At 43.6% G+C, this 144,179-nt stretch overlaps 1 protein-coding gene across 1 annotated transcript; it reads left to right on the forward strand.

Moving 5' to 3' along the window:
- The first annotated feature begins 813 nt into the window (after positions 1-813).
- On the forward strand, positions 814-52,393 carry LOC126249759 (kunitz-type serine protease inhibitor dendrotoxin E-like). The gene is made up of 4 exons (XM_049951448.1): positions 814-1,297; positions 26,631-26,802; positions 33,874-33,936; positions 52,179-52,393. Exons 1-3 carry the CDS (start codon positions 1,189-1,191, stop codon positions 33,911-33,913), a joined length of 321 nt encoding a protein of 106 aa, XP_049807405.1. The 5' UTR covers positions 814-1,188; the 3' UTR covers positions 33,914-33,936; positions 52,179-52,393.
- The last annotated feature ends 91,786 nt before the right edge of the window (positions 52,394-144,179 follow it).

Consider the following 144,179-nt stretch of genomic DNA (forward strand, 5'->3'; position numbering starts at 1 on the left):
ACACGTCTCCATTCGTCCCTCCATTCACGCCTGTCGCGACACCACTGGAGGCGGGCTGCACGATGTTGGGGCGTGAGCGGAAGACGGCCTAACGGTGTGCGGGACCGTAGCCCAGCTTCATGGAGACGGTTGCGAATGGTCCTCGCCGATACCCCAGGAGCAACAGTGTCCCTAATTTGCTGGGAAGTGGCGGTGCGGCACTGCGTAGGATCCTACGGTCTTGGCGTGCATCCGTGCGTCGCTGAGGTCCGGTCCCAGGTCGACGGGCACGTGCACCTTCCGCCGACCACTGGCGACAACATCGATGTACTGTGGAGACCTCACGCCCCACGTGTTGAGCAATTCGGCGGTACGTCCACCCAGACTCCCGCATGCCCACTATACGCCCTCGCTCAAAGTCCGTCAACTGCACATACGGTTCACGTCCACGCTGTCGCGGCATGCTACCAGTGTTAAAGACTGCGATGGAGCTCCGTATGCCACGGCAAACTGGCTGACACTGACGGCGGCGGTGCACAAATGCTGCGCAGCTAGCGCCATTCGACGGCCAACACCGCGGTTCCTGGTGTGTCCGCTGTGCCGTGCGTGTGATCATTGCTTGTACAGCCCTCTCGCAGTGTCCGGAGCAAGTATGGTGGGTCTGACACACCGGTGTCAATGTGTTCTTTTTTCCATTTCCAGGAGTGTAGTTTCTATAGAAAAATTTAAGGATGCGCATTGGTAAGGTAAGAGAAAACACTAGTGATATTTTAATACGGAAAACTGGAGAAAAGAAAGGTAACATAACCGCTCTAAATGGCCGTTAGCGGTCCTTTCAGGTAGTTCACTACAGCCAGTCCTCTGAGCGTTAAACAATTGGGGATTCACTGATGTTACTGAAACAGCGCCCACCCTGCCCCGTGCCTTCTGTTGCTGCGCGAGTCACTGTCATACGTTTTCACTCTCACTCGCTGCCGCGTAGTTCCCACCGAGAGCAGACTCTCTCCGCACCTCTTGACTGAGGTCAGTATTGGCGAGAGGAAACAACACGCGGCTGACGTACGCGGCAGACTGACACGGGCACCAGCAGCAGCAGCCTCGGCGCTGCAGAGGTGGGCGTATTGGTGTCGCGCGGTGACTCAGCCGTGTCCTTGGGCGCCGGGCGGATACTTAAGGCGCGGTTCGCTGCCAGCCGCCGCTGCCTGCACCATGCCGTCCGCGCTGTCGCTCTCGCTGCTGCTTCTGCCCCTGGCTGCTGCCGCCGCCGCCACCGCCGCCGCCGCTGCGCCGGAGCTCGACTTCCACGACGCTGTTGTTGGTACGTAGCGCCTCCGGTCGGTGTCCTTCCGCGTCTAGCCTGCTTCTTTCGTCATCATTTCTGTTATGAGAATGAAAACATGGTCCAAATAGGCAGTAGTCGGTACAATTAGCCAGTTTCAACTGTGGGTCATTTTCAACGCGTGTTTTAAGCTTGACTCTGACCCACGGTTGAAATTGACTAATTGCACGGATAATCAACAGATTACAGCATACTTGGACTATATTTTCATTTTCAAAACACATTGAGGCGAGCCGGACGTGGTGGCAGAGCGGTTCTAGGCGCTTAGTCCGGAACCGCGTGAATGCTACGGTCGCAGGTTCGAATCCTGCCTCGGGCATGGAGGTGTGTGATGTCCTTAGAGTAGTTAGGTTTAAGTAGTTCTAAATTCTAGGGGACTGATGACCTCAGATGTTAAGTCCCATAGTGCTCAGAGCCATTTGAACCTTGAGGCTGTCGCCCTCACAAAAATAAATTTTTAAAAATCATTTCTATTTGTTTACCACAAGAGCGAGGAAAAAATTTTTCTCCCTGGCATAGGGATAGCAACAATTTCACTACAATTATTAATTTTGTGTTATGTTGGTACATGTTGAGCAGCCGCGCGTGGTAGCCGCGCGGTTTGAGTCGCCTTGTCACGGTCCGCGCGGCTCCCTCCGTCGGAGGTTCGACTTCTCCCTCGGGCATGGGTGTGTGTTGTCCTTAGCGTAAGTTAGTTTAAGTTAGACTAAACAGTGTGTAAGCTTAGGGACTGATGACCTTAGCAGTTTGGTCCCATAGGATCTTACCACAAATTTCCAAAAAAATGGTTCAAATGGCTCTGACCACTATGGGACTTAACATCTGAGGCCATCAGTCCCCTAGAACTTAGAACTACTTAAACCTAACTAATCTAAGGACATCACACACATCTATGCCTGAGGCAGGATTCGAACCTGCAACCGTAGCAGTCGCGCGGTTCCGGACTGAAGCACCTAGAACCGCTTGGCTAACGCGGCCGGCACAAATTTCCAATTTTACATGTTGAGCAACGATGTAACTTGAGTGCAAACATCATGTGGCGTAGTTTTGTATATGTGCTTCCCTAAGACAACGATGGTGGGTGTGTTATGTTCGAAATGGGTGAAATGGCTCTGAGCACTATGGGACTTGACATCTGAGGTCATCAGTCTCCTAGAAATTAGAACTACTTAAACCTAACTAACCTAAGGACATCACACACATCCATGCCCGAGACACCTGCCTCCACTAGTATGCTGTCCCCTGCGGTTACGGCGCCAACGTTTGCTGGCAGCTTATGCTGCCCATGTTTTAAGCTTGCCCGGGCATCCAAACTATCGTCTCCTGTTCCCGCGATCGGTCGTCCATCTGCCAGAATGTCGGCCCCGGTCTGGTTGTACAATCGCGGTCCGCGTCAAAGAGCTTCTCTCTGGGCTTCGGGTTTTCACTGTTCCACCTCCTTTCCGGGCCACTTTGCATACACCCCCATGGTGTGTTCCTCACTTGGTACAGGGCCCGAAGGACTCAGTCCCTCCAGAGGCCTTCCGCCGCCGCTTTTATTCCATCCTGGCCATGTATCAGGGCTCTGACATTGTTTACACTGACGGTTCGATGGTTGCTGGTCGTGTCGGGTATGCGCTCACTCTAGGGGACCATTCCGAACAACGTTCCTTGCAGGATGGCTACAGTGTTTACACTGCTGAGCTGGTCGCCATCTTTCGTGCCCTAGAGTATATCCGCTCCTGCTCAGGTGAGTCCTTCGTTATCTGTAGCGATTCCCTGAGCGGTTTACGAGCTCTCGACCAGTGTTTCCCTCGTTCTCGTCTGGTGATGGCTATCCAAGAGTCCCTGCATACTCTTGCCCGTTGCGCCCGCTCTGTGGTCTTTGTGTGGACCCCCGGTCATGTCGGTACCCTGGGCAATGAACATGTTGACCGCCTGGCGAAAGAGGCCACGAGTAAACCATCTCTGGATGTTGGCCTCCCAGAGACTGATTTGCGGGCAGTCCTCCGCCGAAAAGTTTTTGCGCTTTGGGACGCTGAATGGTGCGATCGGATCACGCCCAATAAACTCCGTGCCATTCAGGAGACGACGACTGTGTGGCGGTCATCCATGCGAGCCAACCGCAGGGACTCAGTCGTCCTTTGTCGGTTCCGCATTGGCCACTCCCGGCTGACACACGGTTATTTACTGCGCTGGGAGGACCCTCCTCTATGTCGCTGCGGGGCGGCTTTGACAGTGGCCCACATTTTGTTGGCCTGCCCCCTTTTAGCTGTGGTCAGGCAGACATTTGCGCTGCCTGATACGCTCCCTGCCCTTTTATCTGATGACCCTGTTATGGCTGGCTTAGTTTTACGTTTTATTCGGGCAGGGGGTTTTTATCGTTTACTCTGAGCGTTTGTTCTGTTCTTTTGTGTTGATTCTGGCCATTGGCCTACGATTTTACGCTGAGTTTTTAATGTGTTCTCGGTGGTTGGCTTTTCCTTTTTATCTCTATGGTCGGCCAACCCCCGTCACACTCTGTGTGATTTTAATTTGTTTTGTCTGATCTCTGTAGGAGTATTTCTTGTCCTGTGTCGTCTGACGTCTTTCCTGCTGTTCGTTTTTATTCTCTTTGGGTGGTTTTAATTTTTTTTGGAAAAAGGGACCGATGACCGTCGCAGTCTGGTCCCTTTAATCCCCCAAACCAACCAACCATGTCCGAGACAGGATTCGAACCTGCGACCGTAGCGGTCGCGCGGTTCCAGACTGAAGCGCCTAGAACCACTCAGACACACCGGCCGGCTTGTGTTTTGTTCAAATGGATAAAGTGGAGAATTGTGCTGACAACAGGGAATCTCAAATTGATTCCATATTTCTGTATTTCCAGAGCGCTTTTTGTACCGTTCTCCATAGGAGGAATGTAATCAAATTGCATCGCTATGTTCATATCAGTTGTGCGTCTGGATTCGTGATTTCCTGTAGCAGAGGTCATAGTTGGTAGTAACGGTCGAGAAGTCATCTAGTGAAATAGAAGTGATATTTGGGGTTCCAAAAGGAAGCGTCGTAGCCCTTTTGCTGCTCTTATTCTGTATAAACGACGTAGGAGAAAAACTGTGCAGCCCTCTTACATTGTTTACAGAGGATGCTGTCGTTTACCGTCTAGTAAAGTCGCTACAATGTCAAAACAAGTTGCAAAATGATTTACGCAAGATATCTATATGGTATGTAAGAGGCAAATGACCCTAAATGAGTAAAAATGTGAAGCCCACATATGAGTACTAAAAAAAGTTCGCTAAATTTCGATTACACGAGAAATCATAAAAATTCAAAGTTGGATTGAGCTAAACACTTTGATGTCCGCCACGGTAGCTACGCGGTCAGAATGGCGAATTGCCAAGCGAATTGCCGGTCGATGTCGCCGTGCGGTTCTAGGCGCTTCAGTTCGGAACCGCGCGACTGCTACGGTCGCAGGTTCGAATCCTGCCTCGGGCATGGATGTGTGTGATGTCCTTAGGTTAGTTAGGTTTAGGTAGTTCTAAGTTCTAGGGGACTGATGACCTCAGCAGTTAAGTCCCATACTGGTCAGAGCCAGCCAACGAAGCGAATTATTTTTATTTATTTGTTTTTATTTATTTTTTATTATTTTCTTTGTTTTTTTTTTTTTTTTTATTTTCCCGACCGGGTCAGAGATTTTCTCCACTCAGGGACTGAGTGTTGTGTCGTCCTTAAGTTTGTCTCTTCGTAATTGACATTCTCCTGTTCAGCTTGCTGAATGGGCACTTCCTGGAAGCCAATAAATTGGCGGGAAAAAAAGAAAACCTGTGGCGTACAATATCGAACAACTTATAATTTTATCCATCAAATGGAAAATGTTATGGGACAGGCGAAACAAATACTGCGTTTTATTAGCAGAAGACTTAGAAGATGTAAAAGATGTACTAGAGAGGCTTCTGCCCCGCAATATGGGATCCTCACTAGAGAGGACTGACAAAGGTCACCCAAAAAATATAATGAAAGGCAGCTCATTTTGAATTATCGCGAATAAGTGGTGCGACTAACACGGATATGATACACGAGTTAGGGTGGCAGTCACAAAAACAAAGGCATTTTTCACTGCGGTAGGATATTTTCACGAAATTTCAATCACCAACTTTCTCCTGCGAATGAAGATATTACTGGTTGACTCCCTCCTACATAGGAATAAATGGCTGTGAAATTTTAGTCACCAAAATTTCCCTCCGAATGCAAAAATATTTTCTTACTTCACATGTATATAGTGCGTAATAAAATAATAGAAAAAGCTCCTACGGAAAGATTTAGGTGCCAATTTTTCCCACGAGCTATTCGAGAGTGGAACGGTCGAGCAGTAAGTGGCTCTATAAATCCTCTGCCAAACACGTGAGCGTGAATTGCAGAGTAGACATTATATCATCACAATATCCGAAAGGCAATACATTGCGGAACTCATATCAACATTGTGTTTCTTGACTTCGAGAAAGCCCTCTGTACAATTCTGAACCGCCGCACATGCGTACGGAATATCCGAACAGATCTACATCTACAGTCATACTCTGCAATGAAATGTGAAATGCATAGCGGGATACATAGCATGGTACCACATTTTAGGAATTCCTCTTGTTCCAATCGTATATGGTGTCCGGGAAGAATGATTACTTAAATGCCATGAGCGCCCTATCATTAGACCTATCTTGTCTTGGTGGTTCCCATGGGAGCGATGCGTAGGGGGGTTAAGAATATCTCTAGATCTTCATTTAACACTGATTATTGAACGTTCGTAATTAGACTTTCGTGGGGTAATTAGCGTCTATGATCGAGCGTTAATCAGGTTTTCGAGACAGACTTGTGCGTCTAGCTAACCCGTGACAACCTGCGTCGCACTATATTCAGCATTCCTTATTAGTGATGTTTGGTATGGATCACACACGTCTGAGTAATTATAACATGGGATTTGTAAGCAGTCTCATTCCTAGACTGGCTGTGTTTTCCCAGCGTCCTGCCAATGAACTGGGGTCTGGAACTTGTCTTACCTACTACTGAGCCTATGTGATCATTCTATTTCGTTTCTCTATAATTTGCTACGTCAATGTATTTGCAAGAATAGACAGATTACAATGGTGACTCATTGGTGTTGCAGTAGTAGAATGCCGTAAAATGGGCTGAATAAAACAGTTTTCAACTTGAAAAATTTTTTAAAAGAAATATGAAAATCAGATGATATGGGAATACAGGTATCGTGATTAACTTTAAACTTATGATAAGATTTGAGACCTAGCTCGTGCGTTTATAACATAAAAAATAAAAGGTTGATGTTTCTATTTCAAAAATGGCTCTGAGCACTATGGGACTCAACTGCTGAGGTCATTAGTCCCCTAGAACTTAGAACTAGTTAAACCTAACTAACCTAAGGACATCACAAACATCCATGTCCGAGGCAGGATTCGAACCTGCGACCGTAGTGGTCTTGCGGTTCCAGACTGCAGCGCCTTTAACCGCACGGCCACTTCGGCCGGCGATGTTTCTATTTACCCGGCAGAGATTGGTGAATGGAGGAGGAGATTATTGTTTAACGTCCCGTCGACAACGAGGTCATTAGAGACGGAGCACAAGCTCGGATTAGGGAAGGATGGGGAAGGAAATCGGCCGTGCCCTTTCAAAGGAACCATCCCGGCATTTACCTAGAGTGATCTAGGGAAATCACGGAAAACGTAAATCAGGATGGCCAGAATCGAGATTGAACCGTCGTCCTCCCGAATGCGAGTCCAGTGTGCTAACCACTGCACCAACTCGCTCGGTATTGGTGAATAGAAACAGCTGCGTTAAACTTATTGTTTTTCCGTTTGATAGTCTCTGGGGCGAACAGGGGCACGTTAAAATCTGTTTTGTATCCAGAAGAATCATCTTCTACTTCCTACAACGTTTCTGCTTATGCAGGTCGTTCACAGAGCCTCTTAAAAGCTTCTCTTTTCTCCCACCGTCTATCATTCAGCATCTCATTCCATTGCTGCCCTCTTCGGTTTAGATCGTCCTTCACCTGACCACTCTATCTTGTTCGTGGTCTTCCGACTGGCCTTCGTCCAGATTCTGTCCCTTCTAGGGTTCTTCTTGGAAGTCTTTCTGGTCCTATTTCTTCAATGTGGCCAAACCATTGAAGCCTAATGGTACACAGTTATGACCTTCTGAAAGTATAGCTTTTAAACTTTTGCGGGCACAGGTTATTTGTCACTCGTTCCGCCTCGCTGCAGCCGCCTAATGCCCAACAGCGAAGCACTATACAGCGGTGTGTCAAACAGAGCCTTTCTATTCATGGGATGTTGAAGGCGTGGAAAGAGGAGAAGGGTGATGGATACGTGTGCCCAATGTGTTTTGATATCTTGCTCGAGAACACGTTGTTCTACGGCAAAAATAGTAAGTAGTACGAGACGTAATATGTTAACCTCAGCTGCGAGAAGTGGCCGCGTGGTGTGAGGCGCCATGTCACGGATTGCGCGGCCCCTCCCGCCGGAGGTTCGAGCCCTCCCTCGGGCATGGGTGTTTGTGTCGTTCTTAGCATAAGTTTGTTTAAGTTGTGAGTAAGTCTTAGGACCGATGACCTCAGCAGTTCGGCCCCTTAGGAATTCACACACATTTGAACATTTTTGTTAACCTCACGCACATATAGCTTGAATCTTGTTTCTCCAATATTCTCGTATTGATATTCAGCGGCTATATACACGCCTCAAAATCAGAATAATTAAACCTAAGCAAGAAAAATTATTATTAAATATAGTTAATGATTTTCGATTTGCATTTCAGTCGCGGCAATCACGTTGAAGAACAATGCATGTCCTGCGAATGTACTTCACTTTGACAGTGCCAGTTTTAAACTCTAAGGAAAATAACACAAAACAACGGGGTTAATAATGAAATAGCGCTATGCTATTTCTTTCATGACACACAAATCCGTTTCGTTCATTTACACTGCATTTGTGAACCTCAACATAAAAATGTTCAAAGCAAAGCGATATCTGGCACAGGTTACACCTTAGGAATCGCGCCCTTTGACACAACGAACAAACCATGTTACAAACGTCAAAACATTAGTTTAAAAAATTCTTACTCACTCCACTGTGTTCTTCGCGCTCGAGCGTTAGTCGTCTGCAGTGAGGCGTATCGAGTGCAAACAACCGGTGTGCGCGAAGTAACTACGTATATCGGAATTATGGCTCAAATACCCACGCGGTATCGATTTCTGGTGCTGATAACTGAGAACGGTGCTTTTTTCTCCTTTAAATATGAGGTCAAGATCGTGATGTTTCCCTGTTAGTGAGAAGGCATCGCCGGCCGCTGTGGCCGAGCGGATCTAGACGCTTCAGTCTGGAACCACGCTGCTGCTGCGGCCGCAGGTTCGAATCCTGCCTCGGGCATGGATGTGTGTGATATCCTTAAGTTAGTTAGGTTCAAGTAGTTCTAAGTCTAGGGGACTGATGTTGAGTTCCGTAGTCCATAGAGCCATTTTTTGAGAAGGCATCATTTGAAGCGAAGGTGGCGCTCAGATTAGGTCAAGGTGGTACATTGGGGTCGCTGCTATTTACGATATACAGGGTGGTCAGAAACAGTCTGAAAATCTTGTAATGGTGCTGCAGGGTAGGCTATGGTGAGAAATAATTCTTAAGAAAAGAATTCGATGCATTGCGTCGTTTCCGAGTAAACAAACATTGAAGTTAGACCAATAAGCCGTTGCGAGCACAAATTCAAGCGGCTTGCCAGATACAACTAGTGTCAGTTGTTCTCATAGCATAGATGATAGAGCGCGAGACTGCTCAGCTTTTGAGCCGGGTTCGATCCTTACTACCGTCCCATGTCCAAATTTTGTATCAGAACGCGTTTGGCGACACCGTCTCTGGCGGGCCACTTGAATTTGCGGGTGAAACGGTCCGATTGCCTAATTTCAATGCTAATTAACTCTGAAAGGGAGCAAAGTATCGAATTCTTTCCTTAACGATTATTTCTCAGCACAACCTTCCCTGCAACACCCCTACAAACTTTTCAGAATGTTTGTGACCACCCTTTATGTGAACGACCTGGCGGGTACCGTCAGCAGTCCCCTGAGGCTGTTTCCAAACGACGCGGTTGTGTATAGGATGTCGACATGATTCCAAATTTGTTACAAAATTCCCAGAGACTTGAAGATGATCAGCGCCTGGTACATAGATTAGGAGCTATAAACAGATGCAATGTAATGTGCGTAAACAGGCGAAGGAATCAGATTTCGTTTGACTACGCGATCAGCAATCAGTTGCTGGAACCATTGATAAACGTCAAGTATCTGGGAGTTTCTGTCCGAAACGATTTCAAAATGGTTGAAATGGCCCTGAGCACTATAGGACTTAACATCTGAGGTCATCAGTCCCCTAGATCTTAGAACTACTTAAACGTAACTAACCTAAGGACATCACACACATCCATGCCCGAATCAGGATTCGAACCTGCGACCGTAGCAGTCGCGCGGTTCCGGACTGAAGCGCCTAGAACCGCTCGGCCACCGCGGCCGGTGGAAGCGATTTCTAATGGAACTATCACATGAATCTAATGATGAGGAAGGTAGACGCCAGACATAAATTTATTGGAAGAATACCGAGGAAATGATGTTCACGCATGAAATAGGTCGATTACAGGATGATTGTTCCAAAAATTTCTTCAGAATTGCTCTTCAGTTTCCGACACCTACTGGCAAGGGAAGTGCGTAACCTCGAACTCGCAGAACTGTAGGAAAATGTGCTCACAGCGTAAATTGCTCATCCTAAAACCAATGGTATGAGCCATTTCCATGCAAAACTGCGCGTCTCAGCACGAGAGACTTTTCAGTGATCGCCTGTTCAAAGTCCTTGAGAGGAACTTTCGTAACGCAAAAAAACAAAATATCGATATAATAGGACTAAAATCGCACATATTTCAATGTCGTGACTTATTGCTATATTTCCCTCTGCTTAAGATAATTACAGTATAGGTAAGACAAACTTTTCAGTTCAGTATAACTGGTAGTGTTGCACAGCTACTCCATCTTCAACGTGCAGGTGTGGGATTGCGCTGAAGTGGTGAAAGCAAAGTGGAACAGAATAGTGTGCAGATCCGAGGAAAGCCTTTTTTTCCATATTCAGCAATAGTCCAATATCAAACCCCACACTAATTACATTTCCAAACGATGGCGTTGGTATGTCAGTGTCATAACCTGGCATTTGACAAGGATATTATAACATAGACTATAAGTTTGGTGCAGAAATTTGATTGTATAGCACATAGTGAAGTCTGATGATGAAATGATGATTGTGTAACTTCACTTGTGGTTTTTCACTTTGTAGTCTTACAAAATCAACGATCCTTCTCATGTGGAGCTTGTATTATCTAAAGAAGGTATTGCCTTAAGAAGTACACTTCAAAAAGTGGGCCGGCCGGAGTGGCCGTGCGGTTCTAGGCGCTACAGTCTGGCGCCGAGCGACCGCTACGGTCGCAGGTTCGAATCCTGCCTCGGGCATGGATGTGTGTGATGTCCTTAGGTTAGTGAGGTTTAATTAGTTCTAAGTTCTAGGCGACTGATGACCTCAGAAGTTAAGTCGCATAGTGTTCAGAGCCATTTGAACCATTTTTCAAAAGGTGGGCGATGTTTTGTTGTCTTCCGTGTGCTTTGGTTCTGTTATATCGACATTTTGTTTCTTGGAATTACCAAAGTTCCTCGCTTAAACCTTGAATAGGTGATTATTCAGATGTCTCTCGTGGTAAGACGTGCAGTTTTGCATGCGAACGGCTCATATCAGTGTTTTCGGTACGAGCAGTTTATATTCTAAAGATATTTTCCTGCGGTTCTGAGCGTTCGGGGTCACGCATTTCCCTTGTAAGTTGAATTAGAGGAGGAGCTAGAAAACATTCGAAGAAAAGCTACTATATTCGTCAAGAGTTTGAGTAGTAATCGTGAGAATGTCAGGGAAATGCTCAACATTCGGTAGTGCTGAGTACAAAATATTTAACTGTAGTACCGTGACTACTTTATTCTGAATGGTTAATCGACAACCGAAATTCATTCGAAGTTTTACTATTGCTATTTGTACATGCTATTAATTTTCAAACACCCAGTTCACATAGACACAAGGGACACAAGTGTAATAATTTAAACTATAAGAAGAGTAAGGAAACCTTTTTTTCTGTTTAAACCTTTATCTCTATAGAATGCATAGGAAAGCAAAGTCATTAATTTTCGAGCACTAGGGTTTAAATATAAGACACCGTGTAAGAAAAAACTCCTTTCCGGGTCTTATGACTATAATGTAACAGCAGGGTTAGCTCTTTGAAACGATGTGCTTTCGATTGTTGAGCCGAGTTGCTGATTCCATTTTTCTGCTGCTGATTCCATTTTTCTGCACCATAATTTGACAAGCGACCAATTAGTCGTCTTCACGTGTAGCGAGTTGTCTTATAATGCACGCTCGCTGTGTGGACTCCAACGAGACTTTGAAGTATATTGGTGTCGCTGCTCTATTTACAACCAAGTTTGGCTCATGGCAACCACTGCGTACTTTGACGCTGATTTGTTTTACGGAGCCCCTACTATTATACCGCGAGACGCACATTCCTTCACCATAAGTGTCGAAAATTTGAATGTTAGTTTCATGTGTGCGTTGAGGGCAACCGATAAATGTTAATCTTATAAAGAACTTCTACAGGTAGGCCCTATAGGAGTTTTTTACCGATTTTAGCGAGTCGATACACAATGACATTAATGAGTCACAAATTATCGACAAGATAACTGTTTCCATTAAAGTGAGGCCATTCTGTGATAAAAGATTGCCTTCGCGTGCAAGATACACCTGCAAGGTGAAACTGGAGGTAAAAACATCGCTGAGTGGTCTCGTCAGAACATGCTGGATAGGAAAGTAGAGAATCACTCTCGCGGAATTAGAAGTCTGAAATAGCACCCGAGAGGAACAGCCTCACGAAAACAAGAGCTTCCATAAACGGTATAGTCAGCATGACCCTGTAGTTTAGGTGTCATATCTGTAGAAGTTTAACTGAACGCTAAAGCCTTAAGGAAGGATTTTGGTCTGTGATGAGCAGTCATTATTATCATCTTATTGTTCGCTAGCCACGATAACTGGTTTATCAATAATAACGATGATATCTGGAAATTATGATTGCCACCAAGCACGAGGTCATCCATGATGCCGTACAGGTAAATATTGTTATGGCCAGGTGAAACTACGGCCGTCTGGATATAATTGTGGATTCTTTGAATGCTCTGGTAGGTGGCTCATCTGAACCAAAACATATAAAATATTAGTTCACTTTATTACATGAATGATAAAAAGATTTACATAACTTGATACAATTCTTTGCCGCAGGCGTGCTTGATAATTTACACCTGTCATTGACTACTAAAGCATTACTTGATGCACTAATTAACAAACTCTTCTCTTGAAGTACACTTCCCTCTGAGACTTGAATAACTCTTTAGTCCTATTCGATGATGCTGACTGGTTCAGCTGGGGCCACGAACTAGGGCAGAGCACTTCCACGCGCAGCACTATATTGACCTCCGTGCGAGGGTGCTGTTGACCGAGAGACAGGGCGTGTCTTCTTCAGTGTTTCCCATTTGTCGTTGCGGATTGCAGCGAGACATGGCTGATGTCTGTGGTATGAAGTGTGTTACTGACTCTGGTGTGGCGCCGCGATCTTTAGACGATACCAAATATTGTAGGGAGCACATTGTGCTCATGTGGGAGCGATCTATCTTATATATCACCAGACTGATGTGCTGTGAATAACCCTGCAGATCCCATAAAATATCTATGTATGATCGTATCTTATTACGTATAGGACCAGACAGATGTACATTTTTGTAATTCCGCAGTTCTCATGAAATTTGCATTTGCTTTTCGATATGTCGTATATGTGGCCAGGCAGATGTGTAATTGTGTAGGTCTGCAGCTTTCATAAGTTTTGTATATGTTTACGTGATACAGCAATCTCTAGAATTATGTACAAGCCCTAAAAAATGGTTCAAATGGCTCTGAGCGCTATGGGACTCAACTTCTGAGGTCATTAGTCCCCTAGAACTTAGAACTAGTTAAACCTAACTAACCTAAGGACATCACAAACATCCATGCCCGAGGCAGGATTCGAACCTGCGACCGTAGCGGTCTTGCGGTTCCAGACTGCAGCGCCTTTAACCGCACGGCCACTTCGGCCGGCTACAAGCCCTAATGACGTAGTGTTACCACACACGCAGAGCCTGTTATGACGCGAGCTGTGACATTCATTGGCGCCTCTTCTGCTAGCGCAATCTCGAGACGCGGCCTGTAGTGTAAGAACAGAGCCAGAGTTGCGGTAGTACCTAGCTTACGCTCGTATGTGATGGAGACACTTAACATTTATTATGTCATCTCTCTTGAACGCCTATGTGCTACTTACGACAATTTTGTGAGGCCTGCGTGATATAGGAAACTATTAATGTCACCATTGTTTGGCTTGATGTTGAAACCTGTATGTGTCCTAAGATCCGATGATGGCGGCTTTAGTTTCGCCGATACCGGTAATCATGGAATAAAAAGAATTCCTGCGATCTTGGCTACCAGTTTATTGTTTTATACAAACAACATTTCTCTGCGCCGTAGTCGTGTAGGGCCGACGCACGTGACGGCAGCAGGTGGAGAGGGGATTACTGAATGCGGACGCAGATGAGGAGGCAGGGAGGGTAGCTGCTGCTCATGGTGCGTCCTCGCACGCACTCCGGTATTCACAGCGGGGGGTCACCTGAAACACCGGCCGTAAAACCAGTTGAAGGGTACATGTACGGATCCAGAGACGCAGACGCTGTGGTCGACTGGACGGCAAGAGGATCTTCTGGACTAGGTTGATAACCTTCCGGGGCGGATCGTCAACGGACATCGGTTCGGGCAGCTGGGAGGAAGTCGGCGCCGGTGACGCCAGCGGGTGCGGCGTCGTCGACGGCGATGGAGTATGGGAAAGTCGGAAGTCCTGTTTGGTGACAGATCATCGGCCTTTGACTGCTTTGTTCAAGACTGTGAAGCCTGTACCACTTCGGAAACATTGCAACGTTGAGTTCTGACATTGTCTAATTATCAATATGAGTTGTTTTCAGGCCCACAGCCCAACATTCGAACTCTAACATGTTGTCCTGGTTGTCGGTCGGTGCCGACACAGCGTTTAGTTCGTGTGAAGAATCATGTTTTCCAATCGATTCTCAGGATTTTGAAACTCTTCAAAATTTTCCCTTTGATTTGCAGCGTATTGCCACTACCACAGCTTCTGACGCACCTTTGCAGGTTGTTTTGCGATGTGTGCACCATGGGTGGCTACGCTGGGCACCACAGTGGAAGGTGCCCAACGCGACTAGCGGAGAACGACTGCGACTGCACGTGAGGACTCAGCGACGTGCTGGTCTGTGGACAACCATTCTGCGGCAGAATCACTGACAAACTCGTTCGAGCGGCGCAGCTGGTTTTGGTGGCGCCGCAGTAGCCCGGTAGAACCGTGCACGACATAAAATGTGTGGTGTCACCGCCAGACACCACACTTGCTAGGTGGTAGCTTAAATCGGCCGCGGTCCATTAGTACATGTCGAACCCGCGTGTCGCCACTGTCAGGATCGCAGACCGAGCGCCACCACAAGGCAGGTCTCGAGAGACGTACTAGCACTCGCCCCAGTTGTACGACGACGTTGCTAGCGACTACACTGACGAAGCCTTTCTCTCATTTGCCGAGAGACAGTTAGAATAGCCTTCAGCTAAGTTAATGGCTACGACCTAGCAAGGCGCCATTAACCATTTGTAACGTTGCATGTACCTCAAGATAGAGTCTCACTTGTATCATCCAGAATGCTGTATACCAAAGGACAATATAAAAGTTAAGTGTTCTAGTAGCTACGTTCTTTTCTTTATCACATTCATTACGAATCCTGTTCCAGACTTAACGCCAGACGGCGTGAGTTGACGCGTGCCCTTCCGGCTACTTCACTGTGGACTGGCTGCCTTAACAGTCCACTACAAAATGAGCGTCCGGTTGCTCTGCTGTTTCTTTCCAAAGACTTGGTAAAACACTTCATCCTGCAGCTTTGTTCGACGTTGCGAAACAAGTAATTGTTTCCGCAGCGGCAGCAGAAGATGCAACAGGGTGCGGTGCCTTCTACCGTGTAACAATTCTGCCGGCGACTTCCCGTCACGCGGGAAGGAGCGGTAGCAGGACAGAAAAAATGAAAATTGCCTGTTCCCATGTATAGAAGGAAGGGAGTTTCTCCGGGGGACTTTTGAATGTCCGAACGAACCGTTCGGCCTCACTGTATGACTGTGGAAAGGAGCAGTGGTCATATAGTGTATGCCATTGGCCGTACAAAAGTATTGGAAATCAGCTGACGTGAATTGTGATCCATTATCAGAGATAATGACCTCTAGAAGACCTTCAAGACGAAAATAGAAGACAAAGCCGATACCGTACTTGCAGTAGTGGTGGATGTTATTGAGACAACGAAAGGACACTTACTGTAAGCTTCTACCAATTAATAGCCGGCCGCTGTGGCTGAGCGGTTCTAGGCGCTTCAGTCCGGAGTCGAGCTGCTTCTACGGTCACAGGTTCGAATCCTGTCTCGGGCATGGGTGTGTGTGATGTCCTTAGGTTAGTTAGGTTTAAGTAGTTCTAAGTCTAGGGGACTGATGACCTCAGCTGTTAAGTCCCATAGAGCTTAGAGCCATTTTAATCTACCACTTAATAACAACCATCGCGTGTTCCAGAATGCACTGCGAAATCAATATGAATGCGTTGCCACGGACGTGGCCACTCAAAAAAAGGCGTTGCGGGGGAACTGACTGATTTTCCGCCCAAACTTTGCGACGAGCGGTCATGTGTTCAGTCTGGGCGTCCATTCCCCGCCAAGTGCAATGACAACGGGCGAGTTGATTTGTGCAAACTACACCCCAGTGACCTTTGTGTAATAAAGACAAGACTTCCCTCTGTGGGGATCGAGGAATCACAGCACGCGCATCGTCGTTTTCTGTGTTCAACAGCAGAATTCCTGATCTCGTGGAAAGCGCGTGACAATCCAAGAAGTAGTGACGCGCCCCTGGCTGCGGAATTTCTTCCAAACAGCGTAGCCACCCATGGCGCACAGATCGCAGAACGACCTGCAAAGCTGCGTCAGAAGCTGTGGTAGTGGCAATACGCTGCAAATCAAAAGGAAAATTTTGAAGCGTTTTAAAATCCTGAGAATCGATTTGAAAACATGATTCCTCACACGAACCAAAGGCTGTGCCGGCACCGACCGACAACCACAACAACTTGTCAGAGTTAGAATGTTGGGCTGTGGGCCTGAAAATAACTCATTGATAATTGGACAATGTCAGAGCTCAACGCTGCAATTTTTTCGAGATGGTACAGGCTTCACAGTCTTGAACAAAGCAGTCAAAGGCCGATGATCTGTCACCAAATAGGTCTTCCGACTTTCCAATACTGGTGGATTTTCGTAACACCGTAGATAATGGAAACAGCCACTTTTATAGCTGACTGCAGTTACACTGCGCTTTGTTGAGCATTTTCGAGGCAAAAACAATAGGTCTCTCAGAGAACCAATCTTATGGGAGATCACTGCCCTGATCCTATAAGCAGATGCATTCACAGCTAACATGATAGGCTTAGCTGGGTCAAAATGAACCAAACATCAACGACTTGACAACGCGTGTCTCATGTGTTGAAATGCATTCTGGCATTCTCTGGACAACACAAAACGAACATTTTTTCAGCGTAGCCGATTAAGTGGAACATCAATTTGCACAGCGTTAGGAATAAATTTGATATACACTCCTGGAAATTGAAATAAGAACACCATGAATTCATTGTCCCAGGAAGGGGAAACTTTATTGACACATTCCTGGGGTCAGATACATCACATGATCACACTGACAGAACCACAGGCACATAGACACAGGCAACAGAGCATGCACAATGTCGGCACTAGTACAGTGTATATCCACCTTTCGCAGCAATGCAGGCTGCTATTCTCCCATGGAGACGATCGTAGAGATGCTGGATGTAGTCCTGTGGAACGGCTTGCCATGCCATTTCCACCTGGCGCCTCAGTTGGACCAGCGTTCGTGCTGGACGTGCAGACCGCGTGAGACGACGCTTCATCCAGTCCCAAACATGCTCAATGGGGGACAGATCCGGAGATCTTGCTGGCCAGGGTAGTTGACTTACACCTTCTAGAGCACGTTGGGTGGCACGGGATACATGCGGACGTGCATTGTCCTGTTGGAACAGCAAGTTCCCTTGCCGGTCTAGGAATGGTAGAACGATGGGTTCGATGACGGTTTGGATGTACCGTGCACTATTCAGTGTCCCCTCGACGATCACCAGTGGTGTACGGCCAGTGTAGGAGATCGCTCCCCACACCATGATGCCGGGTGTTGGCCCTGTGTGCCTCGGTCGTATGCAGTCCTGATTGTGGCGCTCACCTGCACGGCGCCAAACACGCATACGACCATCATTGGCACCAAGGCAGAAGCGACTCTCATCGCTGAAGACGACACGTCTCCATTCGTCCCTCCATTCACGCCTGTCGCGACACCACTGGAGGCGGGCTACACGATGTTGGGGCGTGAGCGGAAGACGGCCTAACGGTGTGCGGGACCGTAGCCCAGCTTCATGGAGATGGTTGCGAATGGTCCTCGCCGATACCCCAGGAGCAACAGTGTCCCTAATTTGCTGGGAAGTGGCGGTGCGGTCCCCTACGGCACTGCCTAGGATCCTACGGTCTTGGCGTGCATCCGTGCGTCGCTGCGGTCCGGTCCCAGGTCGACGGGCACGTGCACCTTCCGCCGACCACTGGCGACAACATCGATGTACCGTGGAGACCTCACGCCCCACGTGTTGAGCAATTCGGCTGTACGTCCACCCGGCCTCCCGCATGCCCACTATACGCCCTCGCTCAAAGTCCGTGAACTGCACATACGGTTCACGTCCACGCTGTCGCGGCATGCTACCAGTGTTAAAGACTGCGATGGAGCTCCGTATGCCACGGCAAACTGGCTGACACTGACGGCGGCGGTGCACAAATGCTGCGCAGCTAGCGCCATTCGACGGCCAACACCGCGGTTCCTGGTGTGTCCACTGTGCCGTGCGTGTGATCATTGCTTGTACAGCCCTCTCGCAGTGTCCGGAGCAAGTATGGTGGGTCTGACACACCGGTGTCAATGTGTTCTTTTTTCCATTTCCAGGAGTGTAATAGGTAAGTTTTCCCATGACTGTTTGGAGCTCCTTAATGTTGTAGGGCACCGACAGATCTTTAATAGCAGCCAAGTGCGAAGAAGTAGCATGTATACCCTGTGCATTTCTTACGTCACCCAAACAGTTCAGTTCTTCCTGGAAGAAGGAGCACTTTTTCTTGTTGCACCTTAAGCCAGCAGCAGAAAGAACTTTAAACAAACAGTCTAAATTTGCTAAATGTTTAGCAGATCTACAACCCGCGACGACAATATCGTATAAATAGTTTGTACAAGAAGGCACTTTTGCAGTTAATTGTTCCAGGGACTGTTGACAAATTGCAAGGACTGAAGCACTTCCAAACGGAAGTCTCTGAAACTGGCACAAAATTAAGCGAGTATTTAGTACGAAGTATTGCTTGGACTGTTCATCCAGCGGTAATTGTACTTACGCCTCTCGCAAATCAGTTTTCGAAAAGTATTTGCTCTGTTCCAGTCTGCCCGTCAATTCCACCGGACGTAGAAGACGGAAAGAATCCACTGTTGTTTGTAGGTTTACTGTTGTCTTAAAGTCCGCACACAAACGTTCTCCGCCTGAAAGCTTCTGCAGAATGACCAAGGGTGATGCCCATTGACTTGCAGGAACGCGTTGGAAAACCCCATTACCTTATCATCTTTGCAATACCTGAGCAATTGGCCAACGTATTGCGTGGGGGACAGGTCGTACGATCTTGTCACCTTTGCAGTTCCTGAGCAATTGGCCAACGTATTGCGTGGGAGACAGGTCTTACGCGAAAAAATCGTGTAACGTGTGCTTAAAAGTCTTTAGCCCGTCCTATACCTGGTGCAAATAGTTCCTTGTACTTACTAAAAAAAGGCAGAAACGTCTGAGGCACAGAAACACTGATTTGTAACACATTGTTCTCAATGCACAAACTGAACAGGTCAGATAAATGTAACCCAAAAATGTGTGCACTATACATGGTATAAAACACACTTTGTCACGCCCTGAAAAGTTACTGGCTAACTACACACGCCAAGAACTGGAATCTCTTGTCTATAATAGGCAGAAAGAATAGAGGTAGGCTGCTGTAGTGGTAGGCTAGCGATTGTGTCATAAGTGTCTTTATTTATCAGGAAAACAGACGCACCAGTGTCTTCTTTAAATTTTCCACTTTAAATGAACAAAAAGTGTGTTCACCACCTGGTGCACTGCAGCAGGAGATTTCCACAATGCGGAAGTGCTGCTTCGGCTTGTGGCCTGAGTGAATGGCGTGGCCCGTTTTGTATACACCCGTTGACAGCGTAGCTGAAGTCACCATGCGCTCCACCACGGTAGCTGTTGTCTTGGTCTTGCTTACTCCCAAACACAATGACTGAATGCGCTACGACAAGTTCAATCTTTCCGTTCATGTTTCAAAAACGCTGGGGACATGATTTTCTCCCTGAGTGTTGTAACACGCACCGTGTGCTACGAGACTGAAAATTTTTACTTCCACTGTTCTTATTGTTTATCTGAGCTCTATTCTTAACGACTTGAACACTATTCTTGTACATGAGACTGTGTGTCTGGTGCACTACGAACAACTGAAATCCATGAAGCCTCAAAGTCAACCTCTGCTGCTTCATAAATTGTTTGAGATTGCACTATATCTAGAACTGTTTTTAAATCAGAGTTTGGCAGTTTTAGAATTGCAGCACGAATGTGTGTACCAGATACATCCTATGTGATAGCATCACATAACATGATTTCACAATAGGTAATTCCACATGCTCACTTAAACATGCAATGCCTGGTGAGACTCCGAGTTCTTCTATCCGCTGTTTGACTGAGTGAGCAAGTTACTGCTTCAGAAGAAAAAAATTAAAACCATACAGCTGCTACATGGATTTGACTATCAAAGTGATCATCCAAAAGTTTCACAAGACTGTCGTACTTGTCTTTCTGGAGAACAGTTGTGACACATAATTTGACATAGAGGTGATACACATTGGGACCAACGGTGGACAAAAGGTAACCACAGCACTCCATACCTGATATTTTGTAGGCGGCGAAGTGTACCTGTAATTGCACCATTTTGTGTGACCATTCTTTGTCTTTGCTGTGGTTTGGGAAAAATTTAGGAGCATCTACCGACGGCGGTGCTGCTTGCTTGTTCAGTAAACACGTCAACCGGCTAACAGTGAGCAGTAGGCGTTTCTGCTGCGCCCGAAGCTGTGCTGTCGGTTAGAGACATTTCCTTTGGCGGCTCAGACATGGTGAAATGTAGTAGGACATTCATTAACACAACAGAACAAAAACAGCCAGAAAAACGTGCACAACTCGCACACAGGGCAACAAAGAAGAGCAAGTTAAGTCCCAGTTCTTGGCACCATTTGTTATGACCGGACGAAACTACAATCCTCTGGCTCATGTGAACTACAACATATTAAATATTTGTTCACTTTATTTTGACTGATAAAAAGATTTACTTAGCTTGATATAATCCCTTGCCACAGGAGTGCTTGATAATTTACAACTGTCATTGACTATTCGAGCATCACTTGATGCAGTACTAATTAACAAAGTCTTCTCTTGAAGTATAATGTTCGACATTTACAGAAGTACATTTCCATCTAAGACCTGAATAAATCTTTAGTCCTGCTCGATGATGTTGATTTGTTCAGCTGATGTCACAAACTGGGGTGGAGCGTTTCCATGCCCGACTCTATATTGACCTCTGTGCAAGGGCGCTGCTGTACTGAGAGAGAGGGTGTGTCTTCTTCAGTCTCTCCCATTCGTCACTGAGGACTGCAGCGAGATGTCTCTAACGATTGTGGTATCGATGTGCATTGCCGACTTCTGCGTGGCGCCACGAACTTTAAACGATATCACAACTCTGAATACTCTACTGCAATTGTATCATTACTTGACGATATACTGAGCGAGGTGGCGCAGTGGCTAGCACACTGGACTCGCATTCGGGAGGACGACGGTTCAATCCCGTGTCCGGCCAGCCTGATTTAGGTTTTCCGTGATTTCTCTAAATCGCTCCAGGCAAATGCCGGGATGGTTCCTTCGAAAGGGCACGGCCGACTTCCTTTCCTAATCCGATGAGACCGATGACCTCGCTGTCTGGTCTTCTCCCCCAAAACAACCCCCCAACAATACTTGACGATATCTCCCAATCGCCCCATTATCTGTCTTCACTTCTTGTGTTTCGTATTTTACAGTTTACCGATGAACGACTGCCGTTGATGCTGAACAACTTAACGAGTCTTTATTACATTCACTGAGGAGCCAAAAAATTATGACAACTGCCTGCCTTGAGACTAAATGCCACTTGATGGCACTGTGCGCAAATGACACTGTAAGAAAAGACGAATGGTGAACAATTCTAGCGACGATACTGGCATCAAATTGGGAATTTCACTGACATAAGCGACTTTAACAATGGGTAGTCCGCTCCCGGTGGCTGTGTGGTCAGCGTGACAGACTGTCAATCCCAAGAGCCTGGGTTCGATTCACAGCTGGGTCGGAGATTTTCTCCGCTCAGGGACTGGGTGTTGTGTTGTCCTAATCATCATCATTTCATCCCCATCGACGTGCAAGTCGCCGAAGTGGCGTCAAATCAGACATGCACCTGGCGAAAGGTCTACCCGACAGGAGGCCCTAGTCACACGACATTTACATTTTACAAAGGGTAGGTTGTTATGTCTCGGTGAAATTGATCAGCTGTTTAAGTGTTATTTTGCAACCATATGTGGTGATTGTTTGAAGAACAGTGGAACCACGAATAGGAGATGAGCTGTTGGTCATCACTGAACGTGGAAGTTGGAGGCATCCCCAGTCCGTAATGCAAGATAGGCGGTGATCTTTGGAAGATCTGATAAGAGAGTGCTATGATGGCGCAGGCACAAGTATTTCAGACCACACCGTTCAGTGCACATTGTTGAACATGGGGATCTGCAGCAGGCGACCCATACGTGGTCCTATGTTGACCTAACGACACCATCAGTTACGGCCGCAGTGGGCATCGAGACTGGACCGTGAATCACTGGAAACGTATCGCCTGGTGATATGAATTACGTTTCTTGGTACACCAGGTTGACGGTCGTGTCCAGATACACTGTCGTCCAGGCAAAGGCTGCTCGAAACATACGCTGTGCCCTGGAAGAAAGTTGGCGGGCTTCCATGGGACCTGTCGTAGTAATCTAAGGTGCAGTAGTGGACTAAGTGAACATTATTGTGGACCACCTGCATCCATTCATATTTGATATCTTCCCTGACGGCGACGGCATCTTCAAGAAGGATAACTGTCCACATCACAAAGCCACAATTATGCTGCAGTGGTTTCAGGAGAATGATGGTGAACTCATGTTGATGTTTTGGCCACCAAATTCGCCTGATCTGAACCCAATGGAACATAAGGAGGCATTCTGGAAAGTAGTGCCACCGAATTTTTAATGTGGAAACTCTTAAAGATTTTTAAATGAAACAAATTCCATCTTCGATAAGGATTAATTTATTATTAACTTTCTTTCAGGAGTGCTAGTTCTGCAAGGTTCGCAGGAGAGCTTCTGCAAAGTTTGGAAGGTAGGAGACGAGGTACTGGCAGAAGTAATGCTGTGAGGACGGTGCGTGAGTCGTGCTTGGGTAGCTCAGTTGGTAGAGCACTTGCCCGCGAAAGACAAAGGTTCCGAGTTCGGGTCTCGGTCGCTCACGCAGTTTTAATCTGCCAGGAAGTTTCATATCAGCGCACACTCCGCTGCAGAGTGAAAATCTCATTCTAGATACATCTTTATTCCTCATATCTACGTATTCAAAAATGGTTCAAATGGCTCTAACAAGGGAACATCCCCATCGCATCCCCCTAAGATTTAGTTATAAGTTGGCACAGTGGATAGGCCTAGAAAAACGGAACACAGACCAATCGAGGAAACAGGAAGAAGTTGTGTGGAACTATGAAAAAAATAAGCAAAATGTGCAAACTGAGTAGTCCATGCCCAAGATAGGCAACTTCAAGGAGAGTGTGAGCTAAGGAGCGCCGTGGTCCCGTGGTTAGCGTGAGCGGCTGCGGAACGAGAGGTCCTTGGTTCAAGTCTTCCCTCGAGTGAAAAGTTTAATTTTTTATTTTCAGACAATTATTATCTGTCCGTCCGTTATGTTTTCTTCCCTTTTTTGGGAGTGATTATCACATCCACAAGAAAACCTAAATCGGGCAAGGTAGAAGAATCTTTTTACCCATTCGCCAAGTGTACAAGTTAGGTGGGTCAACAACATATTCCTGTCATGTTACGCTCATGCCGTCACCAGTGTCGTATAGAATATATCAGATGTGTTTTCCTGTGGAGGAATCGGTTGACCTATGACCTTGCGATGAAATGTTTTCAGTTCCCATTGGAGAGGCACGTCCTTTCGTCTACTAATCGCACGGTTTTGCGGTGCGGTCGCAAAACACAGACACTAAACTTATTACAGTGAATAGAGACGTCAATGAACGAACGGACAGATCATAACTTTGCGAAGATAAAAAAAAATAAATTTCTCACTCGAGGGAGGACTTGAACCAAAGACCTCTCGATCCGCAGCCGCTTACGCTAACCACGGGACCACGGCACTCCTTAGCTCAGACTTTCCTTGATGTTGCCTATCTTGCGCATGGACTACTCAGTTTGTATATTTTGCTTATTTTTTCATTCTTCCACACAACTTCTTCCTGTTTTCTCGATTGATCTGTGTTCTGTTTTCAAGGCCTATCCACTATGCCAACTTATAACTAAATCTGAGGGGGGTGCGATGGGGAGGTTCCCTTGTAAGCATTATGGGACTTAACATCTGAGGTCACCAGTCCCCTAGACTTAGAACTACGTGAACCTAACTAACCTAAGGTCATCACACACATCCATGCCCGAGGCAGGATTCGAACCTGCGACTGTAGCAGCCGCGTGGTTCCGGGCTGAAGTGCCTAGAACCGCTCGGCCACAGCGGCCAGCCGTACGTATTCATTTCTCAACATAGTCACGCTGGTGACGAGCACATTTCTCCCAACGAGAGACCAGTTTGTTAATACCATCACTGCACAATGTTTGACATTGTTGACGGAGCCACGACATCACCCATGCTTGTACAGCTTCATTTCTATCAAATGAGGTTCTCGTCGGTGTTCTTTAAGTTTTGGACACAGATTAAAATCGGACGGGGCCAAGTCGGTACTGTATGGTGAATGATCGATGCCGATAAACGCAGCTATCGCACTGTTGCTGATGTCGCAGCGCTTTGGTATTATCATCCTGAACATAGGGTGTTCCATGTGTGGATGAACGTTTCGGATTAGTGTTTTGAGTTTTCTGAGGGATTACAGCACACTGTTTCTCACTCACCGACGCAGTTACGTTACACACCGACATTTTGCACGTTACAATTCGGAGCCCTCTAGCGGCAGAGGGTTGCAACTTGCGTCAGCGAAGGAGGAAAGTTTTTTTTTTCCTTTATTGATTTTCAATTCCCCCCGAAGGGGGCGGGCAGGCAGCAGCTTAGTACGCTGCTCTACAGCCTACAGACTTTTATTGTAAAGAACGGAAGAAGAAAAGAAACAAGAAAAACATGCGATAAAACGGTGACGTCAAGTGTAAAATGGCGGAAAAATGCGGAAAGTTAAAACAGAAAGCAAAAGGGGTTGGCAACGTTAATAAAAGACACAGGAATCAGATAAGTAACATAGTACAGACACAATTAAAAAAAACATGGTGACAGTCTGGTTTCTGTTCGCAAGAGATAAAAGGCACACCCAGCGACAGTATGATGGCCGTTCGCAACACTTCCCAAAAAATACAACACTGTAAAACACGCACTGTAGAACACTCACTGTAGAACACTGCACGAAAGCGGCGGCACAAAAATGACACTCCCGAGCCAAAGGCTGATGGGGGGAGGGGGGGGGGGAGGGGAAAGTCGACCGAGTAATATGTATGACATGTAATACATCAACCGATATCGAGAACAGAATAAAAAGTTCGGTGGCATTACTTTTTAGCACGCTCTCGTTTCTGGGACTCTATCTGGTCTCTCGTTGGGAGAAATGTATTCGTCGCCAGAGTGACTATGTTGAGACAGAAATGTGTAGACATGAAGATTAGAGATGTAGAATTTTAATAATGTTTGCTTTATTTAAAAACGTAAAAATATGGGAGACATTACTTTTCGGAACGCTCTCTTATACAGGGTGTTACAAAAAGGTACGACCAAACTTTCAGGAAACATTCCTCACACACAAATAAAGAAAAGATGTTATGTGGACATGTGTCCGGAAACGCTTAATTTCCGTGTTAGAGCTCATTTTAGTTTCGTCACCTACGCTTCCACCTACGCTCAATGGAGCACGTTATCATGATTTCATACGGGATACTCTACCTGTGCTGCTAGAACATGTGCCTTTACAAGTACGACACAACATGTGGTTCATGCACGATGGAGCTCCTGCACATTTCAGTCGAAGTGTTCATACGCTTCTCAACAACAGATTCGGTGACCGATGGATTGGTAGAGGCGGACCAATTCCATGGCCTCCACGCTCTCCTGACCTCAACTCTCTTGACTTTCATTTATGGGGGCATTTGAAAGCTCTTGTCTACGCAACCCCGGTACCAAATGTAGAGACTCTTCGTGCTCGTATTGTGGACGGCTGTGATACAATACGCCATTCTCCAGGGCTGCATCAGCGCATCAGGGATTCCATGCGACGGAGGGTGGATGCATGTATCCTCGCTAACGGAGGACATTTTGAACATTTCTTGTAACAAAGTGTTTGAAGTCACGCTGGTACGTTCTGTTGCTGTGTGTTTCCATTCCATGATTAATGTGATTTGAAGAGAAGTACTAAAATGAGCTCTAACATGGAAAGTAAGCGTTTCCGGACACATGTCCACATAACATATTTTCTTTCTTTGTTTGTGAGGAATGTTTCCTGAAAGTTTGGCCGTACCTTTTTGTAACACCCTGTAGAGACAAGAAACGACGCTATCGGACATGCTCTCTGTTTAGCTGTATCTGATGGCACAGGGGAAACTACAGCGAGCCCGTGGGTTGAGATGTGGTGCTGTGTGTTTCGCAGTGGAGGCGGAGGCGCGCGCGGAGCCCCGGCCACAGCCGGCCGGCCGGCCTGACTGCAGCCTGGACGCGGCACCCGGCCGCTGCCGCGGGGTCTTCCACAGCTTCTTCTGGAACGCCACCGCCCGCCGCTGCCAGCCCTTCATCTGGGGCGGCTGCGAAGGCAACTCCAACAGGTAACGCCCCCGCTCGTCTTATCTGTAGCACTCAGTCTTTAGCATCGGTGCTCAGATCTCCATCGACAGAAATTCGGAAGTTGTTCAGTGATATTTTCCGAGAGACCCTCGGTCCCGATGGAGATTTACGGGTAGCATTCATTTCACGCTAGGTGAGGAGAGCCCTACGTCAACGTGACGTAGGCACGCGTCATCATGAGTTTCACGAGTTGTCCTATCGGCTGTTGTGTGCATTCTGTATACATCGACTGTTGTGTGCGTCTTGAATCTGCACTGTTCATTGTTCTTAGTTGATTTACAACATGAAGGCAAAATTAAATGGAACTAGATGGTTTAATATTTCCAGTAACATTCGGAATTACTTCGAACTTCAGTTTCTCAGTTTAACGTTTCTGCGCACATGAATTATGTACAATTCATTGGCTTTTATAAAAATACGAAACACTTTAATTTCTCCCTATTTCACGTTTTTATCCACATGATTTATGAACGATTAATCGGACTAAAATATGCCTAGACACTTTCGTTATGGTTATGATTCCTTCATTCAGATATTCGTTATGTTCATGAAACACACAATAACATCCCACAGTCTTTGGATTGCAGCTTAATAATTAATTATTTAAAGTTTCTATCCACAAGATTTATGCACGGTTCATCGGAATTTTTTTTTTTTTTAAATTGACTAAAAGCTTTTTTTTACTTTCGTTATGGTTCCTTCGTTCAGACATTCATTATGTTCCTGAAACACATAATAGCATCCCAAATTGTTGGGATTACAGCTTAATAATTAATTCAACTGGGATGAGCGTAACAGATAACTCTTGTCACTTCGTTTGTACACATGTATTTACATTTAGCTTTGACGTTATCGGTACAACCGCAAAGATCGATATACGCACTCATGTAGTCGATTTAGGTTATTTACGTCACGATGACGTAATGTTACATCACTATGACGTAGGGTTCTCCTCACCTAGCGTGAGATGAATGCTACCCGAACGTTACGGGCAGGGTTCCCAGGTGTCCAGTTTTAGTCGGACATGTCCGGCTATTTTGGTCGTGTACCAGTTCGGCTTGCCCGGCTTTTGTTAGGCTGTCTAGCGATGAAATAGAGAATGCACAACTAACGCCCGTTTCAAGCTAATGGCGTAAGTGGGAGGAATGAGTACACGGAGGAATAAGGAGATATAACGTAAGGTTGGTTGATTCGGGGGAGGGGACCAAACAGCGAGGCCATCGGTCCCATCGGATTAGGGAAGGATGGGGAAGGAAGTCGACTGTGCCCTTTCAAAGGAACCATCCCGGCATTTGCCTGAAGCGATTTAGGGAAATCACGGAAAATCTAAATCAAGATGGCCGAACGCGGGTTTGAACAGTTGTCCTCACGAATGCGAGTCCAAATTGTAAGGGGGACAGAGTCAGGGACTGCAGTTCAAGATCTGTCGACTGTTGCACGACAGACTAGTTGGCGGTCGAGATGCTCGAGCTGACGGTCAACGCGTCGCAAAATACAATTTCGCGCCATCTTCAACCACAAGAATCTCAGCATGCTGCCGTCGATCGTCACTGCGGCGCCCACCCTAACATCCAAATCCTGCTGCCGCCAGAAAGACTGAGGAGGGGGCCTCAGAACCAAGTTGTCCTCACTTTGGTTTATCTGAAAATGACTCTTAATAACCTATTCACTCGTCGTCGTGAATAAAATTCTTCTGAGTAGGTGACCTCGTAATCAATGTGTAAAGTTCTCTGACTTTTTCGACACTGCTGCAATTGGCATTTCTCAGGGTGTGTTTGCTAGTTAGTATCCGAAACGTCGGAGAATTTCACACATTGACAACGCTGTCACATATCCAGAAGATTTTTATTGACTGTGACAAAGACCGCGGAAACTTACGCTTGCATTCATTCGTTGTTTGTTTCAGACGTCAAGCGCTGCTTTATCGTTCCCATAATTTGTCGGTTCGGCTGACGACTCCCTGTAACCACCTGGCCTTGAGGTCCTTTCCATCCATCTAAACGTCCACACTCAGTCTTGAGCATCACTTGCGTAACAACTTAATTCATGCTTCGCGTCATCAGTGTAGTGATACTGAACACGTACGTAGTTGGTTCAATCCTAATGGTGGAAGATACTTTCGTCGTCAGTGGTGGACTGTGTAGAGATGACAAAAATGGTTCAAATGGCTCTGAGCCCTATGGGACACCCGTAACATATCTTGTGGTATAAGTAATGATCAGCGTATTCCGAGCACTACAGATACACATTTCACTGATCATCAGGAAGAAAGTCAACACAAATAACCCCCACAAGAACAATGCTAAGAGAACAATGTGGGCATTTTTAATCAAACAGTAGTTTCAGTTCCAATTTGAGTTAATCAAAAAATGGTTCAAATGGCTCTGAGCACTATGGGACTTAACATCTATGGTCATCAGTCCCCTAGAACCTAGAACTACTTAAACCTAACTAACCTAAGGACATCACACAACACCCAGTCATCACGAGGCAGAGAATTGAGTTAATCCCTCAAACCGTTTCGATTAGCGACTGCTCATTAGCAGATTACATAAAAGTTGTACCCAAGACGAGTGGCACCTGTATGAAGACCACGACCTAGTCGTTTCACCACCCCCTTCTATTTGAGACAGTGTCGCATCTAAAATGAGCCTGACGTCGACTTAACGTCAAGTCGCCGGCCGCAGTGGCCGAGCGGTTCTAGGCGCTTCAGTCGGGAACCGCGTTGCTCCTACGGTCGCAGGTTCGAATCCTGCCTCGGGCATGGATGTGTGTGATGTCCTTAGGTTAGTTAGGTTTAAGTAGTTCTAAGTCTAGGGGACTGATGACCTCAGATGTTAAGTCCCATAGTGCTTAGAGCCATTTGAACCATTTTGAACGTCGAGCCTGCTTTCTTTTCTTCCTAGCGTTGTAGTCAAATACTGCCGACGAGAGTAGGTCGTACCGTGAAAATTTCTCATTATGTAGCAGGAAGCAGAAAGCGCACACTTCACAATGTATGAAAATTGCTTGGCAAGCGGCGAACACTGATTAAAAGAAATTGCCGATTTCCATCAGTTTTCATGTGTTTGGCGATAGTAAAATTATATTAATAAAATACTGTGACACTTAGTGACCTAAGATATACGAGAAAGTACTTCTGCTTGTAGAAACTCACAGATCAAGAGTAAGAAGGGAGGTTAGAGCTTAACGTCCCGTCTGCGCCGATGTCATTAGCGACAGAGCACTAGCTCACGTGGAAAAGAATAGGGAAAAAAATCGGCCATGATATTGTTGGAGCAATCACCTGAAGGAAATTAGGAGAACCTAAATGTGATGTGCGGACGGATGTATTAGTCTTACTCCTCCCGAAAGCGAGTCTAGTTTCCGAGCTCTGCGCCAATTCAAGTTGGAGTGGTGCGTGTGGAGGGCGGGGGACTGGATAGCAACCACTAAAGATAACAGTACTATCATCATCTCGAAGAGTTTGATCAAGACAACGTTCGTCACAAGTGGCTTCTAATTAAATGCGTGCCTATGGAGTATCGTCTCAGCTGTACGATTAGATTGGTAATTTTTTGTCATAAAGATCACAGTTCGTTGTAATTGACGGGAAGTCCTCTAGTGAAACAGAAGTAATTTCAGAGGTTCCCGAAGGAAGAGTTGCGGGCCCTCTACTGTTGTTAATCTACTGAAATTAAACGAGTTAGGAGACAATTTGTGTAGTCCTGGCAGAGGTTCGAGTCCTCCCTCGGGCATGGGTGTGTGTGTTTGTCCTTAGGTTAATTTAGGTTACGTAGTGTGTAAGCTTAGGGATTGATGACCTTAGCAGTTAAGTCCCACAGGATTTCACACACATTTGAACATTTTTTGAGTAGTCCTCTTAGATTGTTAGCTGTCGTTTACCGTGTAGTAAAGTCATTAAAGTCATCAGAAGATCAAATCAAAGTGTAAAATGATTTAGACAAGATACTTGTATGGCGCTAAAAGTGACAATTGACCCTAAACACGAGTATTACAAGAATCTGTTAAATTTCGGTTACAGAATAAATCACATAAATTTGAAAGTTGTCAGTTCAACTAAATACCTAGGGATTACTATTACGAACGATTAAAATTGGAACCGTCACATAAAAATGGGGAAGGTGAACCAAAGACTGCTTTTTATTGGCAGAACACTTAGTAGATGGAACAAAACCACTAAAGAGACAGTCCACATTACGGTTTTCTGTCATCTTCTGGAGTATAGGTGCGCGGTATGGGATCGTTATCAGATTGGATTGATGGAGGAAAACGAAAAAGTTGAAAGAAGGGCTGCTCGTTTTGTATTATCGCGAAATATGGGGGGGGGGGGGGGGACGTCTAAGATATGTGAGAGTTGGGGTTGCAGTCAATAAAACAAAGGCGTTATTCGCTGCGGTGAGATCTTTACACCGAATTTTAGTTATCAGTTTTCGTCTTCGATTACGTGAATATTTTATTGATTTGGACCTTCATAGGGAAAAATGACCACCGTAATAAAATAAGAGAAAACAGAGCTCGCACAAGGTGTTGATGTTACTCAAGTGCTATTCAAGAGTGGAAACGTCGAGAAATAGTCTGCCATCAGTTAAGTGTGAATTGCTAAGTAGTAATGTAGACGTAGATGAATTGTTGAACCCACACAGCGGTGATATTGGTGTATATTATGTTTCTAGCGTGTGGATGTTAACCTAGCCACCTTCAATAGAAACAAACGAAGTAGAAATGATGACTGGGAAATGACCGACGTAACATGGGAGAAGCACCACTGCACCAGCTTACGTCGCGATCATGTCAGATGGCTATGTATCAGTGAGGAAGCTCAGGATTCTTGAGTCTCATTAAGATTGTCACAGAGACTCTTTACAGCAGCGTCGTATTGTTACAAAATACTAAATCAGCTGTGAGAGCCCAATGTTATCTCCTTGACGGTCTTGCAGTACCACCCATTGTCGTCGAAGACGTCTAGTGGCACCATATATGGAGAGGCTTTATGGCCTCGAGACCTTCCGGCGCATTTACGGTATCATAAAGCTCCGTGGCACAATGCTTCGTTGCAACGCTTCCTCAGTCGCTACAAAAGGACGACGTGCCTCCTATTAAATTCTTGCCTCGTGGGCGTAAAGAACTCTTTACTGTTAGTAACACAGTCTGCTGTACCTTCCAGGTCCAACTTTACATCTACATTTACGTCTAGGTCAATACTCTACAGTTCACACTTAGGTGCCTGGCAGAGGGTTCTCCGAACCTCCTTCAGACTATTTCTCTACAGTTCGACTCTCGAACAGCGCGCGGGGAAAATGAACGCTTAAATCTGTCTGTGCGAGCTCTGATTTTTCTTATATTTATTTCGATGATCCCTTCTCCCTATGTAGGTTGGAGACAGTAAAATATTTTCACATTCAGAGAAGAAAGTTGGTGATCGAAATTTCTTGAAAATATCTCCCCACAACTGAAATCGCCATTGTTTTAACGATTGCCACTTCATCTCGTTTATAATATCCGTGACGCTTGCTCCTCTATTTCGCAATAATACAAAACGAGTTGCCTCTCTTTGGACTTCTTCTATGTCCTCCGTCAGGCCCATCTGGAAAGGGTCTCATACCGCGCAGCAGTACTCTAACGGAGGATGACCAAGAATAGTGTAGGTTGTCTCTTTAGTAGATCTGTTGCATCTTGTAAGTGTCCTTCCAATAAAACGTGGTTGTTGGTTTTCCTTCTTTACCACATTATCTATGTGATCGTTCCAACTTAAGTTACTCATAGTTGTAATTCCCACGTATTTAATTGGATTGATAGCCTTTAAAATTGTGTGTTATATCGTGTAACCGAAATTTAACGGATTTCTCTTCGTACTCATGTGGATGACCTCACATTCTCCCTTATTCAGAGACAACTGCCACTTCTCGCCCCGTACAAATATAGTGTCTATGTCCTTTTCAATTGGTTTTGATCTTCTGATGATTCTACCAGACGACAAATGACAGTATCATCTGCAAACAGTCTAAATGAGCTGCTCAGATTGTCTCCTAAATTGTATCTATAGATTATGAACAACAGAGAGCTTCCTTGGGAAATTCCGGATGTCGCTTCTGTTTTACTCGATGATTTCCGTTGATTACTATGTAGTATGACCTTCCTGAAAGGAAATTACGAATCCAGTCGCACAACTGAAGTGATATTCCATAGGCACGCTATTTGCTTAGACGTATTTTGTGAGAAACGGTGTCAAAAGCCTTCCGGAAGTTTAGAATTATGGAATCAATCTGAGATCCCTTCTCAATAGCACTTATTACTTCGTGCGAATAAAAAGCTAGTTGTGTTTCACAAGAGCGGTATTTTCTTAATCAGTGCTGACTGTGTGTCAATATATATCTGCATTTTCTTTTCCATGGTGTTTACCACGTCTATTACTCTATTTTATTAGAAATATTTTGTGAGAAACGGTGTCAAAAGCCTTCCGGAAATCTAGAGATATGGAATAAGTTTGAGATCTGCAGTCGATAGCACTCATTACTACGTGCGAATAAAGAGCTAGTCGTGTTTCACAAGAACGATATTTTCTGAATCCGTGATGATTATATGCCAGCTTTATATCTGCATTCTCTTTTCCAAGTGTTTATTGCGTCTAGTAGGAGTGTGCTTTTCCAGGATTTTACACATTTTATATTATTATTTAACTTTGTAGCCGGGTACTTTTCTTCTAGGGGAAGAAATAGCGCGTGCCACCTGTCTACGAATCGGGGATCAGCCCAAAATTTACCTAAACGAGCGTGAGAAACCGTCTAAAAACCACACTGAAGCTCCCTGGTATATCTGCCTACGGCCGTCAATCCGTCGCGCGTTCCTTCCGAGTTTGGCTTACCTATCTGTCTGACAAGTTAGTACATTGCGCGTTACGATCTGCGAGCGGATCAACGTAGTATCTGCATTACTCTATAAATTTACCCATTGTCTGAAAGCCTGTACGTCTGTAGAGAGATCAGGCTCATGCTGTGGAGTGGAGCAGTAGTCTATGGGAAGAGTTCCAGTTAGCTTTTTGTGTGTTGCAGGTTCGACAGTGAAGAAGACTGCCACCACGCCTGCGCATGAATGCAACGACGTCCCTTCCCAAGGTAAACTTGTGAACCATTACTTGCTGCTCATTTGCTTTTGTTCTTCTCTGAGCTATTCAGTCTTACATTTCACGGCCCCTTAGAATGTTCAGTTATAATATGGCAGGGGTTACTGAGTAAAGTTGCTCATTAACGAACACTGCTGGACAGAAAAATGTATTACGAGGGTCACTCCAAAAGAAATGCACACTATTTTTGTAAAAGTACAGTTTTAATTCTACATGTGTGAAAGTTTTACGGTGTGTAGATACATTCATCCCGCTTGTTTTCAAACTTAGTTCAACCTGTTCCCGTGAGTGGCGCCGTCACAGCATGTCTTCAAGATGGCTGCTACACTTGACGTTCGTCAGAAGCAACGTGCTGTCATAGAATTCCCGTGCTGTGAAAACGAGACAGTGGGAAACATCGACAAGAGGTTGAAAAAGGTGTATGCAGGTGCTGCTGTCGATCGCAGTACAGTTAGTTGGTGGGCAAGCAGGTTACGTGATAAAAGCGGGCACGGTAATATTGAGGATTGTCCTCGCAGTGGCAGGCCTCGTACTGCACACACTCCAGACAATGTGCAGAGAGTTAACGAATTGGTGACTGCTGACAGACGCATCACAGTGAACGAATTGTCACGCTACGTTGGGATAGGGGAAGGAAGTGTTTGCAGAATACTGAAAGTGTTGGCGTTAAAAAAGGTTTGTGCCAGGTGGTTTCCCAGGATGTTAACAGTGGCTCACAAAGAAACAAGAAAACCGGTATGCAGCGAACTTTTGGAACAGTACGAGAATGGTGGAGATGAATTTCATGGAAGAATTATGACAGGTGATGAAACATGGCTCCATCATTTTTCACCAGAGACGAAGAGGCAATCAGTGGAGTGGCATCATGCAAATTCACCCAAGAATAAAAAATTCAAAACCACACCTTCTGCTGGAAAAGTTATGGCTACACTGTTTTTCGATTCCGAAGGACTCTTGCTTGTGGACATCATGCCAAGTGGAACCACCATAAATTCTGATGCATATGTGACGACACTGAAGAAACTTCAAACTCGACTGAGTCGTGTTCGACCACATCGGCAAAAGCAGGATGTTTTGCTGTTGCACGAGAATGCACGGCCACATGTCAGTCAAAAAACCATGGAAGCGATCACAAAACTCGGATGGACAACACTGAAACACTCGCCCTACAGTCCTGACCTGGCTCCATGTGACTATCATCTCTTTGGGAAACTGAAAGACACTCTTCGTGGAACAAGGTTTGGAGATGATGACTCCCTTGTGCACGCTGCCAAACAGTGGCTCCAACAGGTTGGTCCAGAATTTTGCCGTGCGGGTATACAGGCGCTGGTTCCAAGATGGCGTAAGGCAGTTGAGAGGGATGTAAATTATGTGGAGAAATGAAAATATTGTTCCTAAAGGATTTATCTACACACTTAAAATTTTCAAACATGTAGAATAGAAGATGGATTTTAAAAAAATAGTGTGCATTTCTTTTTGAGTGATCCTCGTATAAAGAAATCATTAGAAAAATGTACAATATTTCAGCCGGATATAACTAATGCTTATACAAAATAGGAAATAAATTCTCAGACATATACGAATTCCGTTACTGCTAACAAATACCGGATACCAAAACGCTGGTCCGATCTGAAACAAGACCTTTCCAAGCATAATGTACTTCCTATGGGCACCGTAGATGTTTGCCTTCTCATCTTTAGATCAAAAGGATTCTAAGAGTTTGATACGGATCTGTTACAAAGATAAAATTTAAAATTATCCATTGTCGGCTGTGGCATTCCGTCGAACGGTAGCCAAAGCTGCGGAATTCGTTCAATAATAGAATCGGGAACTGCTCAGTTCACGCGATTGTAAAATGTTCACTCGTAGTTTCCGAATGACGTAAAGATGCTCTCTTCCGCATATCAGTAATGTTGAAATGAGCGTACGTTATTGACGTGTATATAGGGTGTTTCCGTAAGAGCATGCAAAAACTTAACGGGACATACAGGATGATCCACGGAACAATTTGAGGCAGGGAACCTGGGGTCGGAGAAGCCAGAGTAAGGAGATAATAGGAATAAAATAACATTACTGTGTACCTTTTTATTTACGTTAGTTACCCTCATTGACAAAATACTATATCATACAAAATGTGCTGAAACTGACGGCCATTACCCTCAATGCAAGCGTAACATCAGCGAAGAAGATTCTGACGCACTTTGACAAATATCCCTGGTGTGTTTCGAATCACATCACAGGTAGCAACAATTCTGGCAACTAATTCCATCTCTGTATCAAATGGTTCAAATGGCTCTGAGCACTATGCGACGTAACTTCTGAGGTCATCAGTCGCCTAGAACTTAGAACTAATTAAACCTAACTAACCTAAGGACAGCACACACATCCATGCCCGAGGCAGGATTCGAACCTGCGACCGTAGCGGTCGCTCGGTTCCAGACTGTAGCACCTAGAACCGCACGGCCACTCTGGCCGGCATCTCTGTATCCACAGGTGTCTAATACACAAGTGACTTTAGATATCCCCATAGGAAATGATCAAGGGGATTCAGGTCAGGTGATCTCCCAGGCCATGGAATAGGACCTTCCCTTCCAATCCAGCGACCAGGAAATACAGTACTGAAATGGTTGCAGTCATCCACACTGAAGTGAGACGGTGCACCATCATGCTGCATCTACTTCCCTTCACGAGCAGCCAAGGGGACAATGTAAATACGACACAACAGAGGCACCTTATGGATAAATAAAGTAAACGGAACCTGCATCATAACTTCCCAGTTACCAGGCTCGTCGTCCTTGTGTCCTTGGAGGAAATCAGGAATGTATATGTAAATAAACAGCACAGTACGTCTAAACTTGCACTCCTGTTAGTTGTAAATAAGCTGGAAAACAGTAATGCTAGACAAAGCGGTAGACAAATTTACTTCCATATCTTCTTAAGCCGGCTTCTCCATTCCTAGGTTCCCTACCTCGAATTATTCAGTGGAGCATTCTGTATGTCCTTTTACATTTCTGCACGCTCTTACGGAAACATCCTGTACAAAGGAGTCGCACATCCTACGTATCTGTTCTTACATATTACAAAAGAAAAAAGATTTAAAACACAGGTAAATGTTTTTGGGAACATCCATTAACTGAATGGTTCAAATGGCTCTGAGCACTATGGGACTTAACTGCTGAGGTCATCAGTCGTCTAGATCTTAGAACTACTTAAACCTAACTAACCTAAGGACATCACACACATCCGTGCCCGAGGCAGGATTCGAACCTGCGACCGCATTAACTGAAAACTGAAGTAAGTGGCTTTTCTAAAACACGAAAATTTTTGCAGAGCAGAAACACCATGACACAGATTAAAAAATGTAGGCCCTTAAGAACGATTAATCATTTGATGAACGGGAGTATGGGCTAAAAGTCCTCAATAGCGAAAATAGAGGGATGAGCTTGGCTTTTCCTTCAGTACAATAGTGTGCAATAGTACGTGGATACTTTCAGACAAAAAAAAGGATTTAGCATATACGAGGAAGAGCTGAAAAGTAATGCCTCCGAATTTTTAAGTGAAAACTTAAAGCTTTTTAAATCAAGAAAATGTTATCAACGTTCTACATCTTTATACTTCATGTCTACATATTTATTTAGTCACCCTGTCGATGAATAAATTTCTCCCAAGGAGAGACCAATTTGTTGATATCGTCACTGTAGACTGTTTGACTTTGTTGACGGAGCCACAACCTCACCTCTGCTTGGACCGCTTTGTCACTACCAAAGTGAAGTCCTCGAAGGTGTTCTTTAAGTTTTGGAAACGGATGAAATTCGGATAAGGCCAAGTCGCGACTGGATGGAGGATGCTCAATGACAGTGAGCCCAAGGCGTCGGATTGTTGCAGATGTCGCAGCGCTCATGTGTGGTCTGGCATTGTCATGCTGAAGGAGAGGGTGCGCCATATGTGGACGAACTCTTCGAATTCGAAACTCGATTACAAAACCCTGTTTCTCACTTACCGACGTAGTTGCGTTACACATACCATGTTACACGCTACAATTCGGAGCCTTCGGGCGACAGAGGGCTGCAAATCTGTTGACGTGAGGAATAAAGATATAGAATGTTAATAACGATGATATCTCCTCTGGTTGACAGCCGAGTCAATGCGTTGTTCTCCGGCAACGTTTCAGCAAGTTTTTTACGTGCCATCTTCAGGCGAAGTCTTCCCCTGAAGATGACAAGTAAAAAACTTGCTGAAACGTTGCCGGAGAACAACGCATTGATTCGTCTGTCAACACGAGAAGATTTTATCATCGAGATTCGCCGAGGAAGCCTGCATTCTCATAATGTTAATAAGGTCTGTTTTATTTAAAAAGGTTTAGGAGCTTTCACATAAAAGTTTCTGAAGTATTACTTTTGAGCAAGCCCTCGTATTTGAAACAACTTAGGTGTTTCATGTTGTTAATGCAGTGTAACTAAAACTGTAAGAAGAGACATAACCAAAACGTTACTCATCAGCTGAAATGTACTCCAGGTGGACTTTATTTTCCTTGGTCTTACGAGTAGCAACTCGATTTATCCATCAATAACACATAGTTACAATGTACATAGAATTGAATAAAATAATACAGAAATGCGTATTGAAAAGTAGAGAAAGCTCAAATCGTTACAGCTGTCTACACTGTGATTAAACAATAATCAGATTAATAGATAGTTAAAACTGTGTTGAGTTACTGTTCACACCATTCCTGAAATATTTTCAGAAGCAAGACAGAAAAATAGAATGTGTACACCATTAAAACCTACAGATTGTGCCCATTACTCTTAAGGAACTTAACAATCACTTAACAAAGCCGCATGCCTTTGGTAAATTAAAGAGAAGTTGCTGATTGAGGGACGTGGTATCTTATACTCAGCAGTGTCGTCAGAAAGTCCAACCGTTGGTAGTCAAATTTGGGACACATAAACAAGATGTGGTTGACGTCAGCTTCCGACTCAGGATCACCCTTACATACCGGCGAAGCCTAAATGTTGATCCGATGTGGATGTTGAGGAAAAGAGGTGTGACTGGGGCGAAGTCGTATGATAGTAGAAATCGTGGATCGGTTCAAATGTGTCCTCATGAACTACGGCTGTGAAGAAATCCGAGGTTGGAGCACTGCGTAATAACTGCCTTTCGTTTACTGGGAAACGTTCCACATCTCTTGCCATTGTTGGTTTGTGCGACCGTTGACCTCACGTAAGCAGTCTGTGTAAGGTAGTTTCAGATCCAGGACAGTGCCTAAAGATGTCGCTTTTTTGGCTAATGCATCAACTTCCGCATTATATAGGACACCTGCGTGGGAAAGCATCCACAGCAAATGAATTGTCCGTCTCATCCATGTTCTGTGAGTATATTCCGAAACTACATTCAAGGTATAGCTGTTAGTTGTTTTGTTCCATCTCTTGTGTTGAATATTTTGAACTACGCTTTGAGAGTAAGACACAATATCCTGGGGAAAGAAGTGGAAGAGACAAACTTAAGAGCTTCCATAAGTGCCACTGTCCCCTCCGTAAATATAGAAGCGCTTGGGGACTGTTTGAAGGTTTTCCGGATCTGAATCTGAGAGCAGAGAAGTGCACATGCAGTATATCCTCCTTGCGGAATTTTGGACCCATCAGTGTATACACTGAGAAAACCAGGCATCTGAGCTGCAACCAGATGACTGAATATGGTATTGGCATTGACACTTTCCAAACAGTTTATATTAAATTAATAGACTGGAATATGACAGATGAGTGTATGAAAATCGTAGTCAAAAAGAGGCAAATGCGATGAACATCGTGTAGAACGTATGAGAGGTGGCCAAGTGTCAAAGCTGGTACAAACGGCCGGAGCTTTATTCCTTCTGTAAGAGGCAGTCCATAGTCGGTAAATGCAGGCTCTACTTTGGCAGACAAAACTGTCTGTAATGGCCGTGCCTTGAATGTAGAATTTATCCAATAAGATTTGCCGTGTAATGCCCAAGGGCCTCTCCCCTACTTTCACTAAAAGAGCGTTGGTTGACGTCGAACGCATGGCTCCAAGACAGGTTCGAATGACTCTGTATTGAAGAGTATCTAGTTTGGTGAGATGAACCCTTGACGCACTGTGCTAAAGTTGACAGCCATAGTCTAGCCGAGATTGAATAATCCCCTGGTACATGGTGAGTAAACTACTCTGGTTCGCTCCCCACCACACACGGGTAAGTGATCGAATTACATTTAAGCCTTCTTCACACATGATAAAAATAGATCCGATATAAGGTGCCCAGTTTAACCCTGAGTCAAAAATCATCCCTAGAAATCGAGCTTGAGATTTTACGTGGAAAGTGTACTTTCCACACGTAGTGTGACCATCAATGGGAGCCGATGTCGACTTGTAAAAGAGGACGATTACTGATTTCTCAGCCGAAATCTCCAGCCCATTAGTAAACAGCCACTCATCATTATAAGCAATGATTGTGAGTAATGCCATTTTCGCCTGAAGATACGAAGTGGCAGTGAAATAACACAGGCATCGTCTGCATATTGCAGTATCTTTGTGGGGGGAGTGATTATGCGCTCTAGATCATGCGCTTACAGAATATACAGGAGGGGTCTTGAAATTGCACTCTGAGGCAAGCCCTGGGAGACAAGAAAAGGTCCGATCATGTTTCCTTTGTGACGGACGTAGATGGTTCTTTGAGCGACCAGGGTATTAATGCCAAAATCATCCATGGAGGAATTCCGGACTCCGCCAGTTTGCCCAAGAGAGCTGGTATATGAAAGTGATCGTACGCTCCCATAACGCCCAGAAAGGCAGCGACCACTGTTTGTTTCATTTCAAAGGCTGACTTAATATCCACATCAAAGAAATAGTGATTGTCCATAGTCCCTTTGCCTTTTTGAAGCTGTATTGACTCCTAGGCATCGATTGCGATTTTCAAGCCACCATTCCAATCTGTTTTTAACCATTTGTTCCAGAGTTTTGGCAACACACGACGACAAAGCAGTCGGTCTATAATTAAAGGCCACATTTGGATCTTTACCACTTTTCAGAATTGGAATTATTACCTGCATCTTCCATGTTGCTAAGAGCTACCGATTAAAAGTGTATAAAAGTAAATCTTTTGCTTCTGTATGCAGATTCGCAAGCATAGAATAAGGGCTTTGTTAATAAGGAGCTCAGCCTCGCTCTAGCAAGTCACGCTGCAGTCAACAAATGCGTGTCTGAAGTGGCAAGAAACAACAAGAACGCCTTTGGGTTAGACAAATGAGGGGCTTCTACAGAGCAGGGCCGGCCACGGTCTGCCAAACTTCACGCGGGCAGATCGCTCGGGCCACAGTTCGACCTTTCTCGGCTTTGCTCGCTCCTTCCCCGAAGTACTCGGTACAGCACGACTTTTCATTTAGTGTTGCGGTGTGGCAGTTTCCGGTCGGCACAACTGTCTTCACTCCGTTAGAACTGTGGTGTAAGCGCTGTTTACCCTCCGCTATTTGACTGTGGTAAGAAGGACGTTTACATGTTCAGTGGATGCTTCAAAAAAAGAGGCAGCCTAGCGATCTATCGTCACAAGCGTTTAAGAATGAATGGATTGACAGAAGGGAGGGATAAGAATTCTCAGTATCTATTATGCAGTCGCTAAGCGACGGATACTGCAGACTTGCTGCGTGATGATAGTACAATACCATGCAGAAAGAATTAAATTTAGTTGACAATGAACGAGCAAAAAATTACAAAGATCCACAGATGGGATTCATTCTACAATAAATCAAGAAGCGCTTTGTTCTAAATTTTCAGTCACACGGCATGTGAAGGAATTGGTAGTATGAATAGTAAAATTTATGAATTCGTCTGCATTGTTGCACTGTCATCTGCAAAAGTTTTCGATAGAACTGAACGAAGAGTATGGAGCCTTTACATATTACTGCAAAGTACGTTGGTTAAGTCAAGACTCGTTATTGTTGAATTTATGAAGGAAAAGGGAGTACGGGAACGAAAATTAGAATGTCCGGTATGGTCTGCAGACCTCACATTTTAAGTGGACTTGACTGCACACTGCCGACAGTAAGACACTGTAAGGTGAAAAACTACTTCTTTCTGATTCGATTCGGATGCGTTTAAAAAGAAAATCCCTTTATACACTACTGGCGATTAAAATTGCTACACCACGAAGATGACGTGCTACACACGCGAAATTTAACCGACAGGAAGATGCTGTGATATGCAAATGATTAGCTTTTCAGAGCATTCACACAGGGTTGGCGCCGGTAGCGACACCTACAACGTGCTGATATGAGGAAAGTTTCCAACCGATTTCTCATACACAAACAGCAGTTGACCGGCGTTGCCTGGTGAAACGTTGTTGTGATGCCTCGTGTAAGGAGGAGAAATGCGTACCATCACGTTTCCGACTTTGATAAAGATCGGATTGTAACCTATCGCGATTGCGGTTTATCGTATCGCGACATTGCTGCTCGCGTTGGTCGAGATCCAATGACTGTTAGCAGAATATGGAATTGGTGGGTTCAGGAGGGTAATACGGAACGCCGTGCTGGATCCCAACGGCCTCGTATCACTAGCAGTCGAGATGACAAGGCATCTTACCCGCATGGCTGTAACGGGTCGTGCAGCCACGTCTCGATCCCTGAGTCAAGAGATGGGGACGTTTGCAACACAACAACCATCTGCACGAAGAGTTCGACGGCGTTTACAGCAGCATGGACTATCAGCTCGGAGACCATGGCTGCGGTTACCGTTGACGCTGCATCACAGACAGGAGCGTCTGCGATGGTGTACTCAACGACGAACCTGGGTGCACGAATGGCAAAACGTCATTTTTTCGGATGAATCCAGGTTCTGTTTACAGCATCATGATGGTCGCATCCGTGTTTGGCGACATCGCGGTGAACGCACATTGGAAGCGTGTATTCGTCATCGCCATACTGGCGTATCACCCGGCGGGATGGTATGGGGTGCCATTGGTTACACGTCTCGGTCACCTCTTGTTCGCATTGACGGCACTTTGAACAGTGGACGTTACATTTCAGATGTTTTACGACCCGTGGCTCTACCCTTCATTCGATCCTTGCGAAACCCTACATTTCATCAGGATAAGCACGACCGCATGTTGCAGGTCCTGTATGGGCCTTTCTGGATACAGAAAATGTTCGACTGCCGCTCAGGCCAGCACATTCGCTAGATCTCTCACGAACTGAAGACATCTGGTAAATGGTGGCCGAGCAACTGGCTCGTCACAATACGCCAATCACTACTCGTGATGAACTGTGGTATCGTGTTGAAGCTGCATGGGCGGCTGTACCTGTACACTCCATCCAAGGTCTGTTTGACTCAATGCTCAGGCGTATCAAGGCCGTTATTACGGCCAGAGGTGATTGTTCTGGGTACTGATTTGTCAGGATCTATGCACCCAAATTGTGTGAAAATGTAATCACATGTCAGTTCTAGTATAATATATTTGTGCAATGAATACCCGTTCATCATCTGTGTTTCTTCTTGGTGTAGCAATTTTAATGGACAGTAGTGTAGAAAGGACACATTCTGACAAGGTAGTCCGGTTCCTTAAGCTCACTGCCGTTAAGGAAAACGCGAGATTTGACAATTTACGTGCAGTGTTCCCGCTAGGAGGTGTTGGCACCATTCCTGCGTCTGTTATGATACGGGCTTATGAGCCTCTACAACAGGGCCGGCTACGGCCTGCCAAACTTCAAGATCGATTTCTGGGGACGATTTTTGACTCTCGGTTAAGCTGGGCGCCTCACATCCCATCCATTGTTACCTGGTGTGAAGAAGACTTAAATGTAATTCGATCACTCACTCGTATGTGGTGGGGGGCCTTGAGTGAAATACAAGGATAGATTTCTAAAGGTTTGAGGACACGGTGACTCTTGCATCTGTTTTCAAGACCGTCTGCCGTCTCAGTTAAAAGCGCCCCTGTGCACGTGCAGATGTAACTGCTTGACCTGCAAGGTAATTTCAGTTTTGATTACAAATCTTATTACGTTAAAAGTGTCCAGGGCGTGTACATTGCTTTCGTCAGGCAGAATTTCCATGTCTCCATAATGAGGTTGCAATGTTCTATAATATTTCTATCAACATGCTGATGTGAAAGACATTTTTTTAATTCTGAAACGAATTTACTCACGATTACGTGGCAAGCTGGGTGCGAAAATCCGTGAAACTGTATGCGTCTATCAGTATGCCTACAGTTCGCAACATGTAAAAATTATATTGTCTTTAGAGCGCCAAAGAAAGGTTAAATAATACTGAAAATTTGCTTTGTTTGTGATCTACGTTGTTGAGAAATGTGAAATATAAAACCAAGTCGTGTTTCATGCGATGGCACTCCTATTTAAATGCGGTGCATTACCAAATTTCCCCTTTTCCCCCTTCTCACTCTTAAACGGCGTGGCTTGGCGGTGGGGGAAACGTGCAGCGAGGCCCAGAATTTTGGCACTTGGGCCCGGGTTCGGTCTGCGAGCCGAAATCTTGACAGGCCCTGCTCTACGAGGTAAAGTCGCATACAAACTTTTCGCTTGCATAAATGTACCGTTGCTGAGTCAAAAATGTATTCTCTGAACGAATGCTAGATACAAACTTGAGTACAACAGAATGTAGCATACTCAAGAATGAATGCTAGCATGAATATAGTTTTCATTGTGTTTGTTGCATCACGTTAGATCGTAATAAGACATTTCAACTGGCTTCCATTTCAGAAGAAGTGATTCGTTCGTTTAGGAGACAAAATTATTATAGCCATTGCACTCGCCCAAAATTTAATAAGTCCCTTTCACATGGTACCCTTTTTCACATGGTATCCTTCTAGATAGACTAAAGTATACCACTGATAGACCACTCTTTTGTGACAGATAATAGGAGAGATCGTGGCAACTATCGAACCATTTCATTACTGACAACCAGTTCGAAAGTTTTAAAATAGGTAGTGTATTTAGGTTTTTTATTGTTTTTGTGGGGATTCGCATCCTCCAAATGCTTAATAAAAGAAACACAGTCTGTATAAGGCTATAATGTAGACGATCTTTATTTAAATAGTGCGATAAGCTAATTTCGATGACTTGTAATTTTCAAACACATATGTAATGTTGCGTATTACATGTCGTAACTGCCAAATTATTTTTCACCACACATAAAAACTAGGCATTGTATGCCATCCTTACAATGTGAATCGATTCACATTAAGGTGACAACATTAAACATCAAACTACAATTCCACCATTTCACTCTCCGTGTGTCAAAATATCTGAATAGCCTAATAGTTAAGCGGCCACTCGCGATAATTCGGGTGCGAGTCCCGGTTTGGCACAAAGTTTCATTGTCAACTTGGCATTATACAGCTGACGGTCGTCCATATTTGCAACTGCGAATACATTTCACGTATTTCATAACGAGGAACTTTGCATCGTCCTTCGTAACAACTCTGGCACTGCAGTATCTTATTTATCCGCTGAATACGTGCATGGGACTTTCAATTAAAATGTCTCCCCTGTACGGAAAATAAATAATGGATCTACGAGGGTAGGTTGACAACATGTGGAAGTATAGGTGTGGCCGTGAGTCGTGCTCGGATAGCCTAATGGTAAGGCGACCGCTCGCGATAATCCGGGTTCGAGTCTCAGTCCGGCACAAATTTTCATTGTCGTCATTCCATTATACAGCTAATGGTTGTCCATATTCGCAACTGCGAATACATTTCATGTATTTTTACATGAACACCCATCGATCAGCTCAGAACAATACCAAAGTCAGAATCGAAGTATTACATTATAAAAAAGTGAGCTATTTTTTACTGACGCTTATCATAATATCAGCCGTCTACGAAACGTTGTTTCTCTTTGCACAAATAAAATGTCTCTTCAAATTAGTAATAACTTTAACACTTTTTACACTTTTCCTTATAAGTTCATAACAAATACGTTTTATTTATACAGGATTTTCATTCATATTTGTATTAGTCATAATTTTACCATAAATGTGACGCTACAAGAGACGTATGAGGTATTATTGAATTATTATTAACCACTTAGTTTGGGTTAAAGCTAATATTTGATTTTCGCTAATGATGGCCGGGACTATAATAATAGTCCCTTCTTTTTAGTCACAAAATTTATTTATCAGTAAAAGTTTGGTCTTGACGATCATGTATTCAAACACTCCGTGTTTCGGAGTCGCTAAATACCATTATCAGGCCCATTAATAGACTACATGAAATCCTATACTGATGAGCTAAAAAGCCGCCCGGAGTGGCCGTGCGGTTCTAGGCGCTACAGTCTGGAACCGAGCGACCGCTACGGTCGCAGGTTCCAATCCTGCCTCGGGCATGGATGTGTGTGATGTCCTTAGGTTAGTTAGGCTTAATTAGTTCTAAGTTCTAGGCGACTGATGACCTTAGAAGTTATGTTACCTCGAGCAATTAAACAGAGAACCGACTCGTGGAGATAACATCTTCGACCTACTGATAACAAACAGACCGGAACTTTTCGACTCTGTAAGTGCAGAACAGGGAATCAGTGATCATAAGGCCGTTGCAGCATCTCTGAATATGGAAGTTAATAGGAATATAAAAAAAGGGAGGAAGGTTTATCTGTTTTGCAAGAGTAATAGAAGGCAGTTTTCAGACTACCTAACAGATCAAAACGAAAATTTCTGTTCGAACACTGACAATGTTGAGTGTTTATGGAAAAAGTTCAAGGCAATCGTAAAATGCGTTTTAGACAGGTACGTGCCGAGTAAAACTGTGAGGAACGGGAAAAACCCACCGTGGTTCAACAACAAAGTTAGGAAACTACTACGAAAGCAAAGAGAGCTTCACTGCAAGTTTAAACGCAGCCAAAACCTCTCAGACAAACAGAAGTTAAACGATGTCAAAGTTAGCGTAAGGAGGGCTATGCGTGAAGCGTTCAGTGAATTCGAAAGTAAAATTCTATGTACCGACTTGACAGAAAATCCTAGGAAGTTCTGGTCTTACGTTAAATCAGTAAGTGGCTCGAAACAGCATATCCAGACACTCCGGGATGATGATGGCATTGAAACACAGGATGACACGCGTAAAGCTGAAATACTAAACACCTTTTTCCAAAGCTGTTTCACAGAGGAAGACCGCACTGCAGTTTCTTCTCTAAATCCTCGCACAAACGAAAAAATGGCTCACATCGAAATAAGTGTCCAAGGAATAGAAAAGCAACTGGAATCACTCAACAGAGGAAAGTTCACTGGACCTGACGGGATACCAATTCGATTCTATACAGAGTACGCGAAAGAACTTGCCCCCCTTCTAACAGCCGTGTACCGCAAGTCTCTAGAGGAGCGGAAGGTTCCAAATGATTGGAAAAGAGCACAGTTAGTCCCAGTCTTCAAGAAGGGTCGTCGAGCAGATGCGCAAAACTATAGACCTATATCTCTGACTTCGATCTGTTGTAGAATTTTAGAACATGTTTTTTGCTCAAGTATCATGTCGTTTTTGGAAACCCAGAATCTACTCTGTAGGAATCAACATGGATTCCGGAAACAGCGATCGTGTGAGACCCAACTCGCTTTATTTGTTCATGAGACCCAGAAAATATTAGATACAGGCTCCCAGGTAGATGCTATTTTCCTTGAATTCCGGAAGGCGTTCGATACAGTTCCGCACTGTCGCCTGATAAACAAAGTACGAGCCTACGGAATATCAGACCAGCTGTGTGGCTGGATTGAAGAATTTTTAGCAAACAGAACACAGCATGTTGTTATCAATGGAGAGACGTCTACAGACGTTAAAGTAACTTCTGGCGTGCCACAGGGGAGTGTTATGGGACCATTGCTTTTCACAATATATATAAATGACCTAGTAGATAGTGTCGGAAGTTCCATGCGGCTTTTCGCGGATGATGCTGTAGTATACAGAGAAGTTGCAGCATTAGAAAATTGTAGCGAAATGCAGGAAGATCTGCAGCAGATAGGCACTTGGTGCAGGGAGTGGCAACTGACCCTTAACATAGACAAATGTAATGTATTGCGAATACATAGAAAGAAGGATCCTTTACCATATGATTACATGATAGCGGAACAAACACTGGTAGCAGTTACTTCTGTAAAATATCTGGGAGTATGCGTGCGGAACGATTTGAAGTGGAATAATCATATAAAATTAATTGTTGGTAAGGCGGGTACCAGGTTGAGATTCATTGGGAGAGTCCTTAGAAAATGTAGTCCATCAACAAAGGAGGTGGCTTACAAAACACTCGTTCGCCCTATACTTGAGTATCGCTCATCAGTGTGGGATCCGTACCAGATCGGGTTGACGGGAGGGAGAGAGATGATCCAAAGAAGAGCGGCGCGTTTCGTCACAGGGTTATTTGGTAACCGTGATAGCGTTACGGAGATGTTTAGCAAACTCAAGTGGCAGACTCTGCAGGAGAGGCGCTCTGCATCGCGGTGTAGCTTGCTCGCCAGGTTTCGAGAGGGTGCGTTTCTGGATGAGGTATCGAATATATTGCTTCCCCCTACTTATACCTCCCGAGGAGATCACGAATGTAAAATTAGAGAGATTCGAGCGCGCACAGAGGCTTTCAGACAGTCGTTCTTCCCGTGAACCATACGCGACTGGAACAGAAAAGGGAGGTAATGACAGTGGCACGTAAAGTGCCCTCCGCTACACACCGTTGGGTGGCTTGCGGAGTATAAATGTAGATGTAGATGTAAGTCGAATAGTGCTCAGAGCCATTTTTGATGAGCCAAAACATTATGACCACTGCCCACCGCGAGTTGGATGCCCCCTGTTGGAGTTGCGGGCACGTGACGCGGTAAAGTGTATAAGCGGAGCAAACATGGACGGGGGATCGCCCTAGCGAAGATAAGGGCTGAAAATGGGAAAATCCATTGTCGTAAGCGACTTTGACAAAGGGCAGATTATTATTACGCAGAGCCTGTGAACGAGTATTTCGTAAACGGCGAAACTGGTCGAATGTTCACGAGCTACTGTCGTTAACATCTATGAAGAGAGGTAGTAGGACAGTGAGACAATCACTAGGTGCTAAATGGTTGGACGTCCATGACTCTTCACAGAAAGTGGGGTTCAGAGGCTTGTCTGCTCTCTGAAAAGAAAAGTGGTGATCTTTGGCGTCGTTGCCGAAACAGCACAATGCTGGTGCACTCAGAAGTGTTTTGGAGCACACCGTTCATCGTACAGTATTGTACCAGAGCTCCGCAGCAGACTACTCCTACTTATTCACTTGTTGACTCAACGACATCGTCAATTACGATTGCAGTGGGCACGGGGCCGTAGTGTTTCGACAGTCGATCAATAGAAGCCGTTCGGCTATTCGGATGAATCATACTTCTGCTACGCTAGGTCGATGATTGTCTCCACAAACGCCATCATCGAGGTGAACGACGACTTGAAACATGCAGCGCGCCACGGACGTAGGTTGGCGGGGGCAATAGTACGCTATGGGAGACATTCTGTTGCGTTTGCATGGGACCTGTGGTAATAATCGAAGACACGCTGACAGCTGCAAACAACCTGCATCCCTTCATGCCTGATGTCTTCCCCGACGCCGATGTCACCTTTCAGCAGCATAATTGTCCGTGTCTCGGAACCATAACCGAGCTACAGTGGTCTGAGAAGCATTATAGTGAACTCACATTGATGTTGCGGCATTGAAATTTGCCTATTTAAACCCTATGGAGCCCTTATGGGTCGCTATAGGGAGCTATCACAGCGTGTGCAAATCAGCAGTCCATCATTTACGCGAATTACATGGCTTTCGCGTAGACATCTAATGCCACATACCCCTCAAAACATACCAACAAACTGTCGGTTCCATGATCCGCAGAGCCGGCCAGTGGTCGAGCGGTTCTAGGCGCTACAGTCTGGAACCGCGCGACAGCTACGGTCGCAGGTTCGAATCCTGCCTCGGGCATGAATGTGTGTGATGTCCTTAGGTTAGTTAGGTTTAAGTAGTTCTAAGTTCTAGGGGACTGATGACCTTAGAAGTTAAGTCCCATAGTGCTCAGAGCCATGATCCGCAGAATCAGTGATGTGTTTCGTTCCAAAAACGGACAAACAAGCTATTAAGCAGGTGGTCATATTGTTTTGGGTCATCAGTGTGGATATCGCAAGTACTTTCTCAGCAGCACGATCATATATGTAATCCAGTATATTAGATACGTCGGTGGTTAATACGGCCATGAACGCCACAATACAGATTAAATCGATCACCTGAGTATTGGTTCTCACTCAGCCCATGATTTGCTATACTTTTGGTCACAGTTTGTCCATATCCATTCTTTGATGAGATATTACATGCCAATTTTACGTTCCGTGAAGAAATTTCACCCGTAGATTATTATAATTCGAAAACAGGATCCCCGGTAAAAATGTATTAAATAACGACATTTTAAAGACAGACGTATTTCTCAAAACAATCCTCTTAAACATACTCATCTTATCTCTTTTTTGTCATTACACGTTTCAGAAAACTTTACATTATACACACAAAAATTGGAAATTTGTGGTAAGGACTATGGGACCAAACTGCTGAGGTCATCGGTCCCTAGGCATCCGCACTACTTAATCTAACTTAAACTAACTTATGCTAACTCTAACCTCGAAGGGGGGGGGGGGGAGCCGCGCGAATCGTAAGAAGACGCCCTTAGACCGCACGGCTACCCCCGCGCGGCTTTATACACACACCAAAAAAAGTTTTGCATCACCACGGTTCCGAGAGTTCCGGAACCTGTACAGAAAAGTGGAATAGAGATCAACATAAACACCATTTCCTCCCTTTTTATTGCTCATGAAAACGACACACTGCATGTTGTACCACCATACAGCGAGACCTTCAAAGACGGTGGTCCAGACTGCTGTACACACCGGTATCTCTAATACCCAGAAGCACGTCCTCTTGCATTGATGCATGCCTGTATTCGTCGTGGCATACTATCCACAAGTTCATCAAGGCAAGTCCAGATTGTCCCTCTCCTCAACGGCGATTCGGCGTAGATCCCTCTGAGTGGTTGGTGGGTCACTTCGTCCATAAACAGCCCTTTTAAATCTATCCCAGGCATGTTCGATAGGGTTCATGTCTAGAGAACATGCTAGTCACTCTAGTCGAGCGATGTCATTATCCTGAAGGAAGTCATTCGCAAGATGTACACGATGGGGGCGCGAATTGTCGTCCATGAAAACGAATGCTTCGCCAATATGCTGCCGAAATGGTTGTACTATCGGCTGGAGGATGGCATTCACGTATCGTGCAGCCGTTACGGCGCCTTCCATGACCACCAGCGGCGTACGTCGGTCCCAAATAATGCCACCCCAAAACAGCAGGGAACCTCCACCTTGCTGCACTCGCTGGACAGTGTGTCTTAAGGCGTTCAGCCTGACCAGGTTGCCTCCAAACACGTCTGGTTGAAGGCATATGCGACACTCATCGTTGAAGAGAACATGATGCCAATCCTGAGTGGTCCATTCGGCATGTTGTTGGGCCCATCTGTACCGCTGTGCATGGTGTCGTGGTTGCAAAGACGGACATCGCTATGGACGTCAGGAGTGAAGCTGCGCATCATGCGGCCTATTGCGCATAGTTTGAGTCGTAACACTACGTCCTGTGGCTGCACGAAGAGTATTATTCAACATGGTGGCATTGCTGTCAGGGTTCCTCTGAGCCATAATACGTAGGTAGCGATCATGGAGTGCAGTAGTAGCCCTTGGGCGACGTGAGTGAGGCATGTCATCGACAGTTCCTGTCTTTCCGTATCTCCTCCATGTCCGATCAACATCGGTTTGGTTCACTCCGAGACACCTGGACATTTCCCTTGTTGAGAGACCTTCCTGGCACAAAGTAACAATGCGGGCGCGATCGAACCGCGGCATTGACCGTCTAGGCATGGTTGACATACAGACAACACGAGCCGTGTACCTCCTTCCTGGTGGAGTGTCTGGAACTGATTGGCTGTCGGACCCCCTCCGTCTAATAGGCGCTGCACGTGCATGGTTGTTTACATCTTTGGGCGGGTTTAGTGACATCTTTGAACATTCAAAGGGACTGTGTCTGTGATACAATATCCACAGTCAACGTCTTTCTTCAAGAGTTCTGGGAACCGGGCTGATGCAAAACTTTTTTTATGTTTGTGTATACTCGTTGTACAGCTCATAGTTTACTTGCACCTTTAATGTTTTGCCAAGCAAATATTCTTAAGTAATTTGTAACGGAGTATTATCTTCTTTTTCAGATGGCGTCAACAGTTGCACAACTGCACATTAGATAAGATGTCACATTGAAGTATAACGCACCTACATTGGATGAAAACGCCATTATTCTGGGAGCCTTTGGACTCTTCTTTCACATCTGTGGATCATTCTTAATCAAGACATATCATATGGATATTTCAATTTACATTTTCAGTATTTATGTGTTCAGTTTAACTAATTACATCTGTTAAATACATATACTTGTTGTTATTTCCTGTATTTACCTTATAAATGGTTGTACAAATGATTTATGAATGTCAAGCATAGTCTTCATTCGACATTGTGAATCTACGTTACGAAGACAGGAGTAGTTCTGAATTATTTCAATAGAATGAATATGTGTCAATACTTGTGTGCGAACGGTAAGGCCAACGTGATCCATTCCACGAGAATATACGATTTGGTATAGTTAGTGTAACTGTATAATATCTTAAAAATGAGTTGCTTTAGTTTTCAGCATCTTACGATCAGTGAAGTTTGTGAGAGTTAGTGCTGTTTGTACAGAATTTTGAAGTTCCTCTGTTTTGGAAGTGATTTAATACGTCTCCTTGTTGTTGATATGCATGTCTATGACTTGACGGGTGTACAGAGATCTTTATACACACAACAGCTGCGCCTGAACGATATAAATATTCTTCCCGTACTAGATTTCGAATTGGAACTGTGATAGAATTGGTAAACGGTTATTAAAATACGTTATAGTTCAGGAACTCAGTATATGATTTTTACATAATTTGTTTGTACGTTTTATTGTTCTAATTTTAATGCACGGATGCTGACATTTTTATTTTTCCACTTTGGTATGGCTGATTTAAACAGAACACCGGAAGTGACATTGTCAGCCTTCAATCATAAATACCACTTCTCATGCTACACTTGACTATTTTGTTACAGATCCACGGGCGATTTTTGTGATATTCTGGGTTTCATGGGTTTATTTTTTTGTGAAGCTTACTCTCATTTTCAAGCGGCAGCTTTGTGCTGCTAATAACATGTAGTTATTTTTCCATCGATTGAAAAAATTTACAGTAAAAATGACTGTTTTCCATTGCTTTAAGCCAATACTGTTATATATGCATATGAAAGACGAATAAAACCTCCATTCAGAGTACCACACTTACTTTATTAAAATTTTCTTTTTCGTTTTACAAATTTATCAGAACAACCTTGGAAAGATATTAATAAGCGTAAAAAACAAACAGTAAGAGGGTTACTGCTCTGTTGTTTGAGGTATCCTCTGACGTTTACTACCACATTAACTTGGAGATAGATGATCTACTGGCACAACAGAAATTTTATCCCGAAATTGAGTGAAGCTGTTTCCAGTACACAAGTTACGAAAGTCAAGGAAAATAACTGAACGAGTGCAATAGTAGTTGCTACACACGATTTTTTCCATGATGAATTTTCACTCTGCATTCGAGTCTGTGCTGATATGAAACTTCCTGGCAGATTAAAACTGGAGCCGCACCGGAACTCGAAGCTGAGTCCCAGGTTCGAGTACCGGTCTGGCATTCAGATTTAATCTACTAGGAAGTTTCACGATTTTATATTTTTGTCGATTATTGGATTGAGAGTTTGAAGGTAAAATATTGGATAAAGGATGTCCTTGTTTCTTTTCTGTTCCAGCTTATGTTTTCGGCATTGCACGGTTTAAATATCCATTGTGGCTGCCAAGTAGTTTCTGGCTATCAACGGAGGCAGATGACAAAGTCACATTTCGAGAATTGGCATTACATTTTATGGTACTCTGCTATCTCTGTTTGACCAGAATAATCTTCTGTTTCTGAAACAATACTGTAATATTTTCATCTAGCGAGTATACTCCGTATCATTCCTTATCGTGCAGAGTAATCATGTTGCTGAGAACAGTATAAGTGGCAGTTTGTGTAAATCTGCATTTATGATTCTCAGAGCTGTAGTCGATTCATGAGTAACAGGTAACCTATTTCACGACCTACTACATATCTGCAGTTACAAACTGCTTCACTGTCATCAGAGCTAATCGTTCCGCTAAAAGAAATTAGTTCTTTTACTGCAGACTCAACTTACAAGCAGTGAAAACCAGTGCTCAGGATAAGAGAACTGTCGTCTAAACACGCTATATTCGTGTGGTCGACGTTTTGTACATTAAATCACAGAATTAAATAAATACTCCTTAAATTCACTACTTACATACACTACTCAACTGTACTGAGCAAGGTGCCGCAGTGGGTGAGATTATGAACTTTTATTCACAAAGAACTGAGTTCATATCCCCTTGCAGCCACCCTAACTTATGTTTTTCATAGTTACTCTGTATCAAATGGCTCTAAGCACAATGGGACTTAACATCTGAGGTCATCAGTCCCCTAGACTTGGAACTACTTAAACCTAACTAACCTAAGGACATCACACACACATCCATGCCCGAGACAGGATTCGAAACTGCGACCGTAGTAGCCGCGTGGTTACTCTATATCACTTAAGGTGTGCGCCTCCATAGTTCCTTAAACAAAGTTTCAGCTAACTTCCTGTCTCATTTTCGTTCAGTGTGAGCTTGTCTCCCGTCTCTATTTCTGTCTATGCCGCGAAACGATAAACTATAACTCCCCTTCCTTTATTGTTAGCAGCAATTGACGAAGCCTAAGCTGTAGAAATATTGCGGTTAAGCCGTGGTGAAAATCCGAAAATATGCCTTCTAAAATTGCACTCTCGCTTGTGCTTCCGTTTGATTGTAGCCGGTTGTTCGCTTGTAGCGACACACGTATCACCTGACCAATTTGTCAGTGCATGTACCGTTTGTTGTTAAATATTTATTTATAATGAATGCGTATAACACCATTTACAAGAAATGAATTTTAGGAGGATTCTATAATGAGTTGTCATTTTCTATAAGGATTCCGATGCATCTTTCTCTTGGTGTTATGTGAATGTAAGACAAATTCTGGCATCCTAGAACGAATAGTAATAAATTCGTACAGTATTGTTGGCTGGGGAATACCGAAGGGTAGTTCTTCTTCGCTCACAACGACACCTTTCCTTAACGAAGTAAGAGAGTTATACGTTTAAGTTTATCAGATAAGTCTGACTGTAACGGGCGTATATATATATATATATATATATATATATATATATATATATATATATATATTTTGAATTGGGGAGGAGTTTGTGGCACAACTTGACTAGAAGAAGGGATCGGTTGGTAGGACATGTGCTGAGGCATCAAGAGATCACCAATTTAGAATTGGAGGGCAGCGTGGTGGGTAAAAATCGTAGAGGGAGACCAAGAGATGAATACACTAAGCAGATTCAGAAGGATGTAAGCTGCAGTACGTACTGGGAGATTAAGCAGCTTGCTACTCAGCATGGAGAGCTGCGTCAAACCAGTCTCAGGACTGAAGACCACAACAATATATACATATATATATATATACGGTGCCACCACATAGCCTACTCCTCTCGAGTAGCACATTATTTATTTCTAATTTCTGCTACTAGTTACTTTTTTATTTTATGTTTAATCTAACGTCATACAACGTGTTTCGAACATGTTCTGTTCATCTTCAGGCGTTTATACATACATACATACAGAGAAATGTTACTTAAAAGTAAACAGTCTTAAACTAGATTAATCTAGAACTCTTTCTCCAATGTTTGTTACTGTAGCGGCTGGTGTGGCACTTGGGGAGTGGGGGGGGGGGGGGGGGAGGGAGGAGGGGGGCAGTGGATGGCTAGAAATCGAAATCAGTGATGTCTTCTGCTGGTTTTCTTCCTTGTGGCTGACTAATGATATCACAGCGATTTCATCATCTTGCTGCTTCACTTGCATCACTGGTATAATGGCGGAGCTGTTGATTAAAATTACACTATTGCACATTGTATTTTGTCACTGATTGCCAACGTAATTCACTGCACAAATTGCTTCGAGATACATGTAAACGTTATGCACACAACACAAGATGGCGGACCTATGGTCGAGAATAAATAAGCACAGAGGGGGCCGCCGAGCGTAATGTCCCTATCCGGTGGACGGACCACTATCAACTGTGTCATATATCATCACTTCATGAGACGCAGTGAGGTTTGGAATTCAGAACACTGGCGCAAAGTCTGGCGATCATGAGTTCAATGTCAACACCCTTCCTCCCCTCTGCCGTAAAGGCAAAGGGAAAGCAGTCAGCAGCACGTGGCGTACCCAGGCGGTTGCCCGTCCAAGTACCGGGCACGCCCGACGTTGATTAACTTCGCTGATCTGACAAGAACCGGTGTATTCAACGAGACAAGGCCGCTGGCAGTATAGTCGTTACGCGTATTTTAGGTTAGTATCTCAAGACTTAAGTACTAGTGTTTTGGCCTAAAATTACCTATAACTTCGAGGTAGATTGGTACCTTTTTAAATAATGAAGAACGAATACACAGCGACAGACTCTTACTTTTCGAGCAGGTGTAGTTTGTTAGCAGTACATGCGACATTTGAGGTCAGACGTAACACGACAGCACAGAGTAATAAAGGTTACGACAGAGAAAACGTTTAGCAAAAGATAATCTCCTTGTGCAGTGCTAATGTCACGGTAACCTAGATTTGTCATGGCGAGACATACAAATGTTTCGTAACAGCCCAGCTATGTAAGTTAAGCGCCACAACGCAGAGCCTACGCCAGTTGGCCGTAACTGACAGTCCGATATGTATCGTAACGGCTTCAAAAGCTAATGGCTATTGCATGTAAATCATAGAATTTGGTACTCACGCTCACGTACTGATTATATTTCTCAGATTAATGCAACCACATAATGTGATATGACACTGTAACAAAAAATGGCTCTAGGCACTATGAGACTTAACATCTGAAGTCATCTGTCCCCTAGACTTAGAACTACTTAAACCTAACTAACCTAAGGACATCACACACATCCATGCCCGAGGCAGGATTCGAACCTGCGACCGTAGCACCAGCGCGGTTCCGGAACGAGGCGCCTAGAACCGCTCGGCGACAGCGGCCAACTACAGTGTAATATTTCTGAAAAAATGTTGAAATGTGTGTGAAATCTTATGGGACTTAACTGCTAAGGTCATCAGTCCCTAAGCTTACACACTACTTAACCTAAATTATCCTAAGGACAAACACACACACCCATGCCCGAGGGAGGACTCGAACCTCCGCCGTAACGTTTCTGAACAAAAGTCGATTCATACTTTCAGGTGCATGTTAAAGACGAAGCACCAGCTCAATCCGGACAAGGGTGGTGAAGGGAATCGGCTCTGTCCTCAGCGTAAGAAGCATTCCTGCGTTCGTCTGAGTTACTAAAGAAAACCGCGAAAGACTAAATCAGAATAGCGGGACAGGGATTTGAGCCCCATACTTACTTAATGTGAGTCCTCTGTCTTAACCACTGTGCTATAGTAGCAGAGACTCGCAAAAAACCTTATACATAAAAAAATTTAGTTCTTGTCATGGAGTGCAGGTTACACATGTTCCCCCAGTTACAGCTGCCGGAGAAAGGAATCTTATCGTCTCTCAATAGCGAATACACTGGCATTCAAAAAACTTTGCTCGCATAGAACAATACGAGCAGAACTGAATCTGAGTCGGTGGTTATGCAACTGTTGATACGAAGACTGTACCAGTGCGTCTGATAGTGTGAGAATGTGTATACAGCAGCACGTCGCAGTACTGACTCTACATTTTCAATAGCTAGCAGGGTTGGAAAATGTTGCCAGCAGACTTGGTGAGCGGTAATACTGCGATGAAAGACTTTCAAAAGTACCAAGGAAATTACTATTGGAGAGGAATCCCTCATCGTTAATTGAGCACCTACAATGGAACGGCTTAGACTGATTCCTTGTATCTCCTGGAACAACACTAAGTCGAACTGACTGCAAGACACCACCCCTACTTTAATACGACCAATGGCCAAAATCAAACGTTAACCCGCTAATTTTCGTCAGCAGGACACTTCATTCCACGTTTTACGATTTCCACTGTAAAGCGTGCCAGATTCTGATCAACACGATGAACGACTGGAACGGATAACTTTCATCTGTGACAAAGTAAGATTGCAACTGTCTGCATCGTGGTTCTGGTAAGAAAGTCATGGATTCAATTCGTTACCAGAACTATTTTTCTCAGTCTCAAACTAGACAGTTGTTTCGTCTGGACTGACAGTTTTATCAAGACTGATTAGCCGTCAGCAATGATGTGTTTTTCGTTATCTAAATTTCTCCATGGTATGGTGCCAAGTGCGCAGTCGGGTTGACTGTATTTATTACCCTGTAGCACTTTTCCAAAAATATGTCATGCGAGTATCTGGCTAGTGATTGCAAGGCAGCATATACACTGATGAACCAAAACATTACGACCACCTGCTTAATATCTTGTTTGTCCGTCTCTGGAACGAAATACAGGGTTATTACAAATGATTGAAGCGATTTCACAGCTCTACAATAACTTTATTATTTGAGATATTTTCACAATGCTTTGCACACATACAAAACTCAAAAAGTTTTTTTAGGCATTCACAAATGTTCGATATGTGCCCCTTTAGTGATTCGGCAGACATCAAGCCGATAATCAAGTTCCTCCCACACTCGGTGCAACATGTCCCCATCAATGAGTTCGAAAGCATCGTTGATGCGAGCTCGCAGTTCTGGCACGTTTCTTGGTAGAGGAGGTTTAAACACTAAATCTTTCACATAACCCCACAGAAAGAAATCGCATGGGGTTAAGTCGGGAGAGCGTGGAGGCCATGACATGAATTGCTGATCATGATCTCCACCACGACCGATTCATCGGTTTTCCAACATTCTGTTTAAGAAATGCCGAACATCATGATGGAAGTGCGGTGGAGCACCATCCTGTTGAAAGATGAAGTCGGCGCTGTCGGTCTCCAGTTGTGGCACGAGCCAATCTTCCAGCATGTCCAGATACACGTGTCCTGTAACGTTTTTTTCGCAGAAGAAAAAGGGGCCGTAAACTTTAAACCGTGAGATTGCACAAAACTCGTTAACTTTTGGTGAATTGCGAATTTGCTGCACGAATGCGTGAGGATTATCTACCGCCCAGATTCGCACATTGTGTCTGTTCACTTCACCATTAAGAAAAAAATGTTGCTTCATCACTGAAAACAAGTTTCGCACTGAACGCATCCTCTTCCATGAGCTGTTGCAACCGCGCCGAAAATTCAAAGCGTTTGACTTTGTCATCGGGTGTCAGGGCTTGTAGCAATTGTAAACGGTAAGGCTCCTGCTTTAGCCTTTTCCGTAAGATTTTCCAAACCGTCGGCTGTGGTACGTTTAGCTCCCTGCTTGCTTTATTCGTCGACTTCCGCGGGTTACGCGTGAAACTTGCCCGCACGCGTTCAACCGTTTCTTCGCTCACTGCAGGCCGACCCGTTGATTTCCCCTTACAGAGGCATCCAGAAGCTTTAAACTGCGCATACCATCGCCGAATGGAGTTAGCAGTTGGTGGATCTTTGTTGAACTTCGTCCTGAAGTGTCGTTGCACTGTTATGACTGATTGATGCGAGTGCATTTCAAGCACGACATACGCTTTCTCGGCTCCTGTCGCCATTTTGTCTCACTGCGCTCTCGAGCGCTCTGGCGGCAGAAACCTGAAGTGCGGCTTCAGCCGAACAAAACTTTATGAGTTTTCTACGTATCTGTAGTGCGTCGTGACCATATGTCAATGAATGGAGCTACAGTGAATTTATGAAATCGCTTCAATCATTTGTAATAGCCCTGTACATAAGTGATTCAGCATATCAGGTGTTCGACAGTTTGTTGGTATGTTTGTGGAGGTATGTGGCATTAGATGTCTACGCAAAGGTCATGCAATTCACGTAAATAACGGGCCGCTGATTTGCGTACGCTGTGATGACGCCCGATACTGACCCAGATGGGTTCCATCGGATTTACATCTGGCGAATATGATAGCTGAGCCATTAACGTGATTTCACTATAGTGCTCCTCAAACCACTGTAAGACGGTTATGATTCCGAGATACGGACAATTATGCTGCTGAAAGATGACATCGCCGTCGGGGAAGATATCAAGCATGAAGGCATGCAGGTGGTTTGCAGCTGTCAGCGTGTCTTCAGTTACTACCACAGGTCGCATGCAAGCGCAGGGGAATGGCTCCCATAGCAAAATACGAGGTGTGGCTAGAAAAAAACCGGACTAGTACTGGTGAAACAATAAAACGAATGCAATAAGGCTGAAATCGCGTGGTCTGTCACGTGACTCTCGCTCCGCCTACTGCTCGAGTTTCATCTGCCTCCTGCACTCAGTCTGCCCGTGGCGTCTGTTTTAAGTAGTTGACGTTTTGTCTGTGCGTCGGAAAATGTTGAGTGTACAGAAAGAACAGCGTGTTAACATCAAATTTTGTTTCAAACTAAGAAAATCTGCAAGTGAAACGTTTGTAATGTTACAACAAGTGTACGGCGATGATTGTTTATCGCGAACACAAGTGTTTGAGTGGTTTAAACGATTGAAAGATGGCCGCGAAGACACCAGTGATGACACTCGCACTGGCAGACCATTGTCAGCAAAAACTGATGCAAACATTGAAAAAATCGGTAAAATTGTTCGACAAGATCGCCGTTCAACAATCAGAGCAGTGTCTGAGTTAACAGGAGTTGACAAGGAAAGTGTCGAACAAGTTTACCGATTTTTTCAATGTTTGCATCAGGTTTTGCTGACAGTGGTCTGCCAGTGCGAGTGTCATCACTGGTGTCATCGCGGCCATCTTTCAATCGTTTAAACCACTCAAACACTTGTGTTCGCGATAAACAATCATCGCCGTACACTTGTTGTAACATTACAAACGTTTCACTTGCAGATTTTCCTAGTTTGAAACAAAATTTGATGTTAACACGCTGTTCTTTCTGTACGCTCAACATTTTCCGACGCACAGACAAAACGTCAACTACTTAAAACAGACGCCACGGGCAGACTGAGTGCAGGAGGCAGATGAAACTCGAGCAGTAGGCGGAGCGAGAGTCACGTGACAGGCCACGCGACTTTCAGCCTCATTGCATTCGTTTTATTGTTTCACCAGTACTAGTCCCGTTTTTTTCTAGCCACACCTCGTATTGCTCCCACCAGCCTGCGTCAGCGGCACGTTTCGAACCGCCGTTCACGTCGATGATGGCGTTTGTGGAGACGACCATCGATCTAGTGTAGCGATATGTGATTCATCCGAAGAGCCGAAACGGTTCCATTGATCGACGATCGAATCCCTACGGTCCCGTGCTCAATGTAACCATAATTGACGATGTCGTTGAGTCAACATATGAACACGTAGATGTGGTCTGATGCGGAGCTCCACGTCCAACAATGTACGATGAAGAGTGTGCTCCGAAACCCTTGTGCGTGCACCAACATTGTGCTCTTTCGGGCGAGATGCCATAGATCACCATCTATCCTACTTTACAGAGCAGACAAATCTCCGAATCCCATGTTCTGTGAAGAGCCGTGGAGGTCCAATCATTTAGCACCTAGTGGTAGTTTCACTGTCCTTCTACCTCTTTTCGTAGATGCTCATGACAGTAGCACGTGAACATTCTACCAGCTTCGCCGTTTTCGAGATATTCGTTCACAGGCAAAAATGAAATACAGCCTATTAAATCCGTCAAACGCACTCTCGCTAAACCTACATCGAATTTCTACAAGAAATATCGTATGCAATTACAAACCAATCACAATATTTCATTACCATCTTGTCATTGCAATAAATTTACTGATCATCTTTGATCGTTCTTGGCTAGATCAAATTTTCACACGAAACTCACACAATCCCTACTCTGTATTTCCACAAGAGCTCATCGGTTGTGCAGACAAGTCCACGTGGGATATTGGAAATCAATTGCTCTAAATTACTCACCATCTGTGATAGATCTTGGATTTTACGTTATACTTTCACTTGCAAACCTAATGGAATTTAACGTAGGACGCTGGGGCCGTTTCCCCAAACAGTACTGCACACGAGGCAGTTTGGAGACAAAAACCAACAAAGAAAAAATAAATCAAATCAACTAACTTCACACCCAAAATTCGTTAAATATTTCACAGCCGGCCGGTGTAGCCGATCGGTTCTAGGTGCTTTAGTCTGGAACCGCGCGACCACTACGGTCGCAGGTTCGAATCCTGCCTCGGGCATGGATGTGTGTGATGTCCTTAGGTTAGTTAGGTTTAAGTAGTTCTAAGTTCTAGGGGACTGATGACCTCAGCTGTTAAGTCCCATAGTGCTCAGAGCCATTTGAACCAAATATTTCACATTATCCACCTTCCCAAATCCTAAAATGAAAGTACAATAACGAAATGAACGTCTTTGTCACACGGTTATGACCACATGGTTGAAGGTTGCACAAAGGGAGACGCTCGTGCTACCAACAAAATTTTACAAATACTGGAATTTAATTAAATGAAATAATAAACGCTCTGTAACTGAGAAATCAACTGAAAAGCTATTGAGGATACTGAAAGCACCACTGGATTAACAACTGAAGTTTGGATTACAAAGCTCTCCATGTTCACGTTAGAATCGTGAAATCTGACTATCTAATATACTTGGAAAACAATCTCCACGTACGCGTACACCATAAGTACTCTACCACACAAACACTGCGGTTACATTCGTCAGGTGAGAGACGAGGGGGGGTTTCTACTGCTGACCGAACCGCACAATAACCCTGGGTCCTGGGTTCGGTGTGGGGCGGCGGTAGGGTGAGTGGACTGTTGTAGCCTGTTGTGGGGTTGTGAACCACTGAGGGCTACGGCGGGGACGAAGCCTCTCCATCGTTTCTAGGTCCACAGTTCCGTACAAAACAGTAGAACACAAGCCTAACTGTGACAATGCTGGGAAACAATTTGTACAATGTCTTAATGTATGATATACACTGATGAGTTAAAACATTATGACCAACTGCTTTATAGTTTGTTAGTCTATCTTTGGAACGAAATGCATCACTGATTCTGCATATCATGGATCCGAAAGTTTGTTGGTAGGTTTGTGGAGGTATGTGGCATTAGATATCTACGCACAGGTCATGTAACTCGCGTAAATAACGGGTCGCTGATTTGCGTACGCGCTGACGGCACCCGAAAGCGACCCGGAAGCGTTCCACACGATTTACATGGGGTGAATTTGGTCACCGAGACATCAGCGTAAGATCGCTAAAATTTTACTCAAAAAAATGTAGCTCGTTTCTGATTGCGAGACACGGACAATTGTACGAGGGCAGCTCAATAAGTAATGCAACACATTTTTTTTTCTGAGACAGGGGTTGTTTTATTCAGCATTGAAATACACCAGGTTATTCCCCAATCTTTTAGCTACACAACACTATTTTTCAACGTAATCTCCATTCAATGCTACGGCCTTACGCCACCTTGAAATGAGGGCCTGTATGCCTGCACGGTACCATTCCACTGGTCGATGTCGGAGCCAACGTCGTACTGCATCAATAACTTCTTCATCATCCGCGTAGTGCGTCCCACGGATTGCGTCCTTCATTGGGCCAAACATATGGAAATCCGACGGTGCGAGATCGGGGCTGTAGGGTGCATGAGGAAGAACAGTCCACTGAAGTTTTGTGAGCTCCTCTCGGGTGCGAAGACTTGTGTGAGGTCTTGCGTTGTCATGAAGAAGAAGAAGTTCGTTCTGATTTTTGTGCCTACGAACACGCTGAAGTCGTTTCTTCAATTTCTGAAGAGTAGCACAATACACTTCAGAGTTGATCGTTTGACCATGGGGAAGGACATCGAACAGAATAACCCCTTCAGCGTCCCAGAAGACTGTAACCATGACTTTACCGGCTGAGGGTATGGCTTTAAACTTTTTCTTGGTAGGGGAGTGGGTGTGGCGCCACTCCATTGATTGCCGTTTTGTTTCAGGTTCGAAGTGATGAACCCATGTTTCATCGCCTGTAACAATCTTTGACAAGAAATTGTCACCCTCAGCCACATGACGAGCAAGCAATTCCGCACAGATGGTTCTCCTTTGCTCTTTATGGTGTTCGGTTAGACAACGAGGGACCCAGCGGGAACAAACCTTTGAATATCCCAACTGGTGAACAATTGTGACAGCACTACCAACAGAGATGTCAAGTTGAGCACTGAGTTGTTTGATGGTGATCCGTCGATCATCTCGAACGAGTGTGTTCGCACGCTCCGCCATTGCAGGAGTCACAGCTGTGCACGGCCGGCCCGCACGCGGGAGATCAGACAGTCTTGCTTGACCTTGCGGCGATGATGACACACGCTTTGCCCAACGACTCACCGTGCTTTTGTCCACTGCCAGATCACCATAGACATTCTGCAAGCGCCTATGAATATCTGAGATGCCCTGGTTTTCCGCCAAAAGAAACTCGATCACTGCCCGTTGTTTGCAACGCACATCCGTTACAGACGCCATTTTAACAGCTCCGTACAGCGCTGACACCTGTCGGAAGTCAATGAAACTATACGAGACGAAGCGGGAATGTTTGAAAATATTCCACAAGAAATTTCCGGTTTTTTCAACCAAAATTGGCCGAGAAAAAAAATGTGTTGCATTACTTATTGAACTGCCCTCGTACTACTGAAAGATGATACCGCTGTCGGGAAATCCATCAACCATGAAGGGATGCAGGTGGCTCGCAGCTATCATCGTGTCTTAGATTACTACCACATGTCCCATGCAAGCGCAGCAGAATGTTTCTCACATCAAATACTGGTCCCACCGACCTGCGACCGTATCGAGCCGCGCTGCACGTATCGAGCCTCCGTTCACCTCGATGACGGCATTTGTGAAGACGAACATCGACCTATTGTAACAAAAATGTGATTAACTCGAAGAGCCGGCCGGTTTTCATTGATCGACGGTCGAATTCCGATGGTCCCGCGCCCACAGCAATCATAATTGACGACGTCACTGGGTCAACATGTGAACACGTAGGTGTGGTCTGCTGCGGAGCTCCATGTTCAACAATGTGCGATGAAGAGTGTGCCCCGAAACATTTGTGCGCCCACCAGCATTGTGCTCTTTCGGCAGAGATGCCACAGATCACTATCTATTCTACTTTAGAGAGAGACGAGCCTCCGAACCCCACATTTTGTGAAGAGTAGTGGATGTCCAACCATTTCACGCCTAGTGGTAGTTTCTCTGTCCTACGTCTTTCCGTAGATGCTCACGACAGTAGCTCGTGGACATTGCACCGTCTTCGCCGTTTTCGAGATACTAGCTCACAGGCTCTGCGTAATAACAATCTGCCCTTTGTCAAAGTCGTTTATGTCAACGGATTTCCCTATTTTCAGTCCATATCTTCGCTAGGGTGATCCCCCGTCCGTGTCTGCTCCACTTCATGTGCCGGCAACGCCACCAGGCGGCATCCAAATTCGCGATGGGCAGTGTTCATAATGTTTTGGCTGATCAGTGTAATTATGTCATGTAAGCAGTGTACAGAACAGTACGTTTACCTGCGCGGAAACAATATAAGATAATTTTTCTTGACTACGTTGTGGAGATGGTAGGTGGAAATTTTATTAAATATAACACTGGAAGACAATTTGTTTTCCATAAGCGACAATAAATAAGTTTCCGTTTTCAGGCGTTGCTGCTACTACATGAAACGTCGCGCGAGTCCTATGCGGATGTATAAACACCGACATTGAGGCAAAAGATTTGTGTGGCATTCGAGTCTTTCTGACGTACGAACGGTAAATGCGGAAACATGGACTATGGCGACTTTATTACCAAATGCCTCCAAGCAGGACCAAGGTGCTGTTAATCTTTTCTTGGCTGCCGAAGGACAAACACCGGTAGACACACATCGGAAAATGAAGATTGTGTATGGGGCAGCATGTCAGTCGAAAATCACCGTTGTGGAATGGTGCAGCTGCACGTAAACATATCGCAAATGTCGAAACGCAATAGTTATGCCAAGTCAAGTGGGATACACTCGAGCTCCCGTCCTATAGTCCTAATCCCTTCCATGCGAGTATGACGCCTTCGGTCCCTTAAAAAAGGTCTTGAAGTGTCTACGATTCCTGTCGGACGAGGATATGCAGCATGCACTTAAGGCCTTCTTGTCGCAGCATTTACCAACCTGGTGTGTCGGTGGGGCGATTGTCTCAATGCTCACGGCGATTTTGCTTGATCGACATACCGATACTGGACTGCACGGCCGTCGAGCGGGAACTTTTTGATTGGGTCTTGTAATTCAGCTACAAATTACATATCCTTCTCACAGCGGAAGTTACATCTTTCGAATAGTTAACACCCAATGAAACGATGTTACTTCATTTATGTTGGATCTTCTGAACTCCGCAGCCGCTAATGATAGTTGGTGAATGACGCAACCAGCCATAAATACTTTTTGGGTGTTTTATTTTAGTGCTACAACCGGTTCCGGGCTACCATGCCCATCTTCAGATGGCAAATATTTTTAGTTACATAGATGTTTTGACCAACAACATGTCGTCTGCTCCCCCACTGCAAAAGAATATTTGAGTATTTGGTGTTACTTTATAAGTTTTTTTAGTAATAAAAATTTGCTAAAGTGCTTGCATTGAATTATAGATAACGCAAAATAGTTGTGATCACTTACATAAGTCTCAGGTAGATGGCGATTTGTTTTGTTGTGATGCGTGTGATTTTCCAGGTCGATGTGTATGATGTTGAATTCCACACAGCACACCCACTGTAAATAAATTACTGTGGCACATTTCATAATATTCTTAATGTAAGTGTTGAGCCTCACGTTTGTGCTATGCAATTGATGTTTTTGTTTACAATTCAAAGATTATCATTAAGCATAGATACAAAATAGCGTTCATTTCACAATGCCAAGATTATCTTCAGCAAAGATACAAAGATATTGTTCATTTCCTATTGACCAAGTATGTAAACAGAGGAAAGATGATGTGTGATATATGCAAAATATAACATATTAATAAAAGAAAAATATTTGTGCTCTAAGAGTAAACTTATTACCAAAAAACACAAGAACAAACAGTTTTTAGTAGGTTCCTTTCTTTGCTATCAGTGGAAATTTTTGCCAAAGAGTTTAAAGCTAACTGTTTGCATACTATAAATTGGACATAATACGGATATTTGATTATCATTACTGTTTATAAGTTAGTTGTAGCAAATAGAAAATTGAAAAGCTTAAAGATTTCCTTAGCAACTTTTTCATATTTTAAGACAACTTCTCTATCAGAAATCCCCAACAATTTATTAATTATGTAAGTGATGTGCACATACCAGACAGTATAAGATTCGCATCCGTAAACATTGTAAACCTGGACACAAATACAACTTTCCATGAAACTAATAAACTATTAAGTGCAATTTAATAAAAACAAACATTTTTGCAAGACAGAGATGTACAAACTCATAAAGACGTTAGAATTATTTGTAGCACATAACTACTTCTTATTGAACAAGAAAGTCTATATGCAGCCAGGTGGCCTAGCAATGCGAAGCAGTTTTGCAGACCTTTTAGCTGATATTTACATTAACCATTTGGAAAATAAATTTTTCAGAGCCAATGCCCGTTCAGAAGGTAAACTGATTTTTTAAAAAGGTAGGTTGATGACCCAATCATCTTGTTAAAAAATGAAACAGAATCATTTGCAAATGCCAGGAATAACATGAACCCTAATATCAAACTGGCTGCAAAGCATCAGACGGAAGAGGGTGTCAATTTTCTTGATCGTAGAACAAAAAAGTTGAATTAAAACCATGCTTTTGAAATTCATAGAAAACTTACATCGCAGATGTAATTATAAATAATTCTTCATGCTACGCTATGCAGCAAAAATGCCTTATTTCAGGTCTATGTCAAACAGTATACACAAAATTACCCTCAGTTCATCTGCCAAGAGGAAGAAATCAATATTATCAAAATTGTAGCTAAAGATAATGGCTATAAGCCACAAATAATTACCATTTGTACAATAAAATTAAAGATACTAAATTATCTGCAGTAAATTCACAACCAGCAGCAGAAAAGGAATTATTTGGATACATTTCATTCCTAGGCATAATCTCATACCAAACTGTCGATCTTTTCCGAGGGCATTAATTCAAATAAATTTCTGTACCAATAACACGGTACAATATAACATTATCCACAGCACTAAAACCACTAGCCCAGGCCAATAAAAATCAAGAATTTACAGTATTATTTGTGTCAGTTTCCCCAATTTTTATCTTGGACAGATCGGCAGGCATCAGTATAAGGCATCATGTACTGAAACTTCCTGGCAGATTAAAACTGCGTGCCCGACCGAGACTCGAACTCGGGACCTTTGCCTTTCACGGGCAATTGCTCTACCATCTGAGCTACCGAAGCACGACTCACGCCCGGTACTCACAGCTTTACTTCTGCCAGTATCTCGTCGCCTACCTTCCTAGGTTCGCAGGAGAGCTTCTGTAAAGTTTGGAAGGTAGGAGACGAGATACTGGCAGAAGTAAAGCTGTGAGTACCGGACGTGAGTCGTGCTTCGGTAGCTCAGATGGTAGAGCACTTGCCCGCGAAAGTCAAAGGTCCCGAGTTCGGGTCTCGGTCGGTCACGCAGTTTTAATCGGCCAGGAAGTTTCATATCAGCGCACACTCCGCTGCAGAGTGTAAATCTCATTCTGGAGCCGGCCGAAGTGGCCGTGCGGTTAAAGGCGCTGCAGCCTGGAACCGCGAGACCGCTACGGTCGCAGGTTCGAATCCTGCCTCGGGCATGGATGTTTGTGATGTCCTTAGGTTAGTTAGGTTTAACTAGTTCTAAGTTCTAGGGGACTAATGACCTCAGCAGTTGAGTCCCATAGTGCTCAGAGCCATTTGAACCATTTCATTCTGGAAACATCCCCCAGGCTGTGGCTAAGCCATGTCTCCGCAATATCCTTTCTTTCAGGAGTGCTAGTTCTGCAAGGTTCGCAGGAGAGCTTCTGTAAAGTTTGGAAGGTAGGAGACGAGATACTGGGCAGAAGTAAAGCTGTGAGTACCGGGCGTGAGTCGTGCTTCGGTAGCTCAGATGGTAGAGCACTTGCCCGCGAAAGGCAAAGGTTCCGAGTTCGGGTCTCGGTCGGGCACGCAGTTTTAATCTGCCAGGAAGTTCATATCAGCGCACACTCCGCTGCAGAGTGAAAATCTCATTCTGGAAACATCCCCCAGGCTGTGGCTAAGCCATGTCTCCGCAATATCCTTTCTTTCAGGAGTGCTAGTTCTGCAAGGTTCGCAGGAGAGCTTCTGTAAAGTTTGGAAGGTAGGAGACGAGATACTGGCAGAAGTAAAGCTGTGAGTACCGGGCGTGAGTCGTGCTTCGGTAGCTCAGATGGTAGAGCACTTGCCCGCGAAAGGCAAAGGTCCCGAGTTGGAGTCTCGGTCGGGCACGCAGTTTTAATCTGCCAGGAAGTTTCATATCAGCGCACACTCCGCTGCAGAGTGAAAATCTCATTCTGGCATCGTGTACTACTGAAATAAATCTGCGTTAGCGACTTACATCAATCAATTTGGACACTCTGTTTTTAACTTTAATGGCAGCTTACAGATATTACATACCGCTTACAAAGGCAAGAAAATGGACCTCTTAGAGGAACTAGAAATATATATTCACACTCTCATCTCATCCTAATACGTCCTAAATGAGCAGCTGGAGCTAGCCAACAAACATTTTCTATATAATTTCCTTGGGCTGTTCACAGAAATCAAACACAAACTGGACCGTTAATAGTTACAGCACTACAGTTTATGATATTTGTATACAGTTGTATAAATATAAACTACTATGATGAAGAAATGTGTTGCTCTCATCCCACCCTCCAACTTTTTAATTTTGTATTTCCTGCAACTAACTTATAAACGGTAATGATAATCATATAGCTGTATATGTAAATGTGTGTACTTATATGTCTAATTTATATTAAGCAATCAGTTGGCTTGAAAGTATTTCATCAAAAATCTCTACTGACAAAAAAAGGAACTTGCTGAAAATTATTTGTTCTACTGTCTTTTAAAAATAATTTTACTCTTAGAGTGCAAACATTTTTCTGTAAGTACCATGTTACACCCCACACGTCATTTTTCCTCTGTTTACATCCTTGGTCAATAGGAAATGAACAATATCTTTGTTCAATGATAATCTTTACATTGTAAACAAAAACATCACGTGTATATCACTTGTGTGATGCTCAGCACTGACATTAAGAATATTATGAAGCGTGCCACAATAATTTATTATCGTAGGTGCGCTGTGTGGCATTCAACAACATGGAAAACCACTTGGATCACAAAAAACAAATCTCCATCTTCTGGAACTTATGTAAGTGATCACAACTATTTTACATCATATATAAATAAATGCAAGCGCTTTAGCATATTTTTATTAATGAACCAACTTGTGAAGTGGCACTAAATACTCAAATATTCTTGTGTTGTGTTGGAGCAGACGATATGCTGTTGGTCAAAACATCTGTGTAACTAAAAATATTAGCCATCAGAAGATGGGAATGATAGCCCGAAACTGGCTATGACACTATAATAAAACATTTAAAAAGTATATGTGGCTTGTTGCTTCATTCACCGACAAATAAAATAATTTTAAAATACGGAGATGTATATGTTATACCACCCATGCAGTTCATTTATTTGAAAAACCAATTATTTTTGCCCAAGAGATATTTAAAGGTTGATGAATGTAATGACTACAGAAGAAAACGTCCGTGAATGAACAGTACTGTGTAACAGACCAGCAGAAAAGTATTGCATGCTTTAACGTATATTGATTCAAGCAAAATTTTAGTTTTTTGTGAGACAGTACTTCGTATACGATTCTCGTGAATGTGCTGGTCATAACTGACTGTTGCACGGTATTGTGTTTTCTAGTCCTTAGATACATTAAGATTAAAACATTGATTGTATGCAACTGTAGAATTATGCTGATAAATGAGGTTAATGGGTGATATAGAACAGAAAGTGTATGAAAATCATTTTTATTCGGTATTAGACGTCCGAGTTGGAATACATCTTCGTCAGAATGGACAAAATACAATTGTTCAACATCTTTGCCATCATGCTACAGATGGCGAATTTTCCAATTATGAGGCCTTTAGCCAAAGAAAGTTCGTTTCACAGTCCTGTTGAGTCACCCATCAGCTTTCTTTTCGCCTCCGTACACTTAAAGATGTCGACTCATGTATGAGAGTCGAGACAGAGAGAGAGAGAGAGAGAGAGAGAGAGAGAGAGTAATGTTTGCACTTAAAGGTCGAGTATTTCACTGGTATGCCCTCGCGCTTCCGGTTCACGTAGTTTACACCCGTCTTCACTAACAGCAACACCGCTGTTTGCATAACTCGACAGCCACGTTAGCGGTTATATGACGAACAATCTTGACAAGTGTCATTATGCTTTCGCTTCAACACCGTTAGCTGTGTGTTAGAAGACACAGCTATTGCTGGTCTTTACTGCGACTCTTGTCTGGTTTTAAATCTGGTTACAGAGATGATACTGAATTAAATAAACTTGCACCACAGATTTAAACAATGTCAAAGCTTCACTGACAAAGAAAAGCTGTACAAAGACAAAAATGAGCCTATGAAGGGCAATGTGAAAAGCATTCAATGAACTGGAAAGTAAAATGGTGTCGACCAATTTAACAAAAAATCCTGAGAAGCTTAAGTATTGGTGAAGTCAGCAAACGGATGAAAAATACCCAAAGGTTCACTCGGTATCATAAAAGCAGCGAAGCGGAAAATGGCAGCGGTAAGGACAAAACGTTGAATTCGATCCTCCGACTGTGACTGATATTAATTCGATTCCTCCTTTCAATCATCATACGAACATCCAAATGATGGAGATTTAGATAAATGCTACTGGTGTAGCAAAGTGACTACAATCATTCAACAGACGCAGAAAAACTGAACCTGAAGAGATATGCTTACGATTTCGCATATATTATGTGAAAGAACTTGCTCCCCATCTAGAAGCAGTTTATCGCTGGCAGCAGGATCAGCGAACGTTGCAAGCGAATGGAACATATAGTGCGCAACTCATTGCTGTTTTCAAGAAGACTCGTTGTAGAGAGGCCTATATCGTTGATGACGACGTGTTGTAGAATCATGGTACACGTGCTATGCTCACGCACTATGATTCCTTGGAAACGTATATCTCCCTAGAGATTAATAAGAATTCCGCAAACAAATCATGTGAAACAAAAATTCACTTTTTTTTATTAAAAATGGACCTCCTCCAGCTGTATTTAAGATTTTATATTTATTTGGCTACTAGTTTCGACGTTGCGTCAACGCCATCTTCAGGCCCACACACTTTGACGAAATCAGTTGAGTGTGGCTGAGTACTAGAAGTCCGCCCCACACTATTGATTTCGTTAAAGTGTACGGGCCTGGAGAGGGCGTTGACGCAACGTCGAAACTGGTAGCCAAATAAATATAAAATCTTAAATACAGCTGGAGGAGTTCCATTTTTAATAAAAATTATACCAGTTATGTCCCATCATCATCCACCTTAAATATGGGCGTACGAAGATTAAAATTCGCTTTGTTCGTCCATGAGATTCAGAGGGCAGTAGGTTGATACAGTGGACCTAGACTTTCGGAAGGCATTATGTACAGTACCGTACTGCTATGTAATTAACAACGTATGAGTTTTGGGAATATGGGACTAGTTTTTAGACTGCATTAAGTACTTCCTAATACATACAACACAACATATCATTCTTAACGGGCCAAAATCGTCATGTGTACCGCAAGGAAGTGTTACAAGGCCATTGCTGTTTACAATATAAACAAAGGATCCGGTGGAGGCTACTCCTGGATGATGCTGTTGTATAGGGGGTGGACAAAAATATGGGAACACCAAATATACAACACATGAGCATGTAAATACAGTGTAGTAAAACAGTCGGCATTCAAAACAGCTTCTAGCCGTCTCAGAATGAATGAATATAGATCCTGTATGGTTTTCAAGGGAATATTATACCATTATTCATGCAAAATAGTGGCAAGTTTAGTTAACGATGGTAGAGGGGTATCGCGCGACCTTCTCTCCAAAGTAGGCCACAAGGGCTCAATAATGTATAGATCTGATCACTGTGGTGTCCAAGAGAGATGTGACAATTCATCGTGGTGCTCAAAAAACCATTCCTGGACGATGTGAGCCGTATGAACAAGGGCCTTGTCGTCTTGGAACACAGCGTCACCAATGGCGAGCCGGCCGCTGTGACCGAGCGGTTCTAGGCGCTTCAGTCCGGAACCGCGCTGCCTCGGGCATGGATGTGTGTGATGTCTTTATGTTAGTTAGGTTTAAGTAGTTCTAAATCTAGGGGGCTGATGACGTCAGATGTTAAGTCCCATAGTGCTTAGAGCCATTTGAACCATTTTGAAACATTGGCCAACAAACATTCTATCATGGGATGTACCTGATCTGCCAAAATAGTTACACAACCCTTGACAGTCATATGGCCTTGTAGAGTACCCAAGGGACCTATGGAATACCATGATATGGCTGCCTAAATCTTCACTGAACCTCCACCATGATTCACTCTTGGAACATAAACTGGGCCATAAGTTGCAAACAGTGTGAGGCAAGACTCATCCGACCAAATGTCTTTCTGTCATTGCCCCACATTACAGGTTTTATGGCTTCGGCATCACGTTTTCCTATTGCGGGTATTTTCATCATTGATTTGTGGTTTTGGACTTCCAGCTAGCCCTGCAATTCCCAGATTATGGAGCCCTCTTCGTGTTGCTTTGGTGTTGACAGAGTTCACGAGTGCGACATTCAATTCCACAGTGACTTTTGTAGCTGTCATCCTCTTATTTTTCGTCACAATCCTCTTCCACGACCGCCCATCATGATCACTCAACACACACTGTCGTTTTGTGATTTAGCGGATGATGTTTTTCCGCTCTCCCTGCATGCAGTATAAATAATCAATATGGTGCATCTTGAAATATCAAATACTACGCCTACGTTGGGTGTGGCCGGCACTTGGATGGGTGACCGTCCGGGCAGCCATGCGCTGTTTCCTTTTTTTGGGGTGCACTCAGCATCGTGATGCCAGTTGAGGAGCTACTCGACCGAATAGTAGCGGCTCTGGTCACAGAAAATCATCATAACGACCGGGAGAGCGGTGTGCTGCCCACACGCCCCTCCTATCCACGTCCTCAGCTGAGGATGACACGGCGGTCGGATGGTCCGGATGGGCCACTTGTGGCCTGACGATGGAGTGCTGTGCTCGCATACGTTGGTTGCGGAAGCACCTATCATATGAGTACCAACAATTTACCCACGTTCTAAATCACTCAACTTTGACATAATGCACTCATAACTACACAGAACACCTTTCTGACCACTATTGACACCTGCGAAGCATTGAGGACATTGTACGGGTGCCGTTCGTGGTCAAATACTACAGCGCAACCTGCTGGACTGACTAGCATCTGCATTTAGATTCAAGTATGCATTTCTCGCTATTTATTCATATTTTTGTCCAACCCTGTAAGTAGGAAAGTTTCGAAGCCAGAAAACTGTAGCGAAAAGCAGGAACGCTTTGCAGAGGATCGACACGTGGTGCAGTGATTTACAGTTACCTCGGAAAGAAATATTATTGTTCGCTTATAGCCTTACACTATTGGTGATCAATCAGTGGAATCAGTAAAACACGTAAAACGCTCAGGCGCATCCAACAGGAGTGACCTATGATTTCCAGAAGGCTATTGATACCGTTGCTCACAAGCGACTATTAATCAAATTGCGTGCATATGGAGTATCGTCTCAGTTGTGTGACTGGATTCGTGATTTCCTCTCAGAGAGGTCACAGTTCGTATTGATAGACGGTAAGTCATGGAGTAGAACGGAAGTGATATCTGGTGTTAGTGTCATAGGCCCTCTGCTGTTCCTGATTTACATAAATGATCTAGGTGATAATCTGAGCAGGCCCCCTTAGATTGTTTGCAGATGACGCTGTAATTTACCGTCTAGAAAATCATCAGATGATTAATTCCAATTACAAAATGATCTAGAGAGAATTTCTTTATGGTGCGAAAAATGGCAATTGGCACTAAACAAAGAAAAGTGCGAGGTCATCCACATGGGTACTAAAAGAAATCCGATAAATTTTGGGTATACGATAAATCGCACAAATCTAACAGCTGTCAATTCGACTAAATACCTAGGAATTACAATTACCAGCAACTTAAATTGGTAAGACCACATAGATAATATTGTGGGGAAGGCGAAACAAAGACTGCGCTTTGTTGGCAGAACACTTAGAAGATGCTACAAACCCACTAAAGAGACAGCCTACATTACACTTGTCCGTCCTTTGCTGGAATATTGCTGCGTGGTGTGGGATCCTTACCAGGTAGGATTGACGGAGGACATGAAAGAAGTGCAAAGAAGGGCAGCTCGTTTCGTGTTATTGTGCTATAGGGGTGAGAGTGTCACTGATATGATACGCGAGACGGGGTGGCACTCACTGAAACAAAAGCGGTTTTCTTGGCGGCGAGATCTATTTAAGAAATTTCAATCACCAACTTTCTCTTCCGAATGCGAAAATATTTTGTTGACACCCAACTACGCAGGGAGAAGTGATCATCATAATAAAATAACAGAAATCAGAGCTCGAACGGAAAGATTTAGAAGTTCCTTCTTCCCACACGCCATTCTAGAGTGGAATGGTAGAGAAGTAGTATGAAAATGGTTCGATGAACCCTCTGCCAGGCACTTAAGTGCGAATTGCAGAGTAACCATGTAAAAAAAAAAAAATGGCTCTGAGCAGTATGGGACTTAACATCGGAGGTCATCAGTCCCTTAGTACGTAGAACTACTTAAACCTAACTAACCTAAGGACATCACACACATCCATGCCAGATGCAGGATTCGAACCTGCCACCGTAGCGGTCGCGCGGTTCCAGACTGAAGAGCCTAGAGCCGCTCGGCTACACCGGCCGGCGTAACCATGTAGATGTAGATGTAGAAGGTGAAACGATGGTATAAAACTAGTCATAGGAGAGCATATATCAGGTTGAGATTCGTTGGAAGAATCAATCACACAAAAACTATTCCTTATAAAATCTTCGTCTGACCAATTGTTGAACATTGCTTGTCAGTCTGGAAACCTTACCAGGTAGAAACATAGATGAAATAGAGAAGATCCAAACAAGTGCGGTTGTTTCGTCATAGGTTCATGCAGAAAGTTCGAGAGCGCCAAGGAAATGTTCATCAAAGTTCAGTGGCTGCTGCTGCAAGAAGTGCGTCGCGCATCGCTGACACGTTTACTGCTAAAATTTCGAGAGCGTACGTTCCAAGAAGATTTGCGCAAATACTACTTCTCGCGAAATAGCCATGGTAGGAAACCAGGGAAATTCGTGCCCATAATGAGGTCTAACGATTATCGTTCTTCCCGGGTGCCGTTCGTTAAGAAACAGGAAAGGCAGAGGATGACAGCGGTACCAGAAGAACGCCTCCCACCCCGAGCCCTTGAAGTAACCGATTTGTAAGAATCCGCCGGCCACTGTGACCGAGCGGTTCTAGGCGCTTCAGTCCGGTACCGCAGTGCTGCTACGGTCGCATTTTCGAATCCTGCCTCGGGCATGGATGTGTGTGATGTCCTTAGGATAGTTAGGTTTAAGTAGTTCTAAGTCTAGTAGACTGATGACCTCAGATGTTGTCCCATAGTGCTTAGAACCATTTGAACTATTTTATAAGAGTCCACTGCGTCTTGTGATGCCAACTGCTGCTCAGACTGCTGCTACAGATGCTGTACGATGCGCCAGAGCCACACACCGAACACGATGATCTTCCCTCCCGGTCATGTCACGTGGCTGTCCGGACTCACTGGCGACCGTACATTCACGTGACCACCGCTGCCAGCAATCATGTACAATGACTACATTTCTGCCAAGTCTTTCTGCAACATCACAGGAGGACTATCTAGCTCGTAGCATTATTATACGACCTCGTTCAAACTCAGTGAGATGCTGATAATGACGTCTATGTCGCCTTAAAGGCACTATTGTCTAATATCTCATCACGTTCTCTCTCCAAGGTATCTAATGCTCACGACTGTTAGAGGGTGCACTTACAGCAAACCTGATCTGCATCCTCATAATGATGCTACTAGCACCACCCTTACGCTACTGGCGCGAAGTTTGAACAGACATCATCTTTCAGACGCAGAAACACACCTACCAACTTTCGTTTATGTCGTACAAATCCTTTCTTGGTATTGTAATTTTTTTCTCGTCATTTTATTTTCAGTATCTTTTCAATGTGATAACTCCACAGTGCTATTCGCTATTTTCTTCTCACGGCTTTGAGAACCGCTAATTAATTTAACGCAGCGTCCATTTCTGGAAACAAAATTCTGTGGCGCGCGTCAGATGTAGCGGACAACTGTCGCGGATTACGTTGGCAAGCGCTGCCCGTGTGACGCTGGTTAATGGCTACCAGGGAGTCCAAGTAATGGCGATAGACATATAAAATTGTACAGGATGTAAACGATAACTGTTTATAGCGTACCACGATGGTGTAGGGGAAGTCGAGGCGAACAATTTAATAAAGGACGCTTACTGTCTATCAAGCTGTGGAACAACCTCAAACTGGCCTCCAGAAACCACTTCAGCTACAGCCCATGTGCGAGATTTTCAGTATCCCCTCGCTCTCTTACGTCACCGTCTTAGTCGTCTATTTCGTTAACATTATCAATTTAAATTTTCTCTTGAGGCTAATTAAAGATAAAAGACTTTTGTAAACGTTATGAAAAATCTGTCCGTAATTTGTTTACAATTCAGTCCAAACTGAAGCCTTAGAAGCATGTTAGTTTCGTACCTGCAAGAGAAACTCCCCATCGCACCCCTCTCAGATCTAGTGGAAAGAGGGTTCAGTAGTCAGCTGTCAAGAACTGAACACAGATCAAGCATGAAAACAGGAGGAAGGTGTACTGGACCGTAAAAAAAGAAAGCAAAATAGAAACAGTGAACGGTTCAAGAACAAGAAGTACAACATAGGGCAGCTGGGAACACCAGCGGGGTTGTGGTTAAAAATTTACTTGACTTCTGGCTCTATTTGCAAGAAAGACATCATGCTATTTCTGGGTATACCAGATATCGACAATGCTTCGCAAACTACCTATGGAGTGCCTTTCACAGTTTGCCGTGTAGCTGGAATGTTCCAGGCAGTGGTAGATGAGATCAAAACGAACTGCAAACGATCATATATCTTTATCAGTGGGCGCAGTCCCTGGGGAGCCTAACTACGAAGTGGTAGCTTTATTTTCATGTTATTTATGTTTACAATCTTCGATGGTGTCTTCATTCTGTTTTAGTTTTCCAGGCTTGATTAACTATGACTGTTCGCACATTGATATCTATAATAAATAAATAAATAAATAAATAAAACCTTCCGCGCCCTCCTAGAAATACCCTTCCCCCCCTTCCTTTCATTCGTGTTTTTGTGGGTTGGCGCACACACGTTAGTCCCGCATAGTATAGTTTCTTCACATTTTAGATGGGGGGTGGATACGTATAGTTAGGATGGCAACGCCTGAAGAGGTAAGAGTTCATTTTTGTCTGGCAGGGACACAAGTGGCGGTGCCCCGTAGGGATGGCTATGATTTTGTTTTATTTCTTTTGTTAGGTAAAAGAAAAAAATTGGTTACGGCGTTGGACTGCCAACCACACGAGCCGTGTTCAAACCTCTCGTGCCAATTTTATAATTTTTCTTTCACTGTTTGCTTTATTCAAATTTGTGTCTCTGTCGTGGTGTAGTATCCGTTTGCAACAGCGATGTGTAAAGTAGGGACCTATAATGACAACTGATCCTGAACAACTACTCTATTAGCAACCGAAAGGAAGGGGCTTTCGAATGGCACTCTCAAACACTTAATGACAAGACGAGAAGTCAACCGGATCCTCCACCGGAAAACAGGTCTGATGTGTCATACACGGTATTAGTGTCATATGATAGGAATCTGTTATCCAAGCACCTAATTTGTACGACTGGTAAGAGAGTGAGATACGGCTCCTTGCGCGATTTCGATGCTCGTATGAATGTGAATGTGATAACTCCCAAGGGAATAATGAAAACGTAATAGTTTGTCATATAAGCTGCAACAAATGAAGGCAACAGTTTCACAGTCACTGAGTTTCTCTGTGCTCTGTCAAAATATATGTTTTCAAAGTTTTTGAAGTTGCGTTCCGTTTTGGAAGTCTTGACTCTTTCATTACTTTGTCGTAACATTGTTCACACCCTTTTATTTGTTGTTTTCATTTTTGTGAGACGTCTATGTGGTATCTCGCCTGCTCTCAATTTTCGCGACATTTACTTGCGACGGTAACGCATTCTTATCACATGACTCATATTCTATAACCAACGTTTAGTACGTCATCCGCCAAGACTACAGAAAGAGAACAAATATTTCCCTGACGTGACGTACAGTCTTAGACAATAAAACTGACCGCCGGCCGGCCGCCACAGAGACTAAGTCCGAGTCATTCACTTAAGGTGGCCAATAAAACTGACCGCCCCTGACAACTCTAAGTCCGGCCATATGCACAATCTGGCAACACTGTAAGATGCGGAAGTGTTAGGAGGAAGTATTGTCTACTTCCGAGACGTTGTCGGACTATGTGAGCCCGTGGTCTAGTGGCAAGCGTCGTGCGATCTAAGCGTATAGTCGCCTGTTCACGTCCAACTGTTTTTTTTTTTTTTCCCCCATTGTCGGTCTAAAGTTATGAGTCTGACTGAACATCAAAGATAATTCGCTTAACATTCTACCCACCAGCAATAACAAGTATTCCAGAAACAATTCCGCAGGACAGCTCGTGGCTGCGTTGCGATCATAACAGCTTACGCTCGAACGTTTCCTCGCGCTGCAGCGGCTACCGGCCACCGGCCAGGCGCCACCCGCCGCCTGAAATCCGGCACCGCTCAGGTGAACGCGGCGCGACGCTGTCAGTGTATGTATCAATTGTCATTTTCGAATTTGAAGTTCTAGTTATCATCTTGCAGTTAAGCATTGGATTTTGCATACTTGAGAATCATGAACTACAGTTAAGCATTGTAAAATTGAGTCGCAAGTGGAAATAGGTGTAACATCTGCAACACAACGTTTACTTTTGGTATAACAGAGGGGTGAATGCAGAGGAGGCAGCTAGAAAGATTTGAATTGTGTGTGGAGCGAGTGCTTTTGGGAAAAATACGCCAGAAAAAGATATTCTTGTTTCAACAAAGATCGTTCTGGCATCAATGATTTTCCACATTAAGCAAGTCTCGACTACTGATATATGTGATAGATTACCATTTTACCATCATGCGACATTTGCATTCAACAGGCAAAGTTCAGAAGTCTGGTGTACGAGTACCACATGCTCTAATTCGAAACAACAAAAATCAACGGAGTGACTATTATTGAACGTCATCAGGTCGCTCATTGAGCATTCGTATGCAGTACTGTAACTGGTGACGTGTTATGATGCCTTTATCATTAACTTCCTAAGAAGAAATGAAAGGCTGAGCCCCTCCAAAAGACATAAACTCGAGCAAAGAGTAGTGTGAACATAATATTTTACATCTGATAGCTCCAAAAGTGAGTTTTGGGCTACGAATTCTACCAAAACACAGCTGGAATTTGTTGCCAACAACTGAGACACCTTTCGGTCTCAGCGTAAGAAAATCGAGCAACACAACTACATCACATGTTCTACTGCATGATAACGGACTTCTTGATTTGAGAAACAAAACTATCCAGGAGATTGAAATTAAAGTCGTCTCTCAGGCACTTGTATTGATAGAGAAGTCCTCTCTCAAGCACTTGTCCCTCTCGTCATATATTCGTTAAGTTTTACCTTTCCCGCTCTTGATCGATCAACCGTCGACGCAATTCATTTCTAGACGAAAATACTCTTAAAACTACTCTGGTATAATTATATCGTTGAAACCAGTAGGTTTCTACTGGCGTAGAATTTGTAAACAACTTTAGCATTGTCAGATCGTTTTAGATATCGTGAAAGAAAATTCTTTTGCTGATTAATTTCTCATTGATGATTACTGTTGCGTTTAGTAAACTATCGGAAAATCCAATTAAAATATTCACTGTACTAATACAAAATAAATTCAGCTTACTACAGAAACATCACGACGGCAGACTATCTTAATAAAGCATTAAGTATCTGTGAGACGATTGAGCGTATTTTAACACGAATTAGTAGGACATTACCGACTTTTGACTTCGAAAAGATCCGTATTTACTTAATTTCCTGTATCATCCGCTATTATTATGAAAAGTGGCATTTCATGGATATAATTATGTATTCACAACAACAAAAAATATGTCGTCATTATGAATTTGGCAGTACCGTAAGGTTTTCGCTCTGACACTAAGGGTTACTGAAAGTAGCAAGGCGCGTTGTTTTACGATTCCCTTATTGCGTTTGTATCTGCCTGCTTGTAGCTCTGCTACAAAAGAATTAAAAATCTGGCTTTCAGCGAGTCTCGAAAGGCGAACGAAAGCAGCTTGCACCTGGTAGCCAAACATGTTTCTTGGGAACAGGCTACTTCCTAAGTGGGAAGACATTCTTTTGTGGTTGAATTGTTGGCAAATGTCAGTCAGACGTGTGCTGTTGGTCTAAGCGTTTCGGTGTGTTGAATTTGTACCAATGATTTTTCTACAGGTTTTTTCTGTCCCAAATAGAGAGTTGAAGCCTCCCATTAGTATTTTCACGTCATCTTGGTAAATTTTGCTCATAGTATTTTCGAGTGTGTTCCACAATTTTTCGACATTTTCGGTGTTTTCCTTATTTTCGATGTTGGTGGGGGCATGTGCATTTATGAGTGTATATTTTTTATAGGGGCTCTGAATGAGCATAGTCATAACTCGATTGTTGATGGGTGTGATTTCTTCGACAGAGTTGTTGATAGATCTGTGTTCGAGAAATGCAATGCCGAGGATTGGTGCGAGTTTCGCTACCTTTTGTTGTATTTTGAAGATGCCATGGTTTCCGTAATGCAAGTTTTAATTGTCAATTAATCGTGGTTCTTGAAGAGCAAGGATGAGAATTTTTTGGCGGAAGATTTCTTTTGTGAGATTATTTAGGTTTCTTGTTTGGATCAATGTATCGATGTTTAGTTTTCAAATGAATGTTTTCTGCTTGTAGGGAAATTTACCAGAGATCTTCGATATTCTCTGCCGTGCTAACCTGGACTCCCCAGAGTGCGAAAATCCAACTGCCGCCTATCGGTGGCCAGGTTGTGTACCACCTGGGATAAAGTTACCTTTGCTTGCATAGTTCATGTTTTCTTGTGTTTCATTGGTTTGGCCGGACAGGACCAGAGGGTGTTGAAGCCTTTGGAAGCAAATATTTTCAGCCAAGCTCATTGAGCTAACAGACGGTGACCAGAGTAGCGGTGATTTTCACTCAGGTGTGTCTGGATTTTGGGTTCAACGGATTGAGTAGCCGTTCAGGATTGGTTAGTATTTGGTTCACCACAAGTATTTGATTGCCACGGTACCACCCATATGGGGGAGGGTTTCCCCTATCGGCCACACGGGATTTTTATTATTATTATTATTGTCATTATGTCATCAGCAAATCCGATATGGTGTATCTTCCCTCCACTGAAATAGATGTGTGTTGTTCGATTCAGTATTTCCATCACATAAACATGGTTTATAATTACGTTACATTGCTGCTAGTAGACATATTTCTCACTTTTTCTTAGACAGTTGCTAGCTGTTACCCCATCATAGGAATTTATGTGCGCATCATTGTTGCAATACAGACGTTCAAATTATCCGATTTCTGTAATTTCATTTCGATACAAGATCGTCCTAATCGGATTCAGCCAGTCAGTCTTAATGTGGCTATCCGACTACGACGCTCATCATACGATAGACTGGGTGAACCACATTCTTAATCGGACTGTTGAATCCAGATCACTTATCTATGACAGGGAATGAATTCTTAAACACTGTGCTTATTACAAATACGTTATTTAAATATAAATATATGAACTAACGACATAACAATGTATTGACAGGAGCAGAGACCCATCCATCATAGTAGAGCAGTGCGAGATTGGTTTCAGGGCCAAGAGAGGATGAAGCTGTAGCCGTTTGTTCCACGATCACCGAACATCAACCAGATAGAGAATATGTGGGCAGAGGTAACAAGGTCATTGCCATGTGTCCCTACAAATGCAAGCGACCTTTGGACGAATATAGAAAACGTATGGTGGGAAGTAAACCATCACGCTACACTGTCGACGACTTAATGAAATCAATTTCCCTACGCCCTCGAGAAATCTTACGTAATGATCGTGGGTGGGTTGGTTACTAAAAGTATACTCGTCCACAAAGCCCATGTGGACAGTTATCTGATAATCGGTCAAGCTTTGCTTTGTCGCAGCCCTTTAGCATACATCAAGTCCATTTACTTTCAGTCCCCTCCTTACAATTCTTGCAGTGCAAGGTAATTGAAAAATCTCATCCACTCGACGCCAACTGAGGAACTGACTGGTGCATGTGTTGTTCAACACACAGCAGTTGTCACCCTCACAGGAATCAATGACTGTTTGTGTGTGTGTGTGTGTGTGTGTGTGTGTGTGTGTGTGTGTGTGTGTGTGTTTTCGTGTTAACGCACGATGTGAATCAATACTATTAACATTAGAGAGACAACCAACAATAAATATTGCATCAAATATGACTGTAAAGTATTTTAATGCGATGGGAAGCTACAAACTGAATTTTTACCCATCCCACGTCCTGCGTATTCCGTTAAGTAAGATCTATTAACTCCATAGTATCGTTAGCAGAGACAGTGCGCTCTTGTTGTCGAGGCTCGCGACAAGTGCAGCGATTAGCAGTGCCCAATGCCGCCGCGATTTGTTTATGTTGGCTGAGCGTGGACACTGCAGCAGACGCTTCGCCCTAAACAGAAAGAAATCACCTTGGCTCTGACTCCAGTGAGCGGATATCACTGCCTGCGTGTTCTTATAGTAACCAACGTGAGACTCTACTCACAGGTGCCATGGAGAAATTGCAACGGGTATCATGTGATTAGTCATCAGAATATTAACCAGTGATGAAACGTCCACTCTATTTGAATCCCAAGACAATAGGAACCTTGTCACAAAGGAATGTGAGGTGATATCAAAACTTATCCAACATACAAAAATTAACTGCAGGGCTTTCATGTTTGCAGTAATAGCACACAAGGAAATATTATGTCTTGGAAGCGTATATTTCATTTCCTCTTCTCATATTAACGCCCTTGTTTTAATATGAAGTGAGAAAATAAACACGAAGAACTAAAGTTCCTGAGAAGCATATAAGTCATTTCCTCGTCTCATATCACAACTTTTGTTTTAGTATGAAGTAAAAAAATAAACAGTTTAGAGTTCTGAAGCATAATATGACACCAGATTCTTATCGTAGGCGCTATCGGAAACGCCAAAAGCAGGGAGCTGTCCATTCTTTCGTCCAACAGTCTGTTTCCTTTCATGTATTTATTCCTCCCGCTAGGAGATTATTATTTAAGGACTTGTGGGCATCAAGTTCTTCAGCAGAACAAGCCTTATGTTATTGTGCTAATTACCGTATGGAAAAAATGCAACAAACACGAGTTCCGCTAGAGAAGTGAGGTTATTTGCACATGTGTGTATTCAGCAATGACTGCCAGCTGCCACAACACTTCACAGAATCCTTGCGGCAGGCAACACAACTGTGCGTGCACTTCAGACTTCATTCAGTGAGACGTCAGGAGATGGATGAAAACGTCAAATTAACGTCGCTTTCCGAGTCGTATTCAATCCAGAATGAGGTGTTATTAAGGTAGTTGGGTGATCTAGCAATTCCACTTTTATGATTCCCATATGAGTATTTCGATAGCCAAAAGACCCCGTTAGTGTGAAACTATCGGGAACTGCATTATATCAAACTGCAAGAACTTCAGACAATACGTGGACTCTACTCTTCGCTGGGTGACGTATTACTGTTATTTAGCATTCTCTCCGTCCTAGTCAAATGGTTCAAATGGTTCTGAGCACTATTGGACTTAACATCTGTGGTCATCAGTCCCCTAGAACTTAGAACTACTTAAACCTAAGTAACCTAAGGACATCACACACATCCATGCCCGAGTCAGGATTCGAACCTGCGACCGTAGCAGTCGCGCGGTTCCGGACTGAGCGCCTAGAACCGCTAGACCACCGCGGCCGGCCACGTGCTAGTCGTAATGCAAATGGAACTTCAGAGGCGCTTTCCGCTATTCTTGACAAACATCAGTAACCTGTAATCACTGAGAGTCACAACTGCGTTCTAGGCGCTCAGTCAGGAACCGCGCGACTGCTACGGTCGCAGGTTCGAATCCTGCCTCGGGCATGGATGTGTGTGATGTCCTTAGGTTAGTTAGGTTTAAGTAGTTCTAAGTTCTAGGGGACTTATGACCACAGATGTTGAGTCCCATAGTGCTCAGAGCCATTTGAACCATTTGTCACAACTGCGTGATGATAATGGTTCAGGTTGTCAGTAGTTGTGGTGGTGTTACGTTGTCAAACTGCTTACAGTAACGTTAATGGTGGCGCACATACTTTAGCGCTGACTACCTACTTAAGTAAAGATAGTGTTGTGGCGTTGTCGCTTGTCTTTATTTGGCCTCAGCTTGAGTAATCCGATTTAACGAACATGGTACTCCAATCGCGGGCTCCTAATAAAGTATGACTGCAGAGATTATCGTGCGGATATTACATTAATTCTGCAATGAAATGCTTAACAAATCTTACCCTCAGATATGCAGCTGGAATGACTAATCACACAGGTACTCCATGTTGCACTAAGTGATCAGTTCGCTGCAATCCTGCTTGTACTGTTCGTAAATACTCGTATACTTCAGAAATGGTTCTAATGGCTCTGAGCACTATGGGACTTCACTTCTGAGGTTATCAGTCCGCTAGAACTTAGAACTACTTAAACCTAACTAGCCTAAGGACCTCAGACACACCATGTCCGAGACAGGACTCGAACCTGCGACCGTAGCGGTCGCGCGGTTCCAGACTGTAGCGCCCAGAACCGCACGGCCACTCCGGCCGGCTTGCCATATGAACCATTTGAACTATTTAACACAAAATGACATTAAAAATTTAAGTTATTCACGAGCAGCTAGTTGAGAATATGTATGAACATTAAATGACACGACGAACCGTCTTGTTCTGCATATGGATTCAAACCCAGCTCATGCAGACTAAGCAAAGATTTCGTGACTGACGGAAACTAACAGTCATTCCTGATTAGGCATACAGAGAGTGATATACCTCGATTTTAGACAGTATCAGTTAGCAAATATCAACTTTAAATTGCATAACGCAAACATTTTTAACAGACGCGAATTCCTACCCAGCATCTATTGTCCCTGTTAACGAACTACGAGAGATGTTAAATATTGCTTCTTCACAAGTAACTTACTTGAAATGCCGTGAGGTAAAGCTGTGTGTTGGACACGGATTCGAACCCGGAACCTAATCGGATTGCTATCGAAGCACAGTCAAATGTGACATAGCGGAATTTCGCGGCAGTAGCTAGATGTTTTAACTGAAATGACGAGACGAAACATTAATTTTTTCCTTCCCAGGACTCCAACCCGGCACCTATCGCTGTTATATTCTAGAGAAAACGAACGTTAAATATGGGTTTGTTGGACCAGCAGTGACATGTGAGCATGTTTGAGCTGAAATAATATGACGAAGAGTTCAGCGCTCACTGGGAATAGAGCCCCACACATATCGTTGTTGACTACACACAAAGAGACGTCAGCTACCGAATTTTTCTCCACCAGCTGCTCAGAATAGCATCTTGAACTTACAGTCATCTCGCAAATAGTTCTGTGTCTCACTGGGAGTTAAAAACGTCAGATATCGTTAGTGTTGACAGCGAATGAAAATACATTAAAAATCGAAATTATTATCCACCAACAGATAAGTGTTCTCATGCTAGAGCTTGATAATACATAATTAAATCTTTAGTGCCGGGCTAGGATTCGATCCCATTCACGCGTAATATGTGAAGGTGTTGAGGAATCTGCAGTTTTGAACAAACAACAAATTGTAGCCGAGCTGTATTGCCACGAAGGGACCAAATTCCGCGTTAAGGGCGGTCTGAGTTGCATTCCCAGTTCAGAACCAATTTTATCGACATACAGAAGCTCAAATAAAAGATGGAATAAGTGTCCTGTGACCATACATAGCGTTTGTGTCGTCACTTGAAATAAATAACTAGTATAAGAAAGGTTACTGGTGATAGAGTTTCTACATGTCGCCACTCCAGACTTTATTGTGGTTCAACCTACCGTCTACTTGGTAAAGAAGGAATATCATCTTTAATGTGAATTTCCAGACCACGCAGCCATTATATCTCCTTCACTTGGTGTAGCCAGGAGAGAATGGAATCTGTCTCTCCCTATCTAAAATCATTGACAGAAGTGGGAATTGAACCCAGACCATAGGTATAACAACCTACCATCCGTCCAACAGACCACGAAATCCTCTTCTCTGCGAGTCATTTTTCTATCGTAACGCAGTTGCGCCACACTGGATGAAAATTCTGACACACAGGCTCCCTGTAGTAATTTGCAGCATGTTCAGTAAATTCATTTACTTGGTTGACCGAATCACCATGAACTAGCTGCCTCGCCTACCCAGTGCATACATTCGACTATTTTGTAATCACAGAAATAAAATCACGTAACTGCCACCTACACACAACTGCCAACAGTGTAGGATGCAGAAGTTTAAATAGGAAGTGTTCCTTTCCACTTGAGCTATTCTATTGCGCTATCTGTTACTAGAAAACGTCGTTCAGTCCAAAAGAAAAGCTGTAACTGTTTGTCTCTCAGAAGTCAAGACCTGGCCATATGCATAATCTCACAGTGCTGTGGAATCCAGAAGTTCTGGAGGAATAGTTGCCGAGCTCTGGAGCTGTTGTAGCTACATGTCAGCTTGTAGCATAGATAAGATGTCGCGAGTTCGAATACATTCAGTGCTACATTTTTTAAAACGCAATTCTGCTCTCTGCTGAAGTTATCAATCTAATGGAACTTTGAACATAATTCCCTTCACTTCTCAACCCAAAGTAGTCGCATGTGGAAAAAGGACTAACTACTGTGACATTTTGTTCTATTCAGGTTTAATAGACAGCAGGCAGCAGATGCATCTCGAAGATGTGCAGGGAGAGCGCATCGTGCCATAATATGTCAGAAAAGTATTTTCTACATTAGCCGTCGTGTGGTAGTGATATTTTAGTCTTCTTCAAACTTTGTTTGACAGCTTTAACTCAGAACAAGTTTTCTACATGCATGTAATCAATAAACTGCATGTGCATTGTCAGACTGTCATAGGTAACATCAGAGAATTCGCATATATCGTTGATGATTAATGTCTCTCTCATGTTTACTATTGTTTTAACAACACTAAAGGACACCTTACGAAAATTGTGCACTGTATTATAGGAAATGAAATAAAACTAACCATGATAACCTTACGACGAAAGTATCTGTACACAAGCATGCCTCTATCGACACGAATTAGTAAAATGCTACTCACTTAGATTTTGATTGGGTCTGTGTTTAATTGGTATGCTGTGTCATACTCAAGAGGGATGCAAATGTGGCATTTCATAAATATAGTTACGTATTCCTAGAAACCCAAAATTCGCTTGTCAGCAGTGGAAATAGGCGTTACCTGTTGTGCAGCATTGTAAGTTTTTCAACATTGCACTATGAGCTGAAAGCATTTTCTTGCGATTTCCTTATTGATGTTTGAGCTGACTGCTTGTAGCTCTTTCACAGAAGGGATAAAAACGTTACCAGTCAGTGAGACTGGAACTGCGAACCGTAAAAGACGCTCTTTCACAGGTCAGCACGTTACCACAGAGCTGGCGAGGAGGTATGGGTCTCAGCTTCCTATTACGAAGGCAATAGTAACTATAACTCGTAAACCGCTATTTAAAGGTCGAGATTAGTTGCGATTTCCACTTGCAACGACTTTCCTGGGCTGAAAACCGTAACTTTTCAATCTTTTGTTACCCTTCAAGCGATAATAACTCAGATTATTCAATGGAAATGACAGGTAAAATCAAGTGAACTTTGAGGCTTAATTCCGTGCACACCAGGAAGTAACTCGTCGATCACAGAGTTGCCAAACATACGTTGCCTTGTTGCCAAATCTCAGTTACAGTACCAGCAGGAAGAAGACGAACCGATGTGATCCTACAGCGGTCTGGGAAGTGACCATAGCTGGTGTCTCCAAGTCGCGGCTGCTACGGCCTGGAATACGTAATGCGTCTGATTCGCTTTCTGTAACTAGGTTTAGAGACTGGAGCGTAGTTACTAATAATACTCAGAACTGACTGCAAACTGAGCATCATAAATCAGTAACTCTCATTGTTGTTTTTATATTTCTTTCGTAAGTGTACTCAAAACTAAGAAAGTCATTCACAGGCGTTTTCGTGCCTCGCCGATAGTCGAGCACAACATACAAATAAAAATAAAAAAGAATGTGTGTGTGTGTGTGTGTGTGTGTGTGTGTGTGTGTGTGTGTGTGTGTGTGAGAGAGAGAGAGAGAGAGAGAAAGAGAGAGAGAGAAATAAAAAGCAATGAGAGAGAGTGTAAAAAATTGTTGTAAAGAAATTGAATCATGGTATTTAAAGAAATCTTTCATTAAAATGACACGTTCCACATCATTACGAAATGTCGTATTCATGATCTATGGAACAAGAGTTAATCTAATGTAATCTAATGTAATCTTCTCACATCATATTGATGATTAGCCATGAAGAGTCATGAATTACCGAAATTTTTGCCAATACCAGTAACCAAATCTAAACTTGACAATAAAAGACGACAATTTTTGTAATAAACCGTGACTCCTATCAAGACCCTTTCGTCCCTGTTATCTAACCACGAAAGATGTCTGATATACCTCCATTCTGAAGTAACAAAGTGTGCATGCATTTAAAGATGAAGTGCATGATGTGAAGTTCTGTGACGGAGATACGAACCCAACACGTAATCCGATTGTTAACTAAGAAAAATCAAATGTTACGTATCGGTTTTTCTTACGAGCCGCTAGGTGTCTGAATCTAAAATAAGGATACAAACTTTGGTGCCTAAGCGACAATCGAACTGCACACCTACCGTGCATCCACGAATATAGCTTAAGTATCAGTTGCCTACTCATGAACAGTAAGATGTGTGCGTGTTTGACCAGAAATAACGACACCTGTTGCGATTGTTGGCAACGCATGAACAGACATTGAAATTGCGCGTTAATTTTCACTAGCAGGTGGGTGTGCACTTGATAAAGCTAGAAATGAAATTATGAATATTTTTGTACTGGATCAGGTTTCAGACCCACATACTTACCTTTGGAGGAGACCTAGAGAAGATTGCAGTCTTGGGAAAAGGAACGAAATGACTGAACTACTGTTCCGAGAGAGTCAGATCCTCGAAAGAGGAGATACGAATTCGAATCACAGTCCAGCACCAAATTTTTAAACGTCTCTAGTTCAATCAAGTACAAGTAAAATAACAGCCCTGTCCCTTTAAATGGCTATCGGTTCATCAAATAAAATAAAATTTTCTAATGTAAGTAAGCTTACTGGCGACTGTATTTCTGGTTACCATGACTTCCGCTGTGTCATTTCCCAACGTAAATCGGCTCTGCCTAGTTGGTAATGAAGGAACGTGATGTTTAATGCGGATTCTGGATTATAACGTCTTTCTCTTGAGGTTACCAGAGGTAAAATAAATCTGTTTGTGCCTCTTAAAAGTAAATGCCTGAACCCACGCATTGCACCTGTGATAGTTCGTTCCACCAGACCATTGTGGCCACATTACCCAGCCCCAGGAGTGTGCTGTAACGGATGATGTGCTTAGCTTACAAAATTAGTCACCGGTGGAAAAAATGCGAGTCTATTAAATGGTCAAGTAGAAGCAAGCTTCTGACGCAGAGATTATGCTATTCTCATGTCAGCAGGATGTAAAGACTCTTCTAGGCATCATAGGCTGGATGTGAAGCCATTTTGATTTTTCACAAATTCAACAAATTTCTTAGTTCGAGAAAATCCACTGTGAAGGGTGAAGGTGCCGGATAATTCGATTATTACTGTTATTATTAATATCATTTTATTCATACCGCCGCTGGAACACGACCGTAGTCTTGAGGTAAAACGCGAGACCAGCTAATATGACGTCTGGCGACCGAAAGCACATATCGACAAAAATTTTATCGCCTCTTTCCTCTCGGTGCTGAAGCTATGAGTGTAATTCAAGCGAATCTACAATATCATATTAGCTGGTCTCGCGTTTTACCTCAAGACTACGGTCGTAGTCAAGAGTAATGTACTAAGACCGGAGTCAAGACCTCCTCTGGGAAGTGCCGCAGTCTATATGTTGCTAGATCGAGCATATTGCCGGACATAGATTTCTGAGAGGAGCACGACTGTATTGTCCACCTTACGTGAACGACTCGGCGGTCAATTTTTTGGTCTGAGACTGTATCTACTACACATATTGCACACTGAAGACCCAGAAGAATTTAAAAAAAAAGTAGTTTATGAGAGCAACGTTAACCATAGTGTTCGAAGTATCCATAGTATTGTATACGTGTGTGTAAACGCCTTCCAATGACCACTCAAGGAAGACAAGGATACACAGTCTAGCTTCAATATTACAAATACGCCTCAGTTAGTGGATGAACTCAGACTTAGGTTGATAATAATTTTGAAAATTTAGCAGCACTGTACCCATTGGTGTTAAACTCGTTTTCACCCAATGATTCCCATAGCTACAGGGATACTACTTGTGATACCTCTTGGACAAAATACTTAAGCAGTTTTATCAGACGAAAAGATCAACCTGACACAAACTGTGGGACGTTTGTTTTACAACCTTCGTACCTGGATATTCAGCTTTTTCCTATTTGAGATATCTGTGAACGTTGCTGCTTAAGACGATTTAAGCAGAAACTAAATTCCCTCAGCTTCGACAATGTTTAAAGAAATCGTCTTATCGGCACTAAATCGTGGTTTGTGAATTGTTTACCGGCCGTACTCTTCCGTATTTTGCCGGTTGGAAGGCGAAAGCATACTGAAAAATTTCACACAGAAATTACTGTTACAGTGTACTTATGGAGCCAAATGAGTGAATTGCGTATTTTCCGGGGAGAAAGAGCACTGGCAAACAGTCTTCGCTACATTAGGTTATTTAAACTGGCGTCACTCTGAGCTAGAATTTATAGTCAGCGATTAAGTGTAAGGTCAACGTTTCGGATGCGAGTTTTGCGACTGTGAAATACTTTCCTACATTATAGAAGCGAATATTAAATTTGAACTAACATTGCGAAAATTTTGTACTTGGTCAGCTTAGAATGAAAATACTTCTGTTTATTGCAAAGGGAAACAATAGATTTTCTAAAACACTGTCTGTCATACACAACTTGAAACAGGTCATGTCGACCAAATCATGTGGCAGAACTGACAGCAACGTATATCGGAAGGCAGTAAGATCTCTTGCCTTTTGGTTTGTCAGTACTCGATAGCCATTTCTAGGCGAAAGTAAATGAAGAAAGGCAGTGCGTTTGTGTTACCAAGTAACGTCTTCGTCAATTACTTTAGTTTTATTGTAATCTACGAGTAATTGCTGGTGCTTGATATTAACATGAAAAGGATTCCGTAGACAGGGAAAGAACCTGTTCTTGGGAAACTACTTCTATAGTGACCAAAAGGCATTAAATGATGTTCAAGCACTTGTGTTACAGCAGCGGTATGAATAAAATGATATTAATAATAACAGTAATGATCGAATTATCCGGCACCTTCACGCTTCATAGTGGATTTTCTCGAGCTAAGAAATTTGTTGAATTTGTGAAAAATCAAAATGGCTTCACATCCAGCCTATGATGCCTAGAAGATTCTTTACATCCTGCTGACATGAGAATAGCATAATCTCTGCGTCAGAAGCTTGCTTCTACTTGACCATTTAATAGACTCGCATTTTTTCCACCGGTGACTAATTTTGTAAGCTAAGCACATCATCCGTTACAGCACACTCCTGGGGCTGGGTAATGTGGCCACAATGGTCTGGTGGAACGAACTATCACAGGTGCAATGCGTGGGTTCAGGCATTTACTTTTAAGAGGCACAAACAGATTTATTTTACCTCTGGTAACCTCAAGAGAAAGACGTTATAATCCAGAATCCGCATTAAACATCACGTTCCTTCATTACCAACTAGGCAGAGCCGATTTACGTTGGGAAATGACACAGCGGAAGTCATGGTAACCAGAAATACAGTCGCCAGTAAGCTTACTTACATTAGAAAATTTTATTTTATTTGATGAACCGATAGCCATTTAAAGGGACAGAGCTGTTATTTTACTTGTACTTGATTGAACTAGAGACGTTTAAAAATTTGGTGCTGGACTGTGATTCGAATTCGTATCTCCTCTTTCGAGGATCTGACTCTCTCGGAACAGTAGTTCAGTCATTTCGTTCCTTTTCCCAAGACTGCAATCTTCTCTAGGTCTCCTCCAAAGGTAAGTATGTGGGTCTGAAACCTGATCCAGTACAAAAATATTCGTAATTTCATTTCTAGCTTTATCAAGTGCACACCCACCTGCTAGTGAAAATTAACGCGCAATTTCAATGTCTGTTCATGTGTTGCCAACAATCGCAACATGTGTCGTTATTTCTGGTCAAACACGCACACATCTTACTGTTCATGAGTAGGCAACTGATACTTAAGCTATATTCGTGGATGCACGGTAGGTGTGCAGTTCGATTGTCGCTTAGGCACCAAAGTTTGTATCCTTATTTTAGATTCAGACACCTAGCGGCTCGTAAGAAAAACCGATACGTAACATTTGATTTTTCTTAGTTAACAATCGGATTACGTGTTGCGTTCGTATCTCCGTCACAGAACTTCACATCATGCACTTCATCTTTAAATGCATGCACACTTTGTTACTTCAGAATGGAGGTATATCAGACATCTTTCGTGGTTAGATAACAGGGACGAAAGGGTCTTAATAGGAGTCACGGTTTATTACAAAAATTGTCGTCTTTTATTGTCAAGTTTAGATTTGGTTACTGGTATTGGCAAAAATTTCGGTAATTCATGACTCTTCATGGCTAATCATCAATATGATGTGAGAAGATTACATTAGATTAACTCTTGTTCCATAGATCATGAATACGACATTTCGTAATGATGTGGAACGTGTCATTTTAATGAAAGATTTCTTTAAATACCATGATTCAATTTCTTTACAACAATTTTTGCACTCTCTCTCATTGCTTTTTATTTCTCTCTCTCTCTTTCTCTCTCTCTCTCTCTCTCTCTCTCTCTCTCACACACACACACACACACACACACACACATTCTTTTTTATTTTTATTTGTATGTTGTGCTCGACTATCGGCGAGGCACGAAAACACCTGTGAATGACTTTCTTAGTTTTGAGTACACTTACGAAAGAAATATAAAAACAACAATGAGAGTTGCTGATTTATGATGCTCAGTTTGCAGTCAGTTCTGAGTATTATTAGTAACTACGCTCCAGTCTCTAAACCTAGTTACAGAAAGCGAATCAGACGCATTACGTATTCCAGGCCGTAGCAGCCGCGACTTGGAGACACCAGCTATGGTCACTTCCCAGACCGCTGTAGGATCACATCGGTTCGTCTTCTTCCTGCTGGTACTGTAACTGAGATTTGGTAACAAGACAACGTATGTTTGGCAACTCTGTGATCGACGAGTTACTTCCTGGTGTGCACGGAATTAAGCCTCAAAGTTCACTTGATTTTACCTGTCATTTCCATTGAATAATCTGAGTTATTATCGCTTGAAGGGTAACAAAAGATTGAAAAGTTACGGTTTTCAGCCCAGGAAAGTCGTTGCAAGTGGAAATCGCAACTAATCTCGACCTTTAAATAGCGGTTTACGAGTTCTAGTTACTATTGCCTTCGTAATAGGAAGCTGAGACCCATACCTCCTCGCCAGCTCTGTGGTAACGTGCTGACCTGTGAAAGAGCGTCTTTTACGGTTCGCAGTTCCAGTCTCACTGACTGGTAACGTTTTTATCCCTTCTGTGAAAGAGCTACAAGCAGTCAGATCAAACATCAATAAGGAAATCGCAAGAAAATGCTTTCAGCTCATAGTGCAATGTTGAAAAACTTACAATGCTGCACAACAGGTAACGCCTATTTCCACTGCTGACAAGCGAATTTTGGGTTTCTAGGAATACGTAACTATATTTATGAAATGCCACATTTGCATCCCTCTTGAGTATGACACAGCATACCAATTAAACACAGACCCAATCAAAATCTAAGTGAGTAGCATTTTACTAATTCGTGTCGATAGAGGCATGCTTGTGTACAGATACTTTCGTCGTAAGGTTATCATGGTTAGTTTTATTTCATTTCCTATAATACAGTGCACAATTTTCGTAAGGTTTCCTTTAGTGTTGTTAAAACAATAGTAAACATGAGAGAGACATTAATCATCAACGATATATGCGAATTCTCTGATGTTACCTATGACAGTCTGACAATGCACATGCAGTTTATTGATTACATGCATGTAGAAAACTTGTTCTGAGTTAAAGCTGTCAAACAAAGTTTGAAGAAGACTAAAATATCACTACCACACGACGGCTAATGTAGAAAATACTTTTCTGACATATTATGGCACGATGCGCTCTCCCTGCACATCTTCGAGATGCATCTGCTGCCTGCTGTCTATTAAACCTGAATAGAACAAAATGTCACAGTAGTTAGTCCTTTTTCCACATGCGACTACTTTGGGTTGAGAAGTGAAGGGAATTATGTTCAAAGTTCCATTAGATTGATAACTTCAGCAGAGAGCAGAATTGCGTTTTAAAAAATGTAGCACTGAATGTATTCGAACTCGCGACATCTTATCTATGCTACAAGCTGACATGTAGCTACAACAGCTCCAGAGCTCGGCAACTATTCCTCCAGAACTTCTGGATTCCACAGCACTGTGAGATTATGCATATGGCCAGGTCTTGACTTCTGAGAGACAAACAGTTACAGCTTTTCTTTTGGACTGAACGACGTTTTCTAGTAACAGATAGCGCAATAGAATAGCTCAAGTGGAAAGGAACACTTCCTATTTAAACTTCTGCATCCTACACTGTTGGCAGTTGTGTGTAGGTGGCAGTTACGTGATTTTATTTCTGTGATTACAAAATAGTCGAATGTATGCACTGGGTAGGCGAGGCAGCTAGTTCATGGTGATTCGGTCAACCAAGTAAATGAATTTACTGAACATGCTGCAAATTACTACAGGGAGCCTGTGTGTCAGAATTTTCATCCAGTGTGGCGCAACTGCGTTACGATAGAAAAATGACTCGCAGAGAAGAGGATTTCGTGGTCTGTTGGACGGATGGTAGGTTGTTATACCTATGGTCTGGGTTCAATTCCCACTTCTGTCAATGATTTTAGATAGGGAGAGACAGATTCCATTCTCTCCTGGCTACACCAAGTGAAGGAGATATAATGGCTGCGTGGTCTGGAAATTCACATTAAAGATGATATTCCTTCTTTACCAAGTAGACGGTAGGTTGAACCACAATAAAGTCTGGAGTGGCGACATGTAGAAACTCTATCACCAGTAACCTTTCTTATACTAGTTATTTATTTCAAGTGACGACACAAACGCTATGTATGGTCACAGGACACTTATTCCATCTTTTATTTGAGCTTCTGTATGTCGATAAAATTGGTTCTGAACTGGGAATGCAACTCAGACCGCCCTTAACGCGGAATTTGGTCCCTTCGTGGCAATACAGCTCGGCTACAATTTGTTGTTTGTTCAAAACTGCAGATTCCTCAACACCTTCACATATTACGCGTGAATGGGATCGAATCCTAGCCCGGCACTAAAGATTTAATTATGTATTATCAAGCTCTAGCATGAGAACACTTATCTGTTGGTGGATAATAATTTCGATTTTTAATGTATTTTCATTCGCTGTCAACACTAACGATATCTGACGTTTTTAACTCCCAGTGAGACACAGAACTATTTGCGAGATGACTGTAAGTTCAAGATGCTATTCTGAGCAGCTGGTGGAGAAAAATTCGGTAGCTGACGTCTCTTTGTGTGTAGTCAACAACGATATGTGTGGGGCTCTATTCCCAGTGAGCGCTGAACTCTTCGTCATATTATTTCAGCTCAAACATGCTCACATGTCACTGCTGGTGCAACAAACCCATATTTAACGTTCGTTTTCTCTAGAATATAACAGCGATAGGTGCCGGGTTGGAGTCCTGGGAAGGAAAAAATTAATGTTTCGTCTCGTCATTTCAGTTAAAACATCTAGCTACTGCCGCGAAATTCCGCTATGTCACATTTGACTGTGCTTCGATAGCAATCCGATTAGGTTCCGGGTTCGAATCCGTGTCCAACACACAGCTTTACCTCACGGCATTTCAAGTAAGTTACTTGTGAAGAAGCAATATTTAACATCTCTCGTAGTTCGTTAACAGGGACAATAGATGCTGGGTAGGAATTCGCGTCTGTTAAAAATGTTTGCGTTATGCAATTTAAAGTTGATATTTGCTAACTGATACTGTCTAAAATCGAGGTATATCACTCTCTGTATGCCTAATCAGGAATGACTGTTAGTTTCCGTCAGTCACGAAATCTTTGCTTAGTCTGCATGAGCTGGGTTTGAATCCATATGCAGAACAAGACGGTTCGTCGTGTCATTTAATGTTCATACATATTCTCAATTAGCTGCTCGTGAATAACTTAAATTTTTAATGTCATTTTGTGTTAAATAGTTCAAATGGTTCATATGGCAAGCCGGCCGGAGTGGCCGTGCGGTTCTGGGCGCTACAGTCTGGAACCGCGCGACCGCTACGGTCGCAGGTTCGAGTCCTGTCTCGGACATGGTGTGTCTGAGGTCCTTAGGCTAGTTAGGTTTAAGTAGTTCTAAGTTCTAGCGGACTGATAACCTCAGAAGTGAAGTCCCATAGTGCTCAGAGCCATTAGAACCATTTCTGAAGTATACGAGTATTTACGAACAGTACAAGCAGGATTGCAGCGAACTGATCACTTAGTGCAACATGGAGTACCTGTGTAATTAGTCATTCCAGCTGCATATCTGAGGGTAAGATTTGTTAAGCATTTCATTGCAGAATTAATGTAATATCCGCACGATAATCTCTGCAGTCATACTTTATTAGGAGCCCGCGATTGGAGTACCATGTTCGTTAAATCGGATTACTCAAGCTGAGGCCAAATAAAGACAAGCGACAACGCCACAACACTATCTTTACTTAAGTAGGTAGTCAGCGCTAAAGTATGTGCGCCACCATTAACGTTACTGTAAGCAGTTTGACAACGTAACACCACCACAACTACTGACAACCTGAACCATTATCATCACGCAGTTGTGACAAATGGTTCAAATGGCTCTGAGCACTACGGGACTCAACATCTGTGGTCATAAGTCCCCTAGAACTTAGAACTACTTAAACCTAACTAACCTAAGGACATCACACACATCCATGCCCGAGGCAGGATTCGAACCTGCGACCGTAGCAGTCGCGCGGTTCCTGACTGAGCGCCTAGAACGCAGTTGTGACTCTCAGTGATTACAGGTTACTGATGTTTGTCAAGAATAGCGGAAAGCGCCTCTGAAGTTCCATTTGCATTACGACTAGCACGTGGCCGGCCGCGGTGGTCTAGCGGTTCTAGGCGCTCAGTCCGGAACCGCGCGACTGCTACGGTCGCAGGTTCGAATCCTGACTCGGGCATGGATGTGTGTGATGTCCTTAGGTTACTTAGGTTTAAGTAGTTCTAAGTTCTAGGGGACTGATGACCACAGATGTTAAGTCCAATAGTGCTCAGAACCATTTGAACCATTTGACTAGGACGGAGAGAATGCTAAATAACAGTAATACGTCACCCAGCGAAGAGTAGAGTCCACGTATTGTCTGAAGTTCTTGCAGTTTGATATAATGCAGTTCCCGATAGTTTCACACTAACGGGGTCTTTTGGCTATCGAAATACTCATATGGGAATCATAAAAGTGGAATTGCTAGATCACCCAACTACCTTAATAACACCTCATTCTGGATTGAATACGACTCGGAAAGCGACGTTAATTTGACGTTTTCATCCATCTCCTGACGTCTCACTGAATGAAGTCTGAAGTGCACGCACAGTTGTGTTGCCTGCCGCAAGGATTCTGTGAAGTGTTGTGGCAGCTGGCAGTCATTGCTGAATACACACATGTGCAAATAACCTCACTTCTCTAGCGGAACTCGTGTTTGTTGCATTTTTTCCATACGGTAATTAGCACAATAACATAAGGCTTGTTCTGCTGAAGAACTTGATGCCCACAAGTCCTTAAATAATAATCTCCTAGCGGGAGGAATAAATACATGAAAGGAAACAGACTGTTGGACGAAAGAATGGACAGCTCCCTGCTTTTGGCGTTTCCGATAGCGCCTACGATAAGAATCTGGTGTCATATTATGCTTCAGAACTCTAAACTGTTTATTTTTTTACTTCATACTAAAACAAAAGTTGTGATATGAGACGAGGAAATGACTTATATGCTTCTCAGGAACTTTAGTTCTTCGTGTTTATTTTCTCACTTCATATTAAAACAAGGGCGTTAATATGAGAAGAGGAAATGAAATATACGCTTCCAAGACATAATATTTCCTTGTGTGCTATTACTGCAAACATGAAAGCCCTGCAGTTAATTTTTGTATGTTGGATAAGTTTTGATATCACCTCACATTCCTTTGTGACAAGGTTCCTATTGTCTTGGGATTCAAATAGAGTGGACGTTTCATCACTGGTTAATATTCTGATGACTAATCACATGATACCCGTTGCAATTTCTCCATGGCACCTGTGAGTAGAGTCTCACGTTGGTTACTATAAGAACACGCAGGCAGTGATATCCGCTCACTGGAGTCAGAGCCAAGGTGATTTCTTTCTGTTTAGGGCGAAGCGTCTGCTGCAGTGTCCACGCTCAGCCAACATAAACAAATCGCGGCGGCATTGGGCACTGCTAATCGCTGCACTTGTCGCGAGCCTCGACAACAAGAGCGCACTGTCTCTGCTAACGATACTATGGAGTTAATAGATCTTACTTAACGGAATACGCAGGACGTGGGATGGGTAAAAATTCAGTTTGTAGCTTCCCATCGCATTAAAATACTTTACAGTCATATTTGATGCAATATTTATTGTTGGTTGTCTCTCTAATGTTAATAGTATTGATTCACATCGTGCGTTAACACGAAAACACACACACACACACACACACACACACACACACACACACACACACACACACACACAAACAGTCATTGATTCCTGTGAGGGTGACAACTGCTGTGTGTTGAACAACACATGCACCAGTCAGTTCCTCAGTTGGCGTCGAGTGGATGAGATTTTTCAATTACCTTGCACTGCAAGAATTGTAAGGAGGGGACTGAAAGTAAATGGACTTGATGTATGCTAAAGGGCTGCGACAAAGCAAAGCTTGACCGATTATCAGATAACTGTCCACATGGGCTTTGTGGACGAGTATACTTTTAGTAACCAACCCACCCACGATCATTACGTAAGATTTCTCGAGGGCGTAGGGAAATTGATTTCATTAAGTCGTCGACAGTGTAGCGTGATGGTTTACTTCCCACCATACGTTTTCTATATTCGTCCAAAGGTCGCTTGCATTTGTAGGGACACATGGCAATGACCTTGTTACCTCTGCCCACATATTCTCTATCTGGTTGATGTTCGGTGATCGTGGAACAAACGGCTACAGCTTCATCCTCTCTTGGCCCTGAAACCAATCTCGCACTGCTCTACTATGATGGATGGGTCTCTGCTCCTGTCAATACATTGTTATGTCGTTAGTTCATATATTTATATTTAAATAACGTATTTGTAATAAGCACAGTGTTTAAGAATTCATTCCCTGTCATAGATAAGTGATCTGGATTCAACAGTCCGATTAAGAATGTGGTTCACCCAGTCTATCGTATGATGAGCGTCGTAGTCGGATAGCCACATTAAGACTGACTGGCTGAATCCGATTAGGACGATCTTGTATCGAAATGAAATTACAGAAATCGGATAATTTGAACGTCTGTATTGCAACAATGATGCGCACATAAATTCCTATGATGGGGTAACAGCTAGCAACTGTCTAAGAAAAAGTGAGAAATATGTCTACTAGCAGCAATGTAACGTAATTATAAACCATGTTTATGTGATGGAAATACTGAATCGAACAACACACATCTATTTCAGTGGAGGGAAGATACACCATATCGGATTTGCTGATGACATAATGACAATAATAATAATAATAAAAATCCCGTGTGGCCGATAGGGGAAACCCTCCCCCATATGGGTGGTACCGTGGCAATCAAATACTTGTGGTGAACCAAATACTAACCAATCCTGAACGGCTACTCAATCCGTTGAACCCAAAATCCAGACACACCTGAGTGAAAATCACCGCTACTCTGGTCACCGTCTGTTAGCTCAATGAGCTTGGCTGAAAATATTTGCTTCCAAAGGCTTCAACACCCTCTGGTCCTGTCCGGCCAAACCAATGAAACACAAGAAAACATGAACTATGCAAGCAAAGGTAACTTTATCCCAGGTGGTACACAACCTGGCCACCGATAGGCGGCAGTTGGATTTTCGCACTCTGGGGAGTCCAGGTTAGCACGGCAGAGAATATCGAAGATCTCTGGTAAATTTCCCTACAAGCAGAAAACATTCATTTGAAAACTAAACATCGATACATTGATCCAAACAAGAAACCTAAATAATCTCACAAAAGAAATCTTCCGCCAAAAAATTCTCATCCTTGCTCTTCAAGAACCACGATTAATTGACAATTAAAACTTGCATTACGGAAACCATGGCATCTTCAAAATACAACAAAAGGTAGCGAAACTCGCACCAATCCTCGGCATTGCATTTCTCGAACACAGATCTATCAACAACTCTGTCGAAGAAATCACACCCATCAACAATCGAGTTATGACTATGCTCATTCAGAGCCCCTATAAAAAATATACACTCATAAATGCACATGCCCCCACCAACATCGAAAATAAGGAAAACACCGAAAATGTCGAAAAATTGTGGAACACACTCGAAAATACTATGAGCAAAATTTACCAAGATGACGTGAAAATACTAATGGGAGGCTTCAACTCTCTATTTGGGACAGAAAAAACCTGTAGAAAAATCATTGGTACAAATTCAACACACCGAAACGCTTAGACCAACAGCACACGTCTGACTGACATTTGCCAACAATTCAACCACAAAAGAATGTCTTCCCACTTAGGAAGTAGCCTGTTCCCAAGAAACATGTTTAGCTACCAGGTGCAAGCTGCTTTCGTTCGCCTTTCGAGACTCGCTGAAAGCCAGATTTTTAATTCTTTTGTAGCAGAGCTACAAGCAGGCAGATACAAACGCAATAAGGGAATCGTAAAACAACGCGCCTTGCTACTTTCAGTAACCCTTAGTGTCAGAGCGAAAACCTTACGGTACTGCCAAATTCATAATGACGACATATTTTTTGTTGTTGTGAATACATAATTATATCCATGAAATGCCACTTTTCATAATAATAGCGGATGATACAGGAAATTAAGTAAATACGGATCTTTTCGAAGTCAAAAGTCGGTAATGTCCTACTAATTCGTGTTAAAATACGCTCAATCGTCTCACAGATACTTAATGCTTTATTAAGATAGTCTGCCGTCGTGATGTTTCTGTAGTAAGCTGAATTTATTTTGTATTAGTACAGTGAATATTTTAATTGGATTTTCCGATAGTTTACTAAACGCAACAGTAATCATCAATGAGAAATTAATCAGCAAAAGAATTTTCTTTCACGATATCTAAAACGATCTGACAATGCTAAAGTTGTTTACAAATTCTACGCCAGTAGAAACCTACTGGTTTCAACGATATAATTATACCAGAGTAGTTTTAAGAGTATTTTCGTCTAGAAATGAATTGCGTCGACGGTTGATCGATCAAGAGCGGGAAAGGTAAAACTTAACGAATATATGACGAGAGGGACAAGTGCTTGAGAGAGGACTTCTCTATCAATACAAGTGCCTGAGAGACGACTTTAATTTCAATCTCCTGGATAGTTTTGTTTCTCAAATCAAGAAGTCCGTTATCATGCAGTAGAACATGTGATGTAGTTGTGTTGCTCGATTTTCTTACGCTGAGACCGAAAGGTGTCTCAGTTGTTGGCAACAAATTCCAGCTGTGTTTTGGTAGAATTCGTAGCCCAAAACTCACTTTTGGAGCTATCAGATGTAAAATATTATGTTCACACTACTCTTTGCTCGAGTTTATGACTTTTGGAGGGGCTCAGCCTTTCATTTCTTCTTAGGAAGTTAATGATAAAGGCATCATAACACGTCACCAGTTACAGTACTGCATACGAATGCTCAATGAGCGACCTGATGACGTTCAATAATAGTCACTCCGTTGATTTTTGTTGTTTCGAATTAGAGCATGTGGTACTCGTACACCAGACTTCTGAACTTTGCCTGTTGAATGCAAATGTCGCATGATGGTAAAATGGTAATCTATCACATATATCAGTAGTCGAGACTTGCTTAATGTGGAAAATCATTGATGCCAGAACGATCTTTGTTGAAACAAGAATATCTTTTTCTGGCGTATTTTTCCCAAAAGCACTCGCTCCACACACAATTCAAATCTTTCTAGCTGCCTCCTCTGCATTCACCCCTCTGTTATACCAAAAGTAAACGTTGTGTTGCAGATGTTACACCTATTTCCACTTGCGACTCAATTTTACAATGCTTAACTGTAGTTCATGATTCTCAAGTATGCAAAATCCAATGCTTAACTGCAAGATGATAACTAGAACTTCAAATTCGAAAATGACAGTTGATACATACACTGACAGCGTCGCGCCGCGTTCACCTGAGCGGTGCCGGATTTCAGGCGGCGGGTGGCGCCTGGCCGGTGGCCGGTAGCCGCTGCAGCGCGAGGAAACGCTCGAGCGTAAGCTGTTATGATCGCAACGCAGCCACGAGCTGTCCTGCGGAATTGTTTCTGGAATACTTGTTATTGCTGGTGGGTAGAATGTTAAGCGAATTATCTTTGATGTTCAGTCAGACTCATAACTTTAGACCGACAATGGGGAAAAAAAAAAAAAAACAGTTGGACGTGAACAGGCGACTATACGCTTAGATCGCACGACGCTTGCCACTAGACCACGGGCTCACATAGTCCGACAACGTCTCGGAAGTAGACAATACTTCCTCCTGACACTTCCGCATCTTACAGTGTTGCCAGATTGTGCATATGGCCGGACTTAGAGTTGTCAGGGGCGGTCAGTTTTATTGGCCACCTTAAGTGAATGACTCGGACTTAGTCTCTGTGGCGGCCGGCCGGCGGTCAGTTTTATTGTCTAAGACTGTACAGTTCATAAAGTGGTGGAAAAAAAAAACTGCTCGCCCGCTTGGCAGTCTAACACCAAGATCACTTCCTCACTTGATGTTTCAGGCTGCTCTTTAGTGCACTTCTTGTTCTTGCATAGTTTACTGTTTCTATTTTGCTTTTTTTCAGTTTAGTACACCTTCTTCCTGTTTTCATGCTTGGTCTGTGATCAGTTTTTGAACGACTGCCCACTGGGCCATCTTACCACTAAATATAACGGGGCGCGATGGGAAGTTTCCCTTGTTAGTAGGCCAGACAAATAAAACTGTATAATTGTTAATTTTATGCTCTTAAAATTCACGCCAGCCGCTGTGGCCGAGCGGTTGTAGGCGCTTCAGTCCGGAACTGTGCTGCTGCTACGGTCGCAGGTTCGAATCCTGCCTCGGGCATGGATGTGTGTGATGTCCTTAGGTTAGTTAGGTTTAAGCAGCTCTAAGTCTAGGGGACTGATGACCTCAGGAGTCCCATAGTGCTTAGAGCTAGTGGAAGAAAAAGGAGTTTTTAATATTCATAGACGATTTAGCGAAAATTCCCACAACTCGCATGTGCTGTAGCATATGTGGTTTTTGTAGGGCAGTTTGACGCTGTTTCCTAGCTTGATGGACTACAAGTGTCTTGTATTTGTTAGTCTCGACTTCATCTATATAACTGTGGTACGTTCGAAAAAGTTAGCTATAAATACTTAACTGCGAACTCTCAACAAAAATTCTAGAAATCAGCCCCACCTCTATAATATGAATATGCAAAAATTACAACTAGTAATGAAGCGGTAGTTGTAAAGGATAAACAGTTATTGCAGATAGTATATAAATGCTAAGGTTAATCCGAGTTGTATTCTCCAACAGTTTATTGAGCGTAACTTGTTCTACAATACAATAGCTGGCTGGACAATAGATGTAGACGTCCGTCGATCTAGCCGGAGATGTGTTTCCTCTCGGTCGGCTGGTACTTCGATCGGCGGTGCAGTACAGCGGCTTCGGTGATATCTTTTCGGAGACTCTGCTATAGCGGTTGCCATTAGCAGCGGACGAAGACTGGTCTGCCATCGACCGGCCGGGCCTATATAGTGAGCTGGAGCCAGTAGAAACCCGGCGTAGGAATCCGTGGCCGGATATGTCGCGGCGACCTCTGCAAGGAAAGGTTCCTATTAATCGACTGGAATCTTCGGCGTGTTTACCTGATGTCTTCGCCTGTTTGGCTGTTGTTTTGTTTCCCTCATAGCGTGGCTGTTATGCGGTGCTGCCTGCCATGTAGGGGAACCCGACTGCAGACAGTACACGAGTAACCCGATATCAGTTCTAGTAAAAGTACTTTATTTTTGTGTTGCATTTCTTTGTAGTGATTTAGATCAATGTGCTTATAATTTGAATGATATACGAGTTCAGCAGAAGAGAAACGTTAATTCCGGTGTATAAAGTCTAGATGACTCTAGTGTTGATCTTTAATGTCTACAGTTGGTATGAACCGTCGCTTGGATATATATGGGTCTAAGATAGTTCATCGAGACGGATTTTCATATTTATAAAATAAACTATGTAAAATAATGTATAACTTTTGTAAAAGTAATTTTTAGAATGTAATACTTTACTTAAATCACTGATAAGCTCTTTACTGCATTTACGCACGTATTTTTAAACTATACTTATAGTACACCTGTGTAGATGGCATAGGTTTCAAAAAACGTTTCATATACCATATTTGCATATAGCAGACAATTGTTTTTAAGTTTCATGAACGTTGTACTAAAGTTCTAACAATTCTGTACACACTCATTGAAAATTGCTTTGGTCTGGCAGTGCCTAAATTAATGTTTTGCACATATACAGGGCCTCGAACTCCAGACTGCCTGTTATTTACTGAATATGTTTCAGTCTTGCTTGGGTTTTCACTAATAATGGTTTGATCGTGGGGACCCTAGAAATCTCGAAGTCCCCCAGGTTTGGAGGCCTCCTTAGGACCAGAGGCCCGGGGCAGGCTCTGCACAGAACAGACTAGCGTAGGGAGCTGAATGAAACTAGTCTTTAGATGAGGACCACAGCTTCATATACCGAAAACTTTGTTTCAGGATCTTGAAGCGTGTATAAAATATTAGTGGTATCCGCATTACGCTGGAGACCTACAGGACATGAAGAAAAAGAACCTCATAATAAGATCTGAACGAGGTAGGGGGACATCAAATTGTGCAACATTTTCCAAATAACCGTATGTCGGTAATGAACCGCTGTGCCGTTACCACCGTTGAAAGACAACGTGATGTATGTGTATTTAAACTAATTTTTCCCAGCCAATATATGTTATGCTAAAGTGTGCAGTTACTAATCAGATTAACAGGAGAAAGGGGTTTCAGCTGAAACGTCAAAGCTGGGCAAACTTTAAATTCCTAAACATGACTGCTTATCTAAGACGCTAATTTTTCTGTGATCTTTATTGGGTAAGTCCGCAGCTCGTGGTCCTGCGGTAGCGTTCTCGCTTCCCGCGCCCGGGTTCCCGGGTTCGATTCCCGGCGGGGTCAGGGATTTTCTCTGCCTCGTGATGACTGGGTGTTGTGTGCTGTCCTTAGGTTAGTTAGGTTTAAGTAGTTCTAAGTTCTAGGGGACTGATGACCATTGATGTTAAGTCCCATAGTGCTCATAGCCTTTATTGGGTAAATATTGACTATTAAATCAGTTACGTGAAAAACATCACAAAATCATTAACTTGTTAAGATAATAGGCAATACTGGAGAAACAGTGCTTCAGTTAGATAGTTGAGATATGATAACTTACTATAAGGCATAACGTTATTGATAACGGGATCTCAGAACCACAGGTTTTAATTTTTGCTAAGGTAAAGAGAGCATTAATGAACTTTTATTATGGCAAATACAGTAGGATACTAAGTTCAACGAAGACAATGGTGAAAAAAAATCACAACTGTTATATTTTAAACACTCTTTTCTTCTCAAATCAAATTTTTTACAGCAAATGCTCGAAATTTGTGCCTCGAGCACCACCACACAGATATCGTTGTGACCCGCGTCCCAACCCACAGTGCATAATCTACCCTTCAGACACAGATGGAACCCAGGACTGCATACGCACGAGACAAAACTAATACGACAGAATTCCGGCTGCCCTCCACAGAGGTCGCCAGTGGCAAGGGATGACGTGCCCATCACTTGTCACGTTCAGCCAGTGGAGCAGAGATATTGTATCACGCCGTACTAGCAGCCCATTGTGCAGAGACGTGGTATCCCTTCGCGCCAGCAGCCAATAGCGGGGAGTCTTAGAATTACTCCGCGCTATTATGCAAGTCTCGCCCTGCGGCTTATCCAGCATTTCTGAAGTGCAATTCTGGAGTTCAGGAGCCGAGAGTTCGCCGAGAGCGTATTGGTTCAAAATGGTTGGTTCAAATGGTTCAAATGGCTCTGAGCACTATGGGACTCAACTGCTGTGGTCATAAGTCCCCTAGAACTTAGAACTACTTAAACCTAACTAACCTAAGGACAGCACACAACACCCAGCCATCACGAGGCAGAGAAAATCCCTGACCCCGCCGGGAATCGAACCCGGGAACCCGGGCGTGGGAAGCGAGAACGCTACCGCACGACCACGAGATGCGGGCATTCAAAATGGTTCAAATGTCTCTGAGCACTATGGGACTTAACTTCTGAGGTCATCAGTCCCCTAGAACTTAGAACTACTTAAACCTAACTAACCTAAGGACATCACACACATCCATTCCCGAGGCAGGAATCGAACCTGCGACCGTAGCAGTCGCGCGGCTCCAGACTGTAGCGCCTAGAACCGCTCGGCCACTCCGGCCGGCGAGAGCGTATTCCAGTTGCTAGTCTGCTAGAGGGTCCGTAGCAGCAACCACTTCAGCTCCAGTCACATCGTTTATAGGATTGAAGAGGGACACTCTTTGACAATGTTTGCAATAGGATAGAGAATGCATTGTGAAATTGGACAAGTCTCTGATGAGACTGTTATGGACTTTCACTGTATACCGAATTCGAAGCTGAGTATTTGTGTTCTTGAAATAAATTGTGTCATTGGAATATTACACTCCAAACGTTTAGGAAATTATGTCTTTAGAAGGTGTGCCTGATGTGACATTGAAAGTAGCCCCCCAGTGGCAGCTTGACGAAGTTGACACTTCAGAATGGACACTTGAGAGTGATGACGAGGAATTACGGATAGGTGAGATTATATGGACGTATACAATGGTACTTTGGCATCGTCGATACACGGACCAGTGCAATATCCTACAAAAATGGAAATGAGCGTATGGCATTGTTGGCCGGGAGGCCCCATCCGGGGAAGTTTGGCCGCCAAGTGTAAGTCTTACTACAGTCGACGCCACATTGTGCGACTTGCGCGCCGGGGATGTGGATGAAATGACGATAAGAACAACACAACACCCAGTCCCCAAGCGGAGAAAATCTCCAACCCAGCCGGGAAGCGAACCCGGACCCGCGTGAGTGGGAGGCGAGCACGTTACTATCTAGCTAAGCAGGCGGACGCAATATCCTATAATTTGGTGCCATTAGAACAGGGTGAATTCAGTGGTTTTAACACAATAGTATCAGGAACTGCTGAATACCTTTACGTGTTATCTTTCATATTGGAACATTTCTCCCTAGTCTGTACACTTTTTTCTAGCAATTATAGCTAGTTTATTTTCAGATAGTGCAGCAAACAGACCTACTGGTGCAATCCTTGCAGTTCGTTAGGGATACACAGGATAGCTGCTAAAACATCTACAATAGATGAAAGAGACCACCGCCAAGAGGGAGTCAGGAGGACACTGCCGGCGTTACGTTCGTTCGGTGCAACAAAAGAAAAATGGACTGGTTATATCGCTCGAATGGAGCAACATGCCACCGCTTGCATGACAGGTTGTGGTACCCAACTAGCGTTTCAGTTATCCAATGCTGGAGCGGACACTTAAGGATTGGTGTAACAGCTGTTTCCCGATTTGGATCCGATTAGGTTATAGAGAGATTAAGGAAAAATTGTTCTATTATTTTGAAAGTAAAATTCTCGTAGCGGCTGCACGCCATAGGTTGTAAAGAGCTTACAACAAACTCGGACAGACTTTTAAGTCTCACTAGGGACTGTAAATTTAAATGTGGAAATCCAGAATGTAACCTTTTTTATGTAGATATGGCTGTCAGATAAATGTTCATACTACACGCTCGTGACACTGGTTTACATAACGACGTTATTCGATTAAATAACCCCACACTCAAAGAATGTTTATGCGTCAGTCAGACTTTTGAATAGGTGAAGCAAATAGAAGGCGCTATCCATAAGGGAAAAGCCGAAGTTTTCGAAATGGAATTTCATAGTTACGGCAAAACTCCAGATAAAGTTAATAGACAGAACTGTGGAGCCACCACAGAAAATATGGAAAGTGAAATTTCGTTGGGAAAACGTGTCCAGCTCGGCAAATCACGCCACCGTGTGACCAATGTTTCATCACGAACGACAGACAATCCTGTTATTACAAAACCGTGAAATGTTTACATCGTTGGAAAAAGGGGCAAAAAGCGGAATTCTGTCTGCAGAAACAACGCCGGACCGTCAGGTACACTACATGTGCAGACGACAGAGAAAATGCTGAGGATGACTTTGAAAAAGGGATTTACAAAATTGTATCAAGTAGTTCTAAACCGGTCTTTTTTTGCAGAAGTTTGAAGACTGCATGCTTAGCTGGGTGGTAACGTGTTTGCCTACCATGAAGCGGTCCGGAGTTCGATTCCCGGTCAGGTTGGAGATTTACTCCTGGACAGGGTGTTGTGTTGTCCTCATCATAATTTCATCATCACCGACATGCAAGCCGCCCAATGTGGCTTCACCTGAAACAAGACTTGCAACCCGGTGGCCGAACTTCCCCGGACGGGGGCTCCCGGCCATCAGTGCTACACGATCATTTCGTTTTCTTGTAGAAGTCCAGCTTAATGGAAGCAGCGTGGAATTTCAAATGGAACAGGCTCATCGAAAGCTGTTATTAATGGTGTTACAGATGATTTCTTTTTCTCACCACAGTTAAAAAGATTTCAGGATACCTGACAAGCTACAGGATGACAATTATTGAAAAAAAACGTAAATTAGTTACAAACTACGGTGTGCACACACTTTATTCAATTTGTAAACGTCACTACAGACATTCGCATTTAGGTTATGACATGTTAGAGATGCGTGCCATCACTGACGATGATGTGGTGCAGGCGAATAGCGAAATTCTGCATGACCCGCTGAAGTGTCGGAACGGATGACCTCCTGAATGGCTGCTTTCAGCTCAGCAATGGTTTTGGGGCTATTGCTGTACACCTTGTCTTTAATATAGCACCACAAAAAGAAGGCGCGTGTGTTCAGATTCGGAGAATATGCGGACAATCGAGGCCCATGCCAATGGCCTCTGGGTACCCCAGAGACAGAATGCTGTCCCCAAAGTGCTCCTCCAGGACATCAAAAACTCTCCTGTTTCGATGGGATAGAGCTCCGTCTTGCATGAACCACACCTTGTCGAAGTCAGGGTCACTTTGGATAATGGGGATGAAATAATCTTCCAAAACTTTCATGTACAGTTCGGTAGTCACCGTGCCATCAAGGAATATCGCACCAATTATTCCGTGACTGGACATTGCACACCATACAGTCACCAGTTGAGGGTGAAGAGAGTTCTTGATCGCGAAAAGCCGATTCTCAATCCCCCAAAATGCGACAATTTTGACTATTGACGAACCCATTCAAATGAAAGAGGGCTTCGTCGCTAAACCAAACCATACAGCGCATTCTACACTGAAGAGCCAAAGAAACTGGTACTCCTGCATAATATCCTGTAGGGCCCTCGCGAGCACGCACAAGTGCCGGAACGCGACGTGGCACGGACTCGACTGATGTCTGAAGTAGCGCCGGAGGGAACTGACACCATGAATCATGCAGCGCTGTCCATAAATCCCTAAGAGTACGAGGGGGTGGAGATCTCTTCTGAACAGCGGATTGCAAGGTGTCCCAGGTACGCTCAATAATGTTCATGTCTGGGGAGATTAGTGGCCAGCAGAGGTGTTTAAACTCAGAATGGTGTTCCTGGAGGCCTCTTTACCAATTGTGGACGCGTGGGGGTGTCGCATTGCCCTGCTGGAATTGCCTAAGTCCGTCGGAATGCACAGTGGGCATGAGTGGATGCAGGTGATCAGACAGGATGCTCATGTACGTGTAACCTGTCAGAGACGTATCTACACGTATCAGGGCCCCATATCCAACTGCACACGCCCCACACCATTACAGAGCCTCCACCAGCTTGAAACATCCCCTCATGACATGCAGGGTCCATGGATGCAACAGGTTGTCTCCACATCCATACACCGTCCATCTGTTCGATACAATTTGAAACGAGACTCGTCCTACCAGGAAACATGTTTCCAGTCATCAACAGTCCACTGTCAGTGTTGACGGGCCCAGGCGAGGCATAAAGCTTTGTGTCGTGCAGTCATCAAGGGTACACGAGTGGGCCTGCGGCTCCGAAGGCCCATATCGATTATGTCTCGTTGAATGGTTCGTACGCTGACACTTGATGATGGGCCAACTATGAAATCTGCGGCAATTTGCGGAGGGCTTGCACTTCTGTCACACATAACGATTCTCTTCAGTCGTCGTTGGCCGCTTTCTTGCCGGATCCTTTTCCAGACTCGGCGATGTCGGAGATTTGATGTTTTACCGGATTCCTGATATCAAGGTACACACGTGAAATGGTCGTACGGGAAAATCCGCACTTCATCGCTACCTCGGAGGTTCTGTGTGCCATCACTCGTGTGCCGAATACAACGCCACGTTCAAACTCACTTAAATCTTGATAACCTGCCATTGTAGCAGCAGTAACCGATCTAACAACTGCGCCAGACACTTGTTGTCTTATATAGGCGTTGCCGACAGCAGCGCCATATTCTGCCTGTTTACATATCTCTGTGTTTAATACGCATACTTATACCAGTTTCTTTGGCGCTTCAATGTAATTGCCATTATGCTCCGCGGCCAACAGTACAGTTCGAACGTCCTAACACAGACCGTTCAGAAGTTATGACGATTTTATTTAATATAATTCAGTAATTGTCACGTTGTGTATAGATCATCCGATCTGTATCAAACGCCGCTCTACGCTAATTGTTCCTAATAGCCACAAAGTACTGCAAGGAACACTGCTGATGACGCTGTCTTCCCCAGCTGCCACCATAATGGGACCTGGTCTTTTTCAGCAACTAGGATTCACAGTCCATGACTCCATCAATCAAATCCATGCAACAAACTAGAACGTGATATGCGCTGAACTCGGGCGTGTAAAGTGCAAACGACTTCTTGTGGCAACCGCGGCGGCGTCAAAGATAAACAAGTAGATATTACATAGTAGCCTAACGCTACTCCAGATTTCTGGCTAAAATGGCTCTGAGCACTATGGGACTTAACATCTGAGGTCATCAGTCCCCTAGAACTTAGAACTAATTAATCCTAACTAACCTAAGGACATCACACACATCCATGCCCGAGGCAGGATTCGAACCTGCGACCGTAGCGGTCGCGCGGTTCCAGACTGAAGCGCCTAGAACCGCATGGCCACTGCGTCCGGCTCCAGATTTCTGTAAAGTTCCCACAGTTTCTTATGCATTCCGCGACAAAGTCAAGCAGGAAATGGATTGGCTAGAAGGAGATGACATCACTGGACCCGTTACAAACAGTATGTGCGCCACGCTCTAGGCCGTCGTGGAAAACCCGAGGGCTTCAAATCGACTGTAAATGCTCAGTCCCTAGTTGATACCTATCCATTTCCTAGGACCGAAGAGACAATAGCGAAATTACATGCAGGACGGCATTACTCATACGGTGATTTGATTGACGCTTACCTGCAACTCCGTCTCTGAGTTAACAAGAATAAGTGTTCCTTTTTTCAGCACGAGATAAAGTATCTTGGACACATACTGTCAGAAAAGGAAATCCGTTCTACAGCAAAACATTTACAAGCCATCGCCAGCATCCACCAAAGTCAAGCAGTTTCAATCAGTCTTGGATCAAATCGGCTATTATCGGAAATTCATTCCGGCAGCTGCCACAATAATCGACCCCTCCACAATTTGCTTTGGAAGGGCGAACGATGGAAACTGTTTAGTCGCATGTGATTCTTGGTCTAGGATCTGTGATCTGCATGCTGCAAAATGTATATGTCATATTGACTGCAGTTGGGGATATCCATTCTAACCAAGTGCACTAGATACGGTCCTGATGTGATGACTTTTCTCATGCCACAAACTAAAAATCATTCCTTGTTTCAGGCGAAGACATCACCTCTATCCTGGAGCGGGTGGGTGAGTCGCAGAACCACAGTTGCATAGCAGAACAGATGGAGTTGGTGCCCAGTCCATACAGTGCAGAGGTCAGCATGGAGGTGGACCTCGTCAGCTCATCGAAGTAGCTACAGAAGAGGAGGAGACTTCGTTTCTCTCCCTTGTGGATTGGGGAGGGAGTGGGGGGGGGGGGAAGAGATGTTGTGATTCCTGGTGCACAGTCTACCCTTCGGACATGGGTGGTAACTGGGTAACTGGGACAGCATGTGCACCAAGCTAAGCTGTTACGGCAGTATTCCGGCAGCCCTCCACAGAGGTAGCCAACGGCAAGGGACTACACTGTCCGTCACTTGTTACGTACAGCCAGTAGGGCGGAGATATGGTATCTCTCCACGCTAGCAGCCAATAGCATAGAGACGTGGTATCACTCCACGCCAGCGGCCAATAGCGAGGAGCGTTAGCATGACTCCGTATTGTTATATAAGTCGCGCCTGTGGCTTAGCGACCAGTTCTCAAGTGCAGTTCTTGAGTTCAGGAGACGAGAGTTCGCCGAGAGTGTATTCCAGTGCATGTCTTCGAGTGTGCCTCCAGCAGCAACCACCACAGCTCCAGCCACATCATGCTTTGGACTGAACAGGGACACCCTTTGACAGCGTTTACAACAGGATAGAGATTGCATTTGAAATTGGACTTAGTCTCTGATGAGACTGTTATGGAACTGCATCGTACACCGGGCTTGAAGTCGAGTAGCTGTATTCTTATGATAAAGTATGTCTCTGGAACATTTTACAGTAATCATTTCAGTAGTTATGTTTTTAGAAGTTGTGCCTGGTGTGACACTGAGAGTAGTGCCCCAGCGGCACTGACATCAGCGGCACCTTGACAAAGTAGACCCTTCACAGTGAGCATTTTGGGTACCATCGTCGAAGAAATAATTGGCCTCTGTCTGGAAAATGTCTGGCAGATTGCGAGTGATTGTCGCTGCCTCAAAAATTCCTCCTGGCAGCTGTTCATGGGTATTGACTGGTGTCTGGTAGAAGCAGTCTTTCATAGCACGCCACACAAAGGAGTCCAGTTGTGTTAAATCGGGCGATCTGGGGGCCACTCTCGGGGGCCACCGCGTCCAACGATTTAGTCAAATGTCCCCTGACTGCCAGAGTGGATATCGGCGGAGCACCATCCTGTTGGAACAGCATCCTTCAGCGTATGTGGAGAAGAACGTCGTCTTCTAGAACTATGGGCATTTAAACTTTCGGAACGTGTGAATAAATGGTATGTCCAATCAAATTATCACCGACGGGATCCTGCCCAGACATTCACTAAAAACCTTTATCAGTGAAATTGTACTTGAATACTGCTCTGTTAAGATAATCTTCTACTTTCAGACCTTGGATCTTTTGTGCATGGTGAAGATGCAAACCGTTACAAACTAGCCTATGAGTGACGTCGAGATCGTGAGCTGTTGCTCTGATGCTGGTTGCAGGCATTGTTTCGAAATCAAATTCTAGAGTCGTCACTGTTCTTTGCCAGTCGTTTTGGGTGCAAAAATCTCATTTCTGTCAAGCGATGGGCTGCACCTCTAAAGGTGACATGCTTGTCGCCTTCGATTTAGGAAATAGTCTGCAGTCCATAGCCACAAGTTCACAGCACGGCATCCCGCTGCTCAGTAATAAGAGTAAGCTTGTTCAAGTCGTAACTCTTAAGGGAGAATTACTGTATTTGCTAGGATAATTTAAACAACACAGTTTGTTTTGAGTACGTTGAATCTTTATTTCTTCGGCTATTGACCAGTTTCCAAGCAAATACAAAAATATTTTCTCAGAATAAGTTTTCAACCTTCTTAAGGCGCCTGGTTTCCCAATGCGTACTCATCATAGCCTAAATCGTCCTGAGGATACGAAGTCAGTGATAACATAGTAAATCCGTGGAATAATGTAACAAAACGTCACAATAGCAAATTACAAGCTATAAACATAACGTTACTTCCATACTTACAAGTAATGAAACTACACGTAGGAAACAAAATATAAATTCTTAACAAATTAAATTGCTTAAATTGGCAGTACAGTAGTAGCTACAAAGTCGTCTTCCAAGATGACATTGCTGTCACATGGCCACAAGCTCGTTGCCTTCGAACCGTTTAGTGCTATGTCCATACAAACTGATCTGGGGGTATGAACTACCGGGGAGTACTGCAATGTTAGATCGTTTTATTACACTGCCAGGATTTGAACGTAGCCACGAAGATGCCGCTTCATTGTAGCTGTTTTTAGTGTTTTGACTTCCTGAGATCCACTACCATATAAACTTAATTTTCCTAAATAAAACTGAATTTTGTTTGATGTCATGGTTTACATTATTAAGGAAAAATTGCCCTTTTCCAAATTTTTTGCTTGGTTTTTGAGAAATTGTGGTATGAATGTCTGTGATTGCATAATTTATTATACTCACTTATTTGACAAGTCTGATGCATAAACAGATTTAATTGTACAGCATCAAAAAGTAAAAATTTTAGAAATACATTATCTTAAAATATACTGATTTTTTTCAGGAGTTCATTCCATGTGAAAATCTCGAAAACCATTTCTTCCTTTCACAAGGCACAAATCGTGCACTTACACTTTTATTTCCAGGCCGTCTGCGGCGATGAGTCTCTTCATCATTCGCAATCTCTGACATGTGAAGAGCACTACTCTTTCGTTTAGCATCTCTAAGAATTGGCGATGGAACACTTTTTGTTTTCAAGGAGCTAGAAACAGTAACCACTTCTTTATCTTCATCTTCACATTCGTCGCTCATGTCAAATGTATCATTTTCTAAATGGAGGAGCCTCTCTGATACTTCAATTTTAATTGTAGATAGTCTATAATATTTTCCTTCTTTTATTCAGTGCATTGCAGTCTCTCCAGAACTCTAACCATGCTGCTGCACAAGCAAAATTGAAGAGATGCAGCATCATTCGCACTGTCCACTTTCTTGTTCTTGCACCTTGTCTGTACACAGCAATAATACGATCCAGTAAGTCGACCCCTTCCTTAATTTCGTCATATTTTTCAACAGCAAGAGGGCTGCTAATATTGACACATTTTTTGTCTTGCTTTGACCAACACCTGCACTGGCCTAGAGACAATTTTTCCTTCTGCAGATGAGGCAACAACAACAGATTTGTTGTCATACCATTTAATAATGGGAATTTATCCATCACCACGAACAGACCGGTCAACTGAGCCCCGACCAGCTTTTTCCATTTCTGAATCTGATTGAAGCTAGCTCTCGCTTGTAATTTTACAAGACTGTATTGTTCCTGTACCTTGACAACCTCTGTCTGAGAGTAGAAAGTATAGGAGGCCAACAGATGTGAAGAATCGGTCCACTTAAATTATAGACCCTGCGGGTTGTATAATTGCCAGTCTCGTTACTACCTCCCAACCAACGTCCAAGCGATCATACCCCTCCACTATAGTGTCACCTATCCCTTCATACATGAAGAAGTCAAGTAATAATCCGTCTGCAGATGTGCACACGACATTTTTGATGCCACATGGATTAGGCTTTCCACGAATGTACTGACGCTTCATCGTCTTGCCCCAGAAAGAAATTATCTGTTCATCGATCGACACCTTTTCTGTGCTACGGTTTAGTAAGCAGCCTGCTCTGTCGGTGTGAAGTAAAAGACGAATTTTCAAATATTTGTCCTTCGATCTGACATAACTAGCCACTTCATTGTCTGTAACTACGAGGCCTGTTCAGAAAGTAAGCTCCGATTGATTGCCAAATTGAAACCACAGTGAACATCAGAAACGTTTTACTTGTAACAATTAGCTACACCTTTCAGCTACTTCTCTACGTAGTCGCCGTTCTGACTTAGACTTTTGTCATAGCGTTGTACCAACTTTTCAATAGCCTCATCATAGAAGGCAGCCGCCAGTGCTTTCCGCCAATTCTCCACGCTGGCCTACACCTCGTTGTCTGTGTCAAAATGTTGTCTTCAAAGACAGCGGTTCATGTGACCAGAGATGAAACTCAGGGGGAGACAATTGCGGACTGTATTGTGGGTAATCTAACATTTCCATTTGAAAACGATGCAGGAGCATCTTCATTGCCCCTGCAGAATGCGGCTGAGAATTGTCTTGAAGAAGAAACAGCACGAAAGTTATGTAATGTTAGCTGCATAGCTTCAGGCGAAATTTCTCACCCGGCCCTCGTACTTGGCGGCAGACACTATTTGCTAGACATCTTTACGCACTCACTGCGAGCTCAGAAATGAGAAGAGCGACGTGATGCTAACTGGGGTTATACTAGAGACACTACCCAACACATCTGTGCAAAGCTTTATCGGATTTTCATAGTCGTTTCCATTTCGCGACCGATCGGAGCTTACTTTCTGAACGCCCCTCGTAGTTTCAGTGTACTTCTGATTGCAAAAAACCTCTTCGTTGACATTATCTCTGCTACTTCAGTCACTCTTGTTCGGAAAGCACAGTACACACACTGATCAGCCAGAAAATTATGACCGCCGACCTAATATCGATATAATCCTATGCAGGCGATAGCAGCGTCACCTGGCGAGGAATGACTGCTAGTCACACACTGTTGTCCGTGTGTAGAATGGGGAAGGCGTGCGATCTTTCTGGACTGAGGGGCCGGCCGCGGTGGTCTAGCGGTTCTGGCGCTGCAGTCCGGAACCGCGGGACTGCTACGGTCGCAGGTTCGAATCCTGCCTCGGGCATGGGTGTGTGTGATGTCCTTAGGTTAGTTAGGTTTAAGTAGTTCTAAGTTCTAGGGGACTTATGACCTAAGATGTTGAGTCCCATAGTGCTCAGAGCCATTTGAACCATTTTTTTTGGACTGAGGGCAGATTGTGCTGGCCCAGAGGCTCACAATGAGCATTTCGGAAACTGCACGACTTGTTGGGTGTTCGAGGAGTGCTGTGGTGAGTCTTACAAATGAACAACACCTTGACACCTGTACTGCGGGATGGAGACAAGCTGGTGGCGGCTCCATTATGCTTTGGGGAACATTCACATGGACATCCATGAGTCCATTGGAGCACATGCAAGGCACCATGATGGCCAAGGAGTATCGTACACTGGTTGCAGACCACGTACACCTCTTCGTGATGATCATGTTTTCTGACGGCAGGGCATTTTTCTATGGGTTAATACGCCATGTCACAGGGCCAGGAGTGTGGTGGAGTGGTCTGAGAAACACAGTGGCGAGTTCCAGTTCCAGTCGATGTGCTGCACCTTCCCCCCCCCCCCCCCCCCCCCCCTCCCAACTTGACAGATCTCAACAAGGTCGAACACACCTGGGATGTGACTGAACGTTGCTTCAGAACTCACGACCTCCCCTCCCTCTCCCCGAAAGTCAGGGGAATCAGGTGACTTGTGTATGCAGTTGTGGTGCCAACTCCCTACAGCGACCTACCGACACCTCATTGCTTCCCTGCCATTATGTGTCGCTGCTGTTATCTGAGCCAAAGTTGGACATACTGGCTGTTAGGTAGGTGGTCATAATGTTGTGGCTGGTCAGTGTTTATACTCTAGTATATCCAAGATATGACATCTTTATCAAGATATTGAAAAATATCATCATTTCTTGAGGAGGAGTTGTATTCAGTGACTTCCCTATCCATGCAAAAAATTACTGATTACTTCAGGAGTGCAGCAGCTGAAAAACGTTATAAGGAACACATTTAAGAAAATAATCTCCTGTGTCACAGTTTTTCACGTGCCAAATAGTTTCTTTGCATGCTGGCGCAGGCGGTAATGGCTGAAAACACATCTGTATGGCGCCAAGGGAACGCTTTCTGTCTACCACAATTTTCAGTTACTGTGTCTGTAGCAACGTCACATGAATAACCATCACTTCCCATTTCTGTTGCTGAAACGAAATCTGCATTGTATTCTTCGTTACTGGATACGCCTTCGATTTCTGAGATGTCTCCATCAAACTCTATAAATCTCTCCAACTCTTCAGAGGTCAGCGCAGCTGACACTAAAGAAGAAAAATATGTTTAATTATTTTAAGCTAAACAGAAATCTACAATTATAATTATTACACCAAAAGATAAATATAACAGGAATACAATAAGGCTAAAGATGTTGACTGACTACCACTAAATAACTTTTGGGACGAAACTTCCTGGCAGACTAAAACTGTACGCCGGACCGAGAACTCGGGATCTTTGCCTTTCCCGGGCAAGTGCTCTACCATCTGAGCTACCCACGCACGACTCACGACCCGTCCTCACAGCTTCAGTTCTGCCAGTACCTCGTCTCCTACCTTCCACAATTCACAGAAGCTCTTCTCCGCGTCACGTGTTGAAGACACTCACCACAGCATTCCTCGAACACCCGACAAGTCGTGCAGTTTCGCCACGTGGTGAAGACACTCACCACAGCACTCCTCGAACACCCGACAAGTCGTGCAGTTTCCGAAATGCTCATTGCGAGCCTCTCGCCCGGCACAATCTGCCCTCTGTCAAACTCAGAAAGATCTCACGCCTTCCCCATTCTACACACGGACAGCAGTGTGTGATTAGCAGTCATTCCTCGCCAGGTGACGCTGCTATCGCCTGCATAGTTTTTTTTATAAATAGTAGGTCGGTGGTCATAATGTTCTGGCTGATCAGTGTGCACTCTTCTGTGAAATTGGGAAGGTAGGAGACGAGGTACTGGCAGAATTGAAGTTGTGAGGACGGGTCGTAAGTCGTGCTTGGGTAGCTCAGATGGCTGCCGGCACGGTAGCTCAGCGTGTTCGGTCAGAGAGCTGTCTTCTTTTATAATAAGAAAACTGTGTCAAGGGATCAACAATGACGGTTGTCATATGACGTCCACTAAGCCCAATCACAACGAACAATACCGAACAAAATGAAAAAAAAAATATGGTGGAGCACTTGCCCGCGAAAAGCGAAGGTTCCGAGTCCGAATCTCGATACGGCACACGGTTTTAATCTGCCAGGAAGTTTCATATCAGCGCACACTCCACTGCAGAGTGAAAATCTCATTGTGGAAACTTTTGGGATATATATTCTGAAGCACATAGTGATAGATACACTTTCAGTTTTATTGTGTCCTATCCGACATATGTGTACAAATTCTTTTGTAGCACAGTGCAAAACATTATTTCATGGTATTGAAGTGGTCACATATTGGTTCAAATGGCTCTGAGCACTATGGGACTTAACTTCTGAGGTAATTAGTCCCCTAGAACTTAGAACTACTTAAACCTAACTAACCTAGGGGCATCACACACATCCATGCCCGAGGCAGGATTCGAACCTGCGACCGTAGCGGTCGCGCGGTTCCAGATTGTAGCGCCTAGAACCGCTCGGCCACCCCGGCCGGCGGGCACACATTAAGCAGGCGTATTTGTCTCAAATATTATACCAATTATTGTAACATACAATGTAAATAAATGTACATTAATAAGTCTTACAGCATCTTGACGCCATTTCGTCCGCCTTCGTTGCATGCACTCAAGAAACAGTGATTAGACTTCTCAGTTTATGTGCCAGACCGCTGAGACTTGCAGGAGTCCCTGTGGACATCTAGCGGACCCCTAGGAAACTATTTGCTGATGTTTCTCTGGAGTTACATCGGAGCTGTGTCTATACAGAGTTTACCAATTTGGTGTGTCTTATGCGACACCTGGGATCTGAGGAGGTTTTAAAGAACGATCTGTCCAATGGCTGTAGATGGTGGGTCGTCTAAACAGGAAATGAGAGCACGATTACACCATAATCACGAGCCAACTGGGCTGCTTCTAAATTTTTGGTTTGTGTGCTATGTCCATCCAATAATAGCAAAATTTGTCTCTGGCTTTTTTTTTTTTTGACATTTTATGAAATGTTCGAGCCATCGGACAAACAGTTCTAATGTTATCCATCCATTTGTCGACATCCAAATGCTGTATTTAGTGGAGCTTTCCTTTTCAAGACATCATTCATTCTCCTGCGCTTAAATATTAACATCGCTGGTATGAATTCGCCTGCTGCATTCATTGGACATACACATGTCGTTGTAAGACCCCTTGCTTGTGATTGCTCCCACTTGGTGTGTGCTTTTTCGAACAATTACTTTAGACCGTTTTTGAGCTATGGATCATGCGGCCTCATCCACGTTATATATTTGGTCAGTAATAACCTTATTTTCAATTAGTACTTTCACTCAAGAAATTTATTAACACGCTCTTTATTATTATTTATTCATTCGTGCCATCGATATTGCATCGGTAACTAGCAAGGAAAAAGTGGGCTGATTTTTCGTAAACTTGCAATACCATTTTTTATGCAAGTTGTATGCAAGTTCCCTTAATTCAGTAACAGTTACTCCGAAGAAACTGCACTGTAAATTAATTATATGTTGCGCTAATTCATCTTTCGTCTCTCCTGTCATGCCATTAGGTCTTCCGAATTTTGATGTTTTATTTAATCCCTTCAAATGACGACGCAGTTTAGGCTTTGGTACACTGTATCTTCCACATGCTTCATCAAATCCAGTTTCACCATTTCGATGTTTCAGTAAAGCTTCTTCCATATCCTCAAGCTTCCACTTATTGTATGCTCTTTTCGTTATACAGATCAGCTGAAACAAACAATTTTTAATTGTTATGTAATTTCCATCAACGCCTAGGTCATACTGGTACGATTAACGAAATCTCTTCAGGTACGACTCAGAGACTGAGACGTCTACCGTTTCAAACCAAAACTATAGGCATAACCTCAAAATTTTCTACCGTTTAATTAAGCTTAAATGAATGGCATAGTACAACTGAAAGAGACATGATGCAAAACAACTACTTTATAACCATATTCTTCTCTGAAACTGCTTATAAATGAGCTTGAGAATACAGTATATAACAACAGTCAAACAAACTTACATGCTAATTGCTTACCCGTCAAACTAACGCGCGCCCGTCGCTGAATGGCTGTCGCTTTATGACCGTGGCTCCATGGATGTGCGTTTCCCATCTATGGTTGTATGGCAATTTTGCTCGTTTCGACGTCCTCTAACTTGCTCTGATCTTATTATCAGGTTGTTCTTCTCAACTTTCTATGTTTGTAAGTAACTGTTATTCTTCTCAAGGACTTTGCATTAGCGAGCGAAGTGAACTGAAGACCTGGCCGAGGTGGTAGCAGAATCATGTTTACGCCCAGAGTACACTGCGTTATTCTAACGCGTGAGTGCTCTCGCGCGCTACATTTCTATACGCTGGTGTCCTACATACCACATTACTGACAAGCACTTTTCGCTTAACAATACTGCTACCACAGTATAAGTGCGAAAACATTTAAGGACGGTGTAGTATGTATGAATCCACGTTTCACATGTATAAACTACTGGCCGCTTTAATACTAACGCTTATTTTTTTCGTAATAATCGGATGTAGGCTGCCATTTTTGAAACGACACTGCCTGCTAAAAAAACACCCAGAAGACATGATCGGATACCAAAGAAACTTCATACACGTGCAGATCTACGGCGGGTAAGTAAATGATAAGCGCTACCGTTCTCTGTGACAGGTAGAACCTCAACGACAGTGCATTAGTTTTTTGTTTTGTTTTTGGTTTTAGTCTTGATGCCAGGCTTGGTAGAATATATAAAAGGCAGTCAAATGAAAACGAGGCAGATGGAAGAAAAGTAACTAAGTTGCCTATTATTTCAAAAGAAATCGACGTAACTGTTAATACATTTATTCCACAATGAGACAAGAAAGTCTTCGTTTTCACGGAAAAATGTTTGCGAATTCCTACAGAACCACAATTGCACCTAGGCGCGCACCTATTCACCCGAAGCAAATCGAAGGCCACGATTATCTTTCTACAGTGCTCCAAAAATTAGGAAATCGCATGGGGACAGATAGGGACTGTATGAATCATGTATAAGGGCTTCACAGCGGTTCCACACGTTGCCAAGGTTTTTCGAATATGCTGCAGAAGTTTCGCTGGGAAGCCCTTACACATTTTCCATACAGTCCCGATCTCTTCCCATACAATTTCCAACTTTTTGAAGCCCTGAAGAAAGGCATTGGTAGTCGTCGAGTTGCTTCGGGTGAAGAGGTGCACGCCTGCGTACAATCATGGTTCTGTAGGCAACATTTTTTCATGAAGATACTGACCATCTAGTCTCACAGTAAGATAAATGTATTAACAATTAGGTCGATTTCTTTTGAAATAGTAAACAGTTTATTTCTTTTTTTTTCATCTGTCTCGTTTTCATTTAACGGGCGTTATCTACGTCAGATATTGAGTGATCACCACCGGTCACTGTAGCCGAACGGTTCTAGGCGCTTCAGTCCGGAACCGCGCATTTGTTACGGTCGCAGGTTCGAATCCTGCCCCGGGCATGGATGTGTGTGATGTCCTTAGGTTAGTTAGGTTTAAGTAGTTCTAAGTCTAGGTGACTGATGACCTCAGATATTAAGTCCCATAGTGCTTGTAGCCTTTTTTTTTATTTTTTTTTACAGTCATACCAGTCGTCAAGATTACGGTCGGCCACGTCTGACCACAACAAGATAGGGTCGTCGTATTGTGCACCAGGCGCATCGTAGCCCGTTAACATCTGTGCCTCGGGCTATTCGAGGAGAAGGAATGGACTCTGCAACATTCTGTGTCATCCTGAAGCACTGGCCAGAGACCAGCAGCAGCTGGACTAGGGATTTACCAACCAATACGTTGCTATTTTCGACCATAATGGCTGTATTTGTGAACCGTGACTGTGTGGGATAATTATTTATTTCTAATTTCTGCTACCAGTCACTTTTTTATTTTATGTTTAAGCTAACATAATACAACGCGTTTCGAACATGTTCTGTTCATCTTCAGGCGTCTATACATACATACATACATACATACATACATACAAGCCTACAGAGAAATGTTACTTAAAAAGAACATTTAGACTGCTACAGGCTTGATAAACGTAACAAAAAAAAAATGGCTCTGAGCACTATGGGACTTAACAGCTATGGTCATCAGTCCCCTAGAACTTAGAACTACTTAAACCTAACTAATCTAAGGACATCACACAACACCCAGCCATCACGAGGCAGAGAAAATCCCTGACCCCGCCGGGAATCGAACCCGGGAACCCGGGCGTGGGAAGCGAGAACGCTACCGCACGACCACGAGATGCGGGCATAAACGTAACAAATCAGCACTATCAACTCACATTAAAGACACAGGCCACCCTTTGAAAATCGAAGACAACCTCGAAATTTTACACAAAATAGGAAAAAGTAAAAAAATGGATATCATGGAAGAAATGGAAATTTTCATACATAATACAAAGTATGGAGGTAACATTCTTAATGAAATAACCTATTTCAAAAACTCAAAATTCTTCAACAGTCTTAATCCAGTTCTAACTCAATAGATTCTAGATATGTCAATGTAAATAATTCACTACAAATCTATCAGTACCAAGAATATCGATACAAAACCTCGATAATCGATACAGACTCACATGCTACAGTCCGCCATCTTGTGTTGTGTGCATAACGTCGAAGCAATTTGTGCAGTGAATTACGTTGGCAATCAGTGACAAAATACAATGTGCAATAGTGTAATGTCAATCAACAGCTCCGCCATTACACCAGTGATGCAAGTGAAGCAGCAAGATGACGAAATCTTAAGTGATCAACTGTCATATAAAAGCCTTTCACACTATTTTCGTAACACGTAACTGATGCAAATCGATCTGCATCCTATACAGGCTGTGATATCATACATAGTCAACTACAAGGAAGAAAACTAGCAGAAGACATCGCTGATTTCGATTTCTAGCAATACACAGACCCCTTCCTCCCCCCAAATCCCACACCAGCCGCTACAGTAACAAACGATGAACAAAGAGTTCTAGATTAATCTAGTTTAAGACTGTTTCTTTTTAAGTAACACTTCTCTGTATGTATGTACGTATAAAAGCCTGAAGATGAACAGAACACGTTCGGAACGCGTTGTATTATGTTAGATTAAACATAAAATAAAAAAGTGACTGGTAGCAGAAATTAGAAGTAAGTAATAACAATACGTAGCTGTTAACAGCACAACACAAACGGCTGTGTTTGGAGTGGTGCCGTCACCGGCAAGCATGGATTGTTACTGAACGGCATCTTATTGTATTCAGAGATAATTCGCGGGAGAAGTCTCTTCCAATGTTTTGGAGAAGCACAACGGTGTTACTCCTGGCATCGTGGTGTGGAGAGTCATCGGGAATGACCTCAGGTCAGGGCAGGTAGTGTGTGAGAAATCTCATTCTGTCTTCCCGTCTGTTAATTCTCATGCAAAAATATCTTGGTGCCATTTTTCAACAGGACAATGCTTCTTCACTCGTGGCATGTGTTTGTATGAACTGCTTGCGTGCTGTTGAGGTACTCCCGTGACCAGCAAGAAACCCAGATCTGTAACCGAAGAACATGTGTGGGAACAACGAGGATGTCAGTTGTGTCCCAGTGCCAGTATGAGGCTATCAAGGACCAGTTCCAAGAGTTTTGAACTAGCTTGCATCAGGAGAGGATACTCGTACAAAGGCTTTGTGACATCTTCACAATTGAATCAGTGCATGACTCTAGACCAGTGGGTCGGGGGGTGGGGGGAGGGGTACCATACATACTTATAAGTAGGCTCTTACTGCCAAGTTCTACGTAAATTCCACATTGTAATCACTATGTTATCATATACCCTCTCATCCCATGAAGATTTTGTTTCGTTTCCTCCTCTCTTTCTGGTCGTTTCATTTTTTTTTTTTTTTTGCCAGGTGGAGTATGTTGGCTCGGTTGTTTATGATGATTCTTTTATTGTGGCACCTTTCAAAAGAAATCTCATGGACGAAACAATGTTCCTCAGAGTTTTTTTGCGAGTCTTGAAGTCTAACTCTATGCAGAAAAGCTGTGTAGTTTTCTAAAGTTGTTGCTTGATTGTGTTGTTTGTAGTATCGAAGAAATTACTGCCTAATGACACATTTATCCATATGACCAACGAAATAGTCATTGCGAGCACTTGGCTTCTTCTTCTTTTGGTAGAAACTTGAATCCCACTAGAACCAATATTATGACCCTCCTCCTGCAATTTGCAATCCATCGATTTACTTAGCTTTATCATTTTCTTCCATGCCCCGTCACCTTTTCCATTAGAACTGTTACTCCTCTGTCGATAAATTTAATTGCACGTTTCGCGATCGCCTTCCGTGCTTGCACTGCGAGTTAATAACGAAACTACTTGAACATAGCTAAACATGTGACCATGTTAGTTCCCGGTATGGAGTGCTCTGCAGTTCATTATGTCGAGTAATACTACGTGAACCATACCGGGTGATAAAAAAGTCAGTATAAAGTTTGAAAACTTAATAAACTACGGAATAATGTAGATAGAGTGGTAAAACCTGACACAGATGCTTGGAATGACATGGGGTTTTATTAGAACAAAAAAAAAAAAAACCCATATTGCTAGACGCGTGAAAGATCTCTTGCGCGCGTCGTTTGGTGATGATCGTGTGCTCAGCCGCCACTTTCGTCATGCTTGGCCTCCCAGATCCCCAGACCTCAGTCCGTGCGATTATTGGCTTTGGGGTTACCTGAAGTCACAAGTGTATCGTGATCGACCGACTTGTCTAGGGATGCTGAAAGACAACATCCGACGCCAATGCCTCACCATAACTCCGGACATGCTTTACATTGTTGTTCACAACATTATTCCTCGACTACAGCTATTGTTGAGGGATGATGGTGGAAATATTGAGCATTTCCTGTAAAGAACATCATCTTTGCTTTGTCTTACTTTGTTATGCTAATTATTGTTATTCTGATCAGATGAAGAGCCATCTGTCGGACATTTTTTGAACTTTTGTATTTTTTTGGTTCTAATAAAACCCCATGTCATTCCAAGCATGTGTGTCAATTCGTACCTCTCTATATACATTATTCCGTGATTTATTCAGTTTTCAAATTTATACTGACTTTTTGATCACCCGGTATTTGTAACAGAGAAGTAACAGCGATGAGAGGCAGGAAGAGCCTTTAATGAAAGGTGTAAACTTGTTACGGACGCTGGCACGGTTGTGTGAGAGCCAGAAGATGGCGAAATGTTCGTCTGAAGTGTGCGTCCTGCGCTGGCACAACGATCACGCCGGCGTGACGAAGTAGCGCGCTAACACGTCGCGACAGCCGCACGCCGCCGCCCGCGCAGGTCACCTCGCTATTCACCGCTCCTGTTTGCCATTTTCCTCGCGGCTTATTCAGCGCTTTTGTTTGTGTTTTTCAATTTTTATTTCCTTTGTTTCGCCACAATGAGGGCGACGGAGAAGGCTTTTTAATTTGCATGTTTGAGAACGTTATTTGCGACCATTTCATCTGCGCGTCGCTTGACGAGTGGCGCGCCATTGTTGGCGGTCGCCTTGCGTTTGTCATTTAATTAACAAATCGCGTCTTCTCTATTTTATTGCGCCGCCGCTAAGTGTTTTGCGATGCCGCCGCCTTTATTTGCAGCCTAATTGCAGGACCGTGACTCACGCGCCGAGGGCCTAACAGTACGGAAGTGGGCGTACCGTTACGGAAAATGCAGTCCCGACGTTCTTTGCTCTGCAGCCTCAAAGATACGGAGTACTTCGCTCTTTGGAGTTCAATTACACGGCGCAAATCAGCAGGGCGTGTTAGTTTCTATATGGATATCTGAGCCTGTTTCCTCCTGGAATCCACTGACGCAATGATCCGCGCAGGGAACGGCGCACAAGTTTTGAGGCTACGGGGGTATCCTGAAAAGTAATATCACCGAATTTTGTATGTGAAAACTGTTAAAGCTTTTTAAATAAAAGAAAAGTTGTTAACATTGTACATCTTTATTCTTCATGTCTACATATTTATTTCTCAAAATAGTCACCCTGGAGACGAACATACGCTGATAAACCACAATATTATGACCAAATGCCCACCGCGACGTTTGATGCCGCCTTGTGACGTTGTGAGCATGTGACGAGCTAAAAAACAGGATGTAAGCGGCGCAGACAAGTACGGGGGTCCACCCTAGCGAAGATATGAGCCACAAACGGGAAAGTCCATTGAAATAAGCAACTCTGACAAAGGACAACTTTTTATTACGCGGAGTCTGTGAACTAATATCTTGAAAACGGCGAAGATGGTTCAAATGGCTCTGAGCACTATGGGACTTAACTTCTGAGGTCATCAGTCCCCTAGAACTTAGAACTACTTGAACCTAACTAACCTAAGGACATCACACACACCCATGCCCGAGGCAGGATTCGAACCTGCGACCGTAGCGGTCGCACGGTTCCAGACTGTAGCGCCTAGAACCGCTCGGCCACCCCGGCCGGCACGGAGAAGATGGTCGAATGTTCACGTGCTACTGTCTTGAGCATCTACTTAACTGCTAAGGTCATCAGTCTCTAAGCTTAGACACTACTTAACCTAAATTATCCTAAGGAGAAACACACACACCCGTGCCGGATGGAGGACTCGAAACTCCGCCGGGACGAGTCACACAGTCCATGACTGCAGCGCCTTAGACCGCTCGGCGTTGGACGTCCACGACCCTTCACAGAACGTGATGTTGGAGGCTTGTTTCTTTTGTAAAGTAGGATAGATGGTGATCTGTGGCATCTCTGCCGAAAGAGCACAATGCTGGTGCACGCACAAGATTTTTGGAGCACACCGTTCACCGTACATTTTTGAACATATAGCTCCGTAGCAGACCACGTTTATGTGTTCGTATGTTCACCCAAGGACATCATCAATTACGGTTGCAGTGGCACAGGACCATCGAAATTCGACCGTTGATCAATGGAAACGTGTCGGCTCTTCGGGCGAATCTAATTCTTGTTACATTAGATCGATGGTCGTCTCCACAAACGCAGTAATCGAGGTTACGACGGCTCCAAACGTGCAGCGCGCCATGGACGTAGGCTGGTGGGAGCAGTTTTATGCTATGGGAGACATTCTCTTGCGCTTGGACGGGATCTGTGGTAATAATCTAAGATACGCTGACAGCTGCGAACCACCTGGCTCCCTTCATGCTTGATGTCTTTCCTGACGGTGCCATCTTTCAGCAGTATAACTGTCCATGTCTCGGAGCCAGAACCGTACAACTTTTTTTGAGGAGTATTTTAGTGAACTTACTTTTATGTCTCGGCAACCATATTCGCCTCATGTAAATCGTGTAGAACTCTTCTGGGTCGCTGTCCGGTGCCATCACCGCCTAAGCAAAAGAGCGGCTCGCTATTTACGCGAATTACATGACCTGTGCATAGACATCTAGTGCTACATACCTCCAAAAACCTACCATCAAACTGTCGGATCCCTGATAAGCAGACTCGGTGACGTATTTCTTTCCAAGGACGAGCAAACCCGCTATTAAGTAGGGTGTCATAATGTTTTGGCTCATCAGTACAGTTCTCCCAACGAGATACCAATTTGGTGATACCGTCACTGTAGAATGTGACTTTGTTGACGGAGACACAACCTCACCTCTGCTTGCTCCACCTTATCACTTTCAAAGTGAATCCCTCAAAATCGGATGGGGCGAAATCGAAACTGTATGGAGGATGGTCGACAACAGTGAACCCCAGGCATCGGATTGTTGCAGTTGTCGCAGCACTCGTGTGTGGTCTGGAATTCCCATGCTGGAGGAGAGTGTGCTCCATGTGTGGACGAGTTCGTCGAAATCGAAACTCGATTACAGCTCGATCTTCCTCACCTACCGACATATTTACATTAAACATCGCCATGTTAGACGCTACAATTCGGAGCTGTCTAGCAGCAGAAGGCTGGAAATAAGTAGACATGAAGGATAAATGTGCAGAATGTTTACAACGTTTGTTTTATTTAAAAAGCTTTAAGAGTTACCACATAAAAATTCGGAGGCATCACTTTCCAGCACGCCCTCGTATATGCCTCTTATTCATGGTTGTGGTCAGTCATTTCTATAAGTTAAATGAACAACCAACAACTAACTAAAGGAATTGGGCGACCCAAATTCGAGTCAACTATTGACGTTTACTAAGCATTTATGTGATGTTTACATAATTTTTTTTGATCTGCATCTTGTTAAGTTGCGTACAATTTGAATCACTGTTGACATGCACACTGGACGAAAAAATAGTCAAGACCCCTCACCAGGAGCCATCACGTTAATAACGTACTCATCAATGGTTAGGTCCCACAGGGCTACCACGTTGCAGGTATGTTGACTGCTACGTTTCACTGCTGTTCAAAATATTGCCAGACATTTGCTATTATATTAATATCAGGTGATTTTTGCGACCGCTAGAGATGCGACAGGATGCCTGAATGGTTCTGAAACCAGGAACATATGTGTGCGATCTTATGATCGTAGCTGATGTCATCTTGAAAGATGGGTGTGTCCACAGGATAGTCATCCTGAAGGTGCAGAAGAAAGTGCAACACTTGGCCAACGTTTAGGAGCACGTTATCCTACGAAAAATACCCCCAAAACATACCATAGCCGTCTCTGGTCTGAAAGACACTCTACACACGCTACAGGTTAAATAATTCGTTCAGCCGTCGATGCAGTAGACGCCTTGCATTATTTGAAAAGAGACAAAATCGCGACCACTCGGAGAGCATTACTCTTCTTTAGTCAGCTGCTATAGAGTTTTTGTGGCCTTCGGTTCAATTGAGTAGTGCAGCCTTACAGGCCACTGTGATAATGGCCTTTTGCGAGGTACTCCATTCAAAGTATCTGTCGCATGCTGTTCCATTAGCAATTTCTTCTCGAAAACTGGTTGAGATGCACCTTTAGTCACTGACAGCAGCATTTCCTGTGAGATTTGAAACCGACTGACGTTGACAAAGCGAGACGCCTGTCTTCGGTCCCTGTCGGTTGGGATCTTTGTACAACCGCTCTTCTTACGCCAATTTACGTGGCTGCGAGTGGTACACCATTCCTTGTAGATATGTTGGACAGTCCACGTTGATACACCAACAAATCGGGCAGTTTATTTCACCCCGTAGTCATGTGCGCGTCCAAACAAGGTAATCCCTTTCAGTAATCTGTAGGAGCTCCATGGCGACCCGTTTTACTGCGCTGATTCCGTGCAAGTGACTGGCAGAAGCGTATCACTTCAGCCATGAATTGCGTCAGCGATGGAGGGTCGCATGATAACTTGTAACCAATTCCTCATCTTCTACATCGTTCCTAGACAAATGTACTCTTTTAAGGGGATGACTAATTTTTTGCCTCGTGAGTTTACATTTTGTTACTGAATATACGTTGCCCGACAAAAGAAGTGAAGCATCCAGAACGGGAGAAGGAAACAAAATGAAACTTCACTGGTTTTGGAGAGTATGAGATGTTATTTCACTTATTACAAAATCAACTCAAATTTACAAAGAACTGGCAGTACGAGCCCACTTATTAGTAAGACGTTTCACCACCTCTTACCTGGGTTCATGCACTGATTCGGTTGGGAAGGATGTCATAAATACGTTGTCTCTTCTCCTGAGACAAGATGTCCCGCAACTATTGTACTTGGTCCTTGATACTCTGGATACTGCCACTGGGACGGAGTTGACATCAGAACTGGTCCCATATACGTTCCTTAGAGGACATTTCTGTGGAACTTGCTGGCCACAAGAGTACCTCATCATTACGCAAACAGTTTATAAAGACACGTGTTCGTGTGGACGAGCATGGTCTTGTTGAAAGATGGCACCGCGATATTGTCGCATGAGTGGTAACACATGAGCATCCAGGATGTTCGTGAAGTATCGTTGTGTCGTCAGAGTTCCCTCAGTCACTACCAGCCGTGACCTGAAATCGTACCCGATGGCTCACCACACCATGACTTGTAAGGGCACATGTTCTAGCAGCACAGGTAGAGTATCCCGTATGAAATCATGATAACGTGCTCCATTGAGCGTAGGTGGAAGAAACTAAAATGAGCTCTAACATGGAAATTAAGCGTTTCCGGACACATGTCCACCTAACATATTTTCTTTATTTGTGTGTGAGGAATGTTTCCTGAAAGTTTGGCCGTACCTTTCTGTAACACCCTATATAAAATAAGTTTCCTTTAAGTTACGTCTATGGTCACAAATTTTTTGTTAACAGATTACCGGTTTCGGTCTATAATGACCATCATCAGATCTGTTTTATAAAAACAAAGGACTAATCTGTTAACTAAAAGTTTGTGACCATAGACGTAAATTAAAGGAAACATAAAGATCAGCTCTGTGCCACAACTCTGACCTTTCCCGAAGGCACTCTTAATCAATTTAAGTTTTAATGTAAAGTGGAAGTCACCTCATCAGCACGGATCTGACCCTTCTTCATTGTTTTCTTTCCATCGATGTGAGGACGTTGGGCCAGAAGGAAGTTTGAGGGAAGTTCTCGGTGGTTCCCTCGAGCGGACATCCATACCCCATGAACTTACATATTTGTCAGATGCGCCGCACAAGACACGCGCAACATGGTATGTTGGCTTGGGGCTGTTTATTTTCGTTTCCGAGTTCTTCACCGCACCTTTCATCTTCAGTCGAGATTCTGTAAATGCCGTTAAACATTACTCCATCTGCCTGTATGGGTGAATGGGTACGTTAGTTTGCGAGGTTTGATGATGGTGTTGGGGCAGATAACTATCTTCATGGAAACTTCGCGACTGCACGTTCCATCGCATGTGCAGATATTCGTGGCAGATTTAGTTAGTAAAGTCTAAACTGAGAAAACCCCCTTTTCTGAAATGCTGTTTCGGCCATTGAACCAAATGACGTTACAAATCTTGGTGGTTTATAATGTTTTTGGCCTACAAAATCGTAATGTTATCGTGCCTTTTATACGCAGATTTTTCTTTTTATCAAAAACCTGCAGTATCCGCCGCAGTGGCTGAGTGATAAGCGCGGCTAACTGCCGCGCGGGGGGACACGGGTTCGATTCCCTGTACTGCCAGCAATTTTTCCTTTACGGGAGGATTGATGTAGGATGCACTCAGCATTGGAAGGCCAACTGAGAAGCGATTTGACCGATTAGATCGGTTCCAAGGTCAAGAAACCCGACAACAATCGAGAGAGCGGTGTGCTGCCCCTCCATACCGCATCCGATGACAGCCCGATTGGCCTATTAGGACCAGAACGTGGAACTTTACCTTCAGCTATCAATAAACTGCAGTGACAGGTAGTACCAAGAGAGGTCTTGTGTATCAGGTAGAGGTTTGCTTTTGAAATTCAGAGAGCGTTTTTTCCCAGAAGAGTCTCGAGAATTGACCACGACGAGAAACTGGGGCAAATTAAAACTCAAATTTTCAGTCGGGTTGAGAAAGCCACCAGTGAACTAGACCCCTGAATTCGACTCAGTTATAATTTCTTCTTATTTATTTAACAGTAATTGTTGAAAAAAAAAGAGATATGCTAATAGTTGTAACAATATTAATAGTAGTGTCGCGGAAACGTATTTATGTTTTACAAACTGTACAACGACAATGACCGTAGATTTTGAAGCAGCAAGAGAATAAGTTGTGGTGCTGAAAGAAGTAGCCGAATAACTTGGTTTGTAGGTATATTTCGAAATAACGGACATAAAAATCAAATGGCTCTGAGCACTATGGGACTTAACATCTGAGGTAATCAGTTCCCTAGAACTTAGAACTACTTAAACCTAAGGACATCTCACACATCCATACCCGAGGCAGGACTCGAACCTGTTGCCGGCCGAAGTGGCCGTGCGGTTCTAGGCGCTGCAGTCTGGAACCGCGAGACCGCTACGGTCGCAGGTTCGAATCCTGCCTCGGGCATGGATGTGTGTGATGTCCTTAGGTTAGTTAGGTTTAACTAGTTCTAAGTTCTAGGGGACTAATGACCTCAGAAGTTGAGTCCCATAGTGCTCAGAGCTATTTCAACCAGTTTCGAACCTGCGACCGTAGCAGTCACGCGGTTCCAGACTAAAGCGCCTAGAACCGCTCGGCTACAGTGGCCGGCTAACGGACATAATATCAAGTATTAATGACAATACAACCCGGTATACCATGAAGTATCGGAACAAGTGGATTGAAACCAATGGGTTACAGGAAGAAGACTTGAAAGCGAGAACAAGAAACATAGGAAAGTTGGCGATAGGTGTTGGTATTATGCTCAACCACTTGCTTTTTTGAATTTCGTACGTTCTGTTTTCTGTGCCATTAACTAATTTTCAAGCCACTGCAGCCTCATCATCAGATGGTGCTTTTAGAGGAATATTATCAGCATCATGTGATGCTGGCGGAAATAATGGAGATTGCCGGGAACGAAAAGTTTGTGAAACGAAAAGAATTGTTACGTTTTAGGATACTTGCTTTGTACAGCCTCGTGATATGCATGAAAAATTCATTCTGATAATGTAAATTTTGCAGGTTATATACACACAATATAAATGTGCTAGATATTACACTTTACCACACAGCGGTCTTTGAGTTAAGATGCTCTGAATTACAAAATAAATATTTACAAACGTAGATAATGGTTGTGAGTACTGCAAGCTGCAGGTGTGTTCTTACATTCACAATACATATGTAATATGGATCAAAAAGTGACACAAACGATAAACAAATAGAGTCATATATTTAATATATAATTTAACAGTAAATGAATTACTACTGTATGCGACTACTATAAGTAACAAACTTCACCATTACAATATTGCCAGTAAACGGGTTTGTCTCGAAGCATCTGTTTTATTTGCTCGGGAAAATGTTTGCTAAATGAGTTAGGAGATAAAGACAGATTGGGCTTACAGGTTTTATTGATCCGAATTATGAAGACGGATGAATATAATACGCCAAAAGAAGAAATATTATCTAAAATAGAGAACATTACAGGCGCAATGCGCAAACTCAGAGTTAGGTTTTATGGCCGCCTAAGGAGAATCAACGACTCCAGAAGGATGAAACGCATCAACATGGAAGAAAAAATATGTTAGAGGAAATATGTACACAACCATAATATATACGAAATAGAAATGTTTTTAAAACAACTATCAAGACGGCTACGAAGTCTTTTGCGATAGAGTCCTTGGATAAAATGTTCTCGGTTTACTTGCCGCGTCAAATTTGGATAAAATTCCAAGTTTCCGATGGACGACTCGGTCACTTTGTGTATCGAAAACCGACACATACAGACCTGTATCTCAACGGGCTTGGCTTTCACCATTCAGCTCAAAAGAGAGTTACGCTGAACACCTTAAAACACAGAGCCAGGACTACGTGTATTTCGGACAGAAACCACCTCGGCTCTGTGATTAACCATCCGACTATGTTCACGAACGGGTATTTCGTTCGTGATACTGGGTCAACGCCATCCGACCAACCTAGGAGGATCAACACATAGCACAACTACTATTTTGTGTTGTAACAACAAGTAAGCTGGGTAGAATCTTAAACAGGCAAGAAATCAGACCGGTCTTCCAGCCATCCACCAAAATTAAAGAAATGTTGCAACCCACTAAAGTTTATCTCTGCTTTAGAGTATCGAGTATTTCTAATATTCCTTGCGAGCGGGGAAAAAGTTACGTTGCTAAACTATACGGACTGTTGCCGATCGCTGTGCTGAGCAGCAACGTCGCTTCTTAGTTAAACACAGGATTTCTTTCGAGCAAACGAGAATTCTTGCTCACACATCGAACTTTCGGGATTCTGTGATCAATGAAGCAGTTGAAGTTAGACTATGTGAAAACAACTTCAGTAGACACCAGAGATACACATAGCAACGCATGCAAGGGCGCACTTGATAAAGAAAGAGCACAGATGAAGATTTCTCGTAGTTTATGTCTGATGTGAGTAATAGCGCAGCAAGCCAGGCGGGATTATTTTTTCTTTGCGGTTTTCATACCATCCTTTTATGGAGGAAGGCGGGCTGTTCGAGAGCTTGACTGATTGCTCTTTGCAGAAATTTGGTTAGGGAATTTTTATTCTGTTTTGCATTTTTATTTTTGTGTCATTGATGCGTGTGTTTGGGGGCGAGGGGACTTACACGGAGAATATTGGAAACAGGTATGGTATTCACCTTACAGCCAAGCGAAACCTCCGAAAATCCTAGCCAGAACTGCTGGTGTTGCCATCTTGTTGTTGTCGGCTCCTTCCTTTGGTAGGGCATTTCATATGCCATTCATGTTGCTTACTCTCTTCTATGGCCATCAGGATTCGTTGGACCTCGACAATTTTGTTGGTGTGCGCACTTCCGCTTCTCATCCGCGGGTGATCCTTGCGGCCGTCCGCAGATTCTTTGCTCCGACGACTTTCGTCGTCTGTGCGGCTCGGTTGATAACCATCTTACGTCCGGGTCGTATTGCGTTCTCTGGGGTTGCGTCGCGTGGTCCCCAACAGGAGCGGAGTGCTCATCGCAGTGATGCGCTCGCCACGCTGCACAAGCGGGACTGTCGCTGGGTAAAGAGCGTAAGCGTAATTTGTTGACAAAGAGGGTGCTACCTCAGTGTGCGTTGCTTCTGTGATGTCATCATGACATAATGCAACCAATCAGATGCTGTCCTCTTGGTGTAAAAGTCCTAGTTTTAAGACAGCCATCCTAGCAGAGTTGCAACTCATCCGGGTCTGCCAATTTATTACATTCAACTTTAATGTGTCCAATTATACAGCGACAGTTTTTGGGTGTCGGAAAGGTGTACGATCGTGTTCGGCGGGACAAATTATTAGTCAAACTGGAGAACTTGCTACTACTCCCGGACTACAGCCTCGAGATCATCGACAGCATTTTGCACAATAGATGTAAACTAGTGAAGATCGAAGGACAGCACTCCAGCCTCAGACTCCTCACAGACGGGGTCCCTCAGGGATCTGTGTTGTCTCCACTATTCTTTGTCATCTACGTCAATGACATTCCGCTGTTGCCTCGGATGGTGCTTGCCCAATTCACGGACGACGCTACCTTGCTGAACAGTAACTGGGAGGGGGGGGGGGGGGGGGTCAACGCGGTCATCGCTGGCCTAGAACGTCAACTCAGGATGTTAGAAGACTGGGCCAAGAAAAATACAATTACTATCAATGCAGACAAGACGACAGCGGTGATGTTTACCTCATGCCGTCCAGATTTGAGAGACAAACTCATTCATCACCACGTCAGGTACGTTGGGGTCACATTCGACAATAAGTTACTTTTCAAACTGCATGTACGGGATAAGAGGACCAAGATTTCACAATTTATCTGCCAAATGTACCCACTACTGGAAAGCTCGGAGATGAACGTCAGTACGAAACTTCACCTTTACAGGGCAACAGTCCTCCACTTCCACGTGGGGCGCAACCAGCCCCTCTAATTTGAAAACCATCCAGACTTTGCAAAATCGATGTCTTAGACTCATTCTTGGGGTGCCTAGGTGGCCACGAATCCGTGACCTACACGAAGAGCTTAACCAGCCAACCATCCAGGGAGCTATCATCCAACACACACACAAGCTCATGGAAAGAATAGAAGCCCTACGACCTACGTTACATCGCCTAGAATATGTTGTATCAGTAGCTCCTGATGAAACCATCTGACTGATTAAAACTGTGTGCCGGACCGAGACTCGAACTCGGGACCTTTGCCCTTCGCGGGCAGTGCTAGTTCTGCAAGGTTCGCAGAAGAGCTTCTGTGAAGTTTGGAAGGTAGGAGACCAGGTATTGGCAGAATTGAAGTTGTGGGGACGGGTCGTGAGTCGTTCTTGGGTAGCTCAGTTGGTAGAGCACTTGCCCGCAAAAGGCAAAGGTCCCGAGTTCGAGTCTCGGTCCGGCACACAGTTTTAATCTGTCAGGAAGTTTCATAGCCGCGAACACTCTGCTGCAGAGTGAAAATCTCATTCCAGTAGCTCCTGATCGTTGACACTGGGTCAGGGTGCCTCGGAGATTATCGAAGTCCCACAGTAACCATTTACCTCAGCTTTCACCTGCATGCCATAAGGGCCGAAGGACACCAAGTCTAGTACCTTTATCAAGAACCATAAAGGAAGTCCACATACTAAGTTGGTAGGAGCCCTGACGGCGATGATGGAGGCAATCGTCGAAGGCTCTGGATTTTGGATTTTGTCCGAATTTGAACCAGCAAACAAATCGAGAACTTTTCATACATCTATCAAGACGTTTAGAACTTCCTGAGATGAAAAACAGGAAAATACAGCGAAACGGTCGAATGAACATTGCGTTAGACACGGCTCACGCAAAAAACAACAAATGAGAGCAATCGTCATAATGCTTGTTATGCGGTACTTAGAGGGTAGACTTATGAAATAAAAAGAAATAATTATGATAACGAAGAACTTTGACGCACATTTGGTGCATCATGTCGCAGTATTACTCAGCAGTTCTCTCTCCTCAGGTAGTGGTGAACGTTGATACAAGGATACAAGGCAGCTAAGAGAAACAAAAAGAATTTTAAACAGGTGAAAGGAGGAAAATATTCTCCGCGCGCTCGACGTATCCCTCGTTCTTAAGAGGAACTGTGCGGCGCGTTGTTTTACACTTATCTCCCGCACTAAATCCATTTATATCCGGGCGGCTAACTCTTAGCAAAACTTTTTATACGGCGCACGGCAAATTGAAACAAATTTTCTTTTAAGCAAGTAGAAGATGGCGTAAATTTTTGCGGTAAGCGCGCTCCATTTAAGGCGAGCCGGCCACCTGCGCCCACGCCCGCGCTCTGCGTGTATCGGTTCGCGCGCTGAGTGCGTCTGGCCGTTCCCACACCCTGTAGCGGGTAGCCTGTGCAGGCAACCCACACCCAGCAGCCCGTACTAGCATAAGCGGTGCCTGTCACTTGCATTTCTCTCACTCGTTCCATCTTAGTCCTGTGACACGCCCGCTGATAATCGCTCCTTATTGCGTATTCAGTGACCTGCATGATACAGAAATAATAGAAACCTTACTGAAAGAGCATTGTCAGCAACGAGACGTGGTTTCCAAAGATGTGCGTGGAAGATATTATTTTTAATTGTTATTAAATGAGGAAAATTACAGCCAAAATAATTATTTTCACTCTAAAGGGCATCGAACGAGGTGGCACAGTGGTAACACACTGGATTTGCATTCGGAAGGTCGGCGTTTTAAATCCCCGTTTGGCCATATAGATTTTCCTAAGTGGATTAAGGCAGTTGCTGGGATGATTCCTTTGAAAATGTCACCATGGACTGCCTTCCCCATCCTTCCCCTATCCGAGCTTTCGCTCCGTCTCTAATGTCTTGTCGTCGACGGTCTGTAAACCATGATACGAGGAGTGTTTTTTAAGTCTACATCTACATGATTACTCTGCAATTCACATTTAAGTGCTTGGCAGAGGGTTCATCCAACCACAATCATACTATCTCTCTACCATTCCACTCCAGAACAGCGCGCGGGAAAAACGAACACCTAAACCTTTCTGTTCGAGCTCTGATTTCTCTTATTTTATTTTGATGATCATTCCTACCCATGTAGGTTCGGCTCAACAAAATATTTTCGCATTCGGAAGAGAAAGTTGGTGACTGAAATTTCGTAAATAGATCTCGCCGCGACGAAAAACGTCTTTGCTTTAATGACTTCCATCCCAACTCGCGTATCATATCTGCCACACTCTCTCCCCTATTACGTGATAGTACAAAACGAGCTGCCCTTTTTTGCACCCTTTCGATGTCCTCCGTCAATCCCACCTGGTAAGGATCCCACACCGCCAGCAATATTCTAACAGAGGACGAACGAGTGTAGTGTAAGCTGTCTCTTTAGTGGACTTGTTGCATCTTCTAAGTGTCCTGCCAATGAAACGCAACCTTTGGCTCGCCTTCCCCACAATATTATCTATGTGGTCTTTCCAACTGAAGTTGTTCGTAATTTTAACATCCAGGTACTTAGTTGAATTGACAGCCTTGAGAATTGTACTATTTATCGAGTAATCGAATTCCAACGGATTTCTTTCGGAACTCATGTGGATCACCTCACACTTTTCGTTATTTAGTGTCAACTGCCACCTGCCACACCATACAGCAATCTTTTCTAAATCGCTTTGCAACTGATACTGGTCTTCGGATGACCTTAATAGACGGTAAACTACAGCATCATCTGCGAACAACCTAAGAGAACTGCTCAGATTGTCACCCAGGTCATTTATATAGATCAGGAACAGCAGAGGTCCCAGGACGCTTCCCTGGGGAACACCTGATATCACTTCAGTTTTACTCGATGATTTGCCGTCTATTACTACGAACTGCGACCTTCCTGACAGGAAATCACGAATCCAGTCGCACAACTGAGACGATACCCCACAGGCCCGCAGCTTGATTAGAAGTCGCTTGTCTTGAAATTAAATAAAGACGTGCTAAGATATCTCAATAATTTTATTTTTACATGAAAGCCTGTACCTTAATCTACTTTTCTACATAATTTCCGTCAATATTGAGGCACTTGTCATAACGTTGTAACAGTTTTTGAATAGCCTCCTCATTGAAGCCTGCCGCCTGACTTGTTAACCACTGCGTCACCACTGTTTTGACTTCGTCATCGTCTTGAAGACGCCGACCGCCCAGGTGTTTCTTCAAGTGCAGGAACAGATGGTAGTCACTGGGCGCAAGATCGGGGCTGTACGGAGGATGATCTAAAGTTTCCCATCGAAAAGATGTGATGAGATCTTTGGTCTGATTCGCCACATGCGGACGGGCATTGTCTTGCAGCAAAACGAAGACCTTGCTCAACTTCCATAGACTGTTGCTTTGATTCTGATGTGACGTAGGCCGCCCATGTTTCATCGCCCGTAACAACTTGGCTTAAGAAATCATCACCGTCGTTGTGGTACCGCTCAAGGAAAGTCAATACACTGTCTAAACGTTTGGTTTTGTGCACATCCGTCGACATTTTCGGTACCCAACGTGCGCACAATTTTCGGTAATTCAAGTGCTAGGTCACAATGCCATACAAAACACTACAAGAAACATTAGGAAAGTCATCCCGCAAGGAGGAAATCGTAAAGCGTCTGTTTTCTCTCACCTTATTGTCCACTTCCTGCACCAAACTTTCATTAACGACCGAAGGACGCCCAGTCCGTTGTTCATCATGCACATATGTGCGGCCATCTTTAAATGCTCTCACCCACTTTCTTACCATTCCATCACTCATAATGTTTTCTCCGTAAACTGCACAGATCTCACGATGAATATCGATCGCTTTTAGGTCTTTATCACTAAGAAATCTTACAACAGCCCGTACTTCACAGTCGGCGGGACTCACGATTATCGGGGCATCTTAAACACTCAGTACACAACGTAAACAAGGAAGAATCAGACTGTAATGGCGTCAGTGCGTAGATTAAGGTACAGGCTTTCATGTAAAAGTAAAATTATTTAGATATCTTAACACGTCTTTCTTAAATTTCAAAACGGTACTTACTTAAAAAAACACGCCTCGTATTCTTTATAGACCAAAAGACGTTGCTACGGCGGTTTCGCAACTGTCACAAGTCGTTATTTAAGCCGATGAAGTGCATTAGGCGTTAAACGTGCTTTGGACAGAATAGGTACTCTTTGCACTTTGCAATCGTATAAATTGGTGCGACTATCAACTGCAATACACCACTGTTCAAAACAATGACTGTAGTGGCGTCCTGCCTGCACATAACAAAATTATCTATTCTGGCCAAAAAATTTTTCACCATTAAAAACTTTTTTTGAAATGAGATTGTAATGTTGCCGCTATAACTGAAGTGTTGATAAATGCCTAAACATGTTTCTAAAGGTTATTTCACAGTTTGGTCCCAACAGGATTCCTCAACATTGTTTTGTATTTACTGAAACGTTATACAAAGGCTGTACAGGATCTCCCAGAAATGTTAGCACGAACTTCGAGGGATTTTAGAGGGTATCTTAAGGAACAGATAGAGGATGGTAGCCGTGTCCGAAAACATCATCAAACGACGCTACAGAGCGTCGAAGTTATAGACACTGGTGCCTGCCGTTAAGCCACCTCTTCGGCAGCAAACGTGACTTCATACACTGACGGACTGCAGGTGGAACGTCTCGCAATGTTATTTGTTATTCCGTGATCTCAACTGATTACCACGATCGCCAATGCAGAAGACGAAACTAGTTGCTATGTAGAAAGGCCTTGTCTCCTATGAATGTGATGTTCTGTTGCCTTGGCGGATGATGGTTACAGACACAGGATTCCTTTTGCAGTTTATTTTTCTCCTGGATCCCTCTAAAATCTCCAGTGTTTTTAGGTATACAGGAGAAAAATAAACTGCAGGTGGAAACCTGTGTCATAAACCGTCATCCATCGAGGAAGAGCATCGCATTCATAGGAGAGAAGGCCTGTCTATGTAGCTGCTAGCTCCACCTTCTCTGCTGAGATCTACATCTACGTCTACATCTACATCTACATGGATACTCTGCAAATCACATTTAAGTGCCTGGCAGAGGGTTCATCGAACCACCTTCACAATTCTCTATTATTCCAATCTCGTATAGTACACGGAAGGAATGAACACCTATATCTTTCCGTACGAGCTCTGATTTCCCTTATTTTATCGTGGTGATCGTTCCTCCCTATGTAGGTCGGTGGCAACAAAATATTTTCGCATTCGGAGGAGAAAGTTGGTAATTGGAATTTCGTGAGAATATTCCGTAGCAATAAAAAACAAATTTATTTTAATGATTTATAGCCCAAATCCTGTATCATTTCTGTGACACTCTCTCCCATATTTCGCGATAATACAAAACGTGCTGCCTTTCTTTGAACTTTTTCGATGTACTCCGTCAGTTCTACCTGGTAAGGTTCCCACACCGTGCAGCAGTATTCTAAAAGAGGACGGACAAGCGTAGTGTAGGCAGTCTCCTTAGTTGGTCTGTTACATTTTCTAAGTGTCCTGCCAATAAAACACAGTCTTTGGTTAGCCTTCCCCACAACATTTTCTAAGTATTCCTTCCAATTTAAGTTGTTGGTAATTTTAATACCTAGGTAATTAGTTGAATTTACGGCTTTTAGATCAGACTGATTTATCGTGTAACCGAAGTTTAACGAGTTCGTTTTAGCACTCATGTGAATGACCTCAAACTTTTCGTTATTTAGGGTCAACTGCCACTTTTCGCACCATTCAGATATTTTTTTTAAATCGTTTTGCAGTTTCTGATGACTTTATTAGTAGATAAACGACAGCGTCATCTGCAAACAACCGAA

This window comes from Schistocerca nitens, chromosome 3, assembly GCF_023898315.1.
Source record: "Schistocerca nitens isolate TAMUIC-IGC-003100 chromosome 3, iqSchNite1.1, whole genome shotgun sequence".
NCBI lineage: Eukaryota > Metazoa > Arthropoda > Insecta > Orthoptera > Acrididae > Schistocerca > Schistocerca nitens.

Bases quoted from the DNA above. Each gene is read 5' to 3' on its own strand.
- LOC126249759 (XM_049951448.1), top strand. From the start codon at position 1,189: ATGCCGTCCGCGCTGTCGCTCTCGCTGCTGCTTCTGCCCCTGGCTGCT. The intron at 1,298-26,630 runs GTACGTAGCGCC...TGTGTTTCGCAG, and splicing joins CTTCCACGACGCTGTTGTTG to TGGAGGCGGAGGCGCGCGCG. The intron at 26,803-33,873 runs GTAACGCCCCCG...TGTGTGTTGCAG, and splicing joins TGCGAAGGCAACTCCAACAG to GTTCGACAGTGAAGAAGACT.